The sequence below is a fragment of the Passer domesticus genome, chromosome 7 (assembly GCF_036417665.1).
Source record: "Passer domesticus isolate bPasDom1 chromosome 7, bPasDom1.hap1, whole genome shotgun sequence".
NCBI classification, from domain to species: Eukaryota; Metazoa; Chordata; class Aves; order Passeriformes; family Passeridae; genus Passer; species Passer domesticus.
Genome location: NC_087480.1, coordinates 18562544 through 18671002, shown reverse-complemented (window position 1 = coordinate 18671002; position 108459 = coordinate 18562544). Strand labels below are relative to the sequence as shown.

General features: G+C 53.7%; 5 protein-coding genes across 7 annotated transcripts; 2 read left to right on the top strand and 3 right to left on the bottom strand.

The window, feature by feature from the left end:
- The first annotated feature begins 28925 nt into the window (after positions 1 to 28925).
- On the top strand, positions 28926 to 37989 carry LOC135304651 (endothelin receptor type B-like). Its single transcript, XM_064427280.1, has 8 exons — positions 28926 to 29081; positions 32440 to 32952; positions 33789 to 33901; positions 34316 to 34520; positions 35020 to 35169; positions 35839 to 35972; positions 36545 to 36653; positions 37344 to 37989. The coding sequence occupies exons 1-8, from the start codon at positions 29067 to 29069 to the stop codon at positions 37491 to 37493; spliced, it is 1389 nt and encodes a 462-aa protein (XP_064283350.1). The 5' UTR covers positions 28926 to 29066; the 3' UTR covers positions 37494 to 37989.
- A 635-nt stretch (positions 37990 to 38624) lies between these two features.
- LOC135304653 (DNA-directed RNA polymerases I and III subunit RPAC2-like) lies at positions 38625 to 41931 on the bottom strand. The gene is made up of 5 exons (XM_064427283.1): positions 41824 to 41931; positions 41029 to 41126; positions 40008 to 40084; positions 39590 to 39672; positions 38625 to 38811 (listed from the first exon to the last, which is right to left on the bottom strand). Exons 1-5 carry the CDS (start codon positions 41857 to 41859, stop codon positions 38764 to 38766), a joined length of 342 nt encoding a protein of 113 aa, XP_064283353.1. The 5' UTR covers positions 41860 to 41931; the 3' UTR covers positions 38625 to 38763.
- On the top strand, positions 41886 to 55732 carry VAMP7 (vesicle associated membrane protein 7). Of its 2 annotated transcripts, XM_064427281.1 has the most exons (9): positions 41918 to 41965; positions 44037 to 44140; positions 46429 to 46584; positions 48146 to 48203; positions 48707 to 48844; positions 51168 to 51258; positions 51539 to 51606; positions 53082 to 53174; positions 54021 to 55732. In XM_064427281.1, the coding sequence occupies exons 3-9, from the start codon at positions 46439 to 46441 to the stop codon at positions 54087 to 54089; spliced, it is 663 nt and encodes a 220-aa protein (XP_064283351.1). In that variant the 5' UTR covers positions 41918 to 41965; positions 44037 to 44140; positions 46429 to 46438; the 3' UTR covers positions 54090 to 55732. The 2 variants fall into 2 exon arrangements, with proteins under 2 accessions (XP_064283352.1, XP_064283351.1); XM_064427282.1 differs by lacking the exon at positions 44037 to 44140 and having other exon boundaries at positions 41886 to 41965.
- A 1268-nt stretch (positions 55733 to 57000) lies between these two features.
- LOC135304650 (SLAIN motif-containing protein-like) lies at positions 57001 to 76794 on the bottom strand. 2 transcript variants are annotated; one of them, XM_064427278.1, is made up of 9 exons: positions 76626 to 76788; positions 73420 to 74104; positions 65376 to 65509; positions 63208 to 63357; positions 60797 to 60937; positions 59921 to 60238; positions 59018 to 59155; positions 58626 to 58935; positions 57001 to 58016 (listed from the first exon to the last, which is right to left on the bottom strand). In XM_064427278.1, exons 2-9 carry the CDS (start codon positions 74082 to 74084, stop codon positions 57950 to 57952), a joined length of 1923 nt encoding a protein of 640 aa, XP_064283348.1. In that variant the 5' UTR covers positions 74085 to 74104; positions 76626 to 76788; the 3' UTR covers positions 57001 to 57949. The 2 variants fall into 2 exon arrangements, with proteins under 2 accessions (XP_064283348.1, XP_064283349.1); XM_064427279.1 differs by lacking the exon at positions 63208 to 63357 and having other exon boundaries at positions 76626 to 76794.
- Positions 76795 to 78395: 1601 nt separating this feature from the next.
- On the bottom strand, positions 78396 to 105901 carry ZNF185 (zinc finger protein 185 with LIM domain). The gene is made up of 31 exons (XM_064426388.1): positions 105396 to 105901; positions 100021 to 100095; positions 99612 to 99747; positions 98956 to 99000; positions 98050 to 98088; positions 97776 to 97850; positions 97517 to 97585; positions 96945 to 97025; positions 95512 to 95595; positions 94617 to 94655; positions 93989 to 94072; positions 93553 to 93627; positions 92763 to 92843; positions 92387 to 92446; positions 91814 to 91897; positions 91569 to 91613; positions 91152 to 91235; positions 89956 to 90039; positions 89452 to 89535; positions 89034 to 89141; positions 88181 to 88273; positions 87698 to 87778; positions 86713 to 86865; positions 86102 to 86212; positions 85789 to 85884; positions 84725 to 84802; positions 83365 to 83433; positions 82240 to 82320; positions 81366 to 81468; positions 80709 to 80807; positions 78396 to 79915 (listed from the first exon to the last, which is right to left on the bottom strand). Exons 2-30 carry the CDS (start codon positions 100043 to 100045, stop codon positions 80709 to 80711), a joined length of 2346 nt encoding a protein of 781 aa, XP_064282458.1. The 5' UTR covers positions 100046 to 100095; positions 105396 to 105901; the 3' UTR covers positions 78396 to 79915.
- Between the last annotated feature and the right edge of the window lie 2558 nt (positions 105902 to 108459).

Sequence of the window (108459 nt, the reverse complement as noted above, 5' to 3'; positions counted from 1 at the left end):
GACCCAGCACATCCCAAACCTCTGACCCAGCACATCCCACACCTCTGACCCAGCACATCCCACACCTCTGACCCAGCACGTCCCACACCTCTGACCCAGCACATCCCACACCTGCCCTGACCCAGCACATCCCAAACCTCTGACCCAGCACATCCCAAACCTCTGACCCAGCACATCCCACACCTCTGACCCAGCACATCCCACACCTCTGACCCAGCACATCCCACACCTGCCCTGACCCAGCACATCCCACACCTCTGGCCCAGCACATCCCACACCTCTGACCCAGCACATCCCAAACCTCTGACCCAGCACATCCCACACCTGCCCTCCAGCACGAGCCCTGGTCCATCTGTTTGCCACCAGCCTGTTCTTTCTGGAGAGTGGCCCAGACAGGTGAGCAGACCAAAGATGAGCACCTGCTGGAGCTCACACTGCTGGTGTGGACAGAAGGAGTCACCAGATGTGACAGATGTGCCAGGAGGTGATGGAAGGAAAGCATCATGAGGGGTGGGGGGGGGTTTCACAGGTGGTTAAGGGGAGTTGAGGTGAGAAATGGCCAAACTGCACAGACAGCCAAAGGGAAGGGAGGGCTGAGGACCTTCTGGGTCTGACAGTGACACCAGCCTCTTGTTCTGACCATGGCACAGATGTCTCACCTGCTTCTCAGGATGGCCAGGTGGGACAGGTCAGAATCCTGGTACCACCAGGCATCTTCCCAATCGATTCCAGCACTGAGGATGCAGGACAGAGCCCTCCCCTAAGCCTCCCACAGCTCCATCCACCCAAAAATGAGGTACCTGAGCCCAAGCATCCCTTTGTGCCATGGAGAGGGACAGCAGTGCTGCCCAGAGGTGATTCACTCACCCTGGACTGAAGTGTGAGACAGATAGAAAAAAAACCCACCTGCCGAAAGGGTTGTTCTTCCAAAGAAAAGCCTGGATTTACCAGGAGCTGGGAGATATTCCAGGCTTTTCTGCCCCACAGACCACAGGGCTGCCCCTGAGCAGACCCACAGTTTGTGTTTGGCTGAAGCACAGTTTCAATAAATTGCACATTCCCTGATCCAGGACTCAGTGGGGTTGGTCCTGTCCTGACAAAATGCCAAAGGCTCCGTCCACAGGAGGGTGTGGGGGTGGAAATGCAGGAATCTCCTGATGGCCCTTCCTCACGTTCTGCAGCCACCCTGGGCAGAGCACATCCTTGCCCCAACCACCTCTCACATCCTTATTTACACTTGGTTATTTTGCTGCACACAACGCCTCACTGGGGAACCCAGCAGCCTGATTTGGTTAATTTTTAAGTTCTTGTTTTTAAAAATGCACAAAACAAAAGAGTAGGAGCAAAAATGTCAATTATTTACCGGAATTCAAACTGGGGTGAGCACCATCCCAGCATCAACTGGCTCCAGCAAGAGGGAGTTTATGGTTTGGTTAGAGGTGGTTTCCAGGGCAGGAGTCTCACTGCAGGAACCTCTTTATTTGTTTTTTAATCCAAGAAGACACAACTAGAAGGGGAAACATGCTGGGGATTAGGTGATGGAACATTTGGATTGTGGGTGTGAGTGAGCAGGGAGAAAATGGGAATTGTTTGTAGATATTCAGCTCTAGAAACAACTAAAGGGACTTCAAAGGGGTGGGTTGGCCTGATAAAAGAGCAGATTAAAATTGGGCAAAGGGTCAATGGGGAATTCCCACTGCTAGACTGTCCCAGCAAATAGTGAGGAATGGGATACCAACACACCTCAACCCTGTGCTCTGGAAGTCATGCAGCCTTTGCCACTTGTGTCAGAAAAGAAATTGAAAAGAAAGAATTGAAATCCAAAAAGAAGCCCACAATGGCTGGTTTGGAAGGGACCTTAAGCTCATCCCATTCCACCCCTGCCATGGGCAGGGACACCTTCCACTGTTCCAGGGTGCTCCAAGCCCCAGTGTCCAACCTGATCTTGGCCACTTCCAGGGAATGGGAATGGCACTCAGTGGTTTGGTGGCACCCAGGAGCTCACGTCAGCTGGTTGGGATTTGACAAGTTTAAACTCCCAGCTTGGTCAGGAAGAAAAGGCATTTCCTGGATCAGAGCCCAGGCTTGGGGATAGTGCAGCTTTTCCAGTGTCCCTGTCCCTGCTGAGGGAAAACTAGGAAACAGCATCTAGTTCTTGGATAAAATAAGTAATTTATTCCTTGCAGTTTCTGGACAGAAATCACTGGGGTAACAAAACCAAAAAGAGCTTGGTTGGGGTCTTTGTAAGTCCCCAAGCCCTGACAGGGAAGAGCCAGATTCCCAGAAGGAAAAGGCTTGAATATTTCACCTGGTTTCACCTGGTCCTGCTGGTTTTCCCTCTCCTGTGTTGGGATCCCAGCCCCTCCTCAGTTACACTGCAGTAAAATCAGCCTCTCCCAACCCTGACATTCCCCCAGGCAGGAGTTGCAGGGAATCCATTTAAAATTATATTAATGAAACAACTTTGACTTAATTAAAGCCAATTATTGACAAACCCATATCCTCACTCACTGACCAGTGTCAAATGACTGGATTTCCTCCCTCACCACCTGACTCCGAGCACGGATTGCTGATATTTCCTGGATTTCTGGAAATCACTGTGCTGCTCATGGCAGGCAGCCAGGCTTGTGGAGAACCAGAGGCTCCGTGGCTTCTGCCAGGATGGAATTCCTGACTGTGAGGGTGGGCAGGCCCTGGCACAGGGTGCCCAGAGCAGCTGTGGCTGCCCCTGGATCCCTGGCAGTGCCCAAGGCCAGGCTGGATGAGGTTTGGAGCAGCCTGGGGCAGTGGAAGGTGTCCCTGCCATGGCAAGGAAGGAGACGAGCTTTAAAGTCTTCCAAACCAACCATCCTGGAATTCCACAACCTGTGATTCCATCAATGAGATCAAAACTTGCTCCTCTTCCCCCTCCAGAAATGTTGCTCGTTGGTCCCCTGGGAGAAACCATGAGGCCAAACTGTGGCACCAACACTGAGCTGCAAAGCTGGCAGAATTCCTGGTGGGAAAAGGAGACTGGCCCGGCTCAGGGGCAGCCTGGGAGCACAGCAGGGCTGTCGCTGGAGCGGATGAGGAGGCATCTTGGTGTCACAGTGGCAAGGACGGGGTGTGGCCCTTCCTGTGGCCAGGAAGCGTCGCTATCAAAATCCATAGCTCGGTTCTCAGGAAGGGCAATGGTCTGAGCAGGGAGCACAGATTGTGGCTGGCACGATCCATTCGGGATGCTTGGCTGTCAACCTGGCCCTCGGAGGTGGCGCTGGTGCAGAAGCACATCTGCTGTTCCCAAACATCCCCCTGCTGCTGTGGCCAGGGAGGTTAAACTGGGGCTTTCTGCCAGGCTTTGCCTGGGGATTTTCTCCATGAAGTCTCCAAGAAGCCTGATTCAATGAGTCCTGAAAAAATCTGGGCATGAGGATTCCAAACCAAGACCCTCCTGCTCCCTCTGTGGCTGCAGCCCACCCCAGGCAGGAGGAGAACCCCATGAGCAGAATTTTGTCTTTTTTTCCACAGTCTTCAGGAGAATTGATGGCATTATAGACAGGGAACCTGAACAAAAGATCTCAGGACGCTATCAAAAGGAAGGATGAGGAATCTGAGTGAGGTCATGGTTTTGTTGAGGAGTTTTGATGCTGTTGAGACCCAGCTCACCTCCCCTGACACCAAATATTTCTGTGGCTTTGAGGCATGTGGGTGAAACTCTTATATTATTTATTCCATCAGATTTCCTCTGCACACCTCTGAAGAACACCTCCAATTTTCCAGGAACAGCTGTGTCACAGCATGGAAGAGTTCCAAACTAAAATCCCAAACCCAGATCCCTCTCCAGGCCAGGGCCTGCTGCTCAAGCCTGTTTTTGCTATTGAGCAGCCCAAATAAAACTGAGCTCTAAGAAAAGGTCTCTCAATCTGAGTTCAGAATGAGAAGAGAGAACCACAAAAAAGCTCTTGACTTTAAATAAATCAGGGGAATAAATCAATAGTCTAAGCAATTCTTCAGATCAAGCCTGAAGCCACAGTGCCAGGCTGTGCAGGGTCTCATGCTGGTATCCAGCTGGCAACAGCCCTGAGCTGAACTGGGCACAGGGGGTGGGGAAGGTGGGAGATCCTGAAGAACAGAATTTTAGCTGGCTGTGGTTTGGGTTTGATCCAGCTTCACAACAAAGGATGAACTTCCTGAGGTCATCAGCATCATTCACCAGAATTTCATTGAGTTAGGAATTCCTCCCTCTGCAGAAGCTGTGCACAAATCCCATCTCAACCAGCATTTCAGGCTTTATGCTGAGCCCTCTTCCGGAACTCACCACTGAACTCTGCCTAAAGAATCCATATGGGATGGGGGGACAATCTGAAGGGAGAAACCAACAAAGCCCCCGATTCCCATGGAGAAGTGGAGAACAGAGCTGAGAGCAAATTCCAGCCAACGCTTTGAGCACAGTCTCCCTTTTCCAGAGGAGCTGATCACTTCCCCTACAGCTGTGCTCAGAAATCTGCTCTAATCAATAACTGAATATGCTCAGGGCAGCATTTAAATGCCTCACATCGGTGTCCCTGTCCCCCGTACCATGTCACCAGGTCACCTCCTGCACATGTTAATGACCCCCAGGGTGAGGGGATGTTTTCTGCTGGCTCACCCACACTCCTCTTTATTCAGTCCCTGTGCATGCCCCAGGTTTGCGCCCTTGTCACTTATTTTATTCTGAATCCAAACACTGCCACACAATGCACTTGACCTTTGCCCTGGAGGGAACACTCCTGGGACAAAGGAAGAATTCACTCTTTATTCCTTTCTAATCTGAGTTGTTCCTCCACCATCCTGGACAAATCCCCGCTTACACAATAGAAATCCAGGCGTCTGTTCTCCCCAGACCTGGGACTCTGCACAGGGTTCCTCCTCCTGCCTTTGCCCACCTCGGCTCTCAGGAGCTGCATCTGTCCTGAGTAACCCTGGCCACAGCAGGGCAGCAGCTCCAGGAGGGGGGGCTGGGAGGGGCTTTGTGCCCTTGCCAGGCTGGGTGGGCATGACAAGAATCCGTCACGGGCAGGGAGAATCCCAGAGCCATGGAATGGTTTGGGCTGGAAGGACCTCGAAGTCCATCCAGTGCCACCCCTGCCATGTCAGGGACACCTCCCACTGTCCCAGGCTGCTCCAAGCCCTGTCCAGCCTGGCCTTGGGCACTGCCAGGATCCAGGGGCAGCCCCAGCTGCTCTGGGCACCCTGTGCCAGGGCCTGCCCACCCTGCCAGGGAACAATTCCTGCCCAATCTCCCATCCAGCCCTGCCCTCTGGCAGTGGGAAGACATTCCCTGTGTCCTGTCACTCCATCCCTTGTACAAAGTCTCTCTCCACTTTTCTTGGAGCCCCTTCAGGTCCTAGAAGACGACGATAAGGTCACCCAAAGCTTGACCCAAGAGGTCAAGCACTGAGCTGCTTCTGAGGGTGTTTATAGTGAGCTCCTCCATGTGCTGGGACTCCCCTGTCTCCACACCAGATGGGTGGAAATGTCCCAAACCACACCTTGGGCCGTTCCACCTGCAGCAAACCAGCTGATGAAGAGCCTCATATTCCCTCATATTCCCTGACTTCTTAACTGCCCATCCCCTACGTGGGACACCCCTTGGGAGACTCATCCAGAGCCAAAACACTCAACTGCTGAAAGACCAGGCCCCTTTTCCCAGAGAACCCGGGAGCAGCCTTCTTCAGCTCCAAGCATTTATTCACCCCCTTTTCTTTTTTTTCCTTCCTGTTGTGTTAACAGAGCATCTAATGTGACTAAATAGGACAACCTGCTCTCCCATTCCCATGAAAAATAAATTATGTGCTTTCCCTCGACTCCCTTCCCCCTCCTGCTGGTGCTTTTCCCACCAGGCAACTCTGGGACCTGGTGTCCCCTGGGCAGAGCTCATGGAGGGGCCAGGGAACCTCCCCCAGCCGTGGTGGGAGCCATCAGCTGGAGCCAGGGAAGTGGTGGAGGCAGAGTTTGGGGGAGCAGAGAGGGTGGGGAGGAGGAGGAAGGGGTGTGTGTGCAAGTGGGGGTGGAATCTGTGTGCAGAAAGCAGCCAAGTGGCAGCTTACCCTGTGAAATATTAATCATCCCTGCTTCTGCAATTTCGGCAATGCGTTCAGGCCCACCACTGCTGAATATTTCATTAACACCACTCACTTCCCACTGCACTTCTCCCACTTTTCTCTCTCCCATAGACCCTCTCCCATCGTGCCCCCAGTCCTTGCCTGGCTGCCAGCAGCACCAGCCATGGTTGTGAGCTCCGTGCTCCATCCCCATCCTGGACATCCCGGCCGTGAGCCCAGCCCAGCCCTGCTCTGGCCACTGTCCCCCCTGGAGGGGAGAGAGCAGAGGCTGTTCTGAGCAAGGAAGATCATCAACTCCACTGGGAGCAGAAAATAAGTGTGCATCAACAAGTCCCGTGCTGAATAATCCATGAGGCAGGGCAGGGCAGAAATGCTGACTCTGGCCTGGGAGCTTTTTAAACCACAGAGTCTCTGTTTCTTCATCCCTGACTTGCTCAGTGGGAGCACTTTGGAGTGCAGTCAAACGTGCCAGGGTGAGCTTTGTTGGGGCTGGGCAATTTTCACCCCAGGTTCCCAACTGCAGCTTTTCCTGCCTGCTTCCAGCCAGGATGGAAGGAGCCACGAGGAGCGGGCTGGGACCAGCCAGGGCAGGAGCTGGGGCTGGAGGAAGACCCTGGAGGACCTGAGCATCTGCCACGAGGCCAAAGCAAGGTGTGCTCCACACCTGGGCAGGTTTAACCCTTTGCTGCCTCCTGTTAACACCCACAGTGAATCTCCACCTCTCCCATCCCAAGCCCTCCTTTTCCATCCGTTCTCTCCTGCTGTTCCGCTCTTTCTCTCCCCTCCACTCCCAGCCTTGCTCTTTGTCCTGTCCATACAAACTTACTCCAAACCAATGGCTGGGGAAGCTCAGGCTGACCATGGACACTGCACCTCTGAACAACAGATCCAGGTTAAGGTTTGTGGGATCCCAGTGGGTTGTGAGGAGCTGGAGGAAACAACGGGATCAGATCAGCCCTGGATCCCAGGCTGCTCTGGGATCAGATCCTCTCCTCATGGTGCATCTCCATCCCCAGGGGAGATTTCTTGTGCTGATGGGGAGACCTGAGGGGCTGTGGGCTCACAGCCTCTGGCTCCAAGAGGAGATGGGCGCGGTGGGGAAGAATCCTACAGGACAGATGGAGATTTTACAGGAGCTTGGAGTGACAGGACAAGGGAGAGGGGCTGCAAAAGGACAGGGTTAGATGGGAGCTCAGCTCCATGCTGTGAGTTCTGACATCATCTCTGGTTCTCTACAACCTGCAGAGAGACACACGGGTTCCTCTTCACAAAGTGAAAAATCCCAACCAGGCTTCAGTGCTGTTATCTGAGAACCAAAAATTGGGATTTTGCTCAGTAACAGAGGGAATGCCTCCAGCCAAGGGCCGGTTTGGAGCAAGGCAGGGTTTGCTCTGCAAATCTCACTGGAGGACCAAGACATTCCTTTTGTGCAATCCATGAAATAAAATATGTGCTGGAGAAGCCACTTGAAAATATTGAATGAGATAACTTTGTCTGATTAATGTAGTGTGCTTCCTTCCCCCTTTTTATTAAAAATTCACAAGGCTTCCCAGCCCTTCTCTCAATTAAGCAACTTGTTTGTCAGGATTATTTGTTACGCATTTTCATAAACATTTGATGAATTATATGCAAACATCTCACTAATGTATTAACAAGGCTGAGGTTTTAATTACACAACACTCAAGGAAAGTGGGCTTAAGGCTCCTCCAGTGGAGTTAATTGTGTTTTCTGCAGTGTCTGGGCATTGCAGGGGGAGTTTTCCTCTGGGGGAAATCCCATTACAATGGCAACACCCCTGCCCAGGCTCCCTGAGAGCCTCAGCTGGAGCCCCATGGAATTCAACCACTTCCAGAGCTTCCCTTCCCTCTGCTAAAAGGCTGTGGCTTCACCCAGACTTTGGTAATGAGGAGTTGGGAGTTGATAAAGTCGGTTTTCCATCAGTCCTTGGTCATTGTTTGTCACATGGAGATGAGATGTTTAAGGGACTTCTGACAAAACAGGAGAAGGGCCCTGTTTGATCCCCCTCTTGGCATTTCCAGCTTAGGAGGGCATGGAATGTTTCATGGAAAGGTTTGGGTTGGGAGGGACTTTAAAGCCTATCCAAGTCTTTAGAACATTGCACTTCCCAAAAATAAGTTACAATTCCCTGAAAGTCCACCTTATTATTAATATTAGCTGTGGTCAAATATTTGTGATGGAATTATTTGTTCAATATAATTTCATTCTGTTTTGTTCAGAGCTGTACATACTCACTACTTGTGACCCCTGATGACACATCCTGATATATTCTGATGTGACAGAATGGGCAACTATGAAATATTCTTTTTTAAAATTTATTTTCAAGCCTCTGATTTTATTTTTTTGTTCTTTTCATTCCCAAATTGGGAGATTTGCAGTTTTTGATACCCAAGCAATAATTTAAGATGTTCTTTCTAAAATCAGCTTCTCCTCTAATTAGTCCTGAGATCTTTTCTTTTTTCCCTTTTTCAGAAATATTAAAACATCAAACTCTTTCATTAGGCCAGTGAATGGCATGGCCTTTGATTAATAAAATAGAGTGAATTGCTAATTAGCCATTCATCATTGGGCCACTTTGTGACACAGGAGCAATAATGGGTCCTGCAGGACTCGTGGATGTCACTTGTCCCTTGCTCAGATTTATCTCAGTGCACAGGTGCTCAGTTCAATGACAACTGGAGGAGCAGGAACCAAATGGCTCTTTGGAACAAAATTAAAAAGAAATTAATTGTTTCAAGACTCGTATTCCATGGAAAAGGAATTCATAGAGTTGTGGAATCATGGAATGGTTTGGCTTGGAAGCAATCTCAAAGCCCATCCAGTGCCACCCCTGCCATGGCAGGGGCACCTTCCCCTGTCCCAGGCTGCTCCCAGCCCCATCCAGCCTGGCCTTGGGCACTGCCAGGGGTCCAGGGGCAGCCACAGCTGCTCTGGGCACCCTGTGCCAGGGCCTGCCCACCCTCACAGCCAGGAATTCCATCCCAAATCCCATTTAACTCCACTTTAATTCCTAACCACCACCTTATCTCAACTTGGCCGCCAACTCCCACTGAATGAGCCCAAAATGCTGTTTCAAAATGCCTGAATTTCCCTGGGAAAGGACATTGAGTTTTGACCAGTTCCACCAGCACGGGGATGGTGCTGGAAGTGCCCATCCCACTCCTGTGTGACGGGGAGGGGCAGGGCTGGTCCCTCCATCTCCCCCAGCCCTTCCCAGGGTGACAGCTCCAGCCAGGAGCGAGCTGTGCCGCCCTTCCCCGCTCCCCAGCCTGCCTGGGCTGGCCGGTGAATACAAATCAAGGCAGCAGCCTTAATATTCTCATTACATTGAAATCCAACGGCCTTTTTTAATATTCAGAATCAAAGGCACCTCACCACCAGTAGATCCTTTTATAATTTTTTTTTTTAAATGGAGCCCTGCATCTCATTCCCCACTTCCTCTTCCTCTAATATATATAAATATATATATATAAATATATAAATTTTCTTTTAAAAATTATTTTAAGCCAGGCTAAACCACCAGGGAAGGGCCATGTCTATAAACAGATGCCACTCACAGAGGGGCTGGGAGGCCTTCCCATCATTAGATGATGCTGAACTTTGAACCTGTGATTTGGAGGCTGATTTTTCTGGAGAGGAGCAGGAGGAGGAGGCAGCCAGGATGAGGCCGGGGTGGAGGGAGCTTGACGGGGCCTCTCTGGTGAATTGCTGCTCTGCCCAGCCCAGGAACGCTCAGCACTTCAAATCCTCTCCAGTCACTTTGAAGCTCCTCTCTCTTAATCTCTCTCTCTCTTTCTCTCCCTCTCTCCGCCTTTTTCCCCCCTCGCATCGATGAATCATTCATGCCTTTTTTTTCTCTCCCCCCCACCTCAGAGGTTCCTTTAGGGGAAAAAAAGGGAAAAGAAGAAAAAAAAAAGGAGAAAAAAAACTTCTCCACACAAAGCCCTGCCTGTGTTTATGTTCTTATTGCTTATTATCACCAATGTAGAACAAATTACTGACATGATGCTGCCGAGGCTCCGGCGGCCCTCGGAGGGAGGCTCCTGGTGGAGCTTCCTGGCTTGTTTTAAATGGAAATGCTCCGTGGGGCTCTGCATTCCATGGAAATGTGCCAGGAAGGGTTTGCAGGGGCGGGGAAGGAGCCCGGACTTGGCGCTGGAGCTGCCGGAGGAACGGCAGGATTTGCACAGGTGGTGACTGGGTGGGAGGTGGGATTTCTGATGGGATCACAGAACACTCCAGGCTGGAAAAGCCCTCCAAGGCCATCGAGTCCAACTGTTCTCCCAAAGCTGCCAAAGCCACCGGTAACCCACGTCCCCAAGTGCCACATCCACAGGTCAGGTGTTGCCTCAGGGATGGGGAATCCACACTGCCCAGGGCAGCTGTGCCACGGCTGGCCATGAGCACCTTGCCATGCTTTCCACAGCTCTTTCCATGCTTTCCACAGCTCTTTCCATGCTTTCCACAGCTCTTTCCATGAAAAATCTTTTCCTTAATACCCTAAATCCAACCCAAACCTCCCCTGGCACAACTTGAGGCCATTTTCTCTTGTCCTACAGGAAGGGTTTGACAGTCTAGGAAAGCTCTTGAATGTCTCCAATGATGCAACACCTTGTCCTGAAAATGGGGTATTTGGGCTTTTGGAACACATTTCTGCTCCCAAACCAGCCCAGGATCGAGTCCAGCCCACGCTTGTGGCTGCACCCACACTCACTCCTGGTCTCTCAGAGTGAGGGTGGCTGGACCTGCTGTCCCTGGCCTGTCCCCGTGCTGCTGGGACCAGGCTGTCCCCACCCTCCCAGGAAGGAATTCCTTCCCAAACTTTGTAGGGCTGGCTCCACACCCCCAACTCACGGGGAAGGGCAAAGCCTGCTGCTGTATCCCACATCCAGGTCAGGAATTAGGGGCTGCACTGCACTTGGAAGGAAATTCCATGGGGATACCCAGCTTCTGCCAGCTCCTGGGAGGCCTGGGGAGATTGATGTGGGGTTAATGCCACTGGAAGGGGGCTGAAATGATGGGGGGTTGTGCAACACTCATTTCCCCTCGACACCTGGACTTGGCAGCAATTAAGTCCTGAGGCACTTAAGCATCCAAGCAAACTTCAGGAATTCAGGCTCTGGAGCTCGGGAAGGTTTGTAGATATTTGCTTAATGATGTCTCAGAAGGGGGAAAAGAGCTTTTGCTGTCACCATGTGCCTCCCAGTCACTCCGAAGATCCCAAAGGGCTGCTTGGTGCCTTCCCATTTCCAGGCTCCAGCCCAGTCCAGGGTTTAAGTGCTTTATCCATCCTGACACAGGGAATCCCGGGACGGGCTGGACCTGCATCCCCACCTCTTGGTCACATTTCTAGACCACATCCTGGGAGATGCCAGCAGCAGTTACCCAGGCAGGAATCTTCCAGCTCTCCTGCAAACCCAAAGGCTGGAACTTTGGATGTGATCCCAGCTTGCCCAGCCCAAGTAGGAACTCCTGTATTCCCTCTTTCTGCTCACAGCACAACAGCAAAATCCTTCTCCCAGCGAGCAGAGCCAGCCCCGAGGTTTTATTAGATGAGATATGACCTATTTAATATGTAAAAAATAAACAGCTTTGCTATTAATAATAAATATTTAGGGCTCATTCCAGCTGTTCTTGTGGAGCTCTGTGATAGAGTGTTTACCATGGATTTGGGTCCTCAGGAAAATGTTTTTATGGATGCAATGCTCTCTAAACCCCCTGGGACTCTATTATTATTAATAATATTATTAATATAATTGTCATTATTATTGTTGCTGTTGTTCATATTGTCATTATTTTTCATATAACTTATTTTCCCAATAAATTTAGGGCAATAAGGGTTATCAGGACGCACATTAAGGGCACCCACTTCCCCTTCCAGGTGTTCTGGGTCATTTCTCTCCATCCCTGGCTGATTTTCACCCCAAATTCCAAGTACAAGTTCCAAATTCACCACCCAGGGAAGCTGATATGGGATGGATGGGGGTGGCTTGCCTGGCAGCAGGTTTAATTAAACCTTCTTTAATTAGGCACTGCTTTCCCACTCCCCAAAGATGCTGGCTGGGAGTTGTCATGGGATGTGAGGATCACAAGGAAAGGACACACATTTGGAGCAGAGATCCAGAATTCCCACTGCTGGAGCTACAAAAACATGGAAGCATTTTCTCTAAACACTTTTCTTTCACTCTTCTCTACATGGCTGTGATCCACAGTGGGAATGGGATGTGCAGGTCCATCAGGGACATCCACCAAGGATGCAGCAGGAGAGAGGAGAGGCTGCTTCCCCTGCCTGGAGAGCCTGCAGGGAGACAGGGCTGGAGGGAGGCAGGAATGGCCAGACACCTCAAGGGCACCAGCCAGTTCCAGCCACAGACAGAGCCACGTGGGGGTAGGGCCAACAAGATGCTGTTTGTCCTCACCCCAAAATCAGGAGGAGGGAGTTTTCCCCACGAGATTGCAGGGAAAGGTGTGTCTGGGTGCTGGGTTTGAACACTAGTGCTGCCAATATCAGGGAATTACCACCTCTCCCAGCCCTTTGCCCTCCCAGTCTCTTTAGCCTAGAAGTGAACTTTGTGACAATGGAATTAAGAAAAGCTCAGTTTCTTAGACTTCCCTCCCCACAAGAGAGCCAGGCACACACCCCCACCCCTTTTTTAGCAGAAAATGTGATGCGCTGGGAGGATGGCGCTGTGGGAATCCCACCTTGGGGGGGAAACTGGGCTGGAGGGGAAAACATACAAGGGTTAAACACTGGACTTTAGGGGAGGCTCCTAAGACTCCCCTGCTTTCTGCACAGAGCTGGGAAATACATGAAGGGCCTGTGGAAAAGCATCAGATCTTCCCAGGCTATTGATTCCTGACCTTCATTCCAGGGCCCTCTCCTGGCTCATTAGCCCCAGAGCAGGCTAAGCCGAGCTGGTTCTGTGATCTTCACTGACCAGGCTAAAGGAAAATTCCCCTTCCCAGCCCTAAAACCGAGCCTAATGGGCCACCTGCCCCCTCCAGGGACTCCTGGAAGCGCCGGGAGCTCATCAGGGCCTGGCAAGGGCATTGGCATCCGCGGGTTCCCCAGGCTGGGGAGCAGCTTCCCCCGGGCACCTGCAGCCAGCCACGAGTCCGGGTCAAGGTTAAAGAGCTTTGGAGCTCAAACTCCAAGTTCAGGGGCAGAAGGGCTCTGGGAGGGTGCTCTGCTTTCCAGAAGCCACAGGCCAGTGTCAAACCCCACAAACACCCAGGAGCACTGGTGATCCCAGGCTCTGGCAGCAGCTGGAAGAGGAGCAGGAGCCACAACCTGCAGAGGAAAGGTTCATTTATTTTCAGGCAGAACCAGAGCAGACTGGTGGATTTTTTGGCAATTTGGTCAATAAAAGAGAGAAGCAATTAGGCTGAAAGGACCTTTGGTGTATGAAAGGGGAACAACATTGCCTTAGATAAGCTTGAGCTGTGTATCCCAGCTTGAACTTCCAGGTAAATAACACAACCCACCTGCCCTTTTCCCAGGAAGTTCGTTTCCACCCTTCATGTCTCAGTTTCCCCACCCACCCCACAGAGTTTGCCTGGTGTTTTCTTTTTTTCTGAGACCTTAACAAACACCTTGAGGCTCTCAATGGGAGTTTTCAGTCAGTGCCTTTGGGGCTCCAGCTCTGTCCTGTCCAGCTGAGGGACATCACCATGGGCTCCAGCCTTCCTCACCCCCACTGCCAGGCTGGAAAGTTGCCCTTATTGCTTGGAGTGTGCCAGAGGCAGGGAGGGGGGAAGAGGAGAAAGGAGGGAGGGGAGCAGTTGGTGTGGCCAAGGCAGCCACGTCCCACCGGGACATCGAGGGCAGAAGGTCCCTGTCCCACTCGGGTCAGACCTTTTGCCCAGCTGTACCATCCTAGGAAAATCCCTGGGGCATCCATCAGTCCCTGGAGCATGTTCTGACCCTGCACGGACAAGAGGAACATTTTCCTCCATCCTTTTAAATCTGCACCCATGTGACCGACGCAGGTGAACCGGAACACTTCTGGATCAGGAGAAACTCTGGTCCTCTCCCTCCATCCAGGGCTCTCTCCTTCCCTTCCCCACAGCTTTCAATTATTTAATTTCCCCTCCCCTGGCAGCATCTGAAAGCCGAGCGCCTTAAATACAAATCACCTCCAAATCATTACGAGCAGGACCTTTCAGCCCCGCTCAGAGCAGCGGGCCCGGAGTAATGAGCTCTGCTGAGAGTTTGCTGCATTCACATCCTGCAGATGTAAGGGATGGGACTGGGGAAGGGGGAGGGAAGCGGGAAGGAGGCCAGATCCAGCTGGGGAGGGGAAATATTCACCACTCCCATTTTCCTTCCCCTGCAGGGGCCAGAGGAAGTTCAGGTCTGGGATCAGGTGCACAAACAGGGAGGCTGCAGCTGGAAATGGAAGCCCTGAGATGCTCAGATATCCTTCCAGGGCTGAGGTCCCACCCTGGACCTTTCCCCCAGCAGACCCTGAGCAATCCCTCATTCCCAGGAGCTTCAGTCACTCCATCCCTTGGAAGGGATTGTCACAGACCCCAGGCTGCTCCTCCCACGTCTCCATCCTCAGTCCCCCTGGTGAAGGTACAGCTCACCACATCCCATCCTGCCTTCCCACCTTGGAATGCTCTTTGCAGGTAGGTGTGGACCTCAGGACCCCAGGGCACTGGGGGGGAGGACACCAGGGGTGTCACCCTGGGGGTCACCAAGGCCTTGCACCCAGAATTAGGGTGCTCCAGACTCAGGTCTTGGAGGTATCAAATAATTCCTGGAGTGCCTGGAAAGAGCAGCACAGGAAAAGCAGCAGGGACCTCCTTGACATGAAAATGCTGACCTCAGCTCCTGGGGGCTCCCAGGGCACCAGCAGGACCAGGTGAAGGCCTTCACTGCCCCTTTTCCTTGAGCATCCACATCCCAGAACTGCTGAGCTCTTCCCAAAGTCCACTCTGGTCCCTGGAATCAGCACCAGAGCTTTCCTCCTGCTCCAGCAGCGCCATCGAGCTCCCACACAAGGACCAACAGACCCTCCACACCCTCAGGCCAGACCCCATCCCCTGGGACAGCCAGACCCAGCCAGGGCTCCCCTGCCCTCCTCCCTGCCTGGGAAAATGTGGAAGGAGGGGATGGAGCAGGGAGGAAACAAGAGCAAAGCCTTGCACCGCAGACTTCAAAGTCCTCGTCAGCAGGAGCCTTCGGAACAGTTTAAGTACAAAATGAATTGTTTTAATATTTAATCAGCCTATAATAGGCCTGGGGATCCCAGTGGAGATGGTTTGCAGCTGAAAGGATGTCCAGGGTGAGTATCCTCCTCCAGAAGGGACAGTGGTCCTGCAGGAGCCCTGAGACACAGGGAGGGATAATCCCCTCCCTGCCACTGCCCTGGATGCCACACAACACCTGGGAGTGGCCCCCAGCCACTCACCTGCCGGGTGCAGAGGGCTTGGAGAGCCACAGCTGTCAATCCTCACCCTGCAGGAGGATGATTTCATTCTCTGACGAGCTCAGAATAAATTCCAGCCTGCTCCCCCCCACTCTGTAACACCCATCCCGAAGGGTCAGCGCCCCTCAGCCCCTGCTCTTCCCCTTCAGTGGGAGTGTGGAGGCAACCAGCCACGGGAAGGGCACAGTCCCAAGTGCTGGCACTGCCCAGGCTGGGGAGAAGCCCTTGGCCCTTGGGAATTTGGGTTCTTGGCTATGCAGGGAACAAATGAGGTCTGGCTGAGCTCAGCCTTTCCCCTCCAGCATCACTGCTCAGCTCCACAGGTCAGGAGCTGGGGGCTCAGGTCCCAAAGCCACTGTCCCACGATCCTGGGGCACATCCCAGCTCCAGGCCCACTCACACCTCGGGGATGGGGTGATGATTTTAAACTAAAAGAGGGCTGGATTTTATTAAATCTGAAGAAAAAGTATTCTTACAATGAGAGTGGGCAGCCCTGGCACAGGGTGCCCAAGAAGCTGTGGCTGCCCCTGGATCCCTGGCAGTGCCCAAGGCCAGGCTGGACAGGGCTTGGGGCAGCCTGGGACAGTGGGATGTGTCCCTGCCCATGGAAGGAGATGATCTCTAATGTCATTCCCAACCCAAACCATTCCATGAGTCTCTGCTGCCAGACTCCTGCCATGCCCAGCAGGAGGATGTTGGGAGGAGGGAAGGAGCCTGCCCTGGGTGGTTGATGGCTTTGGTGCCTTTTTCCTTGACACTGGGGCTGCTTCTCCCCCTTCACTGGGAACGGGGATCCCTATGGGTTTGCCAGGCACTGCAGGCAGGGGAATCAGGGAGCAGCCAAGGGCAGCAGCTCCAGAGGCACCAGAGGTGCCCCTGTGGCTCCAGTGGGGATTTACCCCCAGGACAGACTGCGCCTGTCCCGTTCCACTGTGAAAGGGGGAGTTAGGAAGGGATCTTTTTGATTGATTGCTCAGACAAAAATAAAATGCAAACATGGCAATATCATACCTGAGAACCGTGTATTGATAAAAAAGGGTAAGTGCTCCTGCAAAAGGGGGATAGGAAAAATGGAGCAGAGAGAAGAAAAAGAGACAGAGAAGGAAAGAGCAGGCAGGGACAGGCTCCCAGAAGAAGGCTGTGTGTCTGTCAGCCTGGCCTGGCAGTCAGAGTGTGCCGTGAACTGCGCTGTGTCCGTGTGGCCCCACGCCAGGCTGGGCACCATTTCCAAACAGCAGCACCCTGCTGTTCCTTCCATCAGGAAAATCCACAACACAGAGGCTTGCGTCCACAAAGGAGACAGAGGAGTCCTGCAACTTCATTGGGCAAAGAGAGAGTCCACCGGGGCACACATCCGTGGGGTTTTCTCCCTCTGGGTTTTGGAGGGCGCAGCCTCCTGTTATCCCAAACTCCCGGCCGCATGTTGCCTCCTCCTTCCCCCACTGGCTGAGATACTGGGAAGGTACAGCCTTCCCGAGCTGCCTACCCCGTATTCTCCCCTGAACCTACTGTTTTACCCCAAAGTTCAGAAACTTAGCCTTGTGCAGACCCTTGGCTCTATCAGGAGCCAAACTGTCTGGGCTCTGCAGCAAACCTGCTGCCCGAAGCTAGCAGAGACATTCAGACCCATGTCAAAGGTTAAATCCCGTCCGATTTTTGGTAAGACACGAGCTCACATCTTCCCTCTCGGGTGCAGACAGGGACACGGGAGGAGAACGCGAGGGGTGAAGGGGCTGCACAGATCCCCAGGGTGAGCCCCACTCCCTGCCAGGCTCCCCAAGATGAACGGCTCCCGCCGTGTGCCCGCGGGCTGCGTCGGTGCTGAGCCTGCTCCCACAGCCTGGCTTCACGGGCACTTCTGGAGGGCTTCTTTTGGTGGGCTTTTTTTGGTGGATGTTCATGGCGGGCTTTTTTTGGTGGGTGTTTTTTGGTGGTTTTTTTTTGTGGGTGTTCATGGCGGGCTTTTTTGGCGGGTGTCTTTGTTCGGAGGGCTTTTTTTGGTGGGTGTTTATGGCGGGCTTTTTTTGGTGGGTGTTTTTGGCGGGTTTTTTTTTGGTGGTGTTCTTGGTGGGCTTTCTTTGGCAGGTGTTTTTGGTGGGCATTTTTTTGCGGGTGTTTTTGGCAGGCTTTTTTTTGGCAGGTGTTTTTGTTTGGAGGGCTTTTTTGGTGGGTGTTTATGGTGGGCTTTTTTTTCTTAGAGCTCATGTTTTGGCATGCCTTTTTGGTGGACTTTTTTGGCAGGCTTTTTGGTGCACATTTTTAGAAGATTGACAGGAATTTTTGGCGGGCCTTTTGGCACACTTTTTTAGCAGACTTCTTTGATGGGAATTTTTGGCAGGCTTTTTGGCGTGCTTTTTTAGCAGACTTTTTTGGTGGGAGTTTTTGGCAGGCTTTTCGGCACACTTTTTTAGCAGATTTTTTGGTGGGAATTTTTGGCGGGCTTTTGCACACTTTTTTGGCGGGCATTGGGCCATCTATGTCACCAACCCATGGCAGGTGCCGCTCACAGCCCAATCTTGGAGGCTTTCTCTGCCCTGGTTGGCTGCCAGGCAAAGCCTTCCTGGGGACAGCACTTGTACAGCCCCTATAAGAATATAACAAATGTTGAGGAATAAATAAAAATAAGATTGGTCCCTCTCAGTGCCCCAGACTGCAGCAGGATAAACCACCCCCTGCATTTCACAGCCTTTGCCAGAAGGGCAAACCCTGAAAACCCCCAAAAGCCCTTCCCCAGGGTGAGGTGTCCCCCTGTGCTGCTTTTGGGGGGAAATCCCCAGATTTAACCCACTGTGGGGGAGCCTGGCTCAGCCCAGCCTGTCAGGAGGACGTTCTGAGAAGGATCCTGGGGAAAAATAAATCAGCTTAAAACCATTATCCATCAGGGTTGTGCTTCCATTAGAGAACCCTCTGCCCAGAAGCTGCCGGAGCCTCCCGGGTCTCGGGTTACTGCAGCTGAGCTCTCAGGACCCCGCTGGATGTAATAAATAACCCAGTGGGTGCTGTGGGGTGGGATTGGGACCATTAAATGCGCCCAGTTATTTTCACAGCGATCCTTCTAGGAAGAAGGAGGGGAAGAAAAGAAAAGATCTGAGCTCTCCTCTGCTGGCAGGAGCGGAGTGGAGCAGAGGCTTCATCACCTTCCTACCAGCACCATCTTCTGGCCAACACCAGCCCCTCGGCCCGAGGCTGCAGTCGTGGAATCCCAGAATGTTTTAGGTCGGGAAAGAACTTTAAGATCACTGAGTCGAACCACTCCCCCAGCACTGCCAAAGCCACCACAGCCCCATGTCCCCAAGTGTCACATCCATACAGCTTTGAAAGCACCCAGGGGATCCCTCAGTTTATCCATGGCAAGGGGCAGGGTTGGGATTGACTCTTCCCTTTGGAGCTGCTGGCCAGCCCCTGCGCAGGGTTTGGGGCAGGACCTGCAGCATTCCTGTCTCCCTAGCCCTGGTCATGCCTGGTCCTGCTTTGGAGAGTCCAGGGAACTGTCTGCACTCAGCAGAAATGAAGTGATGTGCTCCATCCCACCTGAGACACTGGGAATGAGCTGCAGGGGCATTGGATTCACCTTGGCAAGAGTATAAGGAAAGGAAGGAATCCCTCCCTGTGAGGCTGGAGAGACCCTGGCATTGCCCAGAGCAGCTGTGGTTGCCCCTGGATCCCAGGAATATCTAAGGCTGGGTTGGACAAGGCTTGGAGCAGCCTGGGATGATGGAATGGGATGAGCTTTTAAGATCCCTTCCAATCCAAACCATTCTAAAAATCCTCAACGCCTAAAGAAAGGAAATAGAGGGGCACAAATGATGTACAAACCCCTGTGGATGTGTGATGGTTTGGCAGTTTGGGGGGGACCCTACACCCCAGGTGGTTGTTAGAACATCCCACAGCCTCACTGTCCCCTCCAGTCACCACCCCAAGGGAGCGATTTCCTCCTTGCCCAGCAGCAGCAATCCCGAAGTTCCCAAGGAGGGGGAGAGGAGGAGGGCAGGAGGAGCTGGAGCTGCTGCCCCACCTCCCCGGGAGCCGTGTGGGCCCCGTGCAGCTCACCCCGAGGCGCCGGGGCCGGGCCGGGCCGTGCCCATGGCCCCGTCCCCCACGGACAGAGGATGTGAGCACAGGACACCAGTTAATGTCCTGGGGAGTGAATTCCACACAGGCCCTTCCTCTGCGCAGTTCAGTGACACATCAAAGCCCAGATAAGCCTTGCAGACCATTGCACTCTCCAGGGGAGCTTGGGGTGATTTATCTCCCTCCAGCTCTGGCCTCTGCATTTCTGGCCCATCACGTGGCCGTGGCTCATGGAGACGCTTCTGCTCCTGCTCCTTTTCTCTCTGCTGCCCCTCCTCTGCCCCGGGTCTTCCATGGGTGCCCAACTGCTCCTAAAAGTGCAGCAAGATGATCAGCATTCCCACTGGACACTGTGGCCATGGCATCTGGGCTCCTTATCCACGCTTGGCACTCACGGACTTGTTCCAGGCGGTGACACCAAGAAATAAACTGCAATTCCTGTAATAAATTCCAAACCTGAACCAACTGGGCTCCTGTTGGTGGTTCAGCTCCCACAGGTGACAGAACTGCTTCCTCTCAGAGGCAGGGCCAGGTCCCACCAAGGACTGGCAGCTCCCACCAGCTCTGTTGGAAGTGTGGATCATGGAATTATGGAATGGTTTGGGTTGGAAGGGACCTTAAAGCTCACCCAGTGCCCCCCTGCCATGGACAGGGACACCTTCCACTGTCCTAGGTTGCTCCAAGCCCCATCCAACCTGGATTTGGGAACTTCCAGGGATCCAGGGGCAGCCCCAGCTGCCAGGGCCTGCCCACCCTCACAGGGAACAATTCCCTCCCAATATCCCATCTACCCCTGTTCTCATTCAGCTTAAGGTATCCCCCTTGTCCTGTCCCTCCATGCCCTCAGGGGAAATCCCATTCCAGGTGAAATCAAGGGGCCAGTCCTTGATTTCACCTGCAACAGTATTTGAGGCAAGAGGAAAAACAGGAGGTGATCCAGCAAAGAGAACACATAACATCTTTTTCCCCATTAACTGGGACAGATTCCTGTTCCATACAGGACAATCCCGAGCATCTGGAGTGATATTCCAGAGGATCCACTGTGGTCCCTTCCAACCTGACCCATTCTGTGATCCTGCTGTAGCTGCCAGGAGGGCACAGGGGCAGCTGTCCAGCTCTGTGCTCCCAAACCTCCTTCCAGACCCTCACACAACCCTGCAGCATCCTTGCCATGACCACCTGGAGTCTTCCCTGGCCCACTGGAAGCCTGGTGCCAGATCTGTTCCTGGGAGCCACCCTGCACCCAGGGATCCCATTGGGATGGGCAAAGAGATTCCCAAAATCCAACACCACGGAGCTGGGATCCCTGCCCTTCTCTGTGCCACAGGAATTAGCTGGAGTCCAGGCAGGATTTGAGCCTGGCATTGCTGGAGATGTCTCCTTTAACCCTGGGGGCTGCTGGCAGAGGGGTTCCTGGGCAGGGAGTTCTTTCTCAGCCTCTCTGTGCTTAGGGCAGGAGGTTAATTAGGTACCAGGGTAATGAGGAGTCATTAAATCTGCCTGCACCGTGCTGTCAGTGTAACAAGGGCAGCCCAGGAAGGTTAAAGCTGGGATTCTCCTTTTCCCTTTGCCTTCAATTAACCTTTCCATGTTTTTGCAACACTCCAGGCCCCAGAGATGGGGTCTGGGTGTTCTGGTAATTAGCAGAACACAGAAACAAACTTTTCTTTGAAGTCACCGGCAGGAGCCTCTTGGCTTCCAGCTTAAAATAAACACGAGGACCCAGCTTTCCCTTTAAACACTGCCACTGTCCCATCCTGTTTGGGTGGGGGTGGGGTTCATTTGGAATTGTTTTTCCACTTTTGCTTTCCCCTCCTCAAGTGGGAAGCTCTGGGGCTCATCTCAGCCCCACCACTGAGACATCTCCCTCCACTTCCCTGCTCCCAGGTGGGGCTCCTTCCCCCCCTCGCTTTCACCTTCTGACAGATGGGTGCTGAGGCTCTCAGGACATCCCAGCTCCCTGGAGGAGGTCCTTCCTTCCTTCCAGGGCTGTCCCAGGAGTGTTTCCAGGGTGCTTTCATTGGTGGAGAGACACCTCAGCACGGAGGAACCTCCCACGCCTGGTGGATGGCATCCCGTGGAGGGGGATGGAACTGGGTGACCCTCAGGGTCCCTTCCAACCCAAACTGTTCTGTGGTGTGGTCAGCAGGTGACAGAGGGCATCAGCTCCCGTTCACGTGCTGCTTTCCCTTCCTGAATCCCAGAGGAGATCTGGGGGTGACAAATGAGGAGTCTTCTCAAGAAAATCCTTGTCCTCGTCCACCCATGGCAGCAGAGCTCCTGTGCAGGAGCCCAGAGAGCTCCCCAGAAACCAACATTTCATAAAATGGGATATTGGGAGTGTTTTCATAATGAAAAAAACCCATTTCCATTCCCTCTCTACCTCTCCTGCTTAATTCATGGAGCAGGGAGTGGCTCCCCAAAACCCTGTCCTTAACTCCCCATTCCACCACGCAGGGGTGGCAGTGGCCAGTCACATGCGGTGCTTGTGACCCAGTGGCTCTGTGGGGACGTGCAGCCCTCACAGAGGGCCCAGTGTCCCCTCACAGAGCCCCATTGAGGCTCCTCACATGGCCCAGTCAGCCCTGGCACGCGTGACTGCTTCTGCCCCCAGGCCATCCCTCATTTACAAGGCAACTCCTCTTCTCCATGGTTGTTTCTCCCCTCCATCAGTGTCACTCCAGCCCCACTCCAGCAGGATGGAAACCCCTCTGAGCCCCTCTGTTCCCCCCTGTCACCTGACCCACCCTGGGCTCCAGGGTCACCTCCACACTGTCCCCCCAGCACAGCCCCTCCTGCAGAGAATCTTGGAATATCCTGAGTTGGGAGGGACCCCAAAGGTCTTGGATCCAGCCCCTGGCCCTGCACAGACCCCCCAACATCCCCTGGGCATCCCTGGCAGTGCTGTCCAAACTCTCCTGCAGCTCTGGCAGCCTCGGGGCCGTGCCCGTTCCCTGGGGAGCCTGGGCAGTGCCAGCAGCCTCTGGGGAAGAACCTTTCCTGATCTCCCACCTAACCCTCCAGCCGTGCCCTGGGTCTGTCCCTGCTCACAGCGAGCAGAGATCGGAGCTGCCTCTTGTAAGGAGCTTTCAGACCCCAGTGAGGTCTGACCTCAGCCTTCTCTTCTCAAGTCACCTCAGCCACCACTCCTGGGCTTCCCCTCCCTCCTTCACCACCTCTTAGGCCTCCTTGGGATGCTCTCCAACACGTTTGTGAAGGGAGATTTGCCCACTCTGGTTGGAATGCCCCTCCCCATCAGGAGGCAGGGTGGCTTGGGAAGCTTAGAGGTTCATGGCATTAAATCCTGGACTGGAACTGCTGAGGGCAGGAAGATCTCCCTGGGGCTGAGATGGGATGATTCCTGTACAGAGATGGATTTTTAGCAGATGGTTCCTTGCTAAAGCCAGCTCTGCACATGTGCACTGTGTGCTGTTCCCACCTCTCCTTCCAGGATTCCCTTGAAGCAGTCAGGGAATTAAAGATGGGACACTTGTCTTCCTCAAACATTTCTGGGGACACTGATCTCAACAGCCAGTGCCTGATCCAGAGACAGCTGTCCCAGGCTGTGGTGGGGCTGCAAACTTCAGGGTTCTCACCTTCAGCAGGAGACATCTCCTGGCAGGATTCCAATACCCCTAAAGCAATTTCCATCCTTCCTTTTGTCGTCTCTCCAGGGTGGCTCCAGTGGACAGAGCTCTAAAACTCAGCTGGTTCATTCCAAGCCTCCTCCAGATCCCTGCTGGAGGTGCCACTGCAAAACTCACCAAAAAAGGCTCAGATCCCCTTCAGGCAGTGGGGACTCCCAGGGCCAGGGATTCTCCCTTTTTTTGGATGGCATCCATGTTTTTTTCTTCCCACAGGGTCCAGGCTCAGGGGGAGTCTGAACTCAGCAGTGCCCAGTTGTGATTTTGCCACCACCTCTATTAAATTCTGGTTTTTCCTGGCTCATCCCTCAGCTGGCCACCAAGGTGTGGAAGTGATCTGGCAAATCCCAGAGTGAGGGCAGCCTGGAATTCCTGGCTGTTGCACCCTCCTTCCCCAGGGATAACCAAAGCCCAGACGAGGAGAAGGACAGGTCCTCTCCCAGATGCCAGGGAGGGGATTCCCACTTGTGTTTTCCTCTGCTTTCTCTCATTCCCAAGGCATTTTTCCCACTGCCAACGAGGCATTTTTCACTTCCCCATTGCCAGCTTTCCCTGGTGAGCATTAAGGGGGTTCCATGGGCTGAATAGGGGGAATCTCAGCAGTCCTGGCCTCCCCAGAACTTTGAAGACTCGAAATTCCACAGTGTTTATCCAAGCTGTTTCCTGCTGCCTTTCCTCATTCCTGTTTCCTGGAAAGGTCAATAGCACTTGAAGCTGTCGGTGGCTCTTGGAGGAGAGGCCATTAATCTCTCTATAATTATCTGCAATCATTTCAGGAGCAATAACCCATTTGTCCAAGCTTTTCTCAGAAGCTTGTTAAGCAGAAGGAGGGAATGGAAGGTGGGAGACACTGGGAAATAATCCAGGGAATGTCCCACTGAGCTTCTGGGCGCTGTGGCTGTGGGAGCTCCGGTGCTGGCCTGCTCCTGCAAAGCCACCAAGGATCTGCCTCAGCTCTTCAGCCACTGGGAAGATCTGGAGATCTCCCCAGATCTTCATGGGTTTCACATGAAGTGTCTGGATCCACTCTAGTACTGACAGTGCTTGGATTTACTTCAATTCCAATTTTTTGGGAAGTTTGGCCCTGAATTCAAAATATTCACAGTTCTGGAGCTGAACTACTTGAATTAAGTAGATTTACCAAAAAATATTAAGATAATAAACAGCATTCAGAAATTAAAAAGCACAAATCCACTCCCATTTTCTATCAATTAATAACAATATTTTTTACATACATAGGTGTGTATAAGCAAAGAATTAATTAAAGGTTAGAACAATTACACAGGGCAGAGGAGTTTGTTCAGGTTTAAAGCCCACAGTATTTAGGATTCAAAGATCTACTAAAGAGAAATTAATGTAATAATTACATCCCAGCTCTGCTGCAGGAACCTGTAACCCACCTTTAATCAAGTTCATTAGCAAATGGCATCAGTGCTTCCAACAGAGGGAGGTTTGTGGGAGACCTCCCCGAAACACCTCAGGGAAATGCACCTTGTGACACATAAAACCCTGGCAGAAATCCCTTTTCTGGGTCCATGTGCCTCACTCCCATGTCCAGCCTGGCACCAGATCAGCTGTGGAGCGACCTATGGATCCTGAGGAACCACAGTGTTTATCCAAGCTGTTTCCTGCTGCCTTTCCTCCATCCAGGAGAGCAGGGACCTTCTCGAGAGCTGTGGCAGAGCTCGAGGTGAGAGGGACAATTCCACCAGCACTTTGGGGGATCCTCTGTCAGCTGCAGTCACCAACCACCCTGCGAGCAGTCATCCCGGCCCTGTGGCTGTGGGTGCCTCCCCTCTGCCTCTGGAGAGCCCTTAGGACTTGTGGGGCTCCTGGAGAAGCCAGGGAGGGAGCAGCCAGGTGGGATCGGGCTCTGCTCCCAGGGAGCAAGGAGCAGGATGAGGGGAAATGGCCTCAGGCTGTGCCAGGGGAGGTTTTGATTGGAAACTGGGAAAAGATTCTTCACAAAGAGGGTTGTCCAGCCCTGGCACAGCTGCCCAGGGCAGTGGTGGAATTCCCATCCCTGGAAGTGGGTTAAAACCACATGGATGTGGCACTTGGGGACAAGGTTTAGCAGTGCTCATGGTGGTGGCTGATGGTTGGACTTGGTGGCCAAAAGGTCTTTTCCACTTTAACAGCTCCGTGACTCTGTGATTTTAATCCCTCTTCCCACCAAGCCAGGATCAACATCCTGCCATCACTGGTTTCCACATCTTTGGGACGCAGAGATGTCCCCAGCCCCTGCGACTTCCTTAAGGCTCCTGCTCCCCAAGGCACACAGCCCCCCAGCCTCTGATCTTTGCCAGCAGGGCCATCTGAAGACAGCACGAGGCTCATCAGAAGCCCCGGGTTCTCCGAGGTCAGGCAGGAGCCCAGGCACGGCCACAGCCCGAGCCGTGAGCCCGGGACGGAGCGGCAGCAGCTGGCCCTGTCCCTGCCCCTGTCCCGTGTCCCTGTCCCTGCCCGTGTCCCTGCCGCTGGTCCCTGTCCCTGCCCCTGCCCGTGTCCCTGTCCCTGTCCCTGTCCCTGCCCCTGGTCCGTGTCCTTGTCCCTGGCTCATGTCCCTGTCCCTGCCCGTGTCCCTGTCCCTGTCCCTGCCCCGTGTCCGTGTCCCTGTCCCTGTCCCTGTCCCTGACCCCTGTCCCTGTCCCTGTCCCTGGTCCCTGCCCCGTGTCCCTGTCCCTGTCCCTGTCCTTGTCCCTGCCCCGTTTCCCTGTCCCTGTCCCTGTCCCTGTCCCTGTCCCTGTCCCTGCCGCTGGCCCCAGCTCCCCGCGCCGCCCGGGCGGGGCTGCAAACGCCCCGTCCCCCTCCAAACAGCTCCAAAGAACTTGACTTCGCTCGGCCCCGGCTGATAAGAAAGTTATGAGCACAAAAACTTCAAGTGCGGGGTCAGCGCGGGCTCGTGGGAACAGCAGGGATCTGGCTGCGCTTCCCGAGGCATCCCCTCCCCCGGGCAGGGCAAGTCCCGTGCGCCGGAGCAATCCCGCTCCTGCGCCCACCCATCCCGGCTGCCGCGAGGGAGGGGGCTGCAGACACTGAAATAATCCCTGCTTTCCAGCTCTTGGCACAGGAGAATGTCCCGGTTTGGGGGATCCAGCCCGGAGCTGCTGGAGGTTCCAGTGTTAAATCCAGGGAGAATTACCTGAGTTCCTCTTGGGCTGATGGGGCAGGATGGGCACCAGGGCCAGCAACAGGGGACAAACGGGGGTTTGCACCCCACTGCTTCCATGTTTCCCAAGCCACTGGGACATTTTTCCTGGCTCACCTGAAGGGCAGCTCTGAGACTTCAGGCTCAGTTCTCCCTAAGATGGAAAGGGAAGGGAAGGGAAGGGAAGGGAAGGGAAGGGAAGGGAAGGGAAGGGAAGGGAAGGGAAGGGAAGGGAAGGGAAGGGAAGGGAAGGGAAGGGAAGGGAAGGGAAGGGAAGGGAAGGGAAGGGAAGGGAAGGGAAGGGAAGGGAAGGGAAGGGAAGGGAAGGGAAGGGAAGGGAAGGGAAGGGAAGGGAAGGGAAGGGAAGGGAAGGGAAGGGAAGGGAAGGGAAGGGAAGGGAAGGGAAGGGAAGGGAAGGGAAGGGAGGAACTGGCACCACCTCTCACTCTCCTTATTGCTGCACTGCTGGGCTGCTCCAGGAGTTTAAAACAGGGAATATCGGCCTGGAGGGGGGAAGGAGAAGGGGAAATTCAGAGACCAGAACTTGATGTGAATGAAAATATTTGCAGCAGAAAAGCACTGCTGGAAAGATGCCAGAGCTGTTCTCCAGCACTCCAGACCCCTCTGGCATAAGAGGCAGGGCAAAGGGAATGCTGGCAGCAGAACTTGAGGAGTATGACCAGAAATGCAGGCACAGTCTTCTATTTATTTATTCAAAGTGATGCCAGTGGAGGTGTCGGGCTGGGAGGCAGTTTCTGAGCTTTCCACTTCAGCATTCCCAGTGTGCAGAGCTAAATCCAAGCCTTCCCAGAGGATGCCTGAGCACAAATACACCCAGCATCTCAGTCAGATGACACCAGGCCTTCCAAAAGCAGAATTTGCCAGCTGACAACCCTGGAAAAGGATCTTCCTGAGGCATTTGTCCCTTCAGGTCCCCAGCAGTCGCTTCTCTGTAATGTTTTACCTGTCTGAATTCCCGAGGGACTGTCTCTGAGTTTTCCTGTTCAGCTCCCAGAGGAGAGGCTCTGTATGTGATGCCTCCAGGGATGTTCCCTCCTCCCAGGCATCCCTGCTTTCCCACAGAGTCTGGGATAACACAGACCCACACCTGGGCACTGGGAATCCTCCAGCTGAACTGAAATGGGGTCTGGGGCCTGCCTGGGGGTCAGCGCTGTGAAGAGCAATTAGTGCCCTAATTAGTGCCACAATCAGAGCAATTAGTGGGGGTCCTCCATCCCCTCCTGTGCACATCCCAGGGCACATCCTCGGGCACACAGCTGCATTCCCCCTTCCATGGGTGTGAGCACCCAGACTGGGATTTGGGAGGAAAAAGGAGAACCTCCCAAATGATTCTCCTGATGTTTCTCTGCTCCATGACCACAGCTGTAAACTGGATTCCTCTCAATCTCCTCACCATTGAAGTGACTCAGCACCAGCCTGGGACCCCAGTATGTGTCAGAGCCCCTCTGGCTGGGCAAGGTTGGGTTTTCCTGGGGGTCTCCCAGGGGTTGGAGCCATCCTTTGTCCCCGTCAGAACAGAGAGGGCCATTGATGTCCTGTCCCGTGCAGGAACGTGACTGCCCAGAATAGGCTGCAGGACCCCCCAGGGGCAGGGAGGGGGGCCCTGCGTGCCCCAAACCCCTCTGTTTTGGGAAGAGAGCCCAGGAAAAGCTGCAGCTCCTCACAGAGGCCAAAGGGTTAAAGGGTGGTTAAATCCATGGATTCTGCCCCGGGCAGAGGAGCCCTTTGAGGGGCTGCTCCCTGCTCTGCCTGGGATGGAGCGAGCAGAGGGGACAGGGCCAGGTCACTCCTGCTGCCCTTCAGAGCCTCCAGCCGGCAATGGACTTGTTTGCTCCCCTGTGGGCCAGACCAAAAGTCCAGCCCCAGAGTCCCAGGAATGCACCAAGGTGCAGGAATGATCCACTGATCTCAAGAGTCAGCTCTGGGACACACAGGGTGAAAACATCTTTGGGTATTACTGGACAAAACAGAGCAGCAGCTGAGTGCTCCAGTCAAGGCCAGGGACGGGCTGTGTCCATCCGGCCCAGCCCACCAAACCTGGCTTTTCCTGCTGTCCTTCCCACTTAAACCTGGCTCTACCTCTGTGTCCTTCCCACTAAACGTGGCTCTACCTCCGTGTCCTTCCCACTAAACCTGGCTTTTCCTGCTGTCCTTCCCACTTAAACCTGTTTCTACCTCTCTGTCTTTCCCACTAAACCTGGCTTTTCCTGCATGTACAGATGATTTCTACTCTATTTACACACCCTGACCACTGAGAAAAGCAAGGCTGGTCCAGTTCTCATCAGCAACTTAGAACAAATCTTGAGATGAGGATCCTGTCACTCATGGAGCAGACAGTGCCACCCCCTGTGCAGCATTATTTGTTTATTATTTTCACTCCTTCCCAGAGCCATCCCGTGTTTCTGCCTCTTTTCCCTCCTCCGTCCCCATCCCGCCCTCAGCCATTGGTCACAGGGGCTGTGCTGGGGGAGCCCTGGGATGTTCTATAAAACCACCCACTGCGGAGCCACGGCAGGCAGGAGCATTCCCGCAGCTCCAGCCCCCTCACAAAAGCCAACTCCAGCATCCAAAGCACTGCAGCTCCCCCAGGACATGCCCAGCGTCCCGGGCAGGGGGAAGGAGCCCTGAGGAACAGCTCCCGAATTCCATGGTCAGCAGGAAGGTAACGGCTCCCACGGGAAGCTTTGCTCTTCTGTGCATTAATCTGCAGACAAAATGATTCCTTGTGTCAGGTGAATTTTTGCAGCCCCCTCTGGGAGAGGCACTGAAGGGATCGTGGTGCCTGGAGCAGGTCCAGGATGTGGCAGGGAGAGGAGAAATCCATCGCTCCTGGGGTGGAAACTCTTCCTGCTCAGGGCAGGGAGCGGTGGGATGTGCTGCTGTCACCTCTCTCCCTCCTCTCCTCCATCCACAGAGATTGTGCTGCAATATTTATCCACAGAAAAGCTGTGGTTGATGTCTGGAGAGATGAGTCTGGAGAGGTGGAACTGCTCTGGAAGGGAGGGAGAGGAAGAGGAGAAGGAGGAGGATGGAGGGAGAGGCTGCTGGACGTGAGGATGGAGGTGCTGGGCTCTCCTGGGCTTCCAGGGAAGAGGGATTCCAATCCCACTCACAGCTCCTTTCAGACAGAATCAGGCTCTGGAGGGTTGAGGTGACAGTTTGAGTCTGAGTTTCTCTCTGGGATCTCTCCTTGATTCCCTGAACCCATGTCAGGATTCCAGTGACTTCAGCTGTCATTTGGGCTTGGCACAGTTAAAATTCCCACTGGGATGGGTGAAAGCAGTTGTGGATCTGGGGTTTTACCATGCTGGTATTGGTTTCCCATCTGAACAAGCTTCTTGATGCTCCTGTGCCTCAGTTTCCCTCAACTGAGGAAGGGCTGTGCTTCCAAGCACTCCAAGATGGGAAGAGCAAGGAATAAATGGGCAGTTGGACAGGAGAAAACAGTTTCTCCTTGCCTGAATTTTGTATTTAATACAAGATTTGATTCAGTTTAAGGCGAGCTGGGGAGGAAGTGTTTTTCCTGTGCAGTGCTGTGGAGGGGCTGGGCAGGAGCCGTGTCCTGTGATCCTCCCTCACATGAGCTCCTCTGCCAAGCCCCAGGGTTTTTATGCTTCCACATTTTTCTTTACCAGAGCTCTGTGGTCAGGCTGGGCTCCTGAAACAGCCCAGGGCTCTGGGGGGCTCTGGGCACGACTCCAGGGCTGCTCTGGCACTTTCTGCCAGTGCCACCGCTGTCCCCCAGCCACCAGTGGCTGTGCCATCCAAAGCTGTCCCTGAGAGCCCTCAGGGACCTCGGGCAGGAATTCTGAGCGGGGTCTGCCCTCTCCTGAGAGCTGCACTCCCGTGGGCACGGTGGGGAGGAGAGTTTGGGACAGCCCCATTGGCACCTGTGCCAGGCATGGCTGGGGAGTTCAGCGAGGCTGAAATCCCTGGAGCAGGTCAGAGCAGGGATTTGTGCCCAGGTTTGTGATCCTTTGGGGTATTTATCCATCTCTTCCTTGCTTTCTTCACCCTTCCTAGCTCAGCCCAGGCATTTCCACAAAAGCTGAGCCCCTGGGGAGGCGCAGCCGTGTCCACAGGAGCTGTGGTCAGTCCTGGGGGCTCCTGGCTGGCCTGGCCACCTCCTCCCAGGGTGGGAGCCGTGCTGGGCCTGGGGTTCCCCTTGCCATGGGCAGGGAGAGCCCTGCTGCAGCCTGGAGTGCCTTGGCTGGCTGGTCCTGGAAGCAGATCCTGGGTGCAGTGGGTTTGGGATCAGAGCCCAGCTCTGCCTGGAGGAGTCAGAGCAGAGCTTGAGTCCCCGCTCTGATCCCAGTCAGGCTCCCTGATCCCTGCCTCACTTGCTCCCTGGAGCAGGGAAATCCCAGGGACTCTCACAAAGGCTCCAGTTCCCAGTCCAGCCACAGCAATTTCTTCTTCTTTCAGAGCTGGGAAGTTTCACAGTTTGACAAAAGTATTCCTTACTGACTCCATCCTGGAGCCCCCAGATTTATCCCTGTTTGAGGAACAGGCTGGAGTTTGCTGCCCTCTCCTTCTCCTTCTTTGGGCTCATTTCTCAGCCTGCATCTCCCAGAACCCCTTCCTCAAACCCACGCCCTGGGATGGTGCCAGCACCACCCTCAGCTCTCTCCCGTGGTCGTGGTGCAGCCCCTGGGCTCTTCCTGCTGCACATTGATGGGGTGAGAGCTCAGGTGTCAGCGTGGCACTGCTGGAAAAAGCCCTGCAGTGTTTTGAAGAGCCCTCCCTTTTCAGGAGCAGCCGTGGGACCGGCTGGGCAGGGGGATGGTGGTGAGGCCTCAGTTTCCCTGTGGAATGAGCTGGAAAAGTTCTGCTGGTTCTCTGGACCCCGAGGTGGGACTGCAGAACTGCCCAGATGTGCTGGCATTGACAGAGGTGCCCCAAAACTGCCACTTCAACCTGTCAGGAACTGAATGTCCCAAAACTAAACCCTACAGCTCCCTGACAGGAGGGGACAGCCGTGGGGGTGCCCATGGGGCTTTGGGGTGTGTCGGGCTCTGGTCCCAGGGAACAGGGACAGGAGGAGGGGGAACGGCCTCAGGCTGGGCCAGGGCAGGCTCAGGGTGGACACCAGGAGGAATTTCCCATGGAAAGGGTGGTTGGGCCTAGCCAGGGGCTGCCCAGGGAGGTTTGGAGTGCCCATCCCTGCAGGTGTCCAAGGAACACCTGGACTCAGAGCTCGGGGCTGGTGAGGAGGTGGGGACTGGGCACAGCTGGATGATCCTGGAGGGCTTTTCCAATGTCAACGATTCTGGGATTACAAGTGAGGAGGGGGATGGGCACAGAAGGGAATTGGGACTGTCCACAGGAGCAGCGATGCAGGAGGTGCAGTCCCTGCTCCCACAGTCACTGAGCACAGGCAGGTGTCCCAGCCACTGCAGGGCCACGTCAGAGGCACAAGGACTGTTTGTTCTCCTTCCAGCTTGTTCTACTGCACTGTTTAAATTTAGCAGCACAAACCCCACCCTCAGGGTCAACAGCTCTGGCCTGGTGGGATCTGATCTGGTATTGTTTCTGTTTGCTGGGATGATGAAGCTCTCCAGCAACTCATAAATAGAATTGAATCATAAAATAGAATATCCCAGCTTGGAAGAGATCCACAGGGATCATCCAGCCCAGCCCCTGGCCCTGCACAGACCCCCCAACAACCCCACCCTGGGCATCCCTGGCAGTGCTGTCCAAAGGCTCCTGGAGCTCTGGCAGCCTCGGGGCAGTGCCCATTCCCTGGGGAGCCTGGGCAGTGCCAGCACCCTCTGGGGAAGAACCTTTCCCTGATATCCAGCCTAACCCTCCCTGGCACAGCTCCAGCCGTGCCCTGGGGTCTGTCCCTGCTCACAGCGAGCAGAGATCGGAGCTGCCTCTTGTGAGGAGCTTTCAGACCCCGAGAGGTCAGACCTCAGCCTTCTCGTCTTCAGGCTGGACAACTGTCCTTCCCTCCAACACCCCATCTCTCCATCCTCTGCTGAACAATTCCTCTCCCTGGTTCCTTTCTCCACTGGCAGATCCCAGCAGGACCCCACGGACACTCCCCAAGCACCATGAGGACTCCTGTCCCCGGCTTCGCTGTCCTCTCCTCCGCAGGACCCATCCCCTTCCCGGCCGCTCTGGCCATTGTCCTGAGCTGCCTGTTCTGCGGGGCGCACGGCCAGACCCCGCGGGCCTTCCAGGAGAGCACGGCGGCCCTGGGGGCGCTGGGCCCCGGCCTGGCGCAGCCTGGGCTCCCGCGGGCCGTGCCCGCGTCCAACGGGTCGCACGGCGCTGCCGGCAGCCGCCCCTCGGAGCCGCCCCTGCTGCCCGTGTGCGCCAGGCCCGCCGACATCCGCCACGTCTTCAAGTACATCAACACCATCGTGTCCTGCACCATCTTCGTCGTGGGCATCATCGGCAACTCCACGCTGCTGCGCATCATCTACAAGAACAAGTGCATGAGGAACGGCCCCAACGTGCTCATCGCCAGCCTGGCCCTGGGGGACCTGCTCTACATCCTCATCGCGCTGCCCATCAACGTCTACAAGGTCAGCTCCACCTGGCACCGCTGGGATGGTGCTGCTCCCGCCCCGGGGGCCTGGGAGGAGCTCCTGCACGAGCTGGGGCTGTCCCTGGATCCCTGGAAGTGCCCAAGGCCAGCTTGGTGGGGCTTGGAGCAGCCTGGGGTAGTGGAGGCTGTCCCTGCTCATGGCAAGGATGGGCTTTGAGGTGCCTCAGAAAGCCTTCTGGGATTCCATGGTTTGTGTTGCTGCTGAGGCCGAAGGAAGGAGGTGGAATGGGTGGTTGGTTCTGGGGTAGCCTCAGGAAGGGGACTCCAGGGACAGAAGGGTTGTGAACTCAGCCTCATTCTGCTCTGGAATGAATGGCCTGGATTTCTCCAGCCATCAGGACACACTGTCCCCACCTCTGCTTGTCCTGGCTGAGCGTGGGGACACAGAGCCCGTGTTCTGTCAGGAAAGTGAGTGTGCTCAGGGGTCAGAGTCTGCAAAAGGCTTAGGACACACAGCTTTGGAGCTGTCCAGGCTGGATTTTGGCTGTGTCAGAGCATGACTTTCATTCTCACTTTGAAAACAATCAAAAGCAGCCTAGTGTGGAGTTTAGGACTCAGATCCATTCAAAACCCCTCAGGGTCTGGAGTCAGGAGCTGGTGTCTGGACCATCCTTCATCTCTGTGTCCAGACAGGGAAATGAAAGTTTCCCAGTGCCAGCAAACCGTGGGAAAGTGCCCACATTCCCAGTGGTGGGAAGCTCAGGGAGCTCTCCCTGCTCTCTGTGGGCTCCCCACACCTCGAGGGTGCACCCACAGAGAGGAAGCTGGAAGCACTTTCCCAAAGCAGTCTGGTAACCTGTGGATCCTCCCCAGCTCCTGGCCAAGGACTGGCCCTTCGGGGTGCAGGTCTGCAAGCTGGTGCCCTTCATCCAGAAAGCCTCTGTGGGCATCACGGTGCTCAGCCTCTGTGCCCTCAGCATCGACAGGTGAGACACAACAGCCACCCTGCCCTGCCCAGCCTGCCCCTGTCCCTTGGCGGGGATGGCAGAACCAGGAGCTCGTTCCCAGGCCAGTGCCAAGGTGGGGACAGACTGCTCTCATGTGGAGCTGCAATCCAGCAGGAGCTCTCTGGCGACAGAGCTGAAATCCTGCTGGGAAAGGCTGAGGGGACAATCATGGTGTGGGTGGGGTGGTGAGGAAGGGTGGCCAAGGACAGCCCCCATCCCATCCATCCTCTGAGCCTCTGCTTCCCATTCCCACACTTGGGAAGGTTCAGAGGTGGAGGAGGAAGGCGTGAAGGAAAGGACCTTTGGGGACAATTCTAACCTCACCTTCTGCTCCCCTCCCTGGCCGCTCTTCTCACTCCCATCTGCTCCTGTCACGTTCCCACACGCGGGCAGGTACCGAGCAGTGGCGTCCTGGAGCCGGATCCAGGGCATTGGGATCCCCATGTGGAAGGCCGTGGAGGTGCTGCTGATCTGGGCAGTGGCCATCGTGCTGGCAGTGCCCGAGGCCATCGCCTTCGACATGGTGGAGCTGAGCTACTGGGAGCAGCACCTGTGGGTGTGCATGCTGGCCTCGGAGCAGAAATCCCGCTTCATGAGGGTACCTGTGCATCCCAACCCCAATCCCAATCCCAATCCCAATCCCGCTTCATGAGGGTATCTGTGCATCCCAATCCCAACCTCAACCCCAACCCCAACCCCAATCCCAACCCTAACCCCAATCCCAACCCCAATCCCAACCCCAATCCTAAACCTAATCCCAACCCCAACCCCAATCCCAATCCCAACCCCAATCCCAATCCCAATCCCAATCCCAATCCCAATCCTAATCCAAATCACGCTTCATGAGGGTACCTGTGCATCCCAACCCCAATCCTAAACCTAATCCCAACCCCTACCCCAATCCCAACCCCAATCCCAATCTCAATCCCGCTTCATGAGGGTACCTGTCCATCCCAACCCCAACCCCAATCCCAACCCCAATCCCAGTCCTGCTTCATGAGGGTATCTGTGCATGTCAATCCCAACCCCAATCCCAATCCCGCTCCAGGAGCGTACATGCACCTCCCAGGTTCCCCCAGCTGCCCTTTCCCCCACAGTTCTACCGGGACGTGAAGGACTGGTGGCTTTTTGGCTTCTATTTCTGCCTGCCCTTGGTGTGCACGGGCATCTTCTACACCCTCATGTCCTGTGAGATGCTGAGCAAGAGGAACGGGATGAGGATCGCTCTGAACGACCACATGAAACGGGTGAGAGAACCAGGGAGGAGTGCTGGCATTCCCAAAGAGGAGGGAGTGCTCTTGGAGGGGGAATACTTCCCATGCCTGTGAAGGACAGGATGAGCTGGCAAAGATCCCCAGGTGGATCCAAGATCCTCACAGTGGATCTTGGCATGTTGGTGCAGGGAAAAGGGCCTTCAGCTCCATAATCTCCAGCCTCGGGGATGACCCCAAACCCTTCTGGCTGCAGCCCAGCTTCACTAAAGTTCTCCTGGTCATTTATCCCAGCCCACACCACACTGGACCAAAGGCTGGATGTGCCAAATCCCAGACAAGGGGTGCAGGGAAGAGTTCACTGTCCCCTCCCACACTTTGGGAATGATTCCCTGAGGGGTTCCAGCTGTTTGTCACCTTAACAGTGTGCTGGGTGGATGGAGGAGGCCCCGTGTCCCAGGGAACACCATCCTAGCAGAGCCACCAGGAGCCGTGGTGGGGAGGGGTCTGGCCCACGTGGAGCTGCTGTTGCCCTGCCCCTTTCTGCAGCCTGGCCCTGATGCAGGGTTCCAGCAGCAACCTGGAAAACGTCCCTGCCCATGGCGGGACAAGATGAGCTTTAAGGTTCCTTCCAATCCAAACCATTCCATGATTCCACGATTTGGAATCCCCTGTGCTCATCCTCCCCCTGGCCCTGTCTGGCAGCGCCGGGAGGTGGCCAAGACCGTGTTCTGCCTGGTGGTGATCTTCGCGCTCTGCTGGCTGCCCCTGCACCTCAGCCGCATCCTCAAGAAGACCATCTACGACCAGACAGACCCCAACCGCTGTGAGCTGCTCAGGTAGGGCCCCCAGCAGGTGACAGCGGCCTGGGAGCCCCCAGCCCTGCGAGCCAGGGACCAGCACAGGCCCTGCGGGCTTGGGCCAGACTGGGGGAGTTGCCTTCCACCTCCTGCTTTCAGTAATTCCTTGCCCGGACTGCACCGCGCTCCTGATGGGCATGGAGAGGCTGGGGGGACATGAGAAGGGTTAAATTAAATTTTGGAATGTTTCTGTGAAGCTGAGGTCCCCTGGGCACAGGAACATTCCCAGCAGGGCTGAGGGCTCCTCACTTTCTGCCAGGTGGGAGGTGCCCTCTCCTTCCACCCATCAGCCCAGGCCAGGGGCTGCTGCTGTGCTGGGGTTTGGGAACATCAGGAGCACCAGGAGAAATCACAGCTCCTGTTCTTGGCTTCCTCAGGGAATGTTCCATGCAAGGAAAAGTGGTTTTTCTCAGGGAAGGATGGATTTGTGCTCGGCTCTGTTATCAGTCACTGCTCCTCCACAGAAGCAGGATCCCAGGCCAGGCAGTTTGGAAATTCCCTCTGTTCTCCATGAGCTTCTGACACATCTGTTCTCTCCCTTGCCATCTCAGCTTCCTCCTGGTGATGGATTATTTTGGGATCAACATGGCCTCCCTCAACTCCTGCATCAACCCCGTGGCTCTGTACTTTGTCAGCCGGAAATTCAAGAACTGCTTCCAGGTAGGAATGACCCCCCAGGCCCAGGGGCACAAGCTGATCTTATTCCTCATCCCAATTTTTCCCCATTAGATATCTCTCTTCTCCAATTACACCAGTGCTCAGTGCCCTTCTCGGGGGAGGCTTTTGCCAGAGCAGGATTTAGGACAAGCCAAAAATTCCCTGTCACTCTGCAACCGGAACATCTCCACAAACCATCAGACCAGGGGCTGGGGCTGCTCCAGACTTTGAACCCAAGACTTTGGGAGATAATTTTCAGGATAGTGAAGCCCTGAGAAGGAAAGGGAAGGAGATTGGGATGGGATGGGATGGGATGGGATGGGATGGGATGGGATGGGATGGGATGGGATGGGATGGGATGGGATGGGATGGGATGGGATGGGATGGGATGGGATGGGATGGGAGTTGAGCCCACCTGTTGGGATGGAATCTAAGCATCACCTGTATTTTCTGTCCCCTAATGACGAGGACACACAATTATAAAAAATGCCCCAAATTTCAGTATCATTTCCCACCCTCCCCAGCTGTATCCTGGCAAACCCGCTCCCAGCAGAGCTGCGGGACAGCAAGGCTCAGCAATTCCCAGCAATTCCCAGCCTGGCACTGCGCAGGGACACCTGCTGGACAACACGGGAATATTTCCTCCTCTTTTCCCGTATCCACGTGTGACCTCTCCCCCTTGTGTCTCCCCAGTCGTGCCTGTGCTGCTGGTGCCAGAGGCCGGCCCTGAGCATCACCCCCACGGATGAGAAGGGATCTGTTGGGAAGTGGAAAGCCACGGGGCAGGAGCTGGGGCTGGACCGCAGCAGCTCCCGCCTGAGCAACAAGTACAGCTCTTCCTAAATCCGTGTCACTGTCCAGGACAAGGCACAGGGACAGCAGGACCCCTCCGATCCTCTCCCAGGCTCTTCCTGGCTGGGCCTGAATCAGCTTTGCCGTCGTGTCCCAACCCAGCTGGAAGGAGCTGGAGCACTCCCCAGGACCAGCTCCAACCCAGCCCCTGATCCCTGTGGTCACCTCTGCAGGAGAGGGAAGGGCATTCACATCCTCACAGGATTTTTCATTTCCTCGCAGGAAAACCAAGGGACTTCTGGCCATTGCCTCAGGGTGGAACGTGGGGCGGGGGGAGCGTGTGGGAAGGGAAGGAATGTTGGGGTGGTCACTCTGTGGGGTGAGGAGGAAAGAGTGACAATTCCCAGCTGTGAAAGCCAAGAAAGCCTGGGTAAATCCCTGTGAGGGACAGAGACGTCCTCGTGGTCATGTGGAGGTGGGAAAGGCAGTGGAGAAGGTCCAATCTCAGCTGGAAGAGCCACTAGAACCAAGTAAAACATGGGAAAGGACTCTCTCGCATTTATTATTGGCAATAATTCATCCCCCAGGTGATTTGCCAGCTTTCAAGGCCAGGTTGGACAGGGCTTGGAGCACCCTGGGATAGGGGAAGGAGTCCCTGCCCACGGCAGGGGTGGGAGGACAGGGAGTGGGGGTCCCTCCCAACCCAAACCAGTCTGTGACTGCAATCCATGTGATTCCATGTGACTGTGAATCCATGTGATTCCATTCTAACATTCTTGCCAGAATTTTCAGAAAAACTACATGAAAAAGTTGTATTTATCAGGATTTTGATGATTTTTTTGTTGGTTTTCCCACATCTCTCTTTTCCCTCTCTCTCTTTTCCTTCTTTGCCCCTTCTACCTTGTCATAGAAAAAAACTGAGAGAAGAAAAGGAGAGAAGAGATGAGACATGCAATTAAAACATTTTCCAGGTGTTGGGGTGGGCTTTTAGCTTAACTTGAAATATAAGTGTTTTACAAATAAATCATAAAGACAAATGGGTTTCAAGGAAAACAGAGACTGAGGAATTTCAAGACCAGCCCATTTTCCATAAATTTCCCAATCTGTGGAGCAATCTGTCTCCACATTCTACGATTTTTCATCCCTGTGCTGAGCAGGACACAGCGTGAGCTCTACAGCATCTAAATTAATAAACTTTATTATTAAAGAAAATACATTTTGCAGCGAAGTCATTAAAAAAAAAAAAAGAACAACAAAAAAGACCTGGTTTGGACACAGGGAATTCAACACACAGAGGTTACATCCATGCCATTCCCAAAGGCTACTGCATCTCCTCCTCCTTCTGTGCCCTGAACTCCTTCATGCTCCTCTGAAACAAAAGCAAAGCACAAATGTCACCTGGGGTGGCACAGAGCCACCACCCTGCTGTGCTGGGACTGCTCTGGCCAGAGCCTGGAAAGGCTGGGAAGCTCTGACAGAGCTCCAGGTGCTTTTGGAAGTGACTGAGCTTTACAGTCACTCCAAGGGAAAGGGAGCCAGGCCATGCCATGGATCAGGCAGAGCCTGGCCAAAAAACCTCCCAGGTTCTCCTGCCAGAGGTGTCTCCAACACAGGCCTCAGCCTCCCACTCTGGGATCAAGGGACAGAACTGAGCCTGAGCTCCCCAGGAATGGCCCAAGGGACAGAACCGACCCTGAGCTCCCCAGGAATGGCCCAAGGGACAGAACTGACCCTGAGCTCCCCAGGAATGGCCCAAGGGACAGAACTGACCCTGAGCTCCCCAGGAGTGGCCCAAGGGACAGAACTGACCCTGAGCTCCCCAGGAATGGCCCAAGGGACAGAACTGACCTGGAACTCTCCAGGAATGGCCCAAGGGACAGAACTGACCCTGAGTTCTCCAGGAATGGCCCAAGGGACAGAACTGACCTGGAACTCTCTAGGAATGGCCCAAGGGACAGAACTGACCCTGAGCTTCTCCAGGAATGGCCCAAGGGACAGAAATGACCTGGAACTCCCCAGGAATGGCCCAAGGGACAGAACTGAGCCTGAGCTCTCCAGGAATGGCCCAAGGGACAGAACTGACCTGGAACTCTCCATGAATGGCCCAAGGGACAGAACTGACCCTGATCTCTCCAAGAATGTCTCACCTCAAAGGTGTTGAGCACATGCTGGCAAACACCCATCAGGTCATTCAGCCCTTTCCGGAATGGCTCCACAGCAGGAAGAGCCCCTTTGGGGAAAGATGGGAAAAGATGGATTAGGGACACGGGAGGTGGTTCCCAAGGGCAGTCCCCACCTCCCAGGGGTGTGCCCCCTCCCCAGCCCCACAGCTTGGGGTGCCAGGGCTGCTCCCAGCCAGCCCAGGTGCCTGGAGCCAGGGAAGCTGCTTCCCACTGCAGCTGGAGCAGAATTCTGGGAGCAGCCTCTGAGGCTCAGCACTGCAGTGCCTGGCAGAGGACAGGGAGAAAGGGCTTTCCTTTATTTACCAGACTCCTGGGAAGCTGGCATGAGCAGGGGGAATTCCATGAGAACAGGGCCCCAGCCATAGAGACGCCCCAGGCTCACCTCTGGTCTGGATCCTGAAGTTGATCTTGCTTTCTGAGGGGTGTGTGATGCAGTAGCCACAGAACTCCACATCAGGGCTGCAGGAGGGCAGAGAGGAGAGGGAGCAGTGAGACCCAGGCCAGTCCACAGCAAATCCCAGGGAAGAGAGAGGCTCAGGGCATGCCAGGCCTGCTAGGGCTCTGGATGTTTCCAGAATGACTTAGGGGAGGGATGTGCTGAGGGGAAACTCCCTGTGACCTTGTTCCCTCACACCCATCTCTCTCTGAGCTGAGCTGGAGCTCTGCAGGGCAAAGACACGGCTGGCACTGTGCTGGCACCACAGCCAGAGCAGTGCCAGCTCTGCAGATCCAAACAGGGGATCCTGGATGCTTGCAATTCTCCCTGTAACCAAACCTGCTGCTGCTCTGCTGGTGGAAGAGGATGAGTGGTCCAGGGCACTGGAGGAGCTCCCAAAATGCTGCAGGGCCTCTCCCTCCAGCTGAGCTGAGTGCTGGAGCTTTGCCCCCAGCTTTGGCCAGCAGCTTCTTTTGTGTTGTCACCGTGATTTATCAGAGGGACCTTAAAGGCAGCCCAGTCCCAGCCCCTGCCATGGGCAGGAACACCTTCCACTGCCCCAGGGTGCTCCAAGCCCCATCCAGCCTGGCCTGAGACAGTTCCAGGGATGGGAAATCCACAGCCTCTCTGGGCAGCAAAGAGAGTCCAGGACCCAGTTACTCCTCCAGCAGCCCAGGAAGGACTGAAAGCCCTGAGCTGAGCTTAACTTGTGTTCCTGGGCAGGGGAGGGTGTGGGTGGGGGCTCAGGAAAGGCTGGTCAGGCCCTTTGAGGGCTTTGGTGCTCTCGGAGTCCTGACACAGCACAAGGAAAAGGAGGAGCAGCAGGTGGGCTCTGTGTCTGACACAGAGGCTGGAAGGGTGTGCACAGAGGGGATTTGGGATCGTCTGCCTGATCCCAGGGACAGCTCAGGTGTGGATCAGTTAGGAGAAGGCCAGAGCAGGGCACGGAGGTCCCTCAGAAACTCACTTCTTCATGACCATGTAGCGCAGGGAGTTGCCCAGGGTGTGATCCTCGTCGTGCAGCACGAACGTGACACAGTTCCCGTCCGTCCCATCCGCCTGGATCTGTCACCAGTGCGAGAGGAGAGAAGCTGTGACCTCCCTGAGGTCGGGGACACCTGAAGGGTGAGGATCAGCCCCCACACTCAGCTCCCCAGAGTAGCTGGGAGGGCTGGAGATATCTCTGGGCCACCTCCGGTGCTGCTGTGGGACGAAAACACCTTCAGAGAGGAGGGAAAGCTCCAAAATTCCACCTAGTTTTGAACCAGGTTAGTCCTGACCTCCACCTGCTGCTGTGCACCACAGGATGACAGGGTGTCCCTTGGAGCCGTGATGATCTGTCCTGACACTGATGCCACCCCACCACACGCGAGGGTGCCCTACCACTAAGCCAGGCTTGGGAATGACAGAATCATGGAAGCAGGGAATCATTTGGGTTGGAAAAGCCCTCCAAGAGCACCAAGTCCAACCATTCCCCAGCCCTGCCAAGGCCACCCCAGCCCATGTCCCCCAGTGCCACATCCACACGGCTTTTAAATCCCTCCAGGGACGGGCACTCCACCACCTGGGCAGCTGTGCCAGGGCTGGACAGCCCTGTCCATGAAGGAATTTTCCCCAATATCCCATCTAACCCTCCCTGGCACAGCGTGAGCTGCTTTCCCCGGGAGCAGGGCCCGGCTCCCCGCTCCGCCTCACGGAAGGCACCGAGCGGCCCCCCCGACCCCGATCCCGGTCCCGGTCCCACTGCCCGGTGCCCCCTCACGGTTTCCAGCGCGGGCCCGCTGCCGCTGCCGGCCATGGCGGTTCCGGGCCCGCAGCCCCGGGCTCCCGGCGGCCCCGCGGCCGGAAACGCGTCGGGCCGGGCCGGGCGGGGCCGAGCGGGGCCGGCGGGGCCCGGAGCGCCGGTGAGCGCGGGGGGCCCGGAGCCCGAGCCGGGCCGGGCCGGGCCGGGCCGGGGGGTTCGGGTGCGGGGGTTCCGGCCGGGCACAGCCCCAGCCCCGCGGGCGGCAGGCGCTGCCGGCGGGAGGAGGCCGCGCTCGGCACCGGCAGCGGGCACGGGGGGCACAGTGACCGGGGATTGCCGGGGTGATACCGGCGTGTTACGGGAGAGCTGCTGGCCTGCTGCCGTGTGCTGCTGATGTGGGACTGCCGTGTTACTGGGGTGTTACTGGGGTGTTGTTAGTGACAGTGGCCTACTGCTGGGGGTGTTACCGGCATGGTACTGGGCTGTTATTGGTGTGTTACTGGGATGTTACTGGGGTGTTATTGGTGTGTTACTGGGGTGTTATTATTGTGTTACTGGGGTGTTACTGGCGTGTTATTATTGTGTTACTGGGATGTTATTAGTGTGTTAGTGGCCTGTTACCGGGGATGTTACCGGCATGGTGCCGGGGTGTTATTGATGTGTTACTGGGGTGTTATTGGTGTGTTATTGCCGTGTTACTGGGATGTTATTGGTGTTACTAGCATGTTATTAGTGTACTGCTGGCCTGCTAGTGGGGGTGTTGCCAGCATGTTACTGGGGTGTTAAATCTCTGTGCTACCGGGGTGTTATTCCTGTGTTACTGGCCTGTTACCAGTACACTGTTGGGATGTTATTAGTGTGTTACTGGCCTGTCACTGGGGTATTATTCGTCTGTTACTGGGGTGTTACCCGTGTATTACCGGTGTTATTGAGGTGTTGCTGGTGTGTTACTGGTGTGTCTGGGAGTGGACGGTGTTGCGGATGTAGCACTACATGGCTTAGTTAATTAATTAATTACCCACAGGTGTGCTGGCAGGGGCTGTGGGGAGGCTGGAGGGAGTCGGGCTCTGCTCCAGGGACCAGCGACAGGATGTCAGGATGAGGCTGTGCCAGGGAGGGTCAGGTTGGATATTGGGGAGAATTCCTTGGTGGGCAGGGCTGTCCAGCCCTGGCACAGCTGCCCAGGGCGGTGGTGGAGTGCCCGTCCCTGGAGGGATTTAAAAGCCGTGTGGATGTGGCACCTGGGTAACAAAAGAGGTTGGGGTGGCCTTGGCAGGGCTGGGGAATGGTTGGACTTGGTGCTCTTGGAGGGCTTTTCCAACCTCAACAATTCCCCGATTCCATGGGCTGCACGTGTTCCCTTTTTAGAGAGCTGCTTACTCAATCACCGTGGTGGTGTGTGTCCTTACCCCCTTCCAAACCCTGCAATGCTGCTTCCAGGAAAGGTGATGGGGCTGGAAGACCACGTGGATTGATTTCCTTGGTGATTTGTTTCTGTGGGGATGCAGTGTGGGAACCTGAAGTGAATTCTGTGTGCAGAAGGGAGGCTGAACTTGGGATAAGTTGGAGCACAAATGTCGCAATTCTCAGGTTCAAAATGAACAGGAGAGCCCCAGGACTTCATGGTGGAATATTCTGTAATGAAATAATGATTTTTCCAGCTGCCTGGCAGAGGTTAAAGGGAAGCCCGAAGCCAGGGCTGCTTTCTGCTGAGCTCATCCTGCTCAAACGATCTCTTTATTGCAGCAGTTTGCAGCTCACTGGGTTGCAACACCTCCCCTTGTTCCCTGCTTAAAGGGCAGCGGTGCCCTTTGCTTTCTGTTAAGAGGATTTCTGGAAGTGCAGGCCGGGACCTTCCATGGTGCACTGGCACTAACCTGGGAATCTTCTGGTCCAGAAGAATCACTGGAAAATAGTAAATCATCCTTACAGGAGTTCTAAACATCGTGCTGGAGACTGAGCCTGTGTTTCTGGTGTTCCTTAAGAGTTTTTTTTCTGTGCCTTTTTTCTGTGCCCTTGTTTTGGAGGGGAATTGTTCCCTGTGAGGGTGGGCAGGCCCTGGCACAGGTGCCCAGAGCAGCTGTGGCTGCCCCTGGATCCCTGGCAGTGCCCAAGGCCAGGCTGGACAGGGCTTGGAGCAGTCTGGGACAGTGGAAGGTGTCCCTGCCATGGCAGGGGTGGTACTGGATGGGACTGAGGTCCCTTCAACCCAAACCTTTCTGTGTTTCTAGGATCTTTCAGTTCAATCCCCAGAGGGACCTCAGACAGCAGCTCGTGCATCTTGCAGTGTCTTTTTGGAAGGTTTGGTCTTGGCTGCTTCCAGCTGTGTAATATTGTAAGTTTAGATATAAAAAAGCTCTGCAGAGGGGTTGATGTAAAGGGATTTCATTCCTGACTCCTGTAACTGCTGAGGAAGGACGTTCTGTGGCAGTCTAAGAGATTTGTGTTACTAACAGGAGTAACACAGGGCTGGTACAGGGCTGCTCAGGGAGGAAAATGCTCCTGGTTAATCTCTTTTACTTCATTTAACTCCTTCTGCTCAGAGCTGGGGCTGGTGTTACTGAGCACAGCGAGGGCCAGGAATTTGGGGAGTCAGGACTGTGAACTCGGGGAGTTGAGGGTGTGAATCCAGGGAGGCGAGAGCCAGGAACTCGGGGAATTGAGGACTGTGGGATCCTGCAGTGCCAGCGAGTGGCACCTCAGGTTCCACCAGTGTCCAGTATTAAATGAGCAGAGATTTGTAGGAATTGTCTAAAGCACAATCCTCAGCTGGGGCTGCGTAAATTCTGCTCAGGGCACTGAGGTGTCTGTGTGGGCTCTGCACCCTGGGTCTTAGCTGGCCTCGCAGGGCAGGGGCAGGGTTTGGGGGGTGTTTTCTGCTACAGCTGCTCCTTTCTGTGGCTCCTGGGTGACTGCAGGAGCAGACAGTGGTTTCCTGGTGCTGGACACTCAGCTGGTTGCTCAAGAGGTGTTTGTGATTCTAGGCTGTGCCCTGGTGTTGCTCCACAGGCCTGGGGCAGCCAGGGCTGGCCAAAGCCTCTGTGTCCTCTGCAGGGACAGGAGGGTGCAGTGAATTCCCTGAGCTGAGTTAGCCCACAATGTTATTTAAGACAGGAGCATTTTGACCTGAAAATGAGCCAAAGTGGAGATTACTCGGAGCTGAAACGTAAAGGAGTAAGCAATTCCTTGGAAGCTTCTGCAGGAGCCAGCATCTCTGCCTGAGGAGCAGCCAAGGCAGAAACCAGACCCAACAAGTTTATGAGGATGAAAGAAAACTAAACCTTGGATAAGTCACATTAAATGCTGCTCACAGCAGAGGGAAGGGCAACCCCAACAGCCAGAGCAGCTGGGGCTGCCCCTGGATCCCTGGCAGTGCCCAAGGCCAGGCTGGACACTGGGGCTGGGAGCAGCCTGGGACAGTGGGAGGTGTCCCTGCCATGGGGATGGTCTTGAGCTCCCTTCCAACCCCAGCCATTCCATGGTTCTGTTCCCCTTGGCAGTGCTCCCAGGTGGTTGTGTGGAGTCTGTCCTGTGAGTAAATCCATGACTTTATCCTTTTCCCCTGCAGTGCTGGGCTCAGACCTGTGGGAGGTTTGTAGATGCTCTGGTTGGTGCTGGCCAGGCCTGGGTCTGTGGGGCTCAGCCTGCCCAGGTGAGCCCTGCTGGGGTGGTGGTTGGACCTCCCTTCATGGCCTTGTTAATCCAGAAGAGATCCCTAATTCTCACCAGGCAGTGCCGGGGGGATGGAAAATCTGGGTCTAGAAGCTCAGCCAGGCCTCCTGCTCTGTGGCTGTTCCCAGAGGGGGGATTCTGGGGGATTCAGGAGAGGTCTGTGATCGTGCCAGATCTGTCAAGGCACAGAACAGAGCAGGTAGTAAGTAGGGCCTAAGTACAAAGTGAAAAATGAGATTTTTGGGTTTTGCAGGGTCCAAAGTCGTCCTAAGTCCTTCCTGAGCAGAAAAGAGGCTTATGGATGTGCAGGATGAGCAGGGCAGCTGTCCCAGCTGGGCTCTGACATGTGCCCCATGCGTTAGATCTGGCTCTGGCTGTAGATTAATGTGCTGATACTTGAGCTGATTAAGAGTGTCCCTTTCTGTGGCAGCAGGGATGTTTTTCCAGCTCTGGAGACTTAGGAATCCCACAATGGTTTGGGTTGGAAGGGAGCTTGAAGCTCATCCAATTCCAGCTCCCAGCATCTTCTGCTACCCCAGGTGGCTCCAAGCCTCATCCATCCTGGCCTTGGGCACTTCCAGGGATCCAGGGGCAGCCACAGCTGCTCTGGCTGTTGGGGTTGCCCTTTCCTCTGATGTGAGCAGCATTTAATGTGACTTATTCAAGGTTTAATGTTCTTTTATTCTCATAAACTTGTTGGATCTGGTTTCTGCCTTGGCTGCTCCTCAGGCAGAGATGTTGGCTCCACAGCTGCTCTGGGTAGCCTCAGCTTTGCCACCCTCACAGGGCACAGAGGTGATAAAAACCCTTTTTCTAGAGGGTTTAGTGTCATCATGAGCAGAGCCTAAAAGGGGAAATGAGAGACCTTTGTGGCTGTGGTGTCCTGCTCCCTGTGCCAGGGACACCCTGCAGGTGCCCCACTCCTGATGTCACCTGTTTTGTGCCAAGCAGGAGAGCAGCCATGGCCATCCTGTTTGCAGTCGTGGCGAGGGGCACCACCATCCTGGCCAAGCACGCCTGGTGTGGGGGCAACTTCCTGGAGGTCACTGAGCAGATCCTGGCCAAAATCCCCTCCGAGAACAACAAACTGACCTACTCCCATGGCAAGTGAGTAACCCCTCTCCTGGGCTCCGGGGGACTTGTGGGTATGCATGAGGGCAGGGAGAAGCTGGGTGTGTTTGGGGGTTTTTCTGTGATTCTGCAGGTTTTTCCATCCAAATTCCCATTTGATGGAACGTGCCACCAGCTCAGTAGCTGCTTCTGTCCCCCAGAACTTTGCAGCATAACCAGGATTTGAGTTCAGCTCCAGCAGCAGCACAGGGCAGTTGATACAAAATCAAATTTTCCATTTTTATACAATTGGAGTTTGGCTTCTGGAAGCTTCCCCTGGATTTTCTGAGGCTTGAACGTGGCTTTAAGTGAAACTGTCACCCTTCTTGGGGGCTTTGAGACAAGCTGTGCTCACAGATCACATGGAGTCATCCTGAGCTGCCCCAGATCTAGTCTGCAGGACAGAGGGGTTATTCCCAGGATTTCCCCAGCTCTCTGAACCTTTGGTCAGGGTTGGTAGGACAGGGAGTAGATGCTCCATCATCTCCGACTTCCTGCACGTGGGAAGTGGGTGAGTCAATGGGAACAAACTAGAACAACTGTGGAAAAAAAAACAGATTTAGAGGTGTTGGAGCCCATTCCAGATCTTTTTTTGGAGCCCATTCCAGCTCTTTTTTTGGAATTGGCAGCATGGCTGGATCCTCTCTGGTGCCCAGGCTGTTGTTGCAGAGCTGTTCTGAGGATGCAGAGCTGGGCTGGGCTTCCCACATGCTCAGGAGCACAGCCTGTGCCTGTGGGAGATGTTTTGGAGGCAGTGCCTGCTCTGGAGTCTGATGGATGCTGCAGCTCTTCTCCCCTGCTGGAATTTTAAGGATAAATTGTAATATTTTAAATTTTTCCTTTAAAATCACTTTGCTGTGAGTGCTGTTCAACAAAGTGAAAAGTTGAGTTTCAGGAGTGCTGGGGTGCATTTTTGGAGGTAACTGGGCAGAATGTGGGAGCTGTGAGGCTCGGTGAGCACTTGGAGTTGTTCTCCTGTCCAGTGCCTCCCAGGGATCCTCTGCCTCCCAGCCTGTAGGCTGAAAACCCCCTGAGTTCTGTCCAAGATAGTTCATCCTGTTCTGAAACAGGAAAAACTTGAGTTTCTTTGAACTCCTTAAATTCATTTAATGAGTTCTTTTTGTTTTTAAGAACAACTTCTGTGTCTTTTGTATAAATCTCCAGGGAAGATTCCCTCTGGCATCAGGAATTCTGGGGTTTCTCTCTCTCTGCTGTTGGGATCCTTCTTGGCCTCTCTGAGGAGTCTGCAGGGTGGTACCTGACAAGTTTTACTTCCCTCCTTCCAGGAGAGTTGTGGATGTGCAAGGATTTTTGAACTTTTTTATGGGAACAGTCCTTCAGGGCAGAGACCTGTGTCCCAGCCTCACTTCCCTGGAGTGGGAGGTTTCTGGGAATTTCCTTTGGACACGTTTATGTGTCCCAGCTTTGTAGAATAGCTGGGATTTTCTCTTGCCAGTCCCCAAAGGCCCCACAGGCAGCAGTGGCTTCTGGAAAACGAAATTGTGGAAATGTGGCAGCTTCCAATGACGTTTTGTTTGTTCCTTTCCACTCCCTGCAGCTACCTGTTCCATTACATCTGCCAGGACAGGATCATTTACCTGTGCATCACAGATGATGTGAGTACTGGGGACACAGCTGCAGCCTGGGCAGGGCCTGGGAAATTGGGAGTTTTGGTTTCCATATGACGGTTATTAGTGAGGGCTGCTCTGGGGTGCCTTTTCTCCCACTGGAGCTGCTGTAACCTCAGTTACAGCTTTGAACCCAGCCTGGAGCTCAAATCAGAGCTGTGGGATGGTTTGGGTTGGGAGTGACCTTCCAAATCATCCATTCCAGCCCTGCCACGGGAGGGAGCTTCCACTCCTGTGGGTTGGGAGTTTTGGGGTGAAGTTCTTGGCCCAGCCCAGTTCTGTCTCAGTGCAGTGGTTGGTGGTGCAGAGCCCATTCCAGCTGCCAGTGGAATTTGCCTGGTGTGGAATTCTGGAAGTGCTGCAGGAAATCCTCCCGCTGCGTGCAGGCGTGGAGTGGCCCAGCCCCGGGGCTGCCAGTGTCACAGGCAGAGCTCGGGCTGCAGCCCCAGCCCCGCAGGCTGCTGTGGCTGAGCTGTGCTCTCTGCTGGCAGGACTTTGAGCGCTCCCGAGCCTTCACGTTCCTGAACGAGATCAAGAAGCGCTTCCAGACCACGTACGGCTCGCGTGCGCAGACCGCCCTGCCCTACGCCATGAACAGCGAGTTCTCCTCCGTGCTGGCCGCGCAGCTGGTGAGGCCCTGCTGCTCCCACAGCCCTCCTGGCCTGGGGTTTGGCAGGGGTGGAGGTGTCCCTCCGATTAAAGATGGGGTGTCCTGGGAATGGTGGCTTTAGGGCTGTCCCCAGGCTCTCAGAGCTCTGCTGGGGCTGTTCTCCAGGGAGGGCTTGGCTCTTTCCCTGCTTATCCCATGGAAGGGCTGGGTTTGGGGGTGTCACAGCTGCAGGAGGAGGGGCCCTTTGTGGGCACAGCAGAGCCCTCCCCAGTGCAGGAATTGTGGAGCAGTCCCTGCTGTACCAGTTGTGTGGTGGCTGCAGGGTGAGGCCAGGGCTCTGAGGGAGGATTTGCACCTGTGCTGCTCCTGCCTGCAGTTTGCACTGGAATCTGGGGCTGTGCAGGTGCTTTGGAGCAGGGAGAACCACAGGAGTTCATTCCAGGAGCTGCTCCTTGCCTTCCACAGCAGGGGGAGAGCAAGGAATAACAATGCAGTGCATAATGAATAGGATTAACTTCCTGTGTCTGAAGAAGGAGCTTTTCCTCTCCACCAACACTTTGGTGAAACTACCCAAACTGCTGACTCATCACTTTATAAGCTCCACAGGGCTGGAATAAGCTGGAATTGCCTTATCAGAAAAGCCAGGCTGTCTTTGGAGCAATGGGGCTGATATTCCTCTAAAGTCCCAGCCTTTCCATCCCCCCCAGCACGGGAGGAGCTGCCTGCCTGAGCTTTTGCACATTGCTGGGATTCGGGGGTCAGCTGAGGGGAGTTCAGTGCTGACAGAGCCCTTCCCTCCCCTGATCCCGTGGGATGTGAGGGCTGGCGTTCCCTGCTTGCAGGAGCAGGGAGGTTCTCCAGGAGGTTCCTGTGTGAGGCAGAGATCCAGCCCCAGCTCAAGTGCAGCACTCAGATAATCCTGCAGAGGGAGGCTGTGCTTCCAGTAAAACCAGTGCCTGGCTTTGACAGTGGCCAGTGTGAAACCTCCTGGGAATCTCCCCCCGAGGAGAAGGTGGAGCTGGAGGAGCTGCTGGATTTGGTGCTGTCACTGTGAGTTGTGACTGCCCAGGTGGGGGTGGCAGTGTCAGACTGGTTCCTGTGCTGTCAGAAATTGAACTCCAAACCAGAAGAAAATCAGGATTTAAGCAGCTGTGTGGGTGATCATGGAGCAGAACAGTGATGTGAACAGTGACTAAAATCCGTGCAGGAACAGCAGAGCTCAGTTCCCTGGTGCTGACTGGGCCTTGGATTCTGCAAGCACTCCAGCTCCTTTGACCTGGTGTTGGCTCATGCTGCTCTCACCCACCCCTAGCTGTGCAGTCACCAGAGCATCCCTGGGATCCCCAAACTGGGGGCACAGTCTGAGAGAAGTCCCTGTCACTTGGGAAGGGAATGGAGGGGGAGGGATGACAGGAGCAGTGCTCAGGATAAACCAGAGGGCCTGGCAGCAGCAGAGCTGTCAGTGAGGGCTCAGCTGGACCAGGAGGTGACAGGGGAGACCCTCTGGGATGGCTCCAGGACATGGGATGGCTCCTGGCTGCTCCCTTCCTTTGGGGAGAGCAGTCAGGCCACTCAAACTGGCCACCTTCACCATCTGGTGTGGTGTTCCCAAACTGTTGGCTTCTTGAGGCTCCTCTTCTCACTGGATGCTGTTTTTTTGAGGCTCCTGTTTTCCCTGACTCCTGGTTTTTGAGGCTCCTGTTTTCCCTGACTCCTGGTTTTTAAGGCTCCTGTTTTCCCTGACTCCTGGTTTTTGAGGCTCCTGTTTTCCTTGGCTCCTGGTTTTTGAGGCTCCTGTTTTCCGTGCCTGTTCTTTTAGGAATGTGCCCCCTGTTGCCAGAGTGACCAAATTATTCTTTGTCTGCTTAAAAAGGCAAAAAGCACAAAAGTTTCTCTCTTCAATTTAGTAAAAAGACATCTCATAAGACCTTTAAGACTTCACCTCAGACCTAGAGCTACCCAATTAGACAGAAGCCAAGAGGTCCCACCCAAGTAATTAACTTAAAAAAATAAAACACAAGAAATAATCACTTTTATAGAGTGTTTTAACAAGAGTACAAACCTCTTACCCCTAACTCAAGTTTTTCTCTATAAGAAAAACTTGTTTCTTTTGCCTTTTGTTATTCTGCATTTTGTTATTTTGCCTTTTATTAAACTTTATTAAACTATTTATTATTATCTTTGTTATTTTGCCTTTTATTAAACGTTTTTATGTTTCCAACACAACCTTAGAAACCATCCTACTAATTTTATACCATTCCAAGTGGCAGACCTGTCTCAAGTGTAATAAATTCCCCTTAAGACCTAGCTCCAGGAGTAAAGCATGATGTTCTGTGCTGCAGAAATACCACTCGGAGAGCAAGGGCCCGGACCAGGTGGCAGAGACACAAGCGCAGATCGACGAGCTCAAAGGGATCATGGTCCGGAACATAGGTACTGCTTCCCTGGGAGAAGCTCTCTGCAGCTGCTCCTGCTTGGCCTTTGCGTGGGGCCAAGTCTGACCATTCAGAATAGAGGGTGAGATCTGGAATTGGGCAGGATTCAGTCCCAGGATGCAGCCCGTGTGATGTGAGGCTGTTTCTGAAGTCCCTGGTTGTCCCAGGAAGGCTGGGAGCTGCAGCCAGGAGCTCCTGGCTTGGGCTTGGGTGTTGGGAGCAGCTTTTTGCCCTGGGATTTCACCTTCAGAGCTGGATTTTTTGTCTCTTTTCTCCAGACCTCGTGGCACAAAGAGGAGAGAAGCTGGAGCTGCTGATTGATAAAACAGAGAATCTCGTGGATTCGGTGAGTCTGGGGAAGTCCTGGAAGTGGGGAAGTTGTGTTACTGCACCAGGGAGGTGGGGACAGCACCAGGAGGTGCTTAAAGGACACCGAGGAACTGAGACCTGCAGGGAATCCTTCCCCCTCCAAGCTGTTTCCCAGCTGCTTCCCAGTTTGGGAAAGCTGCAGCTTCCCCTGCTCCCTGTGCCACAGCCAGCCAAGGGTGACACATCCCTGCCCTCATCCCTTGTGCCCAAGGAGGGGGAAACCCTCTCATGATCTGCAGTGATAGGAGAGATAAAATCACAATTTACCCTTCCCTGGCAGCCTGGCTGAAGGCAGCTGGATGCAAATAAACTGGAAAATGTGCATCTGTGGAGTTGTTCTGATACCAGCAGGGAAAGTGTGGCTAATTTGAAATTAAAAAAACTGAGTTGTTGCATCTAAATAATCTTTAAAGACTCTGGAGCTTCTTGGAGTGTTTCTGAGGAAATGAAGACTAAAAAAACCCCAAATTAATGTAATTATAAAGCACAGTTATCTAGCAAAGTGCTGTGCACTCTGGAAGCTTTTTGTCTTTCCTTTGGGAATCCCTGGCCCTGGCTCAGCATCCTCCTCTGTAGCATCCTGGCTTGGTGCCCAGCTCCTGTGGCATCCAATCCTTGGGCTGGAAGAGTGCCAGGAGCTCCTGTGTGCAGCTCTGGGGATCCCTGAGCTGTCCCAAAGCCCTCCTGCTTTGGAGGGCAGAAGACATGCCTGGAGTTTATCCAGCAGGGAGCAGTCCCGGAGCTCCCAGGTGTTCAAACCTTCCCCTGCCCTCAGGTGGTGGCAGGGCTGAGAGCTCAGGTAAAGCTTTAGGGAAAGGGACTGGAATTCCTTCAGCAGCTGGGCTGAGCTCATGGAGGACCTGTCCCAGGCAGTGTGGGCTGTTGTGAAGCACAGGGAGATGAAGGGATGGAGCATCCTGCAGTGGGAATGTCCCACAGCCCAGGAGGAAGCATCCCTGGAGATCCAGGGCTGGTGTTCCCCACCTTGGGAATGGGCCCCAAGGCAGAACTGCAGCTCCCAGGATGTGGTTCCTGCCTGCTGCAGCCTCAGGAGGGTGGTTTGTAGGAGAAGCTGGCACTCCCCAGTGGGATGAGCTGCTGGAGTGGCTGCTTCCAGGGGCAGGTGCATCCTGCCTGAGCTGTGTGGGAATGGCTGCACTGATCCAGCCTGGGGGGGTTTGGGGTCATTTGGTGCCCAAACCCTATTTTGAATGCATGAAATTGCAGGGTACAGAGAGGACACTTGGGATGGGACAAGCTTTCCATAACAGGTTACCCAGAGCAGCTGGGGCTGCCCCTGGATCCCTGGCAGTGCCCAAGGCCAGGCTGGACAGGGCTTGGACACCCTGGGACAGTGGAAGGTGTCCCTGCCATGGCAGGGGGTGGCACTGGATGAGTTTTAGGTCCCTTCAACCCAATCCATCCTGGGATTTCCCTTTTACTCTCTTGCAGTCAGTCACTTTCAAAACCACCAGCAGGAACCTTGCCCGAGCCATGTGTATGAAGAACCTCAAGCTCACCATCGTCATCATCATTGTGTCCATTGTGAGTGTGGAGCTGCTGAACCCCTGGAAACTCCAAACCCCTGTCGCTGTCCTGGGATCCTTGTGTGCCCAGCTCTGCCTGGGAGGGCAGAACCAGGGCAGTGCCTCCTGATGGGCTTGTGTGAGGAGAGGGTGAAGGGCCTGGACAGTCAGTACTGCAGGGAGTGCTGGGGGGCTCAGCCTGGAGGAGAGGAGGCTCAGGGGAGACCTTCTGGCTCTACAAACACCTGGAAGGAGGTTGTGATGGGGTGGGGATTGGCCTCTTCTCCCAGGCAAGTGGGGAAATGGGCTCAGGTTGCACTGGGGGGTTCGGGTTGGATATTAGGAAAAATTCCTTCCATGACAGCCCAGGGCAGTGCTGGGGTCACCATGGAGCTGTTCAGAAAATGAGTGGATGTGGCACTTTGTGACATGGTTTAGTGGATGTGAGGGGGTTTGATCAAAGGTTGACCTCGATCATGGAGGTCTTTTTCAACCTTTGTGACCCTCTGAGAGATGGGAGCACTGTGTCCAGGAGCTGGCCCTGCTTGCCCCAGGAGCAGCTGAGATGCCCTGCTTGAGCTGGGGTGGCTTTTGAGCTCTCAGTCCTGCTGGGATCTTGTTCTGTGACTCTGAAGTGGCTTTTTTGGTGTGACAGTTCCCCTCCAGCTGTGAGGACTGTGGATGGAGCAACTGCAGGGTCAGGGTGAGAAGCACTTTGTCACCTCCATGGGGACAGTTCTCAGCTGCAGGGGTGTGGAGGGACAGGAGAGTGTTAGACAGGTTCTTTGAGGGTTTGACCGTCTGGGGTTTCCAGGTCTGTGCTGTGGCAGTTAGTGAACGCTGGAATCCCCAATTCCCTCCCCAGGTGATCCTGTACATCATCCTGTCAGCTGTGTGTGGCGGGCTGGCCTGGCCCAGCTGTGTGCAGAAGTAACTGGAGCTGGAGCTGCTCACCAGGAGATGAGGCAGAGCGTGAAGAAGGAACCTCCGCAGTGACTCCCGCCTGTCACCACTGCCACCTTCCACCTCCCATCCCTCCAGGACTTCAGACTTTTTGCCTTATCACCCAGACAGACCCAGCTGGTCGCTGCTCTGCAGCTGTGACCTCAAGAGTGGGCTGGGTTAATTACTTGAAAGGATTTTTGTGTTCCTTTTGCTGTCCCAATGCCCCCCCTGCGGAGGGCTCTGTGCATGCTGGCCCCGTGTCCGTGTGGCTTCCCCTGGCTGGGGACAGGAGTGGCTGCAGCTCTCCCACCTGGGATGGAGCTGTCCCACAGAGGTTCAGGGTGGGCTGAGCCAAACTAACAGGGACAGAGGTGGGTTTGGGGTTCCACAGCTGGTGGCTCCCAGTGCTGCACCATGGGGAGGTCACGGTGTCACCCTGGTAGGAACAATTGGGGTCTGGGCTTTGCACTCACAGGTGGAGCTGCTGCTGCTGGGGACACCTCCCTGGTCCTGCAGTGATCCTGCAGGCAGGAGGAGGGTGCGGGGTCACCTCAGCATGTGCAATGGCTGCCTCTTCATCCTCACTTCTTCCTCATCTCCCCCTGGGTGGCGGCTGAACGGACACAGCAACGGGGCTGTTTGCACACGGTTCAGGATCTGCTTCCTCACAGATGATTTCTGCTCTTCTTTGGAAGGAGGACTGCAATGAGTAATTCTGGCACTGGCTACTGTGAATTTGGGGCCAATCTGGTTTGCTGAGGTGTCAGGGAGCTGCTGCTTGTGCTTCTCCTGGAAGGTATGCACTGGAACTGGAGGACAGAGAAGTGATGGAGTTGGTAGCTAGTGGCTTTCTCCAAGGTCTGGGGAGAAAAGCTCTGCCAGAGGATGAATGTTCTCTGGGAGGATTTCATACCAAACCCAAGGCTGGTAACCAAATGCAGGCTCAGGGGTGCTGTTTCTGTGCCAGCTGCACATCTCCATCCCAAGCCAGGCCTGGCTGAGGAGCTGGAGCTGCTGGGGCCTGGGAAAGGGCTGGGGACACTTCTGTCCTGGAGCTGAGGGGCTCCTTTCCCAGGGAAAAAATGGAAACATGCTTCAGGGGGGAAGGAATCTGCTTTTGGCCCAGGGAAGTCGAGGGATGGAAGGGGAGGCTTCTTTTGGTGCCTGAGCTGGAGCACAGAGCTGGTGCCATGAGGTCCTGGTGACACTGGCAGGGTGGGGAGGTGGCTCTGCTGCTCCTTCCCGTGTGGCACTGACCATGGAGCTTCCATCAGGGCCCAGGTGAAGAGTTACAGTCCCCTAGGAACTAGAGCTCCTTGGATTTGTCTTCTGCTAGGCTGAAGTTCCACCAAGGCTGATTGGATGTTGACATCTATGAAGTGCCAGTGGCCACTGGCACCTGCTTCTTTCTGTTCTGAATGTAAAGTTGGAGCCCCCTCCCTGCAGCTCCTGCAGCCCCAGGTCCAGCTGTGCATGCTTAGGGATCGTGCTGTACCATGTTCATTTGGATGATTTCTTGTCTTATGTACAAACAATTTTTAAAGAAAACCCTTCCTTCTCGAAGATGCACTGAGGCATTAGTGTAAAAACCCATTACCTTGATTTCAATAAAATTCCTGTACAGAAAGCAGAGTTCCATAGTTCTGTGGAACACCTCCCTTGGGAATGCTCTGTGCTGATGCAGGGGGAGGTTTTGGAAGAAGGCTCATGCTTGGGGATGAGGGAGTTGGATTTCCTCTTGGACTTGCAGAAATTGTTAGAGTTGTTATCTCAGTTTGAGGCAAAGCTGCATTTTAATGCTATCAGCCAGGGCTTGGGATGATAGAGAATACTGGGAGCTCAAGTCAGATCACTTTGTATGAGAACAGCTCAGAAAAACCAAAGGATAAAATTAAATTAACAGCTCCCAGTGTGATGGTTCTGTCACAGCTGTGCTGTGTTCCCTCCTGAAGTGGAACAGCCTCTCCCAAGTGCCTGTCAGCATCAGATTTGTACTGGAAACCTGAGAATCCAAACAAAATCCAACCTCAGCACCTTCCTGCTGCTCTGCTCAGCCTGGAACTGCATCCAGGTGTGCATCTCCACAGCCAGCCAGGCTGGAAAACATGGAAACAATCCCACCTGCCTGAGAGGCTTGAACTGGGATGCAGCCTTCAACTAGTTGGTATCTGATGCTTTCAGGAAGTTTCTGTTCTTCACCTGTTACATGTCCATGGAAGAGCAGCAGTGCTTAATTCAGGTGGATGGAGAAAGGCAGTGCCTGGAAAATCCCCTTTGCAACACAGGGCACAGAAAAGGCAACAGGAGAACCCTCCAGTAACAGAGAAATCAGACACATGTTGCTGCTCTTTTACCTTTCTGTGCCCTGGGAAGATCAGTGTGAGCAGGGTCCAGCTGTGCCAGCAGGGAGAAGTCTCAGAACAGAATGTTCTGGATGAGGGGAGAGCCTCAGCAGGGCAGTGCTGGCACCCATGGAGCTTCATCAGGGTGGGAGTGACAACCAGGGACAGACCAGCAGCTCCAGCTGAGCCTCCTGGGCCCCTTCTCTGCCCTGTGAGTGCTGCTGGTGCCAGCCCTAGCCTGGCACAGGAACACTCCTGGGCCCCTCACAGCACTGTGGGCACAACTGTCTCTTCCTCTTCCTGGATCACAAGTTCCTGTGGTGCAGGAACTTCCCCTGTGCTGCTTCCTGCCTTCGGTTCTGCTCAGGCCACATGGGGATGTTTCAGAAATGGCACACACTGAGTGCCTTGTCCTTCTGATCTCCGAGGACCTGAAGGTAAATCTCACTGCTTGCATCCTAGCAGACTTTATTGAAGCCCTGTTTATCCTTGCAGAGCTCTTTTCTGTCAGAAGAAGCCTCATTCGTGGCACAAAACTCACTAAAGGAATAAAGCAGATCTATTTCAGCACCATAACATTTTATTAAACTACACTATCAAAGTCACATTGATGGCAGGGAGAACATTGCTATCAGTGCATATTTCCTGGACTAAGACTGTATTTGTAGCATCCAGCACTTGCTGAGGAAAAGGACACTGGAACAAAATCCTTAAGAGACAGTAGAAAACTTCTACAAAAGTTAGGGCAGTTGGGAACCAGCTGAGATCTCCAACACTTCAAGACAAAAAGCTGTGAGGGAAGGGGATTTTTAAAAATTTACTCTTAAGTGGTGTTGAGCTTGCTCAGCTGAGGTAAGGTGCTGGTGCCCAGCAGTTTTTAACTGGCATCCCTGTCCCTGCCTGTTCACACCCCACACAAATATTGTGTACTGCTCCTCATGACCTGTGCTGACAGCTGGATACAACAGCTCAGTGTTCTACAGTTATAAAAACCTGCTGCAGCTCTAGACCAAACAATAAAAAGTAGCAGAAATACATTCTATACAGAAGTAAAAAAAAACAAAACCAACAAACCAAACCGAGTTGAATTCCAGACAAATATTAGAGTACATCAGGTTCAAAGTCTCAAATCTAACACTTATGTCACTATTTCTACTCTCCACGAGCTCTGCCACAGCACCAGCTCAGAGCTGCTTCTGGCACTGAGGACACCCCCAGCTCTGCAGCATCCCTGGGAGGGGCTGGTGACACACCTTCCCCAGGGCTGCAGCTGGGGTGTGGGTGAAATAAGGCTTTTCAGTCTTCCTGGGAAGACTCAGGGTTCAGTGCAGGGTGGGAGCTGTCTGTCCCAGCCCTGGCTCCTGGCAGAGCAGAGGGAGGTGGGTGGTGTGGAGAGCACAGAATGAGGGATATGTACAGCAGTCTGCAGGGACAGGGGCTCGGGGCCTTTCCCAGTGAGGTCATGCCCAGCCAGCTGGGATCTGCTCCACGGAGGTGTTCTGGGCTGTCAGTAGCACCCATCCTTCCAGGAGTCATCCTCAGGGGCCTGGGGGGTCTGTGCTGCCTGGAGGAACCTGCGGGGGACAAAACAACGTGTCAGGGATGGCTCCAGGAAAAGCCCTGTGGTGGACACAGGCTTGGGGCTTGGGTTACCAGCATCTCCCTGCCATGGGTGAAGTGCTGCTGGCATACCCTGAGCATCAGCAAACACCAGCTTGAAGCACTTTAAGAAATTCAGTGCCTGTTACTGGATGCTTGAACACTGGTATCTGCCAAATTAACACTGTTGTGACTTCAGCCCATGACCGAGTCCAAGAAAATATTTTTCCATGCAAATATAACTGAACACATGAAAAATAATCAGGTATATTGAGTACTGATATAAATTAGGAGATTAACAATTCCCTTTTTTCACGTTTTTAAAGATTTCAATGTAAGGCTCCAGTGGGACATTAAAGATCAACAAGTACTGGTCACTTATTAGTCTGCTATCAGTCATAGCATAATAACTCTGAATCAATTTAATTTCCCTCAATAATGAACTGTAGCATAACAGCTGTTAAAAAAACAGCAACAAGAACAAAAACTCTGAAGTGTCAGGACACCACTCCCCATGCTCTGCTTTCACCCACGAAGCATGGCATGGTTACTACAATGCCAAAGGGGTGTGAAGCCCCACTCACCTCCTGGACGGGGGCGTTGCCTTTCCCTTGGGCACGGCCACCCCTGCCACGCCCGGCCGTGCCTTCAGGGCAGAGCCTTTGGCCACAGTGACCATGGTGGTGCTTCTGGAAGTGCAACTGCTGCTTGGCGAGCCCGTGTGGAGCTGTGGCTTGCGGACTGGGGGGACGGGAGCCGTGTAGCTGCAGGGCTTCCCCACCTGCCTGCCGGGCAGCAGGGAGTTGGCTCCCGGGGCCACCTTCCCGGGCTGGCGCCCCGTGAGCGGGGACTGCGCGGCCCCCGAGGAATACCTGAGCTTGCTGGGAGTCAGACCTGCAGGGACACAAGAGCACCTCTGAGGGCTGGCTAAGGAGATGGAGGCCTGTGGGAGGCCTGTGGGAGGCGTGGCACTGACCTGCTGACCGCTGCTGCGTCCTGGGGATGCGGCTGCTGGGCACCTGCAGATCGGACTCCAGGCTGCGGCTGCTCCGCACGGCCTCGAGCGCACGCAGGCTGCTGCGGGCCAGGTTGGGCATGCTGTGCCTCAGCTCCTCTGAAAGCAAACACAGCCTCAGCCCCCGGCTGCTGCTGCTCTAAGGCTCTCTGGAGAAACGCATGCACTTAAAAGCAGAGCAGCCTGTACCTAGCTCAGCTTCCAGTAAACAGCAGTGATTTTGAGAGCACAGGATAAGGAGGTTGGAAGAGACCTTCACCCCATCAACCCAGCAGCACCAGGATCATCCCTAAGCCACACCCCCAAGTGCCACATGCAGAGATGGTGACTCCACCACCTCCCGGGGCAACTCATTCCAAGGCCTGACCACTTCTGTAGGGAAACAATTGTTTCTAACACCTAACCTGGACCTCCCCTGGTGCAACTTGAGGCGTTACCTCTTGTCCTTTCACTTGGGCCACAGCAGAAGAGACCAATCTCCATCTAGCTACACTCTCCTGTCAGCAGTTGTAGACAGCAGTAAGGTCTCCTCCGAGCCTGCTCTTGTCCAGACTGAATAACTGCAGCTCCCTCAGCCATTCCTGGTGCTCCAGCCCCACTCCCTTCTCTGGCCACACTCCAGCCCCTCAACATCCTTTTTGGAGTGAGGGGCTCAGAACTGGACACAGCACTCGAGGTGTGCCCAGCAGAGGGGACAATCCCTGCCCTGGTCCTGTGGCCATCCTCTGGATCCAGCCCGTGTCCCTTGGCCTTCACCCCTGGGCACCTCACAGCTCCCTCCCTGCCCAGCAGCACTCCCGGCCCCAGCCCTGCAGGGGGATCCGTGTGTGCCACAGCCCCTTCCCTGGCTGAGCCGGCCCTCACCTTCGCTGTTGGCATACTTGAGGCGCTCCTGCATGGGGCTCTGCACGGCCCTGCGCGGGGCGCGCAGCCGCGAGCCCGCGGCCCTGCCCAGCTCCGCGCCCGACGAGGGCGACTGGCAGCGCGGGGAGCTCAGCGGGGACGGCGAGTAGCGGTGGGCGCTGCGCAGGGACAGCGAGCAGTCGCAGTCGTCCTCGTCCTCCAGGCTGTAGGTGTCGAACTCCTGGTCGCTGTAGGTGCCGCGGCGCAGCGAGTGCAGGGAGGCGCTGGAGCTGCGGCGGGACACGGAGGCCGAGCTGGAGGCGCAGTCCTGCCGCAGGCCTGGGGACACGGGGGACATGGGCAGCACGATATCCAACAACACACCCCCAGCTCCAAAGGCATGCTTTGGCTGTGATTTGTTTCACACTGGAAGGAGAGCCAGGTTAACACCTGTCCTCCCCGGACTCCATCAGCGGGAACAGCGTCACCTGCATCAGCACTGGTTAATTACAGCACAATTAACATTCAGGGGACCTGCAGTGCTCCCTAATCCCTCCTGAGATTGTGGACATTGCCATCAAGCTCCAGCAGGTTAAGTAGATACAGGACTCTAATTTACAGGTATGGGAGTCTCATTTAGAGGTTAAAGCTTTTAGTTTAATTCAGTCTGCACCCACCAGCATTTCAAAGGTGGAAACAAAGATTTCAAGTCTGCCTCCCATGAAAACACACCTGCCTGGGTGGCACTGGCTTATTTACGGCTTCTCACCAGCTTATGCCTTTATTTAAGTTTTCCTGCCTGACAATATACAAGCAAATTAAAAGGCAAACCGAAACCAAACCCAAAAAAATCCCCCAAAAAACCCCAACCACCCAAAACAAACAAACAAAACTCACTCTCTTCCTGCAGCCGTGCCATGACCTGGACATCAGTGAGGTCCTGCAGTTTGTAGCCCATGGAGATGGAGTCGTCTGAGGTGCTGAGCTCGCTGTCCACCGAGGACTGGGAGCTCAGGGCCGAGTGCATGCTCAGGTACCCTGGGGGAGAGGGACACAAGCCCAGTCAGACACTCACAAGCCCACCAGAAGCAGCAGGGATCATCTATCCCAGGAATTCAGCAGTGCAGCTGGGAGCTTCAGGTGCAGCTGTGAGAAACAAGAATTTAGAATTTCCAACACTCAGTTTTTAATCTGCAGTTTTCAGCTGCTTTTCAAACAAGTAATGTGAGGCTGACTGGCAGGAAGCAGCTTGGTCAGTCCCCATGTAAGAAATTCATTTTACACCTGAACTTCACACCTGTGTTGTCCATGCCAGCAGTTAGTTCTCTTCCAAGCTGGCTGAAGAAATCATGTTGGGAACCTGCTGCTTTTTCCTGCCTGGCTGGATTTGATCACAGCTGGAAAGGGCTGCTCAGCTTTGCTGGCAAATGGTTTATTTTAACATCATTGTTGAGTATTCAGGAGGTGCCCTGCCTTCAAATCTTCTCAGAACATGGCAGGAAAACTCTGAGCTTGAGGATGCTGAAATAATACAGTGACACAAGTGTGGCTGCACCTTAATGGTGCATCTGGGTGTATGCTACACAAATACACTCTCCAAGTCAAGATATTCCACTATAAAATCCCATTTCTTTCCTCCTGGTGTCAGGAAAAGACTGAAAGAGTTGAAATAAATCCATCCTGAGCAGGGCTTGCACCTGTAGGATGTGGTGGAATGAACAAGCACAGGTTTCCTGCTGCAATTAGCAGCACCTTCAACACTGATTAAAAATCCAGCTGGACCTTGAGACCAGCTTTCTAAAAGGCAAAACTCCCAATCCAACTTTGTTTAGTTTGGCTGTTGCACTTTGAATTGAAGGTCTAGTTAAAAATAGCCAAGGAGGGGAAAAAACTGCTCCTTCTTCCATCAGTAAAGCTGATGATGGTTTTCAAATAGAAACCACATCTGGGCTTTGTCAAAGGGGTTGGTTTCGTTTTCAAGGGAAGTCACTGTTAAACATTTTCCATTTGAAGCGTAGAAAAGCTGCTTTTTTTTCTTGGAAATAAAATTTGAGTCAGTTAGGTTGACAGGAAACTTGTAACTCGTCTTAGCACCTGCACAAGGCACAGGGAAGAAGCACCTGAGATGAAGTGAAGTCATCATGCTCTGAAGGGACAGAGCCTGTCCTGGCCCTGCCCCTCCACCCAGCACATTTGCAGAAGCCAAAGACACTTTGCTTTTACCCATCAGAAGCTGTTTCTGGGTGAAAAGATGCTCAGACACCTGGACTGCCCCCCAACCTCATATGAAAAACAAGAAATTGCCTTAGAGATGTTTCCCTGCAGAGCTCAGCTGGCAAAAATCCTCAGTCCTACGTGCATCCTTTTGCTTGCAAAACAGAGATAAGTGTTAATTTCTATTTATAGCAGAAAATCAGACCTCAAAAACAAACCTGCACCTGTGAAAACAGCCACAGGCAACCCTTCTTTTTTCAGAGGCGAAAAAAGTTCACTTAACATCAAGTTTGGAGGCAGAGACTGTTAAACATGCTTTGTGTTTTAAAACATGCAAAGTAGGGTTTAGCAATTTCCACACAAAACAAACAAATAAGGACGAATTCTTTGACAACAGAGCCAAGAGGCAAAGCCTTTGTGCTGGGAGCTGCACCAAGGATAACAAATGGAGCTCCTGGAAGGGTGTTCCTGACTCCTCAGGCACAGGGAGGCTGCAGGCCACAGCATTTTGGAGGAGCCTCATTATCAGGCTGTAACAAGAGTCATGGCTGAGCTGCCTCTAAGGTAGGGAATCTTCTCCACACACAATTAAGGCTGAAGGAAAACTTTTGGTATTTTGTCTTAGCTGCCCACTCAGGCAATTGAAGGCTTTACCCTGGAGACTCCGGCAGCTTTTTGTTCCCTGCATTAATCAATATTCCCCAGAGAAACCTTCCCCAGAAAACTGAATCCAAGTGACTCTTTAAAGATCACATCTACAGTCTACAACATTATTCAAGAGCAATATATTTTTGCCCCAACAGCTGTTTTCCATTTTAAGCCACTTAAAATTAGTACAATTTATAAATATATATATATATATATATATAGAGAGAGAGAGAGAGAGAGAGAAAGTAGAGAAACCCAAACCAAGAAATAACTACAGGACATTTAGAATGCAAGGAGGTTTTCTCCCACACAAATGAAACCTGGGTGAGGAAGGGAGCAAACGGAAAGGGGAAAACACCACAAGTGGCCATGAGAACTTTTCCCTGTGCCAATCCCTGCCCCTCCTTGCATTTTAAAGAGCCCAGTGCTGCAGTGCCATGCCATACCTGAGCTGCCACAGGTTAGTAGTGCTTTGTTAGTCGATTTGAGGTGCCCAGGAGAGTTTAGTGCATTGCTACAGGAGCCTGCCTCGGAATTCAGGTTATGAGCGCTGGGAGATGCCAGGGGGCTGCAATACAGGTTTTTCCATCTACTGGCTAGAAGGAAAAATACAAAAAATCCACAAAGGTCAGCAAATTATTTTGGAAACAGAGAGCAAGATCAAGAACAGGATTAAATTCTGCAGCAGAGGTACTTGGTGCTCCCTGCCATGCTGCAGGGACCCCACTCGTGTCCTGTAACTGCTTTTGTCCCTTCTGAAGAACTCCAAGAGTAACTCCTGTCCAGCTTGGCTTTGAAGAAGCCAAACACTTCACAAAGTTCCAGAGCTGGATGGATGACTATTTCCATCAGTATCTGCTTCCTCTACACCCCCTCATTTTAGAGAGCTCACTGAACTTTATGTTACAAGTATGTTATTCTGAATTTTTGTGATGGAACAAAGACACTGTTAAACCACAGAAACAATGCCAATCCAATAAAATAAAATAAATAAAATAAATAAAACCCAACTCTGAATTAAACTCATTCAGCTCGCACACACTCACATGTTCATAAATGAACCAAAATCAGGCAGGTGGCAAAACCAAGTGCCCCCATCCTTACTGGAGGTGGAAATGAGCAGCTACAACACTGAGAAAATTACTCACACCATGGTCTGGAGATACTCAAGGGGCTGCTGAACTGCCCAGAGAACTCAGTTCCCCCTACTGTGAGAATACCAGTTAATATAATGAAGATTCATCATATTAAGTTCTCTTTTTTTTATTTCTCCCACAAATATTACCAGGTCAGACCAAGTACAACTGAAGTCTGATACATTTCAGAGAGAAAAGAAGTAATCAAATAGATTTCTTTCAAATTTCTAAGCACAGATGGTTTATGAAAGCAAATGAAGTTTGTTCTCAAAGTCCATTCGGTTATCTCCAATCAGGAATGCCAAGGTTAAACTCAAGAGTAGCCTGAGATCTCAAGCAGTGCCAAACACTGCTAGAATGAAAACTAAAACAACCCAGACCAACCCCCAAAGCAGTGACCTCAGACTCCAAACCACAGGGCTCAAACTGTTGGTTACAGTGAAATCAGAATTTCTGCATTCCCATGGAGACAAACCCTCAGACACCAATGTGGGGACCCAGCTGGGGCTGGAGTCCAGAGCTCGGGGATATCCCTGAGCTTCCAAACAGTGATTCTCCCACAAGTGTCACTTCTCCACACACAGCTTTTGTGTCTGAAGGTTCCCGAGTCCAGCTGGACAGAGGAGCCTGCAGCACATGTCTGCAATAAACCTGCAGCTGCAGCCAGTCCTGACCAGGAGAGCTGCATGAGAGGGAATCCAGAAGGTAGCAAACAGTGACTGATTCCTTTCCAGCCCCTCAGGCTGTCAGGAGCTCAGTGTGCAACCCATTTTACACAAACCTGGGGGCCATTTGGACTGACACAGACAAGATATGCACCAGGTGCACTGCAGGTGATGCAGGACAGAGGCAGGAGCAGAATAAATTCATTTTTGTCCTGTGAACTGCATCTCCCACCACTGAAAGCCCAGATGGAAAAGCAAAGCCCCAAATCCAGGCCCCAGAACACTCTGTGATCAGAGATGTCCCCACTGCACACAACATTCCAAGTTTTCACTTCAGGCAGATGAAATCAGGGATTTCCCCTCAGGATTAACACAGCCCACAGCCACCAGGAAGTGCTTTCAGAGGATGATAAATGAGGAAAAACCTGGTTTCCAAGTGACACCATTTCTTCAAGTTTAATATTTCATTGTTGTAAGCTTTGAGCAGCAGACAATTTTTTTACCCAAGTAAAAGCAACTGGGAAGATCCAGCAGGAATATCCAGCAGGATATCCAGAGGAGGAATCATCACCACTAGGAACACTCAGCACCAGGAGTTCTTCTCCAGAAAGAAGCTGCAAGAACAGCTTGCCACGGTTCTCTCCCCACTCCCCAGCAGCACATTTTTTCCTCTACACATTTCTTACATTTAAAAATGTTTAAATATTAAGAAAACTTCAAAACTCAAGAGCCTGACAACACTAAGCTCGATTTTCTAGCTTCGAATGAGATTTGCAAGGGAGCCCAGAGCAGCAGAGGCTGCAGCTGCCCTACCTTGGTCCAGCCTGTTGATGAGGGTCCTGCAGGCAGCCTCAATCTCGGGGCTGGGGTTATCCAGCACCTGCCGGCACCACTTCAGAGGAGAGGCTGTCTTCTCATCCATGGATTTCCTTGGAGACACATAGAGCCTTTGCAAGGATTCAAAGGAGACAGGAAGAAATGCTCATTAATTCAAAGCATACAAAAGTGGCATTTGGTAGAGTGTAGCCATCAGAAACCAACAGTTACCCAAATTAAAAATTCAGGATTATGACTCAGAAAGAAAATTTACTGCCACAACAGGAAAATCAACAACTTCACAGGGAAACCTACAGGCTCTGCAATGCAAGGTGCCATCCTAGGCTGCTGCAACACTGCTGGAAATGAAGTTGTTGGAATACCCACCTATCTCTCCCTCCACTCCCCTCTTCCAAACCCCATGCCCTCAGAGGCAGTGAGGGTGTGCGGTGCTCCTAAATTAAGCTGCAAGGTGATCTCCTTCCAGGAGTTCTGTTTTTTGTTTAAAACCCTCAGAATGTGTCCTCACAGCTGTGTCCTCCCAGCAGCTCTGAGACAGCCGAAGGTGCATTCCCAGATTCCAGGGATAAACCCCTTCACTGGAGGACTCAGACATTCCCAGACAGGCAGGAACTGTGGCTGTGCTTTATCTTCCCTGCAATGTCAGATAGATTCTCCTCCAGCCTAAGTGTCTGCCACATCTCTGACACCTCATTGCTTTGCATGGACACCCAGGATTATCCTTATAGACAGACAGATTTAATCACCTTGAACTCCTGGATTATTTACAAGGGATGGGTGGAAAGCAACATCTTCACCAGATTTCCAAAGGAGAACATTTCTCTGAGGAAAGGTCAAAGCTGGAAGAACCTCTGCTATAAAAGCAACTCAAGTACTTTACACATCCCACATTTGTATTTTTAAAAGAAAAAGCAGTTCCCTATTTTTTAACGCTTTTTGCTGTTCAGCAACACATGCATAACTTGTAAGGGGAAAGAAAAATCAGTCCTTTGCACATCCAAAAGTGAAACTGTTTTTAATTCTTGCAGATCACTTGGAGAACACCCTGGTGCAGAGAGCAGTGAGACCTTGAACTAGATCTGGAGCCTGAAGCTCTTCAAGGTCCCAGCCAGCCCAAATCCTTCTGGGATTCTGTGATTTGTGGACATCAGGTCTGGCTCTCAGGTTCCCCATCTCCTGAGGCTCTGATAAGCTGCTGGCACAGCCTTCAGCTGCTCCCCCTGCACCAGAAAAGCTCCAGGAGCTGCTGGGCCAGCCGGGAGCTCTCCCGTGCACACAATCACACAACTGCTGCTTTCCCACCAGCACCTCCCTCTCCTGCTGCTCCTTCACCTCAGGAACTGCTCCCAGCTGACAAAGAACCCTCCTGGTCACCAGCAAACCACCTGAGCATTTGTGGTGTTCCCAAAGCTGGCCTCACTGACGTATCCAGAGGATTTCACCTCCATCAGGCTAAAATCCAGTATTTAAGCATCAAGTAACCGTGGGGATGGAGTTAAGATTTCAAGAGATGTCTGCCTGTGCTTCAGTTGCCTCCTCCTCTCTCCCAACTGTTGCCACTCCTGAAGCAAGGTACACAGAGCCTTTCTGCTCCAGTTACTCTTTCTCTCACAACCAGCTCAGATCCAACCCATAAAACACCGATTTCCACAACAAAACTGCTGTAAATCAGCAGGAATGTCAGTCATTATCCCACTCATTCCTGAAAACCTAGGTTTAAAATACAGAGAAACACTGTGGGACTCTCAGCTGTCAGGTGTCCCGCCTGTAACACCAACACCCGTCCAAGACAGAGCATAAACAGCTGGGATATTTAAAATATTGTACAGGTCTGCCTGACCTACTGCCCTGGCTCCTGTCCGGCACCAGGCTGGGATAACATGGAATGCAGAAAGCAACACTCCCCAGACCTGGCCATTTTTGGGGCCATGAGATGGAGCATCACTGCATGCAACAGCTCTCAAAATACTGATTTGTTACCTGCAGAAGGACATTATTCCCTATTTTTTGCCTCCTGACACACCACTCCAGCCCTGCCTCTGGCCAGAGCTATCTTTTTCAGGGAACAGACTCAGCCTCTTTAGTCACAACTCGCACACAAGCTCTTCCCCACCAAGATTTGCACAAACCCAAATGCAAATAAAAAAATCCAAAAGCTAATTTGTTATTGACAAACTAAATGCTGAGGAATGAATGCAAATATTCCTGACTCTCCCAAGGTACCTCTCAGGGCAGACCCCCCAGCCAATCTTGCTGCGTTTCTGCACGGATAAATGAGCATTACAAGCACTCAAATCCAATCAAACCCAGGAAGCAAAGTGCTCCCTCTCCCTGGATTTACTGTGCAGCTCAGACCACAAAAGGAGCAGTAAAATCATCACACAAAAAAGAGGCCAACAGCCTCCTCAGGGCAGGTCAGGCTGCTCTGCACGTACTCCAGGTGAAGGGAGAGAACCCTGCCCTGCTCCATGAGTTGTTTTGCCCAGCTCCTCACCCTGTTTCCAGCCCAGCTGAGGATGGCAACACTTGTTTGCTTCCCAGAGCCATTCCCACAGGGAGCAAAGCTGGGGAGTGCTCTGGGCTCTGCCAGAGGACTCGGATTTTTTTCTGCTGACAAGTCCACTGGCAAAGAAGCTCTCACAATTTCCCCAAACCCAATTAAGTGAACGCAGCTCAATTCTTCACAGCACTGACAGGCAACTTACCAAAACAAAAGGAATTCTGGTTTCATTCCACAGCACCAGGGTTCCCGTTTTCCTTCTGCAGGAGCTTTGGGAAGGGCTCAGCACCCTGACTCCTCCAAAGGAGCTGGCACAGCACTAAACTAAAAGCACCAGCTCCTCCAAGATGTGAGTGTGAATATTTCTCTGGACATATTAAGAGCCAGAAGTCACCTTTTCCTAGGCTCAGCAAAGTCCAGTGACCAGTGTCACCCACCAGAGGCTGACTTAACCCAACCTCACATCCAGGGAACTAAAACCTTGGAAAAAGGGGGGTGTGAAAAGCTAAAAATTCTTGACTTTAGAAACACTCAGATTTTTTCTTTCTGGTACTTTCAGCCTCCAGGCTGTTTGATTTGCCAGGTGAATGAACCCCAGGAGCCACCCCAGAGTCAGGCAGAGCTGAACAAAGCCCTGCTCAGGACCAAGCCTTACCCTGCAGTTTGTTCCTCCAGCTCAGCAGTTGGGGTGTTCTCTCTAAATGTCTCTGAATGTTTTCTTTTGTCAAATTGCAAATGAAAATCGGTTATTTAGATACTTACAAGGCCTCATACAAAATGCACAAAGTAAACATTTGGGCAGATATTCCCAGTTTGATGTACTGGGGGTTTGTTTTATAAATTATTAAATACAAATGAGATTTTCTTCAGCTTCTGAGAGGAAACCTTTCAATAATAAAGTATCTTTACTTTCTGCTTACTAATGTTTGTGTTTACCCAGTAAAACAGAGTATTTTGTGACAAACATCCCTGGTAAGGACCCAGTGCCACAAGGATTTTTCTTCCATTAAGTTGTAGCCATTCACAAATAAATTTCTGATACACCCTGCACTTTATCCTGACAGAATCCAGAGCACTAAAACCAAGGAATATTCCAGAGATAGTATTTCCCTTATGGAATCAATGTCACAGAAGGATTTACAGGAGTTAATGGCCACTATTGCTGGGTTTTGAAATTCCTGCTTTAAAAAATCCCCAAAGCCCAAGAATGCAGGAAACACAACAACTTTCTCAATTTGCACAATGCACTGAGAAAAAGCATCTTCACACTGAAAACCTGATCAGAGCAGCTGTAAGAGTGAAAGCCTGAGAATTTCAGATCCTGCTCATGCAGAGTATCTGCAGCAGAAATTTATAAATTGTAAGAGCAGAATTCAGGCTGCAGAAGGCTCTAGAACCAGTGCATTAGGAAATTAAACTGAGCGTAAAGCAAAGCCCATTTCTGAAGACAGAGCTTGGGTTATTATCCATCTTCCAAAGCACTTGGCACCAGTGTCTGCAGCAGCTCCAAAAATGGCAATCACTGCACTGATTTGCAGACCTTTGAGTTATACACCACAAAGCAAGGATAAGGAGACCTCAAATAGCTGAGAGTGTTCAGAACAATTGAGGTGTATGAAATACACCTCCTTCAAGTGCTAAAAGGCAGCTGAATTCCTCTCCAAAGCATGGATTTCAAACAGGTAACACATTCATTTTCCTTTCCTTTGCATATCAGACTTCAGAGAGCTGATTTTCAGATTTAGTACTCTGCTTATGCTGTGCTAATCTCAAATCTAAACACTCCTGCTGAACAGAGATCCTACCACACACAAGACTGGAGTAGAAAGCCACAGTGAAACAATATTATCCAGGTTCTGAAATGACACAAACATAAAAGGAAAAAATGGGGAAAAATCTGTGGAGAACACTCCACACAAAAACATTCTGCTGTTAGCCCAAGGAGAGGTCTGAGCTTTATTCCTAAGAAATTGCAAAGAGAGGAAAAAATGGCACTGCAAAGACACTCTCTCATGTCTATTTAGGGACTAATCCTGCTGAACAAAACACAAAAAAATCAGTCCCCAAGTCAGAGCAGCTCTAAAGCTCACGTTAAATTAATCTCCTGCCCCAGGCAGCAGCCCATACAGTGATGACAAGGCAGCTGGGGTGCAGCTCACACTCACACACACCCCAGCACTCCTGCAGCAGCAGGGCCAGCCTGCTCCCCACCCCTCTGGCACTGGCACTGAGGATTTCCCTGCCCAGCCCTCATTTTACAGAAGTGTGAGGAAGAGGAGCCACAGCCTGGAGCACTTCCCAAGGCCTCAGAGGCAGGGGAAGGCAGGCTCTGCCACCAGAAGCAGCTCCCCCTCCCAGCTCTGCACGCGATGTCACCAGCAGGCAGGTTCTGCCCTTCAGCTCCGCCACGCAGGGAGGGGCTGGGGACACTCCCGCAGAGCTGTGCTGGGTTCTGAAGCAGCTCCTGCACCCAGAGATTGCCCCAGCAGGGCAGATGTCACCCAGCTCAAACCAGTCAGGAAAGGTTAGAAGTCACTTGTGCATTATTTAATGCAACAGTGGTAAAAACACCTGATAAAATGACCAGTTTGAGAGAACAAGACCTTGCAAATGGCTGTTTTTAAAACATGTAGATCTTGTCAGCAGCACCCTGTCGCCAGGAGAGATCCCAGGGAAGCTACAAGAGAGGCTGTGAAGGGTATAAATGGATTACACAGAGACACTCTGTAAGCAACCTTCTCCCCCAGGCTGGAGGCACAAGGTGCTGCACTGGCAGAATTCCTGGATCTTGTGCAGCATCATATCCTCACCTGGTGGAACTTCCCCAGAATTTCTCTCCCTATTTCTGATGGTACAAGCAGCAATGATTTCCTCCAGTACATTGAATTAAAGACTTAAACATGAATACAGAAGAAGGTGACTGGACACAGAGCTAAGGCTGAGAAATGGCATAGCCAGGAAACTCCTGCACTGACATGCCTGAGAGCAAACCACGCTCCTGCTCCCTGCAAACACCAACTCAAGGGCTCCCCACTTGCTGTGCTGAGCACGGATTCAGGCACAACACAACACTGAGGAGAAGACAGCATGACCCAGTTTCAGCCCAGAGAGACTTTTGGGAATGAGAGCAGCAACTCACGGATTCACCTGAGTATCAGGGATTCCTTCTTCTCCTCACCTCATGGAAAACCCCAGATTGACAAATACTGGGGAACACAACCAATGTAATGCTACCAGCAGCAGACCTGGTTTGTTCCCTGGGTAAGAGGGAATTTGGCTAAAAGTCTTCCCAAAACAGCTCAGGAGCTGCCCTGTGCTCCAGTCCAAGGTGAGCATCACAGAGCTAGCTCCTCAGTGCCAGAGCCCAGCTCCATGGGATTGGTCTCCAGGATATTTACAATTTTGAGCAGCTATTTGAGAAAGGGAGCTGAGGGAGCAGCTGAGGCCAGGCAGGCCAGGGCAGAGTTACAGCAGCTGGGAGTGGGCTCTGCCTCGGGTTTCACACAGCTCAGTCCTGCAAACACAGCTCCAAAACACAACCTCAGAGCTGCTGCACAGCAATTTCTGCAACTTCCAGCTGAATAAAGAGAATAATTTCAAACCAGAAAAGGGACTGAGACTCCACCTGCACTCTGAGCACTCCATCCTCCTTCCAGGGAAGGAGGATGTACAATATTTTTAAAAGGACTGCAAATACACAATACACTCAGCTAGTCCCTTTGGATTTGCTCAATCCAGGCAGCACCAAATTCCCCCCATTAGCAAAGCCACCTTGTTAGAGCTGATCCTAAATTCCCAGAGAATTAAGGTCATTTGTTGGGTTTTCTTTTTGTTTGTTTTAAGAAAACCCTCCCTCCCCTCCAAGCAACTGGCTCTTGCTGTGGGAAAGCACAAACACCTGCAGGGACTGCATGTGGGACGTGTTTATGGAGACAGTCTGGGATATTTGGCAGTGAGCACAGGCACTATTGATTGTACACAGGATTCATTCCCCACTTTCAGAGCAAGCTCCAGAACAAGAAGCCACCACTAAAAGCAGCTTCCTGTTTCAGCAGGTTTGTTTGACAAGAGGAAAAGGGAACAGATGGAAGTGATGCAGCACAATCAAAGATAATTTATGGAAACAGCACTTGCACAAGTGCCCTGGATCACCACCCTTACCCAGCTCCTCAGGGGCCTCTTTGTCACAGGTTACCCTGTTCCAACCAAATCTGGCAAGAAAACAAAGCAAACAAACCCACAAGGATCCTACAAGGTGCAGAGTGAAGGGTGCCTGGGAAAGAAGGGCCTTACCAGCCACCAACTGAAGGAAAGGTCAAAGCACAGAACTCCTGAGCACAGAATCTCTCCTGATTTCACTGGGCAGCATCCCCTGCCTGGGTAAATCTCAGCCTCTGAGACTCAATAGAATTTGAGGACTCTCCTCTGTCACAGGCTCTAAAAATGTGAATATAAACCTGGCTGCTTCCATTAACATGGAAATAAAGCTAGTCTTCCATATGCAACCCATCAAATGTATTCCCTTAAATAGTTATAAGAAATCTGCTCAAAATGCTGTTTAGGTACATTGAAGGGTTCCAATGATCAAGTTAGAACCAGTATTTGGGTTTTAAAAGTACACTTGCAAAGAAAAAAAATCATCTTTTAAATGTAACCTCAAATTCAGGCTGGAACTGATACTGTGACCTCATTGAGCTCCACTCCATTAACAAAAACTTTACCTTCCCTTCTAACAGCTAATGAATGTTTGGAGCTGAAGGTTTGGTTTGTGTTCAGCAGCCCTATCCTTGCTGCCAGATTAATCTGGCTACACAAATTTGAAACCCAATTTGCAGAGCCCTGAGGCTCTTCCTCCCAAGTCTTACAAATTAACAACTCCGGGTAAAATCTCAAGTCCCAGCTATTGCAGGAGCTGAAATCAGCCTTAAACTTTACATTTCCCTTGCCCTTCCAAAGGTTGCTAATCTACTGATTTATAAAATGAGTTTTAAACAAGGCTGGTGGTGGAGGGAAGAGTCCCAGAGAGTCGGGTCAGTTAAGGATTACATCATTGATCTGGTTCAGCTCATGTCTCTGAACAAAAGAGGTGCTTAACTGGAAAGAAACAGCCTCCAGGAGCTGGGAATGGTTTGTCTCCTCAGGTCCTAGCAAAAGCCACAAATTCCAGATGGTCTAGGATTCTTATTGACAAAATTGTTATTAAAATATGGTACTTGACAGTTGTGTACAAGGTTCAAAAGCTCCATTATTCATTCATCTGCATGTGCTATATATAACTAAACTTAGAGGGAAAGGAAGCTGCAGCAGTGGCTGGAAGAAGGGGGAAAAAACAGCACCTACAGGTAAACTTATTTTTTAAAAATAATGGTCTGGCACAATGGACATAAAAACAAGAACAGTCACTAATGAGAACTGCATTCTTGCTGCTAAAAACCCAAGTCCTGTAGAGAAATCAGTTGATAGCTTTAAAGGAATTGCTCACCTAACCACAGCACATCCCCCAGGCCTGGGGGTACCTACCAGCAATCCTCCTCCTCGGGGCCATTTTCCAGTTCTAACACTTTGACTTCATCCAGATCCGTGTGACTCGGAAGCCCCTCCAGATCTGCACCCTTTTCACTGGGATTCTGTTCATGGATTGCAGCTGGGGTGTGGATCCCTGCCATGAGCAGGCTGCCCAGGAGCTCGGAGCTGTCACTTGTATGCACAGGTGAGGGACACTGGCCATTGCTGTGGCTCTGCTCCCCACTGGGAGACACCTCCTCAGGGCCACTGTTGCAGCTGTACTGCACTGGGGCATCCAGGGCTCTTCTGAAGTTGTTCTCTCCTTCCTCCTGCCTCATCTTGCTCAGCTGGCTGTGCAGATCTGCCATCAGCTGCAGCTCCTGCTGCTCGGCGATGGCCTTGATGCTGTTGTTGATCTCCATCCCGTTGAGGCTGGGCTCGTGGTTGTCCACCCCAGGCACATTTGTCCCCAGCAGGGTCCTGCTGCTCCTGCTCCTGGCGTGCTGATTGTCCAGCTCCAGCCTCCGGACCAGCTCGCGCAGCTTGCGCACCTCGGGGCCCACGTCCTCGGGGGGCTCCGTGCCCGGGCCCATGGCCGAGTGCCCGGGGGCGTCCCTGCCCAGGGCTGGCTCCAGAGCCGGGTCCTGCTGGATCAGCGGGGCATTCCCGGGCACCACCATCCTCCAGGACGCCGCTCCCACTGCAGGCACCAAACACAGCAAAGAGCCACAGCAGTTTTAGCCAAATGGAAATGAACACTGAAAATTCTGGCTTTTATAAGCATCAGCTAATCACTGGGGTGGAAGGTGTCTGAATTTAACCCAAAAAGAATGACTGAAATTAGGGTTGAACATTGCAAAGCCCACAAATCCCTCTTTTGAACTGCACCTGTTCTGAATCAATGAATTTAATAGAAGGAAGCTGATTTAATCCCCACAATAGTTTAGTTTCCATCTGTTTACCAACAAAATACTTGAGAAAAGCACTGATGGAGCAAAGTCAGGAAACATCATTAACAAGGTGCTGACGTCAGACAACAACAGCAGCAAGAAAATGGTGAAAACATCCTTTGTTCATTACCAGGTTTATCCTGGAAAAGCAGAAAAAACTTGGAAGGATTTCTGCATCACCTTATGCCAAAGCAACAACAGGAACTGCAGCTACTGTGGTACATGAAAATAAGATTAAGTAACATTTTTACTGGTTTATTTTCCTGTTAAAACTGAAAAGAGAGGGGTGGAAACAGGGAAAAAATTAAAAAAAAATCCCAATTTAAGATTACATACTCCACTAAGTCAAAAAACTGTAAAAGTGCATTTCACATTAGTTTTACAACATGAGCAAACACTGCTTTTCCCCTCCACTTGATTTACATGAGTTCTCAGTTTCAGTGGGCACGTTCATTTCCAAACTGACTCTTTGCTGAAAACCCCTAATACAGAAAATCCCTTCATTAGCAGTCCACAGAGCAGTAAAATGGGTTAAAAGTCAGAAACCCTCTCCATTTTGCAGAAGGAGGGCAAACTGACTGAGAGAAGAGGGAGTGAGTCAACACAGCCGATTCAAAGTTGAAAAATGTATGCACTTGTTACAACTGCACTCAAACCCTGACTTCTTGTGGCTGAGGATGTTCTTCCCCCTCCCTCTGCTGCCTGAAAAAGTAACTTGTTTTTAAGTGTCAGTGGGCAAAGGAAAGCACAAAAACTCAGTGTCACACAAAGCAAGGTCACAAACAGACACCCCCAGGTACCTCAGCATCTCTCCATTATTTAGACACTTGTAACAGCAATAGCTGGGTACATTTCTTTAAAAATACATTTTGTTTTGTTGGGGATTTTTTACCTGATTTTTAATTGTTATTTTGGTCCTCTATCTGCAAGATATAAATGTTCAACTTCCACTTGATTTAATAAAAAAATACTAACAGCCCTTAGGAAGAGCTGTGAGGAACAGAGCACACCTTCCACCCATATTCCAAACCTGTGCCTGTAAGCAGCACTGCTGAAGGCAAAATACCTTGGGGAAAGGAAATTTACTGTGGAGTTACCAAGCAATCCCATTCCCACCCATGTGCCAGCTTCAAAAAGCTCCTCACATAGATTCCCACTCCTCAAACCCACAGGATCCCCTCGGGTAAGTGCACCGTGTGATTTCCAAGGAGATCTCCGAGGAAGGAGCCGTGTGATTCCCAGAGATATCCCAAAGCTCAGCAACTCTGAGGATACATCAGTGGAGTGCTATAGGAGTTCCACTGTCCAAGCAAAACAGTGGCTTTAAGGAGATAGGTCACTCAAAAAATCGGTTCTCTTTCAAGGGTGAGGAGCTGCAAAAAAAACCTCACGTGAGGAAAACACACGTTGAGGGGGAAGAGCAGCTGAAAAGCGTTCAGTCTTTCCCCACAACCACTAAATCTAAAAACCACCCCAAAAAATCCCCCAGCTAAGACACGCGGGGGAAGAGACACAAACCTGTGAAAGTTAATTTCATTGTGCAGCGGGGGGGGGAAGAAATAAAACACGTTTAGGAGAAGGCAAAAAGGCGGCAGCCGCGAGCGGGTCGGAGACAATAATTCGGAGTTCTCCGAGCAGACATCCGGGTGTCTCACCAGGGTAACGGTCCCTCGCCCCGGGCTGCCGGGGCCGGGGGCTCGGAGCGCTGCAGGGGCTGCGGAGGGGGAGCAAAGGGGCTGGGCAGGGGCTGGGGACCGGGAGCAAAGGGGCTGGGCAGGGGCTGGGGCAGCTGCCACGGGGTTGGGGGCGTCCTAGGGGCAATGACGGCCATGGGGCTTACGGGGGTGCCGCTCTGGGGAGGCTCTCGGGGGCTCTGAGAACCAGGGGGAGGCTGTGAGGGGGCTGTGGGGGGGCTCTGATGGCCACGGGACTGCGTGGGGGAGTTCCGGGGGGCAGTGATGGGTAAGAGCTAGAGGGGAAGCTCTGGTGAGGGGGCTGCGAGGGCTGTGATGGCCATGAGCGCTTGAGAGGGCTCCGAGAGGCCGGGGGGCTGTGATGGCCGGGGGGCTGTGGCAGCCCCGTGCAGCTCCGAGAGCCGGGGGGCGAGGCGAGGGACGGGCTGAGGGTCTGTGGAGCGCTCCCATGGCCGTGACGGGGGCGCGCTGCGCGGCACCGGCGGACGCGACCCCCGCGGGGGGCACGGGCGCGGCCGGTCCGCACCGAGCCAGGCAGAGCCGAGCGCGGCCGGCACCCCTCCCCCTCGGACGGTACCTGGGTGGATGGATGGACAGACGGCCGGACAGGCGGATGGCGGTCGGTCGGAGGGCGGGCGCCCGCCCGGTCGGTGCCGGTGCCGCCTTTCTCCGGCGGCTCAGCCCGGCCCGCGAACGGCGGGAGGCGCCGCCCCCGCCCCTGTGTGGGGAACGGGGGATGGGGGCGCTGCGCCTGCGCGGGGCCGCCCGAGGCGGCGGCAGCCCCGGTGAGGGGGCACGGGAGCGAGGGGCGGGCGAGGGCAAGGGGGTGGAAGGAAGGGAGGTGGAATGGCGGTGAGAAGGGGGAAAAGGGGATGGGTGAGGGGGAAAGCGATGATGGGAAGGAGGTGAGTGGAGTGAGGGGGATGTGGACGTGAGTGAGGAGGAAAAGAGGTGGATGAGAGAAATGGGGATTCATGAGGGGAGGGAAAGGGATTGATGAGGGAAATGGGGTTCATGAGGAGAGGAAAAGGGATTGATGAGGGAAATAGGGTTCATGAGGGGAGGGAAAGGGATGGATGAGGGAAATGGGGATTCATGAGGAGGGAAAGGGATGGATGAGGGAAATGGGGTTCATGAGGGGAGGAAAAGGGATGGATGAGGCCAATGGGGATTCATGAGGGGGAAAGGGGGAGTGGCGGGAAAAGGGTTAAAAGGGGGGAAAGGGGCAAGTGAGGGGGAAGGAGGGGAGTTCAGAGGGGAATGGAATGGGTGAGGGAGGAATGAAGGAATTATAGGGAAATGGAGCAGGTGAGGCAGGAAAGCGGGTTTGTGAGGGGGAAAGGGGTGAGAGGAGGAAAAGGGATGAATGAGGGGAAAATGAAGGAGTGATGGTGGGAAGGAGGTGAGTGAGGAGGAAGAGGGGTGAATGGGGGAGTGGATATCAATGAGAGGAAAAGGTTTAAAAGGGGGAAAAGGAAGTGAGAGGGAATGGGGTAAGTGATGGCAGAAAGGGGGTAAGTGAGGGGGAAAGGGTGAATGAGGGGCTCTGAGAGTGAGGGGGAGGAAAGGCAAGGAGGGAGAAAGGCAAGGAAGTGAGGGAAGAGGGAAAGGGAGAGAGGAAGAGGAGCAAATGAGGGGAAAAGGGCTGCGTGGGGAAGGGATGAGTGAAAGGGGAAAGGGTCTCTCCCTGTGCATGTGATCCAGAAAAATGCACAAAATACAGCTTAGCTGGCATCTCCCAAAGCTTTGGTGCATGTAACGTCTCTTCAGGACAGTTTTATCAAGCAACAATAAAACTAGCACCATTCTTTGACATCTTCTTCCCAAATGTGCCTGTTGGACCCACACACAGCCTCTGGCAGCTCCTGATAAGAAGCGTTTGATGTTTGGCAGTCACCAAGGCCACGTGCTAGGAGCAGAATCTCGTTTTTGTACCGGTTGGCCTCAACACCACGTCCAGCACTGACACTGCTCAAGGTCTGTCCTGGTGGCAGCTGGGCTAGTGTTAATTTTGTCACTCTGTTGTTAATTTTCAGGTGCTCTGGAGAGGTTTGGTCTGTGCAGAAGATGGGATTTCTAAAAGCAGAGGTGCCTGTGCCACCATGGGAGCTGCAGTGCCAGGATGGGTTTGCCTCCACCTCTGCTCAGTCACCACCAGCACATTTCATACCCTTTAATTATTTGCTTTCACGTGAAATAATCTGGTCAAGATTGGTCCCCACAAGCAGCAGAATCCCAAGAGAAATAAGATCTTTTTGTTAAAGAAAATGCATTACCTCATCCATCATGCAGGAAAAACTCTGTGTGCAGGTGACCCTTCTCCACAAATACCAGGAAGATTCACCTCTTTGAATAATTCATTTGTTTTTTATTCATGGGGTCAGCAATTCTTCAAAGCTCAGACCAATACAAATTATAAAGCATAACATTTTTATAATAGCTGCAGGTTCCTTTTGGGTGAATCATGTCTTTAAGGGGGAAAAACCCCTCCTGTCAGGGAGTTGTGCAGAGCCAGAAGGTCCCTTCTCAGCCTCCTTCAGGCTGAGCCCCTTTCCCAGCTCCCTCAGCTGCTCTCAAACAAACAAAAATTCACGTGGGGGATCAGCATTCCTTTTTCCCCAGGTAATTACAGGATTTTAGGAGAAGCTTGGTTTTCAGCAGTTCTTGGCTGTGAGGATGGGGAAGGCCTGGTTGCCCAGAGCAGCTGGGGCTGCCCCTGGATCCCTGGAAGTGTCCAAGGCCAGGCTGGACAGAGCTTGGAGCAATCTGGGCTCATGGAAGGTGTTCCTGCACACTTTGAACTATATGAACTTTAACTCCTTCCAGCCCAAAGCATTCTGGAATTCTATAGTTCTGTGATTCCTAATGCTTCCCATGAGGAAGCAGTTAGTCTGGACACCTGACTTTTGAAAGGTTTCAGCATTTAGCATTCCCAACCTCTCAGCTCTGAGACAAGGGTTAAAACGACACAATTCTGATTTTACTGAGTGCAGCATCTGCTGGAAGTTCAATGCTGTTAGTGAGCATTTGGGCTGTGAATAACCTACAGCAATGAGGTCTGGGCAAAGCCCTGCTGAGGGGGGAAAGTGGGATTTCAGCTGAGAAGAGCTCTTTGTCAGCAGAGGGACTCGAGATGCCCCTGCTCGGGCACAGGACACCTGCCCTCGGAGCCAGAGTGAAACCCCAGGGGAAGGACACTGTTATCTCCCCAAGCAGGCAGCAGCCACTAGTGCTGCTGCAGCATCCTCAGGGAAGAGGCAGGAAGGGGAATTAAAGCTGACACACAATTAGAATAGAGTTTGCAAGTGCTCCTGGAATCCTGGAGAAAGCAAATGGAAATCAGGCAGAAGCTATTTCTAGGCTGAATTTGGGGTTGAAAGACGCAGAAATAGGCTTTCACTAAGGACTAAATTCAAACCCTCCCAAGAATCCAAATTTAGTGTTTAAGGCTCCCAGTGTGTGTGTGCCAGCTCGCAGAGCCTGGCTGCACAAGGGAAAGAAATACAAATACCATCAGGAGAGACTCGTGGCAGTTAGCTGGGATAAACCCGAGGAGCTGTGCCTGACTCCAGCTCCGGGAGCACGTGGAATCTTCATGCAGCTAAAGCCAGGCTGGGGGGCTCAGCACCTCTGGAAAATGTTATCTTCGAGGAGGAGGCTGCCTTATCTCGTTCCCATCACTCTTGTCTGGTGCAGGTGACAGCATCAACCAGCAGGTGCTGAACTCATCCACAGCCACGGGGCAGCGAGAGGGAGAAGAACTCGAGGGAAGCAGGAGCGGGAGTTCTGCAATCTCAGCCAGTCGGGAGCTGCGGCATTCCCAGGCGTGCCGCCCGGCACGGGCTGCATTCCCAGCTCCGCAGGGCCCTGCAAGCACACCAAGAGCGGCTGAGCACGGGCTGATCCCGCCGGGAATGCGACCTTGGAGGTCGGTGGAGCCGGGAGCGTGCGGGGATGGGCACCTCACCAGTCACATCCCGTTACCAGGTACGGGGAGCAGCGGGGCAGGAGCCCCGTTCCCTGCTCCTCCTCCTCCTGCTCTGTGCCGGGAGGCATCGGGAGCACACGAGGTCTCCCAGCCCCAGCACAGCAGCTCTGGTCGCTGCCATGGCACCTCCTGCTCCTTCCAGATAATCATACAAAATCAAACCGTGCCCAACCCACTCCTGTTGGAATGTACAACCCTACCCGAAGGTTTCCAGCTCAGAGGATGTTTACTAAAGGAGTAGCTGCACCTGCCGTCCAGCAGCAGTGTCCCTGGCAGGGGAGTGTCACAGCCCCGAAGCGCCTGCACTCCCTGTACACAGGGGGTCAGCTCAGGACACAGTGAGGAACCTTTAACTGCCTTCCGTGGGGACTCTGCACCTCTGAGGGACAGTTCTGTCATCACTCAAGCCAGCCTCTGCCTGTCACCCCCGGGAAGCCACCACAGCCTGTTTGTCACCAAGATTCTGGCTCCAACCAACACCCCCAGGACAGCACAAGTGAGTTTCCAGCCAATGCTGCAGCAAGGCTACTGCTTGCCACTGAACACCCCAGGGAGATCCCTGCCTGGTCCCCCTGGAAGTGGGAGGGGTAAATGCCCTTCACCAGTGAACCCTGAGCTCTCACCCAGCCATCCCCCTGGGAATGCTTTCAGAAAGGGGCCCTGGAAACCCACCTAGAAGAGCTTCTCGTAGCACTTGTCACAGTGGACAATGTCCCGGTGGATGAATATTTTATCCAGGAGATCTCCCATTGCTTTGTGGCAAATTCCACACTGCCAAAGGGAAAACAAGGAGGTTGGACAAGACAAAACCCCACGCAGGAACAGCAGAAGGGAGGGGGCAGAGGTCTCTGCATCATTTTATTAAAAGGTGAGGATGCAACCTTTGAGGCTGCACCTTCCTACAACAGCCAAATGTCCCTGCAGGCCTCTTCCTCCCACACTCCCCATCCGTCCTCCTCCCACTCTCCTCACATCTCCACACACCTTCCTTACAAACCCTGCAGGGTTTGAGGATTCAGTCACCTCCACTAGAGCACAAAGAGCACAAAGCAGCAAGTCTGCCCCAAGGACAGTGGGGCAAGGACATGAGGGTGTTCTGGGGATGCGCCAATAATAAAGAATTCTTGTTCTAACATTTATTCAAGGACCTGAAAACGTTCTGGGGACACCTGTGACTGCCTGACTGGTTTTGTCCCAATGTGAGGTAAGGATTTGGCACACTCCATGTATGTAAGGATTTGGCACCCTCTGAAAGCCTGGGGATGGAATTTGCAGGAAGGTCCCTGCTCCCAGCCCTGCCCTTCCCAGCAGGCAGGCACTGGGGCTTACCCTGAAGCAGTACTCGTGGCAGTGGATGTTCAGGTGCTCTATGATGATCTTGGGGCAGTCTCGGATCTCCCGGCTGCAGTAGCTGCACAGGGGCTCGCTGGACCTGGGAAGAACAGGGCACTGGATGCCTCTGAGGTGCTGTGGTTCCAGTCCCAGCACTGGTGCCAGGGGTTTATCCCAGCCATCAGCACTCTGTCCATCAGCAGCCTGCTCCCACAGGTGTGACTGTGTGAGTCACAGAACAGGGGACTGTGCTGTCCCAGGATAGATCTCAGAATCCTACAGCTGTGGAATCATGGAATGGTTTGGGTGGGAAGGAACCTTAAAGCATATCCAGTTCCACCCCCTGCCATGGGCAGGGGCACCTTCCACTATCCCAGGGGGCTCCAAGCCCCAGTGTCCAACCTGGCCTTGGACATCTCCAGTCACAGCTGCTCTGGGCACCCTGTGCCAGGGCCTGCCTACCCTCCCAGAGGAGAATTTCTTCCCAATATCCCATCTAACCCTTCCTCAGTCAGTGAGAAGGCATTCTCTTTTGTCCTGTCACTCCAGGCTCTTGGAAATAATCCCTTTCCATTTTTCTTGTGGGCTCTCTTCAGGCCCTGGAAGGCCACAATTAGGTTACCATAAAGCTTCTCAGTTGCAGACTGAACAACCCCAATTCTCTCAGCCTTTCCTCACAGGAGAGGTGCTCCATCCCTCTGACCACACTGGTGGCCAGGTCTGGACTCTGACTTGGAGTCCATGTCACTGCATTTCCATTTACTGTGCTGCTGTTCCACAAACACAGCCCAGTGTCCTCAAAAAGCAAAGCCTTACAATCATTTCTGATGGAGATTTGATGAACCTGCCCAAGGCAGCCCCCCTGTCCTACCTGTGCAGGGGAGCACTGGACAGGTAACTGTGGTGGCTGTAGCTGCTTCTCTCCAGGTCACTCAAATCCACAAGGCTGCCACTGTGGAAGGAGGGAGGCAAAAATCAGTGCTTGGCAGTGATATGTGGGAAGAGAATTTTGGATAGAATTATCATCTAATGATTGGGAATATCCTGGCTACCTGTTCCTTGGTGAAGGTCCTCCAGGTGCCTTCCCAGGACACAAGGAGGAACCTCTAAGTACCCCCAGAGAGGACTCCAGGCAAAATTCCCCTGGCCTCACAAGGACCCTCATGTTTGCATCCAGCCCCTACAAATAGCAGCTTTTCACTGCTACAACTCCAAATCCTGCACTGTTGTGCAGGAAAAGGCACAGAGCACATCCCTGCTTTCACCCCTCATCCAGCTGAGTGTTCCCTCTCTGCTCGAGTTTCCTGATATTTGGCTTATCTGTGGCTGCTAACAGCAGCTTTGCTGAGCTCTGGGACAGGCTGCAGATGGAGGGAGTGTAATCTGCTCCCCCAGGGATGCCAGCAGAGCGCTGAGGGAGGATAATTCCTGCAGGGAACCTCAAACTGGTGGGAACTGGTGCCACATCACTGTGAGGATGGTGTGCATGGGGCCAAATCCTGCTCTTGTCACGCTGGGGCCAGTCTGGAGCAGCTTCACTTGAGCAGAACTCAAAGGACTGAAGACTTAAGGTTGAAAATGGTACAATTTAATCTTTTAAAACTCATATAATGAAGTTTTTCCAATGAGAACCCTCACCCTCCACATTCTCCTCATGCATTCCAGTCATTGTTTACAGGTGCACAGTGAAGCCTCACAGTGCCCAGCCTGCAGTGTGGTGTTTTCACCCACCTCAGACACCAAGGCACTCCAGGAGGAGCTGGCCTGTCCCCTGGCAGCAGTGGGACACGGGTCCTGCTGTCACCCCCACAGCAGGAGTAGAACTCCCCCCCGGGCTGATCAGCTCCAGCTGCTCCCTCCTGGTGGGATGTGTGAGGCGGCAAAGCCAGCCCTGGGCTCTGCACGCGTGTGTGACACACGGGTGTGACACCTGGCAGGGTGTGACACGGGGCAGTGACACCCGGCAGTGACACCGGCTGTCCCCAGCGCTCCCTACCTGCCGTGGCGTGGCGAGGCTGCAAAGCCGCCAGTGTTCACGTACTCCTTGACAAAGAGGATCCCTCTCCTGGGAAAACGGGAAACATTTGCATGAGAAAGGAGCGGCTGGGGCTCGGGCAGGGGCCGCGTGTGTGCCCCCAACACGGAACGCGTGCGGGAGAGGCTCGGAGCGACCGGGGGCTGTTGTTCTGGGATAAATCCTGCATATCGAGCATTGTCGCTAAATACCGACTCCTCTAATTACCCACCAAAACAAATCGAGTTAATTGGAAAGAATGGGATGGATAATGTAACCCTTTCATCCAGTTATGGGTTTCAGGGATAAGTCTTTCCCAGCTCCCGTCAGGATTAGGCACACAATGAGCTCGGGGAGAGCTCCCAGCTCCCCGTTACCGCCGAGCCCTGTGGCACAGCGCTGCTTCCAGGGGCTGCTCTGCCTCTGGAACATCTCCAGTGTTTTCAGCCAATGTGTGAACTGCTGCTGCTTGGCTGGGGACGTTTGTACCTCCCTTGCATATCCCTGCCTTTTTCCAATCCCAGCTCCAGAATTCCATGTCCCACCCTGGTGCAGCTCCGTGCAGGCTGAGGGGAGCCCTGTGCCCCCCACCCTCAGCCTGCAGCCCTGACAGGAATTAATCAGCCTTTTTCCATGGTGCATTTCCACTGCTGCCTAAAAGCTGGGATTAATTCTCCCTTCTTACACTAAGACCTGTCATGGTTAAGGAAAGAAACCCCTTTTTTTTTCCTCCTTAAACCTGAGCACAGGCTCTTTCTATGTCATGGAATCATGGAATCATTAATGTTGAAAAAGACCTTTAAGATCATCAAATCCAACCATCAATTAGTGCCACCACCATGGTCACCACCAAACCATGTTCCCAAGTGTCACATCCACACATTTTCCGGACATCACCAACCTCAACTTCCCCTGGCCCAGCCTGAGGCTGTTCCCTCTCCTCCTGTCCCTGTTCCCTGGGAACACAGCCCGATGCCCCCCAGCTGTCCCCTCCTGTCAGGGAGTTGTGCAGAGCCAGAATGACCCCCCTGAGCCTCCTTTGCTCCAGGCTGAGCCCCTTCCCAGCTCCCTCAGATGCTCCTGGGGCTCCAATCCCCTTCCCCAGCTCCGTTCCCTTCCCTAGACATACTCAAGCCCATCAGGGTCTGCCTTGTCCTGAGGAGCCCAGAACTGACCCCTGGATTCCATGTGGGACCTCAGCAGTGCCCAGCAGGGGGACAATCAGTGCCCTGACCCTGCTGGCCACAGTGGGTGACACAGCCAGGTGCCACAGCTGGGATTCCTCACAAGCAGGATGGCCCCAGCCTGCAGTGAGGGGATTGTGCCCCCCTCGGTTGTTTACCCGGCAGTGCTGGAGTCAGGCTGGTACCCAGAGCTGTGGTGGGAGCTGCAGAGCCTCTCACTGGAACTGGAGAGGAGCCTGTGGAGACGGAAAAGTCTGTGAGCCATGGCAGGATCCAAACAGGCAGCCAGGAGAGTGGCTGCCACTGCTGGGAGGGCAGATGGACAGCACAGCCCTTTGCCAGACCTTGTCATGGACCACACCAATCCCTTTCTCCTTCTACACCTGCCACAGGACAGAGACCCTGTCCTGGAGAAGGGATCTGGGAAGGCTCACTTGTAGGGTCATGAGATGAAAAATCCACTGAGATCTTCCAGTGAGGATGGGCTGAGTCAGTGGGAGCCTGACTGGGAGCAGCCAGGGGGAGAAAAGGCACAGGAGGAATTGCAGGAGATGGGAACATTCCCAAGGCAAATGGAACTGTCCCCAACTCAGTAATTGGAAGGAAGAATGCAACAAAACTATGGAAAACAGCTCTGTCCATCCGCTCAGCAATGAGACCTGGAATGAGGCTGACCTTTCCTGGAGCCAGTCCAAGGATCCTGTGCCTCCCTTCATCCCCACAACCACTCCTTGTTACAGATCCCTCAGCCTTGCACTGGTAGCTGCATCCATCAGCCATGGATGGCTGGCACTGCCAGGAGGGACAGCAGGGGGCCCGGGATAATGGCATTCCATACTAGATACCTCCTGCCTTCTGGGAGCAGTTCTGTCATTTGACCATTGACATTCTAGGGACAGTGACCCTCTCTCTTTGCTCTAATCTCTGTTTTTCCACAGCAAAGGCCAGTTCCTGGCCAGGAACCAGCTCCCCATTCTCCTGTCCCTCTCTTCTGACCTCCCACACAGTGAAAAATCTCCACGGACTTTTCTGGATGTATCCCAGACCCTGTGCTAGGCAGCTTTAGCTAGGAATGGTTTAAGTGCTGGTCTGTACCTCTGGATCATGCATCCACTCCCTGGAAACCAATCCTCCCTCTCTCAGCTCTTGGCTTTGCCTGCTGGCTCCTCTGTCATAAATTTCTGGGGAATTTCCCTCGGAGCCCTCGTGACTCCCCATTTACCTGGAGCTGTTAGAGTTTAAGCTGTCCATGTAGAACGGCACCCTGTGGCTTCTCTGGGACATGGGCATGGTGGGATCTCTGGGAAGGGACTCGTGGCTGGGAAGAGGAAGTGGAACACTCTCAAGATCTGAGTTTGGGCACCTGAGGGATCCTCACACAGGGAGGGAATCTCAGCTGGAATCTCCCTGCTGGGCACTGACCCCTCCCACTCCACAGCCAGGGCACACCCAGCATGTGCCACGCCCAGGGAGTAAAGTGGATCAGGACACCGGGACACAGCCTGGGGAAGCTGGGAGCCCAGCCCTGGACTCACCGTGCTGCAGGGGGGCTGAAGTCCCCGTGCCCCCTGGCACTGTCGTACCAGCTGCTCCTGGGGCTGCTGCTCCCAGAATAAAGGCTCCCTTTGGGATCCGGGCTGGGCCTGCTGGGGGGACACAAAGCAGGAATCTCTGGAGTCCCCACGCTGGGCTCACAGTCACTGCCTGGCTCTGGCACTGCCAGACCCTGGCACAGCGTGCCATTCCCTGAAAGTGTCCAGAAAAAGTGTGAATGTGGAACTTGGTGGTGACCCTGTGACACAGCTGATGATCACAGAGGCCTTTTCCAACCATGACGACTCCATGATTCCCTGGTTCCATCATGCACTCCCCCATGCTCTGCCCATTTCCCCTGTGCCAGGTCTGTGCTCCACAGGGGCAGCAGGCTCCAAACCCAACACCTGAGCCAAGCCAAAGCATTTCCAAACATATTGCCTGGAGAAGCTGTGGCTGCCCCATCCTTGGAAGTGTCCAGGGCCAGGCTGGATGGGGCTTGGAGCAGCCTGGGACAGTGGAAAGTGTCCCATGCCAGCAGCTTTCCCTGTCTCTGCATCCTAAACCCTTCACCCCCGGACCCTCATGCCCAACCCCATCCCCAAGTCCTCACCTGCTGGTGCTGAACAGCTGGCTGTCCACGTAGGCTGGGATCCTGTGGCTGGGCACAGAGCCTCCCAGGGACTGGCGCTCCTGGAACAGAGGCATGGGGGGCAGGGGCTCCTGGGCACTGCGGGCACTCTCCTGGGAGCTGAAGTCAGACCTGCTAAAGAGTTAAAACCAGTTTGACCATAAAGCCAAGGGGTGTCTTTGCTCTGAGCAGCTCTCACAAGTGTTTAGGGTCTGCTGAGGGTAGATCCTGCCACTTCCTACAGGGAACAGGGAGAAATGGGGCACCATGGTGTTAATAGAATCACAGGATCAGGGAATTCCAGAATCCCAGAGTGGTTTGGGTTGGGAGGGACCTCAAAGCCCATCCAGTGCCATCCCTGCCATGGGCAGGGACACCTTCCACTGTCCCAGGCTGCTCCCAGCCCCATCCAGCCTGGCCTTGGGCACTGCCAGGGATCCAGGGGCAGCCCCAGCTGCTCTGGGCACCCTGTGCCAGGGCCTGCCCACCCTCCCCGGGAACAATTCCTAATTCCCAATATCCCATCCAGCCCTGCCCTCTGGCAGTGGGAGCCATTCCCTGGGTCCTGTCCCTCCATCCCTTGTCCCCAGTCCCTCTGCAGCTCTCCTGGAGCCCCTTCAGGCCCTGGCAGGGGCTCTGAGCTCTCCCTGGAGCCTTCTCCTGTCCAGGTGAGCCCCCCCAGCTCTCCCAGCCCGGCTCCAGAGGGGCTCCAGGCCTCAGAGCAGCTCTGTGGCCTCCTCTGGACTCTCTCCAGAAGCTCCAGGTCCTTCTGATGCTGAACTACAACAATTCCTGTGGGAGATCCCTGCAGGGCTCTGCTCCTTCCAGGGGGAAAGGTAGCACTAGCAGAGCCTGTATTTGTTCCTGAATTCCCTAGACCTGGAAATGAGCATTTGCATGCCTTGGGACAGGCCAGAAAGGAGACCTGGAAGTACGTGAGGGATGTCCTGGTGCCCCGGCTCCGTACCTGTCCCGGCGTGGCTCAGACTCGTTTGCATGTGGAATCTCTGGAGCTGGGATGCTGCTTCCTCCAGGAACAGAGCTGGACCTGCCAAGACATGAGATCTTTATGGTTTGTGGAAGCTCCCTGAGCACAGAATTCCTGTGGGATGGAGATGCAGCCTGTGGAGAATCTCCTGCCTCAAGGAAAAAAAAAAAAAGGTGCAATATCCCTGCATGGAAATGTGCCAGATAGAATCATGGAAACACAGAATTGTTTAGGTTGGAAAAGCCCTCTAAGATCATCAAATGCAACCACCCAGCACTAACCCAAGTCCTCAAATAACCCAAAGTGATGAGAAAAAACCAGATGGAAAATCCAGACCTCCTAAGAAGCAGGGCTGAAAGGAAGGACCCCAACCACAGCACCTTTAGTCCCTCCTCCAGAGCCCCCTGCAGCAAATTCCCCATGCGTTCCCACCAGGAAAAGCAGTCCCATTATCACTCTTGCCTTCTTGCAGCGCTTTCCTCACTCTGAACACAGGATGACATTCCCACGTCCCTGTCCCTGCTCCCAGCAGTGTCCTGGGAACGAAGCTCCGACCTGGGGAGAAGAACACTCTGCTCACCCTCTGACTCCAAGGTGTTCTCACTGCCACACCTGGGAGGGAGCCCCGTTTAACCAAGAGCCTCAATCCTTCCAGTTTAGGTGGAAAATATGGACAAGAGCAAGGAAATCAGTCCATAAAGTCCTCCCATGTGGACACCCAGCCCTGACTGGGAAGTTCCAAACCAGACCCAGCAATACTATGGAGCCCAATGCCAAATTTGATTGCTGATTGTCTCTCACTAGACACCCTCTGCTCCCAAATCTAAAGTCTAGGAAGCAACTCCTGGTAGCCCAGCTGGACAGGGTTTGATGGCTCCAGCTAAGGAGGATCTTTTCTCCCAGGTTTTCTTATAAAACCATGGTAAAAGGTTCATCCACGAGAAGCAGCACTAGAATCAGGGACAAGAAGGCCCCAAGTTGCACTAGAGGAGGTTTAGGTTGGATATCAGGAAAAATTTCTTCATGGAAAGGGTTCTCATTTCCATTTCTTTGTGGAAAGGGTTGTCCTTTCCATTTCTTCATGGAAACGCCCAGGAAATGTGTGGGTGTGGCACTTGAGGACATGGGTTAGTGCTGAATGTGGTGATGGGGCTGGCTGATGCTTGGACTTGATCCAAGAGGTCTTTTCCAACCTTAACAATTCCATGATTCTATGAAAAGGAGAACCTGGGAGAATATTTATCAGCAGGGAGGAAGATGCCCAGGGAATGATCCCTCATCCCACAGAAGGCAGAGGGAATATCCCATTCCTTACCCAGCCCTGCTGGGCTCAGCGGGATCCTTCAGCCTGGGGGGCTCTGGCGGGCTGTCATGGCCAGGAGCTCCTTGACCCCTCTCAGTGAGGCTGGCTGAGTCCAGAAATCTAAACCAGAGATCCAGGATTGGGAAAATCCATGCTGGGATGGGCAGAAACCCATTCCCTGGAGGGGAGCAGGCCAGGAGCAGAAGCCAGTTTGTCCAGAGCCATTCCAAACATCCCAGATCTCCAACCCCACACATCCCGGATCACCAACCCCAAAGATCCCAAATCACCAACCCCACACATCCCGGGTCTCCAAGCCCACACATCCTAAATCACCAACCCCAAAGATCCCAAATCACCAACCCCACACATCCCGGGTCTCCAAGCCCACACATCCCGGGTCTCCAAGCCCAGACACCCCAGTCCTCACCTTGTCTCCTCCCAGTAGGGCTGGTGGTGGGATGGGCCCTCAGGATTTGTGGAGCTGCTCCTCTCCTCATAGCCCAGGACAGAGCTGGAAACACAGCAATACCCATCACATCCCTAAAAACTGGCATGTGGATCCTGGCACTGCTCTGCTCGCCAGGCCAGCCTTGTGCCAGCCTGCACTGGGCTCTTCTCTAGGACAGCCCATGTCCCTGTGCTCCAGCTGCTCCCAGCTCCCTGCTGCTGCTCCAGCATCCCTGGATTATCAGAGAATTGAAGGGGAGTGACTGAGCCCCACGGAGAGCACAGGAGGAGGAAAAATCTGGAGTGCTGGTCTTAAAGGAGATGGAGGGGGATAAACACAAGGCTCTTGGTTTATTTAAACCTCAGTTGTTTCCATCCCTGGGAAAAAAAGCAGGAGAAGGAGCCTCTTTCTGTGCCTGCCCATTCAGGTTTCCCTTAATCCTCAGAATTGTTCCTACACCCACTAAACTCACCCTACTCTTACCTTTTAAAGGAATATTCTGTGTCCTCGATGTGCACAGGGGTTCTCTCAGTGGAACGAAAAGGGACATCAGACTGCAAGGGTGACCTGGCAAAAAACCAGGGAATTTAGAGCTTCCAAAACTTTCCAGGGGATTTGTATGGAACAGCAACACTGCACTTTGTATCAGCCCAGGAAACAGGAAAGAATTGTCTCAGAGAACTGATTTTCCCTCAGAAAAACCCATTTTCCATGCTATCCAAGAGGAGGAGAGGCTGGTGGTGGAACTGAGGCAGCTACTGGGATTAAATTCCCACACATCTCTGTACAGGAATTTCCTGTCCTGTCCCAGGATGGACAAAGCACAATAGGAGTGACTTTGGGGAAGACATTCCTACATCACCAGCAGCAGCTCCAGGCTGTGGGATCCTCCCCACCTCAGCTCAGGGGATGAATTCATTTCAGAGAATCCAGAAATCTTGGAAAGGTTTGGGTTGGAAGGACCTTAAAGCCCATCCAGTGCCACCTCCTGCCATGGGCAGGGACACCTTCCACTCTCCCAGAGTGCTCCAAGACCCATCCAACCTGGCACTGAAACCTGCTCACCCCAATGCCTTTGTTGGGCCAAGGCAGGGAAATGAATCCCAGAATAATGGACAAAGGAGGGAAGCAACTCCAGGCAGATCAGTGCTGCCAACAGCAGCAATTCCTCCCTGACCATGCAGCCCTGGCAACGTCAGGGGAGCAAAGGCTCAAAAATCCTGTGGGATGGAGGCACTAAAGGCACTGGTGAAACTGCTGGATCTGCTGCCAGAATCCCAGGGGCTGGCAAACCCCTCTGGATCATCAAGTCCAACCTGTGCCCCCTCCCCACCTTGTCCCCGGCCCAGAGCACTGAGTGCCACCTCAGTCCTTCCCTGGACACCTCCAGGCATGGGGACTCCAGACCTCCCTGGGCAGCCCCTTCCAATGCCTGACCTCCCTTTCCATGAAGAAATTCCCCCTGAACTCCCAGACTGCATCTCTGGGAAGAAGTTGTGTAACAGTGAACAGAAAGGTGCTGCTCCCACTGTTTACCCACACAGGATTTGCCTTTTCCAGTTGCTTTGTTGCCCAGTTTGGATTCTAATCCCAGCCCTACTCTGGACAAGTTGCTTATTCCCAGCCCAGCTCCCTCTGGAAGCAGAGGGTGCCAGCCCAGGCCCTGAGCAGGGTCACACCTGGTGTCCCCCTGGGAGGGCTCGGAGGGACGGAGCAGCTTCTCCGGAGCATCCCCAGGTGTGTGCCAGGAGCCAGAGCTGGACCTGTGAGAGAAGGGGGTTGGTCCCAGCAGGAAGCTCAGCAAGAGGAGAACACCAAGAAGTCAAAATATCCACCATGAGGTTTTCCTGGCTCCAGTTGAATATATTTTCCCCCCTCCTGCTGAGCCATGGGAATTTCCTGAAGGGCTGAGCCCCAGATCCAACCCACTCATCCTCGTGTGAGGAAAGCAGCTGGAAGAGCCCAGGCCTTTTGAGCTGCTGGGTCAGGCCCACCCTCCTCTGCAAGGGCTGCTCCCAGAGCTCATCCACAGGGCAGTCCCAGGTCAGGAGACCTGCCCCCCACTCTAAAGGAGAAAAAGGGAATTTTCCACTTACTCTGGTGGGTGAAACCCATTCTTGGCTTCTCTGTGCTCAGAAAAACTGGAAAAGAGAGACACAACTTGGGGAATGTTCTACAGTGACTTTCCCCTGCATTTCATAGAGCAGAGAGCAGTTCTACAAAGCCCATATGGAGTCTGTTTTTCCATCAGTAAATATCAATTCCAATTTTGCAGCCAGCTCCAGAACAGCAGTTTATGGATTGTGCAGTGCCCAAGTCAGGAATCCCACAGTGACTCTACCTTCCATTCGTGGAAGCCCTGGTGGCTCTGGGGGCTCCTTCATCCCATGGGAACCTCTCAGGCTTTTCCTTCAGAGCTTTGTCACTGGAAAAAAAAGGAAAATTCCAGTGAAAATGGGACTTGTCAGCATTTGTAATGTATCATCCTAGAAAAATCTGCTGATATTTGGTTGGGGAACAAAATGGGGTTAAATCTCTCCACGAGGGTGGGCAGGGCTGCATTCCTGAGCCCAGTGGGTCTGATTGCAGATCATGGAACCATGGCCCAAGACCAGCAGGAGCCACCAGGCAGCAAGAGCCAGCACCGTCCTCGGAGGTGGGACAGCTCCAGGGAATGGCAGCAGGAGGCAAAGGGAGGGCAAAATAAAGGGAAATTCAGGGAGTGGAGTGTTCAGGGAGGAGAATCCCAGAGCAGTGAGGGAAGGGAGGAGATCTCTGCCAGGCTGCAGCTTTGCCAGCAGATGCTGCTCTTGGAGAGCAGCCCAGCCCGGGCTGGGGGACACCAGGAGCAGGGAGCTGCTGCTCCCCAGCAAACCCAGTCAGCAGCACAGAGCAGCCCCTGCCCACTCCTTACCCATCTCCACCCTGGGACACCGTTTCCAAGGAGAATTTCTCATGTTTGTCCTCACCATTCCTGCAGGGAAAACAGCAGGAGCATGAGGTGAGGGAGGGGGTGAGGAGCCACAGGAGCTGCACACGAAGGGCTGCAGGTCTGGATTCCGATTCTCAGCACAGAGCTGGGCAACGTTCAAACTGTGGCAGGCCCTGGCTTCCATCTGGGAATGCTTCCTCCCAGATGCTTCTGGCCCTTCCCCGGAATTCCCTGTGTGGTGTTTGCTGTTCTGTGTCCTGGAGGATTTTGCGTCTGCAGGGAATCCCCCCAGGCAGAGCTGAATTCCCCATCCTGCCCTCAGGGGATCCTGAGGCTGCTGCAGGGCCTCCAGACCCACCTGATTTCAGCAGAAGTGGAGATTTTCCCCGAAGTGTCACTCAGGGATGGGGATGTTTGGCTCCTGCTGCCTGGTTTGGGGCTGCAAGAGAGGACAAAGGAGAAAATTGTAATTCCTGGTCAAACCAGCTCCAGCTGCAGCAAATCTACCCTGCACTGGAGTGTTCCTTATGGGAATGAAGAAAATGGGAATGAATCATCACTCTTCTCAATCCATTCACTGGAAAAGTCATCTTCTCAGAAGCAATTTTAAATTAAAAGCACTGATTTTGTCAGGAATTTCCACTTTCTACGGTGGCACACCAGTAAAAGCACCAGGACAAGGGTAGCAGCCAAAGTGCTGTTTGCAGTGAGAACTATTCCACCTTTTTCATACACCAGGCATGGATTCAGTCAAAAACCTTGGAAAACAACTAACAATTATTCCCTTATACCTGTTTGGCAAGAAAGAGCTCAGCTGGATGGGGCCTGGAGCAAGCTGGGACAGTGGAAGGTGTCCCTGCCCATAGGGGTGGAACTGGATGGGATTTAAAGCTCTTCCAACCCAAACCAGTCCAGGATCTACATTTGGTTTTTTTCCTTTTGGGTTTTGAGTCCCTCTATCAGGATATTGCCAGATCCTGACATGGGTTTCAGCCTTAAAACCTTTATTAAGAGCTGTCTGCATGCAGGAAATGTTTTCCATGGAAAGATGGATTTGGTTCCTCTCCTTTCCCAGAGTGGTGCCCACAGAGGTCTCTGACCCTCAGCCCAAACTGTCCCAGCCATCCTGGCTGTGCTGGAACTCCTACCTGGAGGGAGAGGCTGCTGCTGCCTTTGGTTCATCCCCAGAAGACCCAGGGCTGGTTTTTCTTAGCCCATTAGCACTGAAAAAAAAAAAAAAAAAGAAGATAACAAATCAACAAATCATTAACCCAGGTGATTTTTAGGAGTTTGTCCCACGGGAGCACAAATGCTGCTTTGTGCCCACAAATCCTGTGCTGCTTCCTGAGCAGTGTCCCTGTGCTCAGTGCCACTGCTGTCACTCACATCTGCCTTTCTGCTTGGGTTTAGAAACTGATTTTTCCCATTTATCCCAGCTGGAGCTGTTTCTATCTCCAGTGTTTCCTGTGAGCTCTCCTCTGCAAACTCTCCACATCTGGTTGTGTTTGGACAGCTGATAAAAGCAGTTATCCCCAGAGCTGGCAAAGCCCTGGAATCAGACATCCCACCCTGAGGAATGAGTACCTGCTGCTCTCCGGAGCAACCCTGGATGAACCTGGCACGGTCGGACTCCTCCTCTGCTGTCCTTCCTCCTCTTCTATCTCAATTCTTTCCACAGGGAGAAAGAGACAAATGCCACATCATTCCCTCTTTTCTGTAGCTTTCCAGGCAGTTTATCCCTGTGTTCCTCCAGCCATGATCTCCCTGTTTCCTGAGCAGGTTATTCCTGCTGCTCCCTGTGCTCCTGCTGAGCATCCCAAAGGGCAGAATGCAACCAGGTCAGTGGGATTTTTCCACACAGCATCAGCTGAGTTCTTGGGTTCCAGAGGGAGCCCTGGGCACGCTTCCCTGTCCCACGGACAGCTCTAGGAGGGAGATGCCCGAGGAGCATTCTCCTGGCTGGCTGGAGCAGCTTCCCAGGAAACAGCAAGGCTGTGGCTGAGTCCCCCAGTTTCAGGCTGTCCATAACCCAAAGCACCATGCATTCCCGCTTTTTCCACCAGTTTCTCCCAAAAAACCCCAGCAGGATCCAACCCACAGAATCTTTTTTCAAGGAATTGTTCTTCCTCTGCTGGGAAACTCCTGGGATCTGCTATCCCAGCCTGGGACATGCACCCAGCCCCAGCAGTGCTCCCCGAGGTCCAGCACCTACCTCTTGGCAAACAGGGGTGGGAATTCCTGTGTTGGGCTGCTGTGGAGGAAGAATCAAGGGGCAATTAAAGGACTGGAGGGAAAGACAGTCCCTGAGCCGGGGCAGAGCCCCCCCAGACCCTGCCCCAGGTGTGCAAGGTCCTGTCACCCCTCTGGGCAGAGCTGGCCCCAGCCAGGGGTGTCACACCAATGACATGATACAACAAAACTGCAGAGAGCAGCTGAAGGACTGAGGCTGAACATGGGACTCTTGATCACCTCAGGGAATTAGGGACTCCCATGGATTTTTTTTTTTCTGGAAGTTTCATCCCTCTCAATAACAAATACTTGGAGAATTTCCCAGTTCTGCAGAATCCTGCAGATACCATGGAACCCTGCAGATACCATTAAAAGGTTTGGGCTGGAGGGACCTTCAATATTTTCCAGCCCCACCCCCTGCCATGGCAGGGACACCTCCCACTGTCCCAGGTGCTCCCAGCCCCAGTGTCCAGCCTGGCCTTGGGCACTGCCAGGGATCCAGGGGCAGCCACAGCTGCTCTGGGCACCCTGTGCCAGGGCCTGCCCACCCTGCCAGGGAACAATTCCTAATTCCCATTATCCCATCCATCCCTGCCCTCTGGCAGTGGGAGCCACTCCCTGTGTCCTGTCCCTCCATGCCTTGTCCCCAGTCCCTCTCCAGCTCTCCTGGAGCCCTTCAGGCCCTGGAAGGGGCTCTGAGCTCTCCTTGCAGCCTTCCCTTCTCCAGGCAAACATTCCCAGCTCTTTCCTCGCAGGGAAGGAGCTCCAGCCCTTGGAGCCCTTGTGGCCTGGCCTTGGCTGCTGTGCTGGAGAGGCTCCCTTCAGCTCCAGCTGCCCTTCCCTGGCTGCTGTGCCGCTCCCAGCCCCTGGGCACTCACCCGTTGCTCTTCTTGGCTGCGGACAGGACGTAGGCGCGCTCGCGGCCGGCCGAGCGCCGCAGGACGCTGTTGGCAGCCTCCGTCCTGGACAGGGGAGACAGCGAGGGAAGGGCTCACAGCCTGCTCATCCTGCTGCTCCCGGCTGCCTGGAGCTTTGGACGGGCAGGGAACAACCACTGCAGGCTGGGCTAACCCTGAGCGAGCTCCTGCGCTCTGGATTCCATGAATCCAGCGGATTTCATGGAATCGTCCAATGGTCAAGGTTGGAACAGGCCTTTAAAATCATCCAGTCCAACCATCAGCCAGCAGCACCACCATGGTCACCATAACCCATGTCCTAAGTGCCACAGCCACAGGCTTTTTGAACACTTCCAGGGATGGGGACTCCTCCACCACTGCCCTGGGCAGCTGTGCCAGGCCTGGACTATCCACTGCAGACCTGGACTGCTGCAATATTGGATTCCATGGACACAAAAATGGGACACGGGTTCTGTGGCTGACACTCCACAGAGTGTCTGCACTGACCTGGGTACTACCATGTCTCCCAAAGGAGAAGGGATCACTTCCAGGGATCCAGGGGCAGCCACAGCTGCTCTGGGCACCCTGTGCCAGGGGCTGCCCACCCTCCCCGGGAACAATTCCATCCCAAGATCCCATCTATCCCTTCCTCCTGGCAGTGGGAAGTCAGAAATTCCCTTTGTCCTGTCCTCCATTCCTTATCCAAAGTCCCTCTCCAGCTCTTTAGTGGTTGGACCCCAGGGGACAATGACCAAGTTTTCCTTTGTACAAGACTTGTGGCTGAGGAAAAGGGGCCTCAGAAACTCCATCAAAGGCAACAAGGTTGAAGCCAGAGAGACCTGTTCCTGTTCCTGTTCCTGTCCTGTGCCCCATCCCTGGCAGTGCCCAAGGCCAGGTTGGACACTGGGGCTTGGAGCAGCCTGGGTCAGTGGAAAGTGTCCCTGCCCAGGGCAGGGGTGGCACTGGGTGGGCTTTGAGGTCTCTTCCACCCAAACCACCCCAGGATGATTCTCTGATTTTACTCCTGGCAGGAGAAGGACAGCCCAGCCTGGAGCTGGCCACGGAGTGATCCCAGCTCTGGGGCACACCTGCACTGGGGGGAGCTGGGCTCCTCCCTCCTGCCTGTTTGTGCATCCCCATGTTCCCCGTGGACACCACACAGCCCACGGATCCCAGAGTCCTTCCCAGCTGCCTGGGTAACTGGGCCGTGCTGTCAGGCTGCATCGCGTCAGGATTTTAATTCCGTGTTGTTGGGAGCGCGGTGGCCCGTGGGCAGAGCGGCTCGGAGCAGGGAGAGCTCTGATTGTTCCTGGATTGCACCCAGCCCTGAGCCCTGCCTGCGTCCACCAGCCCCCCAGGATGGAACAGAACTTGTCACTGTCCCTGCAGGACAGGGAGGCACCTCCAGGCCTCACCTCTTCTTATGCTCATCCGGAGAAAAAGGCACATCCTCCTCCTCCCCATCCACGGATTTCTGCCGGACGTTGTACGGAGCTCTGGGGAGGGAGGGAAGGGAGAGCCAGGGTCAGGGAATTGCTGCTGGCTGGGGCAGAGGCAGCAAGAGCCAACAGAAGTGAATCCAAGGGATTGGTTCAGACCCTGGAAGACACCTGTGTTTTCCATAGGGGTGCACATGTCCCTAAAGGACTTTTTTCCTTAGTCCAGAGGCCCCATCCCCATTTCAGATCAGAGCCATGCTCTGGGACACAAAAAAGCTCGGCAGAAGACGCCCACAGTGCTGCCCTGCCTTTCTCCAGGCTTCAGGAAAGCTCCAAACCCAGTTCCCAGGCTGCGTCCTCTATTCCTGTCCGCTGATGAAATCCCCTCCAAACCAAGGCCGGTGTCAGACCAAGGAGCATCTCCTGGCCCACGAAGAGGGACCCTGGGAACCACTGGAGTTTCCAGTGGAAGCTCTGGAAGCTCCAGGGGCGTTCCCAGGGCTCACACTGAGCAGGGACAGGAGGAGCTGCTCCCTTTGCCCACTCACAGTTTCTTGTAGTCCTCTGTGGTCATCCTGTATCCGGAGGGGGAGCGGCTCTGTCCCTTCAGGGAAGTGCTGGGGGGACACAAACCACGCCTGGGAATGTGACCTTCGCAGCCCTCCCCACCTCCTTCCCCAGGGAGCTCCGCAGGGAGGGGGACAGCAGCATAGCCCTGATATCCCCACTGTGGTTGCAGGGAATGCTGCCCAGCTGGAAGGCAGCATTTCCTTCTCTTCAGGAGGGGACAGGGGGACACACTCGTACTTTTTCTGTGCTTGGCTGGAAGGTGAAGGATCCGGCACGGACGAGCTTTTATCGATGGTCCTGGTGAACACCCCCCTGGGGAGGGAAGGGATATCTTAAACTTGTGGCTGGAAAATGTTTGGAGCCAAGTTCCAACCAGCAGTGAAACAACAAGGCTGGCTCCTGACCCAAGCACTGGGATGGCCCCAGGTGATGGAACCCAGGAGGGAACATTTTCTGCTCCTAATCCAGTTCTCCTCCCCTGCAGCCCAGATCTCTCCCATTCCATACCCACCTGATGAGGTATCCGGACTGGGGCTTGGAGGCAGAGGACCTGTGCAAAGAACAGACATCAGGGAGTAAAAAACATGGGGAAAACAGCAGCACCGGGATTGAAGTGGAATGTCCACATGGATGTCAAAGCAAAAATCCAGCTAAGCAGGCCTGGAGGGAACCCACAGCTGGATTGACTCTGGAGGGATGTTTCCAAATGAATAATCATCAGAACAAGCTCTATAAAGGATTTTTTAATAGGGAAAGTGAATTTGAAAGTGAGCCAATTAGTATTAGCCATGCTGGCAGTGTTCTCTGACCCAGGTTGGTGGCACAGGAGGGGGAAATCACACGTGATGCAGATCCTGATTATTTTATCACTGGAGAGCAAGAGCTGCACTCCAACTCCTTCAGGTGCATTCCCAGGAGGCAGCACAGCGTGGCTGCCCTGGAGAGCACCAGGAGTGGGGAGAGCTGCCACAGGGAAAGGGAAGTGCCCAGGGGAGAGGGCAGAGCTCTCACACAGGGCCAGGCCCTTCCCAAGAGTTTGGTGTTTCAGGATATTCCTCCAAGCTCCTGAGCTCCTGGAGACCCCTCGCGCTCTGAACCAACCTCAGCCCCAGCCAGGGCTCCCCCTGTCCCGAGGAGCCCCTGCTTGGAGCACCAAGGGGTTGCACCAGCACAGCAGCTGATGTCCCAGCCCAGCCTTGTGGCATCAGTGGCTCAAAGGCTCCCTTCCTCTGAATGAAAGTCATCCCTGCATCCTGCAGGACCTCTCAGGAGCCAGTCCCTGCTCTCCCCAAGTGAGACATCCCTGTGCCCAGGGCTGTGCCCAGAGCTGTGCTGGCAGCAGGAGGTGAGGGGAGGGCTTGCACTGACCCCAGCAGAGAGCAGAGCAGAGGAGGAGTGGGATGGGCCCTGGAATTACCTGTCCTGCTGGGGAGCAGAGGGTTTGGGAGCAGCCTGTCCAGACCTGAGGGAACAACAAACACAAGGATGTGGTTAACTGGCTGCTGAACATGGGTTTGGAGAGAGGGGAAGAGAAGAGGGGTTTGGAATTGAGTCTGTTCCCAAGAAAAGAGGAGCTGGAGCAGACTGGTGTTCCCTGGCACAGGGCACTGTGTGACATCCAGGGAACTGTTTGATCTCCTGCCTCTTCCATCCTAAACTCCCTCCAGGCCTGCCCTGAGTTTGTCACTCCGAGATGCTGAAGCACAATCTGGCTTCACAAAGCTTTGGAGCTCTCCTGAGCCTCCCAATCTCTCTGGGCTGCTGAATCCCAGCTCCAGCACAAGACATTTGTCCGAGCTTCTGCCCACCCTGCATTTATCAGAAACAAACAGGAGCAGCAATTCCTTTGGCAGTGTCACTGCCTGGCACCACGGGCACCCCAAAACCTGTCACAGCACATCTTGTGCAGCCGGAGACCGGGGTGCCTGGAGAGCCCAGAGCTCCAGCAGTGTTTGGACACTGCCCTCGGGCACAGGGTGGGATCACTGGGGCATCTGCAGGGCCAGGGCTTGGATCAGTGATCCAACTCAGGAATTCTGACAGGGAAAGGGAAGGAGGAGGAGATGTTCTTACAGGGGGCTGCTCTTCTCCTCATCCGAGTCGGAGTTGTGGTGCTGGATCCAGCTCTTGTCCCCCCGCAGGGTGGTGCGAACCTTCATCTGCCGGATGATCCTGCGGCGATCCTCGTCCGTGGGCGGGATCAGCCCTCCTGGGAGAGCAGGGAGAGGCAGGGAAGCACTCACAGGACCTCGGGTCCATCCCAGCACCGAGCCGAGCCTCTCTGCCAGAGCTTCCAGCGCTGGGTGAGACTTTCCCAGCTCTGATGGAGGATGGAGACGTGGCCATCCAGGCCTCGGGATCAGCATCCCGCGGGATCACAGAGGCTCGTGCAGGGTTCACACCTCACTGGAACTCCTCCCTGTGGTCCCAGCAGCTCCAGCTGGGCAGGGGAAACAGGAAAACCAGGAGAGGAAGGAATTACCTTTAGTGACACCCAGGGACATCATGGTCTCAGCAGCACCTTCCCCTTCTGCCACTGCTCACAGCCAACAAGGCCCTGGAAGAAATGGAAAAGGGGATAAGCGAAATGTCAGTGTGGTATAAAAACCTGGCAGGCATGGGGAGAGGAGAGCACAGCCACAGAGCACAGCAGTGGTGGCACAGCCAGAGGGTGGGGAAGCTCTGGCCTTGCACCAGAGCTGGGATTCCTCCCCAGCCATGAACCTGCAGCATCAAGGACAGGGAAAATCAAATCCAGCCATGCCAGAGGTGTTTTTCCAGATCTGGGAGGAAAGTGGTGGAGGAGACCTTGCAAAAGTGCCCAGAGGCACTCAGCTGGGCCAGTCCTGGAGTCCACAGAACCCCAGGATCCCAGAGTATCCTTGGGATTTGTGTCAGGGGGGATGAGAAGGACCCAGGTTAATTCAGCACCAGGCTGTGTTTGTCAGAAATGGCTCTGTTCTGTTTGCACTCCTAGTTTTTCCATGGAAGCTGCAGGATGAGCTTTTATTTTTGGAGGAGAAAATCCTGCATTGAACCCCAGAATGGTTTGGGTTGGATGGGACCTTAAATCTCCTCCAGTTCCAAACCCTTCCTTGGCAAGGACACCTTCCAGCTTTTACCACCCCCAGTCTTCCCTTGCCAAAACTCTCTCCTGGATTCTGGAATGACTCTGCCAGTCACAACTAAGAAGGCCCAACCCTCTTTGGGAGAATCTAAAAGGAGGTTGTTATTCCCTGCTGGTGGGCCTGTCCCTGCAGTATTCCTGGGAAGCCACATGCCCAGGAGGAATGCTGGGTGCTGATCTCATGGCACTGGGCTTGGCAAAGCCTCCTCCCCTGGCTTGTCTCAGCCAGGGATCTGCCCACTGCTCATCCCCTGCTCTTCCCATCAGGATCATGAACAATTCCCCAAGGCTCCTCTCCCTCTGCAAACATTCCCAAGCATTACACCAACCCCTGTGCAATCCAAATATGCAACAGGCAGCTGATATTCCAGTATTCCTTCTGGTATTTGGAATAACCTGTGATTTATGGTCCAGCTCACATTCCTGGTACATTAAAGCCCTCATCTTGTGTGCTGGGTAAATGCAACTGGAGCTCAGCTTTGGATACCAACTTCTGGGATGGAGCACTGGGATGTCCAGGCAGCAGGAGATCCATAAAAATGGTTCATTCCTGCTGACAAAGCATCCAGCATGAGCCACCCAGCACAAGAGATAAACGTCCTATCTGCACAGGAGCAAAATCCCAGTAAAATGTGTCCTCAGACTGCACACTCCAAACAGAGCTGCTGCTTAAACCCATGCTAAGTAACACAGAATCCCTATTTCCAAAGGCATGGAACACCACCAGGACAACACACACAGGACATGCCCACCTCTGGGAAGCCCTGGGGCTCACAGGCAGCTTTGCTGAGAGCCAGAGATCCCCTGGTTTGGGATCAAGCCTGGCTGCAGTGTCCCACTGAGGACACTCTGAAGCTCCCCATCCCATAAGGAAAGCCATTCCAGGCTATTTAATGAGGAAAGCAATTCCAGGCTATTCAATAAGGAAAAGGGAGCTGGAGCCTTGTTTGGATGTCAGTGTTCAGGGCTCTGGGGCAGAGCCCAGCCCAGCTGTCCCTCTGCACACTCCCTGGGGTCCCTGCCCTGCCTCGGCTCCTTCCATGCCCTGGGGTTTTCAAGCAGCTCCAGCAGCACAAACTCCTCTCCCATGCCTGGCAGGGAGTGTTCCCCGTGGATCACAGCCCGTGGACGAACCGGGGAGCATCCCCAGCTGTGCCCAAGGCTGCAGAGCTGCCCTGGCCCTGGGGGGGTGACCTGTCCCTGCCCAGCCCTCCTGTCCCTCAGGAGCGCAGGCACAACCACGCCAATTCTTCCCTAATAAATTCCTCAAGTGCCTGAAATCAGCAGCCCAGTCCTTAATTGGAAAGGATCTGCTTTCCCCGGAAAGCACCTGAACAGCTCTAATTACCCTGCAGGAGATGAAACACTCGCTGTTCTTTCAAAGCTGATGGCAGCTCCTCTTGCCTGCCAGCCACCCTCCTTTGTGATGGCTCAGCTTTTAAATGTTAAAAACAAGTGTTCAGTCTGTAGTTTGTAGGGCACCTGGGGTAATGGCTGCTTTGTGCCTAACAACACCTTGCTGTCCGTGTGCTTTGGGGATGAGCTGCACCCAGCTGTGAGGACTGAAGGAATGCCCTGGGAAGAGTGAATGGAGCTGCTTTTATCCCGTAATTCCAGCTTTCCTGGGAGCACGCTGAGAGCTGAAGTGTCCCTGCAGCCAGGCCCAGCTTCCAGCACTCTGCTCCCTGGGATGGGATGGCTGAAGCCCCCCTCCCTTTCCCAGGCTGATCCCTGTCTCAGCTCCATTGGGTCCCTGTGCTGCCTTCCCCGCCGTGCAAGGCCTCGGTGGCACTGCAGGACCCTGAGGGTCCCTTCCAGCCTCCATGGCTCCGGCACTCCTGGGCAAGGAGTGACACTCTGGGTTCCTGGCACAAAGGGCATCCAGAGATGCCAGCCCGTGTCCCCGCCAGGGTCATTTCCCTCAGCCCAAACGCGGGGCATCACTGGTGGTGCCAGCTCTGCAGTGACCCCGTCCTGCCCACGCTGAGCCGGGCTGTGGTGACCCAGTCCCACCCCAGGCGAGGCAGCAGCAGCTCCAGGCTCTGCTCCCACCACCTTGAGCTCTCCAGGGATCTCTGCCCTGCTCCCCCTGCCGCTGCTGCCAGCCCAGGCCTCCTGTCCCCAGCACGGGCACGGATGGAGGCCTGGCCGCCGACCCGCGGCTGCCAGCAGCGCCCAGCGCAGTCACGCGGAAAACTCTCCTGCTCGGAGGATAATTGATGCCTGTTCTGACCTTCACTAGCCTCAAATTAAAATGTATTTTCAGCTTGCAAGAGGTTTGAACCTCCTGCCTTTGAGCCTCCTCAAGCCTGCTGAGAGTTTTGGCCTCCAGGCCAGGTCCCCACCTCCTGCAAGGTGGGGATTTGTGGATTTTTAAATTTTATTTTATTTTTTTAAGATTGGGATAAACTGTGTGAGATGGTATTTTTTGTTTGGACTTAGATGTTTATTAGTTTTTATTTATATTACATGTATATGCTATATACATATATATAGTATGTATATATACTATATATACTATATTTTTAAGTTGTGAGTTTTATAGTACTTTACTAACAAACTAAAAAAAATGGAGTTGTATTTTTCTTTTCATAAGGCTTTTATAGGGACAAACTAATTAAGAAATGACAAATTATTTTTATTTTTAATAACTAACAACTTGTGGTTACTTTATCTATCAACTTTTTATCTAATTACACAATACTAAAACTCATGAAGAAGAAGGTGAAGAAGGACTAGCTACTGCTCTAAGACTTCTATTTTGTTATATATATATATTATAGTCTAAAACTTTAAACTTTAAGTTTTCTACTATGTGATATAACACGCTTTTATTCAAACTACATACTTATAATCTCAGTTTTATCATTCCATTTTGGAAGCTTTCTCCACGGCCTCAGGTCCATGCAGTGTTCTCCTGGGGGTCAGTGCCTGGCAGCACAGAGTGTGAAATTCCCACTAGCCAGGGCTCCCACACCAATCTGATTGGCACTCAGCAGATGGAGCCCAGCTTTCGGAGCCCCAGGGAAGGAGGGCAGGGGAGAAACTTTTCCTTTCCCTGGGCACAGCTTACCTGGCCCAGCAGGCAGGCCCAGACCCCGGCACTGCCCCGAGGGCACAGACTCGAATTTCTGTGCACCAGCCGAGCACACAATGCAGACCTTGTCCCTGCTCTGCCCTGATGTCACCCGACACCTGATCTGCTGAGAAGGGACAGCAGGAGCTGGAAGGAACCCTGCCAGACCCGCATTAATCCCTGCCAGACCCATGCCAGCCCCTGCCAGACCCATGCCAGCCCCTGCCAGACCCACCTCTGGCAGCAGCACCTGGCCCAGTGGCCGGGACATTTTTAAGCCAGTGTTCTTAAAGCTGGACTTCGTTCACCTCTGAGCTCTGCCTTGAGGCACATCCCGTTCCAGGGAGGGATGGACACTCCTCTCCTGCTGTCTGCACTTGGGGCACGAGGGGCAGTGGGAATTGCACGTCAGGCTCCACACTGGGAGCTCACGGCCTGCACCTGAGGATCCCAGACCACACAGGGGCTCTGTTTGGAGGGGGAGGTTCTGAGGGAGCCTCTGGAAGCCCAGACCCAGCCTGAGGCCCTGGCACAGGTGCCCAGAGCGGCTGGGGCTGCCCCTGGATCCTGGCAGTGCCCAAGGCCAGGCTGGATGGGGTTGGGAGCACCTGGGACAGTGGAAGGTGTCCCTGCCATGGCAGGGTGGCACTGGGTGGGCTCTGAGGTCCCTCCCAACCCAGACCAGTCTGGGATTCCAGGTTTCAGACAATGCTCTGAAGGACCAGCTTTTTATTCCTGCCTTTTCCCATGCAGTGCCTGTTTAACACTGATGCTGTTCCATAAACACTGGGAATATTTAAGAAGCACTAGGAGATTTCTAAAGTCAAGCTATGAACAATCAGGAATTCAATAACTGAAACAGTCCAGGCAACCTTAAATCAAACATTAAATCCACCCTTCTGGGCTTGTGCAACACAACAGCTCATGCCTGCCTGGTCCATGAGCCAGAAGCACTCCCAATCCCAGAGTCCCTGAGGCTGGAAAAGCACCCTGGGATCATCAAATCCAACCTGTGCCCCATGCCCAGCCCAGAGCTCTGCGTGCCACCTCCAGGGATGGGCACTCCAGAGCTCCTGGGCAGCCCCTGCCAAGCCCTGAGCACCCTTCCCACGGGGAAATTCCTGCTGGTGTCCATCCCGAAGCTCTGCCCTGAACCCCTTGTAGCTGCAGCAGAGCCTGGGGGCTGTGTGGGAGCTCTGAGGAGCCTCATCCCAGCACCACATTCCCTGGGCATCTTCCCTCCACGACCTGAGGACAGTGAAGGTCTCTTTTTCCCTGAACTTGGGGAAAAGGGATGGAAACCTGCAGCAGGAGGGGGGAAATCCTGCCCAGACCTCACCAACAGGAGCAACACAGACCCGCTCCAGACAACGTGAGAAAAGCTGCAAATGCACAACTAGAATTTCCCTTCATTCACTCACAACCACACATCCCACAAAAAAAAAAAAAAAAAAAGAAAAAAAAAGAAAAAGAAAAAAGAAAAAAAAGAAAAAAGAAAAAAAAAGAAATAAAAATTAAAAAATCATCAAATGCTGTTGAAGTTGCACAGCCTGGAGCTGCTGCATCAGGGAACTCCTGAGAGCAGAGCTCAGCCCTGCCCAGCCCCAGGGATCCTCCCGGGGCTCCCAGCAGGACCACCCCCAGCACAACTCACCCCCGCTACTGCCAGAAATCAGAAATTCTCGGGTCATTTTCACCATCCTGGGTGTGCAGTTTCATTGCTCTAATTACATGGAATTAATTCCTAATTGCTCAGCTAATTTCTGGGTTTAAAAGGAAGGATGTGCAGGACGTTCACCACACCCACACACCGCTGACCTTGAGCCTTGATGTCCGAAGATGAAAGGAAAAAGGAAGGAAAAATGGGGTTTGTGTCAAAGGTGGAGCTTTGTTTGTGTTGCTGACCCACAGACAGAGCAGGACAAAAGCTCCTTGAAGCCTCATGACGTCACAGAGACACCACAAAGCTTTGCCAAGAAAACACAACTTTTTTTTTGTAAAAGAAAGCTAAAATCTGCCACTTGTGGAAATTGGGACTTCCTCTTAAGTCCTGCTAAACTTTTTTGGGGAAGAAATGTACTTAGTAATTGGGTGGATTAATAAAATGAACTGATTTTATAATAAAAGAAATAAAATATCCTAAACAAAACCTCCTGGTCCAGCTGAGGAGGAAGGACATCCCTGCCCAGGTCTTGCAGCTCATCCTCCTGTGTGGGGTCTGTCCTGAGCAGGGCTGGGACTGGAAAATGGGGATGACATTCCCTGGATGAAGCAAGGACACAGGGAGGTGCTCTCTCCTCCGTGCCAGCTCTGCCACTCCTTCCCAGGGTGCTAATTTCACACTGACTCGGGCAGAAACAAAACAAGGCAGAGCAGCAGAGAGGGAGACATCTCTGCTGCAGCCCCTGTGTCCCACGGGAGTCCCGGCAGGGAGGGGCTGGGCAGGTCTGGAGCTCCCGCAAAGCTCTCCCGAGGCTGTGGGGGACACAGGACCGAATTCCCCGCAGTCTGCTGGACCCTGCCCACACCAGCCTGTCCCGGGGAGGGCATTGCTGTGCCCCACGGGAATCCGGAGGGGAGAGGGGGTTCAGAAGGATGTGGAGCCGTGGGCAGGGAGAGGGAATTTGAGCCAAACCTCAGCCCCAGCCCGCTCCTGCAGGAGCCCCATCCCCGCAGAGCTCACACGCTTCGCTCCGAGACACCCTGAACAGCTCCGCTTCCAGGGCAGGGGATCCGGGGGTCCCCGGGGGTCCCGGGCAGGGCAGGGCAGCGCTCCTGCAGCTGCAGCAGCTCCGCTCCCCCTCCCATTCCCGTTCCCGCTCCCACTCCCACTCCCGTTCCCGGTTCCCATTCCCACTCCCACTCCCGTTCCCGTTCCCGCTCCCACTCCCGTTCCCGTTCCCGGTTCCCATTCCCATTCCCGTTCCCGCTCCCGCTCCCATTCCCGCTCCCATTCCCGTTCCCGGCAGTACCTGGCAGTTCCCGGCTGCGGGCGGTTCCCGGCGCTCTCCCGGCTCGGCTGTGGCACGGCTGTGGCACACCTGAGCCCTCACCTGCCGAGAGGGCCGGCCCCGGGAAGCCAAGCCTTGTTTTGAGGAGGAGACCTGGGTGTGTTCGCCCTTCAGGGGAATCAAACAGGTTTCTCCGTTCGGCGGCACGGGCTCCCCTCCCTGTAGGCTCTGCTCTGCATTCCTGGCATTCCCCAGCGGATGCCACCGTCCCCAGCCCTGTGGGCCCTGGCACAGCCCAGAGCAGCCCCCCAGCTCCCACCCCGCGGAATTTCTCCTCGGGGCGGGCACTGCCAGGGCTCGGCCCCCGGGACCCCGATACTGCTCGGGCTCGGAGCCGCTTTGGAGCATCAGGGAGTGGGGCTGTAATTAGCCCTCGACACTGATTGTCTACTTGGAACTCATTACCGAGGCCCACAGGTGTGATAATCCCACAGGAAATTGCCGGGCATTCCGCTCTTCCTCGCTTGATTTCCCTTTCTAATTGCCCTGGTCACCGCACGGTCCCCGAGGGCCGGCTGTGGGGACACCTGGCACAGCCAGACCCTGGGACTCGCTTCCTGCCCATCCCAGAGCCTGGCAGCTGGGGCTGGTGTTTGCAGCTGTCTGAGGAGTCAGGGCTTCAGCCTGGCACTGCCACAGCGTGGGAAGAACCAGAGAATCCCACGATGGTTTGGGCTGAAAGGACCTTAAAGCTCCTCCAGTGCCACCCCTGCCATGGCAGGGACACCTCCCACTGTCCCAGGCTGCTCCAAGCCCCATCCAGCCTGGCCTTGGGCACTGCCAGGGATCCAGGGGCAATTCCTTCCCAATATCCCATCCATCCCTGCCCTCTGGCAGTGGGAGCCGTTCCCTGTGTCCTGTCCCTCCAGGCCTTGTCCCCAGTCCCTCTCCAGCTCTCCTGGAGCCCTTCAGGCCCTGGCAGGGCTCTGAGCTCTCCCTGGATCCTTCTCCTCTCCAGGTGAGCCCCCCCAGCTCTCCCAGCCTGGCTCCAGAGGGGCTCCAGCCCTGGAGGTGATGAAGCCCCAACCAAGCGCCCACCAGGATCCCCTGTCCCTGATTCAGGAACAGGTAATGCTGAGCCTGTAGCAGCTGGAAAGGAAAGCTCCTGCTGTGGGATGATGGGCAAATATCCCATTCCCATCCCATTCCCATCCCATTCCCATCCCATTCCCATCCCATTCCCATCCCATTCCCATCCCATCCCCATCCCATCCCCATCCCATCCCCATCCCATCCCCATCCCATCCCCATCCCATCCCCATCTCATCCCATCTCATCCCATCTCATCCCATCCCATCCCATCCCATCCCATCCCATCCCATCCCATCCCATCCCATCCCATCCCATCCCATCCCATCCCATCCCATCCCATCCCATCCCATCCCATCCCCATGTGCTGGAACAGGGCCGATGACCCAGCCCTGGCTCCCAGCAGCACAGTGAGGATGACATCAGGGATTTTCAGGCATCGAGGCGTTACTGCAGCCCCAGATCTCCCCCTCGGATCTGCTCGGGCTCAGCAGCAGCCGGGCTCAGCTGCGCTGGGCTCGGTGGCTGCCGCTGATCCCGGCTGAGATAAGCCGGGCTGTTCCCAGGGCCGCGCCCTGAGCTCCCGGCGGGTCCAGCTCAGGGAAACCGGAGCGGTTCAAAGCGGGCTGCAAAGCGCAGCCCAGACCCTTCCTGGGCCAGCATCCCCTGCTCCAGGGC

Bases quoted from the DNA above. Each gene is read 5' to 3' on its own strand.
- LOC135304651 (XM_064427280.1), top strand. The intron at 33,902-34,315 runs GTGAGACACAAC...ACACGCGGGCAG, and splicing joins TGTGCCCTCAGCATCGACAG to GTACCGAGCAGTGGCGTCCT. The intron at 34,521-35,019 runs GTACCTGTGCAT...TTTCCCCCACAG, and splicing joins AGAAATCCCGCTTCATGAGG to TTCTACCGGGACGTGAAGGA.
- LOC135304653 (XM_064427283.1), bottom strand. From the start codon at position 41,859: ATGGCCGGCAGCGGCAGCGGGCCCGCGCTGGAAACC. The intron at 40,085-41,028 runs GTGAGTTTCTGA...GCCCTCCTGCAG, and splicing joins CGCTACATGGTCATGAAGAA to CCCTGATGTGGAGTTCTGTG. The intron at 39,673-40,007 runs GTGAGCCTGGGG...CTTTCCCCAAAG, and splicing joins CTTCAGGATCCAGACCAGAG to GGGCTCTTCCTGCTGTGGAG.
- VAMP7 (XM_064427282.1), top strand. From the start codon at position 46,439: ATGGCCATCCTGTTTGCAGTCGTGGCGAGGGGCACCACCATCCTGGCC. The intron at 51,607-53,081 runs GTGAGTCTGGGG...ACTCTCTTGCAG, and splicing joins CAGAGAATCTCGTGGATTCG to TCAGTCACTTTCAAAACCAC. The intron at 53,175-54,020 runs GTGAGTGTGGAG...TTCCCTCCCCAG, and splicing joins TCATCATCATTGTGTCCATT to GTGATCCTGTACATCATCCT.
- LOC135304650 (XM_064427278.1), bottom strand. From the start codon at position 74,084: ATGGTGGTGCCCGGGAATGCCCCGCTGATCCAGCAGGACCCGGCTCTG. The intron at 65,510-73,419 runs GTAGGTACCCCC...ATCCTTGCAAAG, and splicing joins CCCGAGGAGGAGGATTGCTG to GCTCTATGTGTCTCCAAGGA. The intron at 58,936-59,017 runs GTCAGTGCCACG...GTGTCCCTGCAG, and splicing joins GACGCAGCAGCGGTCAGCAG to GTCTGACTCCCAGCAAGCTC.
- ZNF185 (XM_064426388.1), bottom strand. From the start codon at position 100,045: ATGATGTCCCTGGGTGTCACTAAAG. The intron at 97,851-98,049 runs GTGGGTATGGAA...TTCCCTCCCCAG, and splicing joins CAGTCCGGATACCTCATCAG to GGGGGTGTTCACCAGGACCA. The intron at 91,614-91,813 runs GTAGAGTCACTG...TCTCTTTTCCAG, and splicing joins AGGGCTTCCACGAATGGAAG to TTTTTCTGAGCACAGAGAAG.